We start from the raw sequence: 139,580 nt of genomic DNA, 5'->3' as shown, positions 1-139,580 counted from the left end.
ACCAATTCTCACTTTAAAGTTAAGTAGTTTAAGGTGTTTGGTATAAAAAAAAAATACATATATCCCGATTATTTTAAAAGCAGTGGCCTTTTGACAGCAGCTTTTAAAAACGGGCTCTGAGTTGCTTTTCAAAGCTGCTTACAAAAGAAGCAAAGATGAACCTTTAATGAATTTCTGAATTCCCAAAATACTATCATTCATTTAAAAAAATGACACCACCTCCACAACCACCACCTCCTCCACCACCACCACCACCACCACCACCACCCCCACCTCCACAATTGCCATTCGCACCACCAACACCACCACTACCACAACTACCAACTCCACCTTCATCACCGCCACCACCTTCACTCCATCACCACTACTACCACCACATGATTAGTATATAACATTTTCAACATCATGTCTATTTTAGTCATTATTCACAGTTACAACAATTTTATATTAAATTTTACCAGACAATTTTGACACTGCTTTTTGTACTAACATCACTTTAAAAATATTGTTTACCAAACATAGAGTTGCTTTACTTTACAGCTAATTATTTTCAAAGCACAGTATAAGCAAATTTTTTTTAAAACTGACAGCAATCCCAAATTGAACCTCACTCTCATGGAGAGCTAAAGATTCAAAACTCATTTTTATCTTTTTATACAAAACTTTAGGGGGGAAAATCAGAAACTCATCCATCATTTGGACCACCTGCGATATATACCGTTTATATTAGATTTAATTTAGGTGCATAGCCATAGCCATAGCCACTGGCGGATCTACAGAGGCGCAAGGAGGTGCAGCTGCACCTCCCCTGGCCGGAAACTTCCTTTGGGATGTCGGAATTTGCCCCTTTGCTAGTGCCCACAAATTGTTCGACTAAATGCCTCAAAGATGTTATTTTGTTTGCTGCTGTGTAAGACCCTGAATATTTACCTTAGATTGTTGGTCTCGATCTCACGAGCATGTAGGAGAAAACCGTTCATCAATCGGAGCTTCACAACCAAAGTTATGAATTTTCGAAATTTTTCTAGAACTAAAGTTGAGTGTAGAGGCTCTTCGAGGAAGAAGACTGACTCTGCGCGCTTCTCACTTTTGATTCTTTTTTAAATGGTCCAATAGCAAGCTGACACATGTCCATTTCTAATTGGCCTAACTTAAAAAATTCATTAAAAACTCATATGTGTGCCAAAAAATTCACCGAAAATTACCCCAAACTTTTAATCACGTGACCTCCAAATCACATGTGCTTTTAGTTAGATTAATTAGTATTTCTTTTTGTTATATTAATTATGTAATTGACATGGATTTTGTTCATATTTGATATGAATTTTGATAAACTAATTGTGTCATTGGCATGAATTTTGTTCATATTAATTGATATTCCATACAGACTATAATCAATTAGTAATACACGTAGAACTCTTATTTGTTTAAATTATGAATGGTATTAGTATTATTTAAATTCTAAGGGCATTTGGTTGTCTAAATTAATTTTTGAATTTTTAGCCTTTTTTTAAAACACTACAAGGATATTAAACTTGAACCTTGGACCTTGCTTGAGTTCTTTGTGAATTTTTAGTCTTTTAAAAATTGCACATTCTTTGAAAAATTCCGGGATCCGCCACTGGCCATAGCATGCTCATTCATGGATGGGTTGGTGAGTGTAATTAGGTTAACTTTTTTTGTGTGGAAGCTATGGTGTAATCAGGTTAACTTTTATATTTTTTAAATTCTGTTTTTTTTTTTTTGGGTTATAATTATTTTTAGTTATAGTGAATTGACAAAAATGCCCTTAAATTTAACAGAAACTTTAACGGAATTAGACATAAGTGATGGATTGTGTTGAGGCCCAAACAAGTCACGGGAAGCTCAAAGACATTCAAAGCCGAATATAATATAATGTTTGTCATGTGTTAATTCAAGCTGTATTTTAGAAATTAATTTATTAAATAAATATATAAATAGTGTTACATGTCATGCCAAATCAATAATACATTTTTTCTATGTCAATCACCTATCAAGCTCACATGAACTCAAGTCATGCGGTTTACGGGGCTTGCACGAGGAATTGTGGTGTGGAAGGTTACGGAGGTCCACAAGGCCCACGGAAGCTCTTGGATAATGGAGACTTTGAGCTAGCTACTTGGGAGGACCAAAGTCCAAGCCCACTACTTAGAGTTCTCCAATATGGGTGAGCAAATGAGATATTTTCCAAGCACTTTCTTTTACCTATAGGAAATAGTCATTTTCCAAATACTAGCTTTATCCATTGGAAATAAGCCTTTTCCAGCACTCCCTATTACCCGCTGGAAACAAGCTGTTTCCGCACTTCCTTTTACCCATAGGAAATAATCAGTTTATGGTACCTGGCTTCACCTGCTGAAAAATAACATGTCCTAGTGCTCTCTTTTAACCATTAGAAATAAGCTGGTTCGAGCACCTCCATTTACCTATTGGAAATAAAGGAAAACCCTCACCTTCTATAAATTGATAGACATTTCTCAACTAAAACCAACCCATCTTGGTTGTTGCAAGCTTCTCAACAACTATGAGAACTCACCTTTCTTCAGCTGCTGCAAGCATTCCAGCAGCTTCTAATTTTTCTTCAGCCAACAATCTATTTAGCTGCTGCGAGCATCTCAGCAGCCACCAACCCCCATAAAGCATCACCTAGCTCCAAGCTTTTCATTCCTTCCAAGCTTTAAACATCATAGCCTTCAAACCTCAAGCTTTTCCTTCCATCCTCCTTCTCTTGAAACTCTTAAATCCCCATAGCCATAGCCACACACAACAAATTATCAACACCAAACTCAAAAATATCCAACACCAAACCAAGCACATGCATTCTCATTTGCTAAACTTGTGGGTCTTTAGCTCCCACACTCCAAGCTCTCATGCCAAGCTCACATAATCTCATATTAACATCGGCAAGTCATCTTCAACTCTTCGTCAAGCTGCCGGAAACATCAACACAAAACACGCAGCCGCTGGAGGAAGAACAAAGTACTTCCCCGGGACTTGCTTCTCCCTCGGGATACTTTGGGCCTAGTTCTCGCTAACTCAGACAAAGGAGCAACGAAGTCTGCATTCATCACTCTCTGGCGATCCAAGAATCAACAAAGCCCGAATGAGCCTTTGGACGAAAAAAAACCCCAACAGATTGCAACACTTTAAACCCAACCCACTCTAGATTTGGCCTTTACTAACCACCATCTCCTCCAGTGGATGCCTTGATTCCACCAACGACTCCGAAGAAAGCAGCAGCAAGAATTCATGTAATTTCACCCATTTTTGTATTATATAAATAATTACAACATTGTTATAAAATAACTGGGATATGTGCGAATATTGAGCTGCACGTAGAGTAGATGAGACACAGTATTTAACGAGGTTCGGCTATGCCTACGTCCCCGGAGAGCAGCAGCAATAACTTTTCCACTATGTAAAATAATAGGGCTACAACTTTAGTGTTTACAATAGGTATGGCTCACTCAATTTTCTCTCTTGGAGAATTTCTCTCTTGCTCTCTTTCCTCTCAACTCACTCACCCTCATTCTTCCTTCTCTTCCTCTTCTATATGTGTGTTTACAAGCAAATATAATGCCTATTTATAGGCAAAGCAAATGGCTCTTAATGGAGACATAATAATTTATCCCCAACATCATTATCCCATCTTTTGACTAATACCTACTAGCTTTATCTCCACTAATTCCCACCTAATTTTACCTATGTGGGCTTCATTTATTTTATAACACTCCCCCTTGAAGACCACATGTGATATGTTAGTTGCATCATTAAAGACTTGCTTGGAGAAAACCTAGTGAGGTAGAAAACTGATGGAAGGAAGAGTACAACAATTTGTATAGCATACTTCTGGATGCTCCCCCTGATTAATATCTCCTCCTGATGTCTTCATGACTATCTTTTGGAGTGAGAATCTTTCGGAGTGAGTGGAGGATATAGCCATTAATAATTCTCGTAGTTGAGTAAGTAAATATATTTCCAGTGAGCTATCTCTATGTAAATCATAGAAATTTTAAGAGTCCGCGTTTCTAACAAAACTTGGGCTATTTGTAAGTTCACTTGAAAGAATATGCCCGTACATGGTGTTATGCGGAGATAGCATCAAATATACCTCACATCATCCCAAAATGATGGTGATGGAGTTGAGCCCTATCTGAAAAATATGATGTCCGGTCCAATATACTTCCGGAAAATCATTAAAGTGTCCAACGGATAATCCTCATAAAAATGCTTCAATACTTTCTTAGTATAAGTAAGAATCTCGTTGGCATAATGCTCGATCCTTAAGTCGAGACAAATATTTCTTAAACTCTTCAGAAGCTTTAATGTGTTGCAAACACATTATAATCCATGTACTCACTGAGACAATTTATGCACATTAGTATTGAGTACAGATTTTGTGCTTCAGGCACATGTCCTTCAGGGACTTGCTTCATGCAATTTTAATCCTTTCAAGGATTTTGGTTAAAGGGATTTAAACTTTATGACACATTAAATAGCTTTAACCCTGCTATTTATACATCTTTAGGGAATCACTTCTAGTGGTATACTCCGTACATTGAATAACCCTTAAAGATAACATGTTGGTCTCTGTAAATGTGCAATAAGGGGGCACAATTGAATCTGTAAATATGGAGAAAACCCAACATTCCTTGTTTCTGCCAGAAACATTGTGTCATACAAAGTAGATATATTCCCTTTTATTCTGAACACCCAAGTATAAATTTCAGCATTAACATCTTTTGGGGTTCGTACTGTGGGTTTGTTCTTTCACGTTCATTCTCATCTATAATGGAATTACCTCATTCCATTTTGGCCAATGATATTGTCGACATTTAATAATTGAACGTGGTTCCAATTAACACAGCCCATTGATGATTTGAGTAGCTACTCTAAAACCAAAAATTGTCATTCATCAATTCATGATCCCATCATTCTCATTTGCACGTGCATGCATCAATTATAAACATTTCTTTGCTTTTGGGTACCCAAGCCACTTCATGGGGCTTTTATTATGTGAGAATGTGGATTATAACCTCCAATGGAGCGTTATTTTACAGTAGGGCGTGGATAATCTCTATTTAGAGAGTTGGAACATTTAGAACCCATATATCTGTCATGCTGCAGGCATGCCACAGATTAATACATACATGTCAATTAATTTCTGGGACTTTAACCCATACAATTTGCTACGCATTAGGCGTGCACAATATCAATATTGACATGTCAAAGGATTGTCCTTTCGGGACTTCAATCCACATCATTTGCTACGCAACAGGCGTGCATCATATTGATCACTGCTATACCCATATTCTGTTCTTATGGGACTTTAATCTGTGTATTGTATTATCAATGTATCCAACTTGCAATCTGTAAAATTTGCATTAATAATTCATGGATACATACAAGCCATTCTTTTGGAACAGACTTATCTCCCCATTTGGTTACCTTTCAAGATAAAATATCAAATAAGTATATAAGCATATAATAACACAAATATTGCTTACATCCTTAGGTGGGAGAAACTTTTCTCAAGTATCATTCAAGCTCGTATCGGCCCAGTAAATATAATGTAGCGCTTGATGATCTAGTTATATCCTGCAAGAACAAAATCACAACTCTTTTCTCTGTCAAAAACAAATAACCCTCAGAGTTAGGATCACTCCATGGATTCTTTCTTCAGATGTTCATTCTAAAGAAATAAAATCTCTTATGAACATAGAGTTACAAAAAGAGAAAAAATGCAAAAAAAAATTGTGATATTGATTGCAAGAGAAGGTAAGCAATCAGGGAAGGAAGCTGGTGGGAGCAGACAACAAGCTCAGCAATCAAGGAAGGAAGCTGGTGGGAGCAAACAACAAGCTCTCATTTCTTCTAGTCTAGAAGAACTTCCGGAGATTAGAGCATAAGGTTGCCTTCACAGTTCCCTGATGTGGCGGAAACGTGATCAGGGATAGTCTCGCTTCCTGAATGGATGATCAGAGATAGTCTTACTTCTCGGGCATATTAAGTGCTCACTGATAAGAAAAACAAGTAGATATCGCATCACTAGGTATGGAGAAAAACTGGATGTCTTCTGCAAAGAAAATTTCGTTAGTAACACATTTATACACAAATAAGAGGAATAGGTAGAACCGGTGAATTTCAAATTAACCATAAGAAAATTGCGAGATTTTCGGGGTGCTTTTGAAAAAATAGCTCCGTGAAATCTGCAAAGCAAGATCGGCTTTTGACGAAAATAATACTTTGAAAACGCCGAAAGTGCCGACAAACATTAATGGAGGTCACGTGAAGTTTTGGAATCTGGGAAAGAAAAAAGAGAATATGGGGATCCGAAAAGATATTGGGATCCTGAAAAACTATAGCCATATTTCCTTCTATAGATATTGCCTTTGCAAAACTTGATTGGAGCAACTGCGTTTCAACTTAACTTCCTTCATTTTTTTTTTTTGAAACTTTAGTTTTCTTAAGACTTTCTTCGAAACCTTCTTAAAAATGGATTCCTCTTCTTCCTGCCCAAATTATTTCAATTTAAATGATACTCCCACAACAACCAGTGACGCCAAAGTTTGGCGTCCATCCTTTGTATTCCCAAATCGTCATCTCACAGTTAATGATTCTGTGATGATGGATGATGCTACTGCTGTCATAGTAGCTAGGAATTTCATTATTCCAATGGATGAAATGTTGTTGACAGGGAGATCTGAGGAAGAGGCTATTGATGACTCAATAGCTTTTAGCATTCAGAGTGCTGCTTCTGTTTCTAACATGACTGATCGTTTGCGTGCCAGAGCAAACGAGGTTGAGAGGTTAACAACTGAAAATTCGTCTCTCCAAAGAATGCTTCATGAGTCTCAACAGGAGGTTGAGAAACTTAAAGGAGAGAATAATGCCTTGTTGAAACTGGTGAGTTCGTACTCTGTTGATACACTGAGAAGGCTAGACATGCTGCAAGTCTCCAATGAAAGAATTTTGGGAGACCACGAGAGGCTCATGGCTAAGCTTAAGAGGCGCCGTCCTCTTCCTTCAGAGGCTTCCAGAACATAATGTAATTTTATAGATTTTACAGGGCCTGCACCTTCATTGCAGGTAGAAAAAATCTATCTGTTGTATGTTCCTGTTATAATAATTGCGCACATTCTTAAACTTGCACCTGTGGTTTTTACGTCTTTTCAAAATGACGGTTTGGAACCTTGTGCCTTATAGATTCAAATAACCACATCGACTCTCCCAAATTTCATATTTCAACGTATGGAACTTTTGGCCTGGGCTAAACACAAACTCAGAATTTATTTGCCCTTTTCAAATGGACATGAAATATGAATTGAGTAAAAGCCATGATAATATCACAATATAGTAGTGAAGAGCATTAACTACTATATACCCACAACCTCAAGTTCGGGATTTCTCATATATTTGAATCAATGTGCTTCCGGCCCAGATATAACAAAATATGTGGGAAGCCTCAATTCATCATTTGAGGTTTATACTGATATTATCCATTTCACGGTGTATTCTTAACAACCGGAATTCACAAAATATATTTCTTCCTTGAGGTGTCGATTATAACAGAATCGAACTTTATTAAATTCATCATTCTCTTATGCCAAAGAAATATGTGGCGTACCACAATTTGCAATAATACCTCAAGGGTTGTCCATTTAATTGTTGAAACTTCAGGTTCTCAACACTGTTAGATTTTGAACCTCAAGCCAAAATCACATATTCTCATGGTATGGACATTTTTACAATTTTTTGTACATATTTCTAGACTTCAAGCCCTTACATAATTGTCCATATCTTGAGGAACTTCTGGCATCTCATTTAATTGCTCATCCATGAGTTTAAGGAACTGCAGGTTCCCTTTTGAATAGTGACAGTTTACCCAAAATGGTAAATATTTATGCATACATCACTATTTATGTATACGGCACTATTTATGTGTACAGTACATTTGCCAATACAGTTATTTTCATGTGTACTGCACTATTAACCAATATAATACTGTTACATCATTTAAGGAACCCCAGGTCCTTATTTACATATCAAGAATCAAGGACCCTCAAATCCTATCACATGTTTACAAATATAGTACTAGAGAGACTGTCAGCTCTCATATCAATATCATCATCAAGGATCTTCAAGTCCTGATGTAGTTGTATGATGAGGATCAAGAAACTTCTGGTTCTGATCTGTATCCTTGTAAAAAAAAAAACTCATCATACCACACAATTAATCCATAAAATAAATTGCTTGTAAATTAAATTATTGGTAAATGAATTGCTTGTATGGACGATAAACCCGCACCATACGTTAAATAAAAGTAAATGTGCGGTAAAGTAAATTCATAAAGTATGAGGGTTAATTCCTCATCATACTTTAAGTAAAAGTAAATGTGCGGTAAAGTAAATTCATAAAGTATGAGGGTTAATTCCTCATCATACTTTAAGTAAAAGTAAATGTGCGATAAAATAAATTACTTGCTATATGGACGTTAATTCCGCACCATATCTTAAATAAAATTAAATGTGCGGTAAAGTAAATTCATAAAGTATGAGGGTTAATTCCTCATCATACTTTAAGTAAAAGTAAATTTGCGATAAAGTAAACGTGCTTGTATGGGCACTAATTCTGCTCCATACATTTAAATAAAAGTAAAGGCGTGGACGATAAACCCACACCACCCTTTTAAATAAATACTGTTGTATGGGTAATAAACCTACACCATACAGTAAATAAAATAAATGTGCGGTAAAGTAAATTTCATAAAGTATGAGGGTTAATTCCACATCATACTTTAAGTAAAAGTAAATTTGCGATAAAGTAAACGTGCTTGTATGGGTAATAAACCTACACCATACAGTAAATAAAATAAATATGGGGTTAAAACCACCACCGAATAAAATAAGAAAAATGTTAGTATTAGTAACGGTCTCCCACTGATAATATGTTTAGTATTACCAAGGGTCCATTTTTGTTAGTGGTTAGTAATAGAAAAGTGAATAGATATAGCATATTATATTACCATCAACTTTTCATATATATATACAATGGTTAGTAGTATAAATAATAGTGCAGCATAAAAATTATACCTGAGAGCTTCTCGTGCTGATAACGTGTTATAAAATAACTGGGATATGTGCGAATATTGAGCTGCACGTAGAGTAGATGAGACACAGTATTTAACGAGGTTCGGCTATGCCTACGTCCCCGGAGAGCAGCAGCAGTAACTTTTCCACTATGTAAAATAATAGGGCTACAACTTTAGTGTTTACAATAGGTATGGCTCACTCAATTTTCTCTCTTGGAGAATTTCTCTCTTGCTCTCTTTCCTCTCAACTCACTCACCCTCATTCTTCCTTCTCTTCCTCTTCTATATGTGTCTTTACAAGCAAATATAATGCCTATTTATAGGCAAAGCAAATGGCTCTTAATGGAGACATAATGATTTATCCCCAACATCATTATCCCATCTTTTGACTAATACCTACTAGCTTTATCTCCACTAATTCCCACCTAATTTTACCTATGTGGGCTTCATTTATTTTATAACAAACATCTAATTTTGGTCTTTGATGGTGGAGAATAGAGGGCAGTGGGTGAGGGGGAGTTCATGTCATATCAAGCTTTGGGTTGGCTGTTGTGGGTGTTGATTTGGTATAGCGGGTTGGGATATGGAGGAGGTGGTGAATTTTTTTTTATTTTAATGGTTTATAATTTTTAAATTTAATTAAAATTTTTTTTTGTATTTAATCCATGTAACGTCATATCATTGGATATGTGCAGTCCCGATCTCTTGGACCACAGGAGTCCAAGAGATTGTGGTCACCCACCGTTGGATATTAATCCAATGGTTCAAAATGATATATATAAATGCAATATGACATAAATGATTATTACCCGATTCAAGTCAACCGTTGAATTTACATCCAACGGTGGGTGACCATAAATCTCTTAGACTACAGGGATCCAAGAGATCAGGACTGTGGATATGTGAGACCCGTATGTGTGCCACAACATCAATTTAACAAATTTCTGAATGGAACATGACTTCAGAACAATTTGTGAGCCCAGATATCATATTAACCTTAACAATTACAATTGACAAAAAACAAAAAAAAAACATAAATAACGCAACCTCATAGTTTCACAAACCTCATGACTTTTTGTGATAAAAAGGAAAAGTATTTTAGGAGTGTTCACAGTTCAATAACCGTAGCTTGGAAGAGTTGCCGACCACCAAACCGGAGGTCATCGGCATACCAATTTTGGAGACCGCCGCCACGCCGAGGAAATGTAAGACCGACTACAATCGGCACGTCGAGAATTCAATGCGGTGCAGTTTGGTTCGGCGAGTATCGATGGCAGGGGATTGAACTGAGATTGAGGGCTTGAGGACCACTTCGTGGGGAGGAAGAAGAAGAAAAGAAGAAGATGGAGAGAAGAAGGAAAGAGGAAGAAGAAGATGTAGCCAGCAGTGGCGGGAGGAAGAAGAAAGAAAGAAAAAATGGAGAGAGAATAGAAGAAAGTGACGGCTGGGAGAAAATAAAAGGAAAAGTAGAGTTCATGGGGCAGGGGAAACCTAACTTTTTTTAAAAATATTTTTTTAATTCTTTTAGATTGTAATAAATATTACAATCATACACAGATTCCACAAGAAGATGCACCAATGCAGTGGTATCTGGGCCTTGTATTTGCATTTTGAATAGAGTTCGATTACCCATCAGCGCACTTACTTCGAATTTTCAGACAATTTACATGGAAGCGGTCTGGTTTGGGTTTTAATGGTTTAAAAAATTCAAACCGGTTCATCATCGGGTAGGCCAATTTTTCTGCCAATTTCAATAATATTAATTAAAAAACGGACCAACCAGCCAAAATCGATCCAGTTTGGCAAGTTCAGTCGGATTTTCGGTATAAATGACCAGCCCTACTTTAGTCAAGCGAAAGATAGGTAACATATGTGCTGCTACTTTTTTTTAAAATTTTTTTAAATTTTTTTAAGAACTCTGTATCAAAGCCAAAAATTCGACTATAACAACTCATGCTTTTATACATGCTTACCAGAAGTTTTTCATTTTGTCTTCTCTTTTCTTGTTCCATCAGTTTTTTATTTTGTTTGTTTTTATTTTATAGATAAACCGATGGTTTATTAAGTTTCAAAGCAAAACTACAGCAAGTCTTCCAACAAGACAACATATATATGATCTTTTGGGGTAGGAGCTTCAGTTACAGAGAGACCAGCCTGGGCCAATTTATGGTTTCGTTTTTTGTTTTTTGTTTTTTGTGAAGTGGTGTTAATTTATATATATATATTTTTTCTAGAAGTGGTGTTCAAGAGTCTTCTTTTTTCCTTTTTTTGGTTGTTGTCAAAGTGTACCATGTACCAATTATTTTGTGAGTAATGATGGTCCTGCTCCATATGTGTTAACATTTTTGTTCGCTTGTTTTGTAATTAATTAAGAAAAGTGAAAAGTTTGCAGGGTTAGAATAAGAATAAATTAGGGAAAACCTTATTAAGAATTGTTTATGTCTTATAATAATGTAATAAAACAAACAAAAAGTAAAGAGTTAACTATAGTTAAACTCAGAGACATATGGCAACATTTGATAATGGTGATGAGGGTACACTTTAGGTTAAAGTGGTAAGTGAAAATGCTCCCTTTTCAATGAGGGTGTGAAGGGTACACGTGAAACTGCTTCCCAAAAGCTGAACACAGATGATGCACAGCACAGCATAAAGAGAATTGAGTGCTTGATGTTTACAAATTACATGTATGCATGCATGCTTTATAAGTCCTCATCCTCCAATTAGGGTGATATAATCATTGTTGCTTGCTGCGAGCCGATGTGTTACACAAGAATGTGATTACAAAATATGTGAAAAACAAACACCCGAAGCATATCTAAATTTTAAAAATCATAAAATAAAATAAAAGGCCAAAAATTATTTGTTTGTTCTTGTGTTTTGTTAAATTTTAGAGAGATAGATCAACGACTCACTACTAGCAATACTGATATTATTCACAATTTAACCACCTAACAACACTACTCATCTTCTTGGATCATCTAGTGACAATTATTGGGCTTACTAGCTAAGATTAATTAACTATCATGCTCAAAACAATTTGGCTGCACACTGCGAAGAGCCAGGGCTCAAACATTGGGACTTCAAATAAACTTTGGAGAGGTGTTCGGTAATGGCAATGGCCCGTTACTACAAGGAGAGGTGTTCTAGATCTTATTATTTTTGTACCTTCACTTCCTTGTAGTAAAAACTTATCGCTATTTCTCTCAAACTCTGATCACCAAAAAGAGAGAAAAGTAAAACCCTGTAAAAATTCTCACACCCAGGAAAAGAAAAAATTTCAGAAATCAGGAATTCTTTAACCTCAAATGGTCAATTACAATTATTGTGTAAGAAGCACATGGAAATTATATATTTCACTTAAATAGAGTCCTAAAACAAGAAGAAACGACGACACATGTGCTCACATAATGCAGGCGATAATTGAAAATCAAATATTCCTTCTTTTTTTTAATAAACAAAAACGCAATCATTCATTATTATAAATATGATTACCAGCTAATGGTATTATTAATTATACTCATGAAAGATTACTCTCATTCATGATCAAAATTGACATCGTCACTAACACAAATCCACTGCCGTTTTCTTTGCCAACTTCCACATTTAGATACGATTGAAATCCTTATCTGTGTGCAAACAAGTTGAAGCAAATATTCCATGTATATTGTTCTTATCGCCACACAAAATTTAAAATCACAAATATTATAAGATAATGGTACTCTTCTTTGGCCTCATACGTAAAGTTCCACTTCTTTTGGATGGTTTCAAACTTTCTCTATTTTCCTTTCTGGTTCATATAGAATCTGGGAGATAATAGCTTATGATGGTCCATGACACGTTTCTCAATACAATATTTCTGTACCTTGCTCTGCTTTTTCGATGAATCTTTTGAGAGACCATTTGGGACCAACGAGCGCTTCCAAAACCTTCACCATGTGAATGTCCTAATGCCTTCGAATATAAATCAAAATTTGCCACCTGCAACACCTTGCGGACAGCTACCGATGAATTGGTGACTACGACATCTGTTGCAGACAAGTTTAAAGATAGTAATTAAGGTACTTGAGTAAAGAATTTGCTAAACCTTTCTATTAGCATCACGATCCCTCTATGAAAGATTTTAACTGCTGTCGAAATGCAGGGATCTTGTCTGCTTTAACCGCCATGACTAACCCCATTTGCCGATAGTCTCTCAGCTGCAAAATTTAAAAAGAAAAACAGAAATCGTTATTGTCATAAAGGGAATTAAATTGCGATAATTTAGCCATAGGCGCAATCAACTTAATTAGACATTCGTGATAGAGTTTGAATGTCTTCAGCATAAGGAACTTTTGAGCTAATTGGTATTGCTGCGATCTCGAGAAATTGTCCACATGAAAAATGCTACGAACTATTTGAGAAAAAGTGTGGGAACTGGACTTAATAGCAAGATTCCGTGTAATTTCCCAAACTGTTTTTGTTTATTTGTTTTTTCCAATCCTCGTTCACAAATCAAATAGTAACTTAAGAAGAGATTTTCAAATTTTCCATCCCTTTCTTTCTTTGGAGGTGAACTACTGTTTTTGTTTATTTGTTTTTTCCAATCCTCGTTCACAAATCAAATAGTAACTTAAGAAGAAATTTTCAAATTTTCCATCCCTTTCTTTCTTTGGAGGTGAACTACTCATAAGTACGTTAGTGGATTAGGGCCAAGAAAGAGTTTGAAGTTGAATAATCAATACGAGAAATCAGGACAGGCTGCCAATATCTTTAATACTTGCCTCACGAGTTGCAAGCTGCTGAGTGTGCAAAGAAAATTCAAACGACCAGGAGCTTAGCTGAAATGTGTTTAAGGAAACAATTAGTAAATGAAGCAAAAGAGACACGAAATATTATTTATGTGAAATGATCAGTACCTCGTGAAAAATTTCATCTTCTGGCTTTATATATATTATTTCCTCGTCACTAGCACTCATGCCCTTTTTCTGGTGTGCATTTTTGTGCTGTATTTTTCCATCCGAAAACAAAATAAATATATGGCAGAGAGAGGGGAAGAGGCTTCAACGAGCATGGAGAATGCGTAAATGGCATACCTTGTAAACTTTACTGACTATTATATAAAACTTAAAACGAAAGAAATTGCGGAGCTCCTCTGTTGGCTACAAAAAGTGAAACAACGGATGTTATTTAAGTAAAAGAATTTGTTCCCGGCAGGTAAGGAAATATACATAACCTCAATCCCATATAATCTGAATCTAACCTCATCTTCCGTAGCCCAAGAGACTTCATCAAAGAGCGCATCATAAAGAGGTGGCAAGAGCTGTGGAGGTAAATTCATCACCCGTTGAGAGACCAAGAGACCGACACTCTCTGCTTCCTTTCCCAAAAGTGATCGCAGGTCATCTATTACATCCTTCGCTTGAGATACCTTAAGGAGAAACTCCTTAACGTCCATAAAACATTTGTGGTCCTATTAAGAATTAAAGAAACGCAATCAAGGATCTAAATAGTAGGAAAAAGCTATGCAAAGCTAAGAAAATGCCTACCAACAGATAAATGTTAGAAAGATGTAGCCATGTGAATAACTGGAATACAAAAGTATAGATTACTCGCCTTATATCTGCCCAAGTTAAGGGCAGTAGCAAGAGCAAAAATTCCATTGTCTTCATCATCCTCTATTTTAACAACAGTTCCTACAGTGGTCTGTTCCAAAATTAAGTCTACAAAACCACTCAAATCCCATTCTATATCATCAAGGTAGGTCTGTAGCAAGGTCTTCACTCCATGAAAGTCATCAGGTTTTGGATCAAAGAAAGCAAAATCTGCTTGCACAGTTCCCTTCAAAGTATGAACCAAATTCTCATAAAATTGCTAGTAGATACAATATAAAAGAGTATTTACCTTTGTATTTCAGCTATCCTGATACACAAATGCAACTATATGGACAACGAATCATCAGAATTTTCTATCCCTTAAAAGAAATAGTACCAGAAGAACGTGCTTACATCAAACTCTTCTTCATCAGAAGACTCGGAGTGTTCATTCTTGACTTTCAAAGTGTTCTTTCTCGATCCATTACCTAAAAAGAAAGATAAGGAGTCATTAGCACGTCCATTCTTAAACAGTTAACAGATAGCAATGTTAATTATGAAGTGACGCCTAATCTTAAGGAAAAGGGCTATTTAGATGATGATAATAATACCTACGGAGTTAGGTTGAGATTTTTTCGGGAGGTCTGGGCCATGCATTTGGCGGTTCGACATGCAGCTGGAGGCAACTCGAGCGACTTGACGAGCAAATGGGGAAAAAGTCAGAGGTTGATATTTCATCAATCGGCGATGTCTCATCGGTTTACGGGGCATCTTTGATTATCTGTTGCAATACATGGCCAAGTAAGGTTCCGGTCATTGAGATTGAAGGAAACCCATATCTATAAGTAACTGAGATAGTAAGGCATATACCCCACATACAATTCAGGTTACTTGATAAAAAATAAGAATCCAAACATTTCTATGTCCAAGAAAAAAATTAGTAAATCCATCCTATCTTTGAGAAAGCACAAAAATGCAATTAAACTCCACATGCTAAGGCAACCAGATAGCTGCGTGTACATAATTCACATTTGAAACTCATTTAATACAGTTCCAAAGAAAACTAACTCAATACAAAATCTACTAAAAAATAATGACCTACAAACGTTTATCACTTACTAATATGCAGCAATAATTTCATATTCTCATTGTTGTTGGCCAGAAACAAACAATTTACAACTCAATAAAGCTGCTTAACCGAACAATTTGGGTTAGTTCAGCTAAGCTCTAAATATCACGAAAAATCCCAAAAATAATATAAACCAAATGATTTAAACGAACTAAACAAGGAGCTGCACGGCTTGCGAAAAATTGGATGATTCACTTATCGAGAAAAATATAACAAAATAATAAATAGAAACCCAGAAAATAGAATTGCTTCGTTGAGTAAGTAGGTTATTCAATTTCTACACAGAACATAAGCAAACAAACATACAGAGAACAACTACTTTTTGATGAAACAGACATAAATAGGAGTCTAAGAAGCAAGGATTATAATGCGAACGAAAAACTTACACCGTACTGGTAAGGAATTAAACCGAGTGGAGATGAGGACCCAAATTCGGCGACTGCGAGGCGATGGGTGCGGCGGAATTCAGATGTCCAAAAGATTAATTGGCGACTCGCGCGCAGGACTCAGCCGGTGCTGCTGGGTTCTTTTATCTTTTTTCTAAACAGGGCGCCTTATAGCCGATGGCTACCATGTTGCAGAGGCAAACGCGAGGAAAAAGACGCCGCATTCGACCTATTTTTTATTTTATATAACCTCGCACAGTAACGAGGTCGTATAGATACGTAGCCTTTTAAAAATTTGAACTGAAACGCACATTTGATTTTTGATTTTTTTTTTGCTACAGTTTTTTTTTTTTTTTATTTTTTTTTTTATTTTTAACGAATTTGCTTGCAACAAATAATCAAAGATGTGTTATAAAATAACCTGGAATATGTACGAATATTGAGCTGCACGTAAAGTAGATGAGACACAGTATTTAACGAGGTTCGGCTATGCCTACGTCCCCGGAGAGCAGCAGTAGTAACTTTTTCACTATGTAAAATAATAGGGCTACAACTTTAGTGTTTACAATATGTATGGCTCACTGAATTTTCTTTCTAGGAGAATTTCTCTCTGCTCTCTCTTTCCTCTTTCTTCCTTCTCTTCCTCTTGTCTCTTTCCTTTTCTCTCTTTCCTCTTTTCTCTTTCCCCTTCTTTCTTTCCTCTTCTCTTTCCTCCTCTCTCTTCTCTCTTTCCTCTTCTTTGTTTCTTTCCATTTCTCTCTTTCTCTTCTCTCGGAGGTGTACATGCAAAGGCTTATTTATAGGCTAAGGAAATGATGCCCGTGAATGTACAATAAGAGAAAGTTGCAGACAAACGTTACCCAAAGTCTCCAAATGAATAGTTAGTGGGCTCCACACAAAAACTTTTACAACACTCCCCCTTGGAGACCACAGATGATATGTCAGTTGCTTCATCAGACTTTGCTTGGTGAAAACCTAGTAAGGTAGAGAACTGATGAAAGGAAGAAAGAAGAGTACAACAATCTGTATAGCATACTTCTGGATGCTCCCCCTGATTAATATCTCCCCCTGATGTCTTCATAACTATCTTTGGAGTGAGAATCTTTCGGAGTGAGTGAATGATGTAGCCACCAACAATTCATATAGTAAATATATTTCCAGTGAGCTATCTCTATGTAAATCATAGAAATTTTCAGAGTCCGCGTTTCCAACAAAACCTGGGCTATTTGTAAGATCATATGAAAGAATATGCCCATACATGGTGTTATGCGGAGATAGCATCAAATATACCTCACATCATCCCAAAATGATAGTGATAGAGTTGAGCCTTATCTGGAAAATATGATGTCCGGTCCAATATACTTCCGGAAAATCCTTAAAGTGCCCAACGGATAATCCTCATAAAAATGCTTCAATACTTTCTCAGTATAAGCAAGAATCTCGTTGGCATAATGCTCGATTTTTAAGTCGAGATAAATATTTCGTGAATTCTGCAGAAGTTTTAATGTGTTGCAATCACATTATAATCAATGTACTCACTGAGGTAATTTATGCATATTAATATTGAGTACAAATTTTGTGCTTCAAGCACATGTCCTTTAGGGACTTGCTTTATGTAATGTCAATCCTCTCAAAGGATTTTGTCTAAAAGGGATTAAACTTTATGACACATTATATAGCTTTTACCCAGCTATTTATACATCTTTAGGAAATCGCTTCTGGCGATATGCTCCGTGCATTTAATAACCCTTAAAGATAATATGTTGGTCTCCGTAATTGTGTAATAAGGGGGACACAATTGAATCTGTAAATATGGAGAAAACCCAACATTCCTTGTTTCTGCCAGAAACATTGTGTCATACAAAGTAGGTATATTCCGTTTTATTCCGAACACCCAAGTATAACTTTCAGTATTGACAAATTTGGGGTTCGTACTGTGGGTTTGTTCTTTCACGTTCATTCTTATCTATAATGGAATTACCTCTTTCCATTTTGGCCAATGATATTGTCGACATTTAATAATTGAACGTGGTTCCAATCAACACAGCCCATTGATGATTTGAGTAGCTACTCCAAAATCAAAAATTGTCATTCATCAATTCATGATCCCACCATTCTCATGTGCATGCGCATGCATCAATTATAAGCATTTCTTTGCTTTTGGGTACCCAAGCCACTGCAGGGGGCTTTTATTATGTGAGAATGTGGATTATAACCTCCAATGGAGCGTTATTTTATAGTAGGGCGTGGATAATCTCCATTTAGGGAGTTGGAACATTTAGAACCCATATATCTGTCATGCTGCAGGCATGCCACAGATTAAAACATACATGTCAATTAATTTATGGGACTTTAACCCATATAATTTGCTACGCATTAGGCGTGCATAATATCAATATTGACATGTCAAAGGATTGACCTTTCGGGACTTCAATCCACATCATTTGCTACGCAACAGGCGTGCATCATATTGATCACTGCTATACCCATATTCTGTTCTTATGGGACTTTAATCTGTGCAGTGTATTATCAATGTATCCAACTTGCAATCTGTAAAATTTGCGTTAATAATTCATGGATACATACAAGCCATTCTTTTGGAACGGACTTATCTCCCCATTTGGTTACCTTTCAAGATAAAATATCAAATAGGTATATAAGCATAAAATAACACAAGTATTGCTTACATCCTTAAGTGGGAGAAACTTTTCTCAAGTATCATTCAAGCTCGTATCGGCCCAGTAAATATAAAGTATCGCTTGATGATCTTGTTATATCCTGCAGGAGCAAAAATCACAATTCTTTTCTCTGTCAAAAACAAATAACTCTCAGAGTTAGGATCACTGCATGGATTCATTCTTCAGATGTTCATTCTAAAGAAATAAAATCTCTTATGAACAGAGAGTTACAAAAAGAGAAAAAATGCAAAAAAAATTGTGATATTGATTGCAAGAGAAGGTAAGCAATCAGGGAAGGAAGCTGGTGGGAGCAAACAACAAGCTCTCATTTCTTCTAGTCTAGAAGAACTTCCGGAGATTAGAGCATAAGGTTGCCTTCACAGTTCCCGGATGTGGCAGAAACGTGATCAGGGATAGTCTCGCTTCCTGAATGGATGATCAGAGATAGTCTTGCTTCTCGGGCATATTGAGTGCTCACTGATAAGAAAAACAAGTAGATATCGCATCACTAGGTATGGAGTAAACTGGATGTCTTCTGCAAAGAAAATTTCGTTAGTAACACATTTATACACAAATACAATGAATAGGTAGAACCGGTGAATTTCAAATTAACCATAGGAAAATTGCGAGATTCTCGGGATGCTTTTGAAAAAGTAGCTCCGTGAAATCCGTAAAGCAAGATCGACTTTGAAAATAATACTTGAAAACGCCGAAAGTGCCGACAGGCATTATTAGAGGCTACGTGAAGTGTTGGACTCTGGGAAAGAAAAAGATAATATGAGGATTCGAGAAGATATTGGGGTCCTGAAAAACAGTAGCCATATTTCCTCCTATAGATATGGCCTTTGCAAAACTTGATTGGAGCAACTGCGTTTCGACTCAAATTTCTTCATTTTCTGAAACTTTAGTTTTCCTGAGACTTTCTTCGAAACCTTCTTAAAAATGGCTTCCTCTTCTTCCTGCCCAAATTATTTCAATTTAAATGATGCTCCCACAACAACCAGTGACGCCAAAGTTTGGCGTCCATCCTTTGTATCCCAAAATCGTCATCTCACAGTTAATGATTCTGTGATGATGAATGATGCTACTGCTGTCATAGTAGCTAGGAATTTCATTACTCCGATGGATGAAATGCTGTTAACAGGGAGGTCTGAGGAAGAGGCTATTGATGACTCAATGGCTTTTAGCATTCAGAGTGCTGCTTCTGTTTCTAACATAGCTGATCGTTTGCGTGCTAGAGCAAACGAGGTTGAGAAGCTGACAACTGAAAATTCGTCTCTTCAAAGAATGCTTCATGAGTCTCAACAGGAGGTTGAGAAACTTAAAGGAGAGAATAATTCCTTGTTGAAACTGGTGAGTTCGTACTCTGTTGATACACTGAGAAGGCTAGACATGCTGCAGGTCTCCAATGAAAGAATTTTGGGAGACCACGAGAAGCTCATGGCCAAGCTTAAGAGGCGCCGTACTCTTCCTTCAGAGGCTTCCAGAACATAATGTAATTTTATAGATTTTACAGGACCTGCACCTTCATTGCAGGTGGAAAAAATCTATCTGTTGTATGTTCCTGTAATAATAATTGCGCACATTCTTAAACTTGCACCTATGGTTTTTACGTCTTTTCAAAATGACGGTTTGGAACCTTGTGCCTTATAGGTTCAAATAACCACATTGTCTCTCCCAAATTGCATGGTAGCCCGGAACTTTTGGCCTGGGCACAAACTCAGAATTTATTTGCCCTTTTCAAATGGACATGAAATGTGAATTGAGTAAAAGCCATGATAATATCGCAATATAGTAGTGAAGAGCATTAACTACTATATACCGACAACTTCAAGTTCAGGATCTCTCATATATTTGGATCCATGGGCTTCCGGCCCAGATATAACAAAATATGTGGGGAGCCTCAATTCATTATTTGAGGTTTATATTGATATTATCCATTTCGCGGTGTATTCTTAACAACCGGAATTCACAAAATATATTTCTTCCTTGAGGTGTCGATTATAACAGAATCGAACTTTAAATTCATCATCTTCTTATGCCAAAGAAATATGTGGCATACCACAATTTGCAATAATACCTCAAGGGTTGTCCATTTAATTGTTGAAACTTCAGGTTCTCAACACTGTTAAATTTTGAACTTCAGGCCAAAGCCACATATTCTCATGGTATGGACATTTTTACAATTTTCTGTACATATTTCGGGACTTCAAGCCCTTACATAATTGTCCATATTTTGAAGAACTTCTGGCATCTCATTTAATTGCTCATCCATGAGTTTAAGGAACTGCAGGTTCCCTTTTGTATATAGTGACGGTTTACCCAAAATGGTTAATATTTATGCATACGTCACTATTCATGTGAATAGTACTATTCATCAAGTCATGAATACGTATCTATTCATCTGCCAGTACAGTTATCATCAATGTGTACGGCATTATGAATCAATACGGTACTGTTACATCATTAAGGAACCCCAGGTCCTTATTTACATGTCAGGGATCAAGGACCCTCAAGTCCAATCACATGTTTACAAATATAGTACCGGAGAGACTGCCAGCTCTTATATTAGCATCATCATCAAGGATCTTCAAGTCCTGATGTAATTGTATGATGAGGATCAAGGAACTTCTGGTCCTGATCTATATACTGTAAAAAAAAACTCATCATACAGCACATTTAGTCCATAAAATAAATTGCTGGTAAATAAATTACTGGTATGGACGATAAACCCGCACCACACTTTAAATAAATGTAAATGTGCGGGAAATTAAATTCATAAATTAAATTGCTTGCTGTATGGACGTTAATCCCGCACCATACCTTAAATAAAATTAAATGTGCGGTAAATTAAATTTGTAAAGTAAACGTGCTTGTATGGGCACTAATTCTGCTCCATACATTTAAATAAAAGCAAAGGCGTGGACGATAAACCCGCACCACCCTTTAAATATTGCCGTATGGGTAATAAACCTACACCATACCATAAATAAAATAAATAAGCAAAGACGTGGACGATAAACCCGCACCACCCTTTAAATATTGTCGTATGGGTAATAAACCTACACCATACCATAAATAAAATAAATGTGGGAATAAAAACCACCACTAAAAATATAAGAAAGTGAAAATTACTGTAGGAAGCTTTTCCAACCCCCCCTTTTTTTTTCTTCGTTGGAATCTTATCAACACCATGATTCATTAGTTTGAAAGCTAGACAAATTATGTTGGCTTTTCTTCTTTACATCAACATAATGGTTAGTAGTATAAATAATAGTGCAGCACAAAAATTATACCTGAGAGCTTCTCGTGCTGATAACGTGTTATAAAATAACCTGGAATATGTGCGAATATTGAGCTGCACGTAAAGTAGATGAGACACAGTATTTAACGAGGTTCGGCTATGCCTACGTCCCCGGAGAGCAGCAGTAGTAACTTTTCCACTATGTAAAATAATAGGGCTACAACTTTAGTGTTTACAATATGTGTGGCTCACTGAATTTTCTCTCTAGGAGAATTTCTCTCTGCTCTCTCTTTCCTCTTTCTTCCTTCTCTTCCTCTTGTCTCTTTCCTTTTCTCTCTTTCCTCTTTTCTCTTTCCCCTTCTTTCTTTCCTCTTCTCTTTCCTCTTCTCTCTTCTCTCTTTCCTCTTCTTTGTTTCTTTCCATTTCTCCCTTTCTCTTCTCTCGGAGGTGTACATGCAAAGGCTTATTTATAGGCTAAGGAAATGATGCCCGTGAATGTACAATAAGAGAAAGTTGCAGACAAACGTTACCCAAAGTCTCCAAATGAATAGTTAGTGGGCTCCACACAAAAACTTTTACAACAAGATACGACTTTTTGTTTTTTCTCATATCTCAATGGAGAATTCTTACATTGGCTTCTCAAATGGTGCCACAAAGTGGATGTGCCATTCCTTTTACCATCACATGCATATGTAAGATGGTAATACGTCTTTGACTCTTTAAAGTGATCTTCTAATTATTGAGAAATTGCTAGGACTCCAAGTTAATCAAGAACTCAAAGACTTACTCAACCAGCAGCTTTGGATAATATGTTAAATAGAAATCTAAAGCCTTTGGGATTCCTAATTCTATTAGGATTGAGACTCCAATATCTACTGCATTAAGGACATCTCTTAGAGTTTTGCCCATTAAGGACATCTCTTAGAGTTCCTTGATGGGCAAAACTCTAAGAGATATATGCATATAAATAGAGAGCTCCCACCAGAACCAACAACACACGTTTTAGCTATAAGATATTCACCCATCAGAATAAGCATACAGTGTTGGTTTCTTGGAGAAGATCTTTCTAATTCCTACGATTATTCTGAACAATGGCAGCTGAGAACCAAGGTTAGTATATTTGATTTTATAGCTTATTAAGAACTTACAGCATAGTCCTTTTTACAGTACTTGCATATGCGTCTAGGCTCACTACTATCATTCTCCTACTTTATCTTTGTGAAATGATCCCAAACCCCCGAATCACTCTTACAAGTCTTTCTTTTTCCTAAAATGCTAGGAGCTGATTGTGAAGGGGCTGATTGTGGAAGGGCTGATGGTGGTGATGAGTTAGTTGAAACATGGGTTTCAGATTCTCCTTCCATTAACTTAATAATACCCAACGAAAATAAAAATATTTAATGCTTCAATAACCAAAAACAATAAGCATTAACATCAATATTTTCTGTAAACTACAAATAAAGCAGCAACCAAAATACAAATATTGCATATCTTCCAAATCACATTATTTAATAATTCCACTTTTTTAACCTCTTATTTATGCCTTTAGCCTATGTGTATTGGTGCCAAATTTAGTGTGACATTACAATAATCATAAAACTTAAATTATTACTCAATATCTACCAAATCACATTATTGAATGATGTAATTTTCCAAAATCCGAAATGAAATCGCAAATAAAGCTTAAATTATTAATGTCACAAATAAAGCTTAAATGACATGAAATCCGAAATGCAATTTTACAATAATCATTAAACTTAAATTGTTACTCAATATCTAACATAAATAATTTCTGTGCGTAAACTACAAATAAAAAAGCAACCACAAATAACAAATAAAACTACTACCAAAAATAACAAATAAAACAACAACTGAAAACCACAAATAAATCAAACAGCAACAAAAAAATCACTTTTGTCCCAAAATCAATTCTATGATCCCAGATATTACCAGAAATTACAACACCACCAGAAATAAATCAAACAACAACAGAGCCAAATAAGAGAAATTACCTAGAGCAAGCCAATCGTTTCCTATGATCCCAAAATCAATTATGTCCACCAAAAATCACATCAGAGTCAGATCAGATAAATAGAATTAACAAAAATGGTCAAATCCCTAAATTTTTGTAATTAGGGTTTACACATATTAATACCTCAAACTGAGAGAGAGCGAGAGAGACTGAGAGAGAGTCGCTAACAGAGACTGAGAGAGAGCCGCTGAGAGAGAGCGAGAGTGGCTGAGAGAGAGAGAGAGAGAGAGAGAGAGAGAGAGAAACAGGCTGAGGGAGAGGGAGAGAGAGAGAGAGAGAGAGAGAGAGAGAGAGAGAGAGAGAGAGAGAGAGAGAGAGAGAGCGGGTGAGAGAGAGAGTGATTGAGAGATCGAGTGAGAAAAATCTGGAAAAAAGAAGAAGAGAGGAACTTGAGAGGAATTGAGAGAGGCAGAGGCGAGAAAGTTGAGTGACGAGAGAGAGAGAGAGAGAGTGACTGAGAGATCGTGTGAGAAAATCTGGAAAAAAAGAGAGGCAGAGGCGAGAGTGATTGAGAGAGACAGAGGCGAGAGAGTCAGGTGACTGAGACTAAGAGGAAGAAAGAGGCGCAGTAGTGAAAAAAATTCGAAGCCCTTCAGATCACTTTAGGGTTTCGCAGATGTTGAGGCCCAAAAAAGTCTATGGTTGGGCCCAAATAAGTTTTCGGTCCAATATGATACTGTATTAAGAAAAGTTACATATCGGAGTACATGAAGGCTCGTCATATACAAGTCATAGTCCACATGCCATGCTAAATAAATAATTTGTCATGCCAAGGACTGAGATAATATTATAAAATACAAGCCCATGCTAAACTAAGCACCGTGTCCCTATTCAAGGACGATAAAATTGAAGCATGCCAAGCGACACGCCACGTCAAGTAAGGAATTATTATTCCGTACCCAATCACGCCATAAGCTTAAGTGGGCCCAAGCCACTCAAATACCCGGAGCTTGCTTGAGTGGGTTGTGGTATGGATGGTAATAAATTGTCATGAGGCCCATTGATGGGCTGAGAAATGGAAGTCCCGGGTTGCTTGGGAGCCTCGAGACTCAAGTCCATTTCATAGGCCCAAACATGTGGGTGAGCACAAGAGAGAAAAGAATAGCCCATCACTCCAAACAAAAATAACCCAACCAAAATAGCCTATTGACTCAACCAAAAAGCCCAAACGTTTGATAAAGAAAGCCCACTTACTTAATGATTCACCTTTGCCCATACAATTACCATAATGAGCCACAAAAGCCCCAGCACTTGGCTGGAAAAACAAAAGCCACGAAGGGGAAGTCTGAAGGTCCATTATACAAAGCTGTTGGGAGGTTCCAGCACATGGGAAGGGAGCAAGTTTCAAGCACACGACACCCAATGGACCAAAGGATATTGGCGCGCAGAGGAGAACCCCTCTTTGAACAAGCATATATGCCCATTCTCTTTCCCTCATCAGACCTAGCCATGGAAGAAGGAAGGAAAATGAAGGAAGAAGATGGCTGGGAATAGGAATTCTCCATAAAGGCTGCTGCGGGAAGAGCATTGAGCTCCTAAAAATCTCTGATTTTGTGAGATTGGGCAGAGGAGATTTTTGCTAGAGTAGGATAAGTCAAAGAAATTAAGGAGAAATGAAGGAAAAAGCTTGGCCAAATTGGATGGAAACCACTAGGGTTTTTTGAAAAAAGATAGCTTTCAGCAGCTATAAAAGAAGGCCTCTTCTACCCAACCAAAAAAACAACCCACATTTCAGAGAGCAAACTTCCTCTTTCACCTGCAACACCCAGCAAATTCGTGCTCTGTTCATCTTCCTCCCCATTTTCCCCCCTTCTAGCAGGCTGCTCTAGCATTTGACAGAGTCACTGTCAAGCTGCCGGACATAATACTCAAGCCACCCATTCCTCTCTTTTTCCTTATTCTCAGCCAAACATCTCTACAAACTCTTCATCTCCTACCTTAGTACCCATTTTCCCCCCAGGAACACTTAGTTTTCTCTTCAGTGCTAAACTCATGATAATTTTGCTCCCATGCCACAAGCTTCTCATGCTAAGCTAGAAAATTTATCTGTAAGCTGTTGTTATTTTCATTGGTGAAGGTAACCAAGGTGTTTCCTAAAGCTTCTCTATTCTTTCAAATTATTTTTGGAGCTTGATCTTTGAACTCAGGCATAGGGGATAATTTCATCCATCTGCTCTTTACGGCAGCCCAGCCCGTTTGTAGCTGCAAGAAGAAAAAAAGCCCTGATAGCAGAATCTCAATCTAGTGTAGGAATGAGTAGGATATGCCATACAATCCACTAATCATCCGCTGACACGTGTATTATTTTTAATTAATAATATAATTAAAATACTAGGTCTGGTCCGATTTTCAGCGGTTCGCAGTAAAATAAAACCGGTCTAATCGGGTTCAAAGCCGGTTCGGCTAGTTTTTAAATTTTTAATATAAAAACCAAATCAAACCACCTAAAACTGAACACGCCGACTCCAAATTTAATTTATATTTAAATTATTTAATTGAAATTATGAATCTACCCTTGGTAGGGGTAATTTGGTCATTTTATTATCCAGTAAGATTTTGAGACAATGAGTGGTATGGTTATGTAGGTCGTATTGAGACGAGTCCGTAGACATGCGGTAGGCTCGAATCGGAGTTGTAACAAAGAAGTTACGAGCAAAACAAACTCAGTGGCACGATCGTAATTATTTTGAAAAGAGAGTTAATAAAAATATGATTTCTCTCTCTCACTTTCTCCCCCTCCGCGCGCTCTCCTCCCTCTGCGTGAAACCCCCCTGGTCGGATTTGCAGCTGCCACCAGAGGCCATGACCGGTGCCAAAAGGACCGGTCCAGCTCCGCCGTCACACCCCAGCCTCCTCCCTATGCAAGCCGTCGTCCTGTTGCCAGAAAACTGCGAATTTGCGCCAATTTTTGACAAAACTTCCTGCCGCTCGTTCTCTCCCAATTCTCCACCAAACTGGACGAGTAAGGTATGGATTTCTACCTAGGTATGGATTTCTACCTATTCTTCATAATCTAGTTGATGGTTGGGTAGGATTGCATCAATTTTGAGCATAGGTAGCTTGATTTTCAAATTGGATTTTGGGCCGGTTTTGGGATAGCGATTCCGGCTACTTTCGGTCAGTTTTTGGGGTAGGTCTAAGAACAAAAGTGGTTCCAAATAGGGTGTTATACCTAGGGTAAGAGTCCTGAGCCGTGGTTTTGAGATTTTCCGGCGATACGTTATCTCTTTGGACACCCACGCGCTGCCGGCGCGTGGGCACTATTGAAAAGGGGCATTGTGTTCCGATGCAATCCCCTTGTTGTCCTGAGCGCGTAGGTATGCTCGGATTCCAATTTGGTTGACGTTCGAACCCCGAACTGATTTCACCTATTGTACGTTATCCGGGTTCGATAGGTTTGAACCGTGGATAGCTTTGAATTTAATATATATTAATCTAGGCATTTCTAGGATCGTGTAGGAATTCACGGATCATGAATCGGTGCCCCGGATGTTCCAATTTAATAACTTGAAGTTTGTGTTTTACAATAAACGTCCGATCGTGCGATCGCAAGCGATCAGACCGTTTGATTGGGACCAAACTTGCAGGACATGTATCCTGAACCTTGTAGAACCATAGGAACTTTCGGATCAAAATTTGGACGTTGTGGGTCCCGTGGGCCCATTTGACCAAGTTTGGGCAATTTGACTCTTGGTTGACCGTGAGTCTTCCGAAATATTTTTACCTCCCTAGGAAGATTATAATGACCCTAGTGACAGGTCTTGAGCGTTGTTGAGTTATGTTGATTATGTGGAATTAGGATATTAATTTATTATTTTAAATTGAGGGGTTTATGGGATGCTAGATTTTAGACAATATTAGAAATTAATATATATATATATTTATATATATTTATAAAGGTATAAAAATAGTTTAGAATGTTAGTTTGAAGTGCTATACGCACTACCCTATGTACCTCCCCGGATATTGATACTGTATGAACCATCCTGTGATTGTTAGATTCCATGTGGCGTAGGTTATCCGGCGTGAAGACAGACCCCATACGTGGCATTGGATGTTTCGGCGTATGGGGGAGATTATTTGATGGTTAGGTCACACGTGGCGTAGGTTATCTGGCATGTTGACAGACCTCATACGTGGCGTTGGATGTTCCGGCGTATGGGGAGATCCTGTGATTGTTAGGTCTCACGTGGCGTAGGTTATTCGGCGTGAGGACAGACTCCATACATGGCGTTGGATGTTTTGGTGTATGGGGGAGATTATGTGATGGTTAGGTCACACGTGGCGTAGATTATCCAGCATGTTGACAGACCTCATACGTGGCGTTGGATGTTCCGGCTATGGGGAGATTTTGTGATTACCAGAGAGATGAATAAATGTATTGTATGTGTTTGGAATCGGAATTTTAGTGGGAAGAACTACGTGTGGCTTAATCCCTTAGTAAGGGTACGTAGGTAGCCTAGGGTAGTGCCTTGGTACAGCCACGGGCTAAACTTTACTTATGTTGTTTTAGTGAGTGGGGGTGCTGAATTTGTAGTTGGTCTTGAAATTCGGATAGAAACGAGGCTTGATTAAAAAGTTATTCTATGTTGATTTCAGTAGGCATTCATAAATAAGTTTGAGTTTGTTATATGCACTGTTTAATGCATTAATTTGATTCAAGAGCATTGTTGGCGGTTCTGTTTCGAGTTATTTGAAGGCCGAAAGCCGTTTATGTGAATTGCATGAAGTTATATTGTGCGTGTTGCCTGTTGGGATATTAAATTATGAATTTTGTGCAGGTTGAAATTTGGAGAATATTCAGTTTACAGGAGAGACTCTGCCGAAATTTCGGTAGAAAATCTCGTGCTCTTATTCCTTTTTGGGAAAAAAGATATAGTTTTAGAAGTGGACCCGACATCGGAGTGATGTCGGGAAATTTTCACATAATTCATCTCGAATTTCGTAAAATTCAGAACAAATCCTGTCAAAACCAGTCCGGTTCCACCGGTTTGATCAGGTTTTCGGTAATAATGCTCACCCATACAGTATTTAACCCTTAACAACAAGCAACCAGCAAGAAAAACGTGGGGGTCACGTGCCAAACCTACCATTCTTCCTTCTTCTCCCTCTCTCTCTCCAACAGTTGTCGGTCTTATTAACGACTTATACTATGCTGCTTCTTCTACCCTCTTCCACCTCCATACTCTGTTTCTGTCAAATTCTCCAGATAGAGATTGCCGGTTATGGTGTTGTTGGCGGCAGTGCTCGTCTAAATTGGTCTCAATTTCATATCAATCAAAGAGTTCAAAGAGAATGGAGGGATCTTCATCCTCTTCGGCTATCTTCTATGATTTTCTCGATCGAATGCGAAACCCTGCTTCCCTCGATCTCGTCCGATCCATCAAAAGGTACTTTAGAGCTCAAACCCTAATTCATACTCATACATATTTGTATTGTTTGGTTTCATTCATAGACTGTATCCCTTTTCTTTTTTCTTCGTTAGCTTTATTGTCTCATTTTCGTTTTACGCGGCCAACCCTGAAAATGACGGCAAAAAGGTTCAAGATTTCTACACAACAATGGAAGATGCTATTAGGGATCATCCATTGTGGGCAGGTGCCACTGATCAGGAGGTTGATTGTGCAATGGAGGTACTCTCTGCCTGCTCTTATTTGTCAACTTCTCGATGCTTGTTTCAAACACTGTGGATGGATCTAGTTTAGTTTATGTGGGTTTTCTTAAGATTCTGACGATTAGCTTCACCCGAAAAAAGAAAGTTCCTTTTTTGATCATTGAATTCCCTTTCCCTCCTTTCTAGTTCATACTAGTTAAACTATTATCCAAACAAAAAACACAGCGTAAGAACCAAATGTGATTAAAATTAAGGGAGGAAAATGTAGCGTGTACCACCAATTTGTACTTTTATGTGAGATATTCAGTTAGATTTGTGTTTTCCTATAATTGCTACTGCAGGGTTTGGAGAAATATGTCATGACAAAATTGTTCTCCCGGACCTTTTCTTCTACTCCCGAGGATGTAAAGATTGACCTTGAAACCTCGCAGAAAATACACTTGTTGCAGACCTTCTTGAAGCCTGAGCATTTGGATATTCCAGCAGTTCTACGCAATGAAGCTTCATGGCTGGTATGCTTGCTGCATTTAATCTGATTGTTGGGGAGTGCAAATTATTTTTGGCACTGTGTTGGTAGTTAGTTTATATTTATCTCCATTTAATTATACCAATACCGTGCTTAGTACATTGCTTTTAATTTTAGATTTAGTGCTGTTAGTTTCATGGTTATGTTATCATTGATGTGATGCGATACATTATAGTAGAGTCATTATATTCTAAGGTGATGATTTCCAGCCACATGCTTGGTTTTGCTTGCTTTTCTTGAAAACGTGAATTGACCATAAGAGACATGTCATTTATGCTCACAGTTTTAGTTTCTATCTCAATGGTTATAGCTACCTGGAACCTTGAATAAAGTGAAACTTAATAATCATTTTTCCCAGTTCAAGATTGATTATTTCACCTTGTGTTTTCAGTTTGAGTGACCGTGTTCAGTAGACAACATTTGCTGAGAAATGGTAGTATTTAGAACTGAAATTGTTTCATTTTTTAACAGAGGAGGTCTGATTCCCTTTATGAACTAAAAACACCAAAACAACAGCCTTGTTTCCCTGCCTGCACACAACTAAAATATGAAAGAATGTGTATAATATGGAATTCAAAATTTTAAGTTAAGCACATGTATATGTTTGCAGCTTAGGTTCAAACTTGTAACAGCTTTTGATTTCAACCTTTTGTTACGTATAAGCAAAAAGGATATTACTGCTCTTTCCTTTTTTTTTCCTTCCCCTTATTACTTTGTAGAGGGATGGTGCTTATTTCTCACTTTGTACTTTTGGATCACTTTGTGTGTCACACGTTATAGATATATAAACCACATACATGAGAGGTAAAATCTAGACTACAAACAGGACGTAGCATACATTTATTTAAAAGTGACATATGTTATGATTTCGTTCCACGGATGCATACAAATAAGTTATCGATTACATTTAGTTGGAGATAATAAATACTCTTAAAAGAACTTCGTTGGTTTGAATAATGTGTAGAATCTTGGATAATAGCCTCCTCCCTCTCAGATGTTTGTTGAATAGATTGGTGTTATGAAGACGAATGGCCATTCAGAGAACTAGATTCGTAAAAGTGTTTTATAATTGCTTTAGTTTGTTTCACTCTTTTGTTTTTTTGTTATCAATTTAAGTCATCCTTTCTTGTTTTCGTTTTTACATTGATATTTGACTTATTCTTTTTTTTTTTTTTGGACGAAGATATTTGACTTATTCCTGATAAGCAGCAAGGACATAATTCTCTTTTTATTCAGCTTGCAGAAAAAGAATTGCAGAAAATTAATGCTTTCAAAGCCCCTCGTGAGAAGCTTCTGTGTGTTATGAATTGTTGCAAGGTCATCAACAATTTATTGTTGAATGCATCAATGTCAGAAAATCATGTACTGGCAGGAGCTGATGACTTTCTTCCTGTCCTTATATATGTTATGATCAAGGCAAGCTCTCCTTGGTAATAAGCCATTCTATTAATCATGTCCAGTTGTTAACTATGGTTCCTATGTTTTTCAACTTTTAACAGTTTGATGTGATACTATATTTGAAAATTGTGCCTTCACATGCCTGAAATATAAACTTCTCTCTTTTTCTTTAGTTCATTTGTTTGGTCCTGCTGTGTGCGCTAGAATATGATCTTTTCTTAATATTGATCGTCTTTTTAGCAACATCAGAATAATGTTTTTCTTACCACATACAAATTGATTAAGTCATTGGATAATATTCTCTTACTGTCCAGGATCATGTAGATTACTATAGTAAAATTAGTGGCATTTCTTATGTGTTGTGGCATTCTTGTACCAAAAGTTAAATAAGAAGTCATTGCTTATTAACAAATTAATAATTCTTAGTCTGATAGAATCCTTCATAGCTACATCTATATTCGTGTGCCTTAGGTGTTCGCACTTGTTTTGACTTTTGAGTTATTTAATTAAGAATTTGGTGTTTGATGTTGATGAATCATTTCAAGTCTTAGAAGAAATGTCCCCTTAGCTGTAGCTTTATTTCCCTTGTGCTGCATCACAAGTTACTAAGTCTTTTGTCTTTGTACTAACAGGCCAATCCTCCACAGTTGCATTCCAACCTCAAATTCATTCAGTTATATCGAAGGCAGACAAAACTTGTGTCTGAAGCAGCCTATTACCTCACCAATCTTGTCTCAGCCAAAACATTTATTTTTGAGTTAAATGCTAAATCTCTTTCTATCGATGAAATCGAATTTGAAGAGAGCATGCAAGCAGCAAGAATGACCAATAAAGAGACAGAAAAGGAAGCCACGCCCACTTTGGAAGAAAGGACAACCTCGCAAGGCCAGACCGATCCTGGCCCTTCAGCAAGATCACATGATAAAGAAACAAGTGGTAAGTTTCAAACTATATTGTTAATTTTCCTAAAGGTTACCCTTTCTTCAGTCCTTAGTTGTGGTGTTTGAATCCGCCAGATAATTTTAATTGGTGTAGGATTACTAAGATAATGCATTGTGATTGAACATCATCAAATCACAAGCCTATATAGTATAATTTTTTCTTTCCTTTCTATATTACATAGTACAATACATGCAACCAATACCAACCATTGTGAGAGAACCGCATGACTTTAGCCATCGAGTTGTCCCCTTAAAGAGACATAATGTGCAACTTCAATTGTTCTTTCCCTCTCGTTTTTACTTGTTTTTAAGTAATAATTTTTTCTAATATGAACTTTAAATAATAGGAGTTAGGTATGCGGATAGAAGGGTATAAAATTATTTGGTTATGTTCCATCCAACACTATGCAGATAAATGTATAAACCATTAGAAATATTCGTTTGTTATACTTTTGGTTGTTATATTCCATCTAAACATTCTATTGAAAACTACAGGTGCGTCAAATTACCCTTATATGGACAAAGAAGCTGGGGATTTGACAATTGGAGATGTGGAGAGGCTGCTGAGTGTGTACAAACAAGTTGTTACCAAGTATACTGGTCTTTGCACAGCCGTTAAACACCTTTCTCTTTCTAGGACAGAACCCCATGTCACTAATTTAGAAGCTAGAAATGTTTTCTTAAGACAGCCCGAGAAAACAGGTAAGAATTCTGATCAAAGAGTAGGGCAATGAAGAGGTAATTCTGTACCTATTGCATTTTTCAAGATCAGTAACCAGGACTGAAAATTTTAGTAACACAATAAATATTTGTTTTTTCTTTTTCATTGAGCTATATACAAAGACAAAAAAAAACTCCCCTCAAAATGAGGCGATGGGGCAAAGTTCGCAAGGAACTCCTAAAACGTGAAAAAATCTGCCCCCTACCAAATGTCATATGTACATAAGGTTAATATTACAATCAAAGTACACTAAATGTCATGTTCATGTTTGATGCAACGCTTGGACTATCAGTTGCAGATGCCTTGGCTCTGCAAGTTGTGTTGGAGAAGGGGACACTAATATTAGCTTCCTTGGCAGGATCATTGGTGTTTTGGCTTTTCTTGCGGTATGAGATTACACATCTCATGCAAACAAACCTTGCAGGGATCGCATCAGAGCTATGAATCCCGGCACACCTTGTGTGCTGCCAAACACCACATGTATCACAAGCCAACATCCTCTCCCCATCATCATCCTTGGCCCCACATGTGCAATCAACGGTCCAGCTTTCAAGTCCTCTCTCCATCCGGAAACGGTTAAGCCCATGTTTTGCAGGGCATCTCCCTTTTAAACGAATCGAGCCACATGTTCCAACCAGAAGTTTCACTGTAAATGAATCATTTATAGAGCCATATTCAAGCAATTCCTCAACTTCAAACCTCTTAAACATGGCATATACTTCCTGGAAGGCCATGGTAGCTTCCCTTTTAAGGTCAGCAACGGTTGCATTCAAAGGCAAGACAATCAGTTCTGGAGGCAGGACCAAATCATCTTTGGGTTCATCTGAAAGCTCCACATGACACCAGAGGTGAATGCCACAGGAGCTTTCCGCTGCCATTTTATCAGGCATGTAGTCCTTCACAAATTGCTTGCAATCGAGAAGCTTAGTTGCTGCGTCAATAACACGTTCCCTCATCGCTTGAGGTGTATAGCTTAGCATGGTGTCAGGGTGGATAATGGAATCATATAAAAATTTGAGGTCACAGAGGATTTGCTCTTCCGATGGATAATTCAAATCCTCGGATCCATCAACGTTCCCAATAATCAATGGCTCAAGCCTGTTACCATAATGAGTGTCAGGACTCAAAGCATGTATAAGTTGACAAAAGCAATTGAACCAAACAATGCTGGTCTCTTTACCTGTATTCTACATCAATTGAAGCGGGACTGCATCGGGCCTTAATTACCATACCATTGGCTGCCAACTTCCCTCCCAGGTGTTTAAGGCTGTAATCAAGAAGCTCTGGAGAGGAACTCTTGTACAATGCGGCCCTGAGGGCACGCTTTGACACCCAGCTATCCTCTCCAACACCAACTGCTGCAAGTAGCAGCTTGATCATAGCTTGTTGCACATGTTCGACATCATTGGCCGTCCATGCACATAAAGCATTGGAAGTGTGATGCTGGGGTTTCTTACACGATGTGGGCTTGCGAGATCTATGGATGAGACTCAACATGTATGTAAAAAGATCCTTGATTGTTGGGAGTTGGGTGTCGGATAAAGATTGGTAAAAAGCAATAACAGACTGCATGCGAGTCCGGGGTCTCCTCGGTTGGAATAGAAAAGGGTGCAAAGGCAAGCTGGACAGGGTATCCACTGCTTTGTGGTAAGAATTTTGAGTGAGAGCATAGCTCCCAGCACCAAATTCATAGCCCCAATCTCCATACCAAGAATGGCCGTTGATGATTGTGTGCAGCAATCGATACTCCATCCCATACTTCTTCGAAACATCCATCACACTAACTTTCCTGTTCATTGTTCAAGTTCAAAACATGTAATGCAATTCAGTATCACTTCCCATTTATATCTCAATCAAAAAATAATTATAACAACGAGAATGATTATAATTTTGACAATGGCTTGAAGTAAAGGCAAGTAAGGAAGGAATTATGGACCTGACAGAGAGGGTTTGACAGAGCCTATCCCACAAATCCAAAATGTGACGGCCAGAGAGAAGGGTGGAGCCTCCTTGTCTGCCGTTGAGGGTTAGAAGGTGGGCAAAGCCGTTGGAGTGAATGACGGCATGGAGAAGATGAGTATTATCATGAAGTTGAAGATACGCCCACTCTTCAACATCATCCGTATCCTCCATTGTCGCACTCATAGAATTGCAACAGTTGTTACTTTTGTTGTTGTTGTTGTATTGTTGTTGCTGCTGCTGGTGCAAGGGAATCTCAGTCTCACAAGTCCCAGCGCCTCTTCTTATTATGAAATGGTATCGTTTTTTGCACACCGGATGCCCACTCCAACCTATTGTTTGTATTTTTGTCAAAGGAAGCAAACGTAAAATTTTTGTCAAAGAAAGCAAACGTAAAACATTATCCAAAGCTCAAAATAAAAATACATATTCTACGAACAAAAACAAAAAAGCGAGTGAGAGTAAAGCAAAGCATCCATCTGAACGTACGTATATCTACGTCTATGAGTGAGAGAGAGAGAGAGAGAGAGAGAGAGAGAGAGAGAGTGGGTGAGTGGACTCACCAACGACTCGGCACTGGTCGCAGTAGACGGATCGTCTGGAGCGGGTGACGTCCTCCTCTACGACGTCCAAGGGAAGAACGGCGGTCGGGTCGCCCGGATGCCCGACCCGGAGCGAGATCTGTGAGGTGACCAAGGACGGGAACAACGAGGAGGATGGGCACGTGACGTGCGCGTGACGAATGAGGAAGCTGCGGACGCTCTCACGGAAGGGCTGTGGGGGAACGACGTCGCTGTGGGGCTGAGGGAAGGTGAAAAAGTCCGGGAGATCAGCGGTCACCCTCCTCCTGAGCCGCTTAGAAGGTCTCTCGGTCATGACCATAGTAGATCTGGTTTCGTATTTGGTACTGTGTTTAGTTTTGTTACTGATTTGCTGCTGCTTCTGCTTCTGCTGTTGTGTTTTAAATTCAAAACTCTCTCTCAAAACTTCTTCACACACATTCACAAATAAAGAAATAAATAAATAAGAAGAGAGACGAGAGGAGAGGAGAGGGAAATCGGTCGCTAATAATAAATCAGTCTTACAATCTTTTTATTATAAAGACTATTAGATTAATCTATCTAGATAAACAAGAGGGGAGGAAGGGAAAGCGCTTCTTGTAAATCTTTCTTCAACTGCTGCGTTTTTGCTTTGCTATTTCTTACTTTTTTTATTTACGAGTCTTATTTATAAGGAGAAGGAGAGAAGGAGAGAAGGAGAAATTCTAAAATCCCAAGGTTTCGTATGGCGGTTCCTCATTTTTCTTCGCCTTCTGTTTCCTTTTCTATTCCCACTTTCCCACTTTTCTTTTCTTTTTAATTCATATTTATAATCGTATTTAATTTCTATGGGAAAACAAAAGTCGGTCTTCGGTCTTCGGTCTTCGGTATTCTTGGACCAATAAACTCTTATTTGCAAAATCCTTTTGGACCTTTTTGGCCCTACACATGTATTTATCTGACCCCACCACCACCCCGACCCGACCACCCTATACCTATAGCATGATGAGTAATTATTTTGGTTTTATCTTTTGTTTGCTTTTGTTTCTCCGACTCCGAGCTTCTTCTTTCCAATTATTGAGCGACTCAGGATTTATTTTCTGTTCACAGGCAAATCAATATTTCATTCACAATATATAAATTTGCTTAAATAAAAACACTTTATCTGTTACTAATTTACTATTAGAGCATCTCTTTCTCCACGGCAAGTGTTAAATGCAGAATGTTAAATTTGAATTTGATGACTTATGTTGCAATTTGACACTTTGGAAAAAATTGAACTCTATCCGAAATGCCAAATATCATATTATTTTATTATGTTTTTAAAAACAAATGGGGCTCATATAATATATAAAGTTTTAAAAGAGAATAAATGATAATAGGGTCCAGACTGAAAAAAATATTAAAATAATATTTGACATCAAGTTTTTTGATATGTTATTTTTGACATATCTCTTCCAACTTTCAAATTCATGTAAGATTTGACTACTCGGTTAGAGCAACTTTAACTTTCAGTTTTTGTTATTTCATGTCCATATGACAATTTAACATATTGATTAAAAATGCTCTCAAGAGTCAAGCCAAGCGGTATTTATTAAAAATAAATAAAAACTAACATAAGAATATTGCAATGCATATCCCTCATATTTATTCCATTATAACATTAGTGTCACTAAAATGTAAAACAAACAAGACAAAAGAGGTACACAAAATCTTTCAAAAAAATTAATAAAGTTGGCGAGGATTTTGTAACTCTATCACTCTCTCTCTATTTTCATCTTTAGTCTCTAGAGTAGACCACATATATATATATATATATATATATAATATTAATAGGTATTGAAATCAAAGATTAATGTTCCAAACAGCACCATTTCCCTCCCCGCACAAGTTATGCACGTCTTTCATCCTTTCCACAGAATCACATATCCCGCTGCACTTCCAATCGAATGACGCCACGCATACATTACCTGCTTCTGCCCTCCTTTCGCATTCTGTACATATATATTTTTCCACATAACACAAATTCAACTATCGTCACATCACTAACGACATCATTAATCATCCCTTTACTTGAGTAATTCACCATGAGTAATACAAGACACCAATCAAGTGATATGGTATGGTAGTATTTCATTTGGACATTATTCATTCACACTAAATAAGAAATTGTCGCATCAGTCTATTTATGTCAAAAGTAAAATAAAAAATACCTGTGGGGGTCCCACAACACATAGAACGGTCGTCCACGTGTTCAACTTCAAGCCCAATTAACCAGGCGCCCAATGATACATCCTCATTGGCATACCTATGCAATATGGGCCTGAAAATGTACAATGCATATGTTATTGTTAATTGCAGCCCAACCAAAGAAATAAAAAGGAAAAACGAAGTGAGTGATTAAAATGTGCTCACAGATTGATGGAGATGTAGGCAGCCAGGTCCTTAGAGATAGCATAGATTTGGCCAGTGGCATGCCTGAAATACTTGTTTCCTTCTTCACCAAATTTCCAATACTCTGGCTCGTGATATTTGACCCCTCTGCACCCACAATTTGTAATATTACATTCTTGTTTTCTTAATTAATCTCATTTAGCTAGACTCTAATTCTTTGGAAGGAAGAGGAGAAGAAGTGAAAAATATTCTCACTTGTGAAAAAGAACTGGGCCTGACTTCATGCAGCCAATATAAATTCTGGGTTTGGACCGGTGGCTTGCAAGTGCACTCACTAGCATTCCTGCACCAAATCAAAGTTCAAACCCAATTAATATTCTTTTGAATTTGTTGACTGAATTTAGTTGTAGGCTTGTAGCTAGCAAAAGTATTTACATACCGAGATTAACATGGACATCATCGTCGACCTTAACATAAAAGTCAGCATCCCAAATGGAGATGGCAGTGGAGAAATACAAGCGGGTCTTGGTGGAGAGCTCATGGTAGCCCTCCACGTGGTTGAGCCTAAGGAAGTCCTTGTGCTCTGCCTCTTCTGCTTCAATTGCTCTATCAAGCATGCCCCCCGGCTTGGCACTCTGCCCTATCACGAACCTTATAACAATCCCTTTCTCTTCCTCCAGCTTCTTTAGCTCACCTCCTGCACCCACCGCATATATAAATTATAATTCCATTCCATTAACATTGATATGTTCTTTCTTTGGAAATTTATAACAACCACCTTTAGGCATCCAGGTTTCTCGAACTGTTTTTCGTCGTTTCTTGCTGCTAAAAGCTGTGTTGATTCCAATGACAACAAAAGCTTTTTGTTTAGGACTGGCTTTGTTTGATGCTCCGTCTAACTTGACTTGTCCATCTAATCTTTGGTTTGCTCTTGCTGCTGCTAATTCCGTTTCCAACCTTGAAATTGTTTTATCCAGTGATCTGTTTTTTCAATATAATTTATAAACAAGAAGAGAAAAGTTAATAAGATTAATCTACTATATATAACGAATGTATGAAGAGAGAGAGAGAGAGAGAGAGAGAGAGAGAGAGAGAGAGAGAGAGAGAGAGAGAGAGAGAGAGAGAGAAATTGTTGTATAGAGTTTACAGGATAGCTTGATGGGTTTTTGCCACCTCCCCCATAATGACATCTTCCGATTTTCCTTCAACCAATTTCTGATTCAAAAAGGGGAAAAGAAGAAGAAAATAAATAAGCAAGATGTCACATTGACTAAGTTGAAAAACGAATGAAAAGAAGATGCACAATCAACTTTCCAATTGATCATATGAAGGATATCGAGATTGCATGTGTTAACTTACACGTGAACTGTCTCATCACATTGAAAAATGAATAACAGCATCTATAACGTATATTGTTGACTATTGATGAGAGTAATAATACTTACCCGCTTGTGATCACAATCTTGTTTGACAGAGGCCTCTAGCTTCTTCAACTGGTTGGAAATGATGGGAAATTGATGACCTTCTTTGTTCGGATCAGAAGATGGTTGAGTGGTCCATGTCATGCGGCTAGCACAAAACAGTGATCCTGCAAGAAAACTTGCAAGACATAGCACCAACATGGCTCTTCCTGAAACCTGCTTTCCCCTCATGATGATTTTCTTCCTGCCTGAATAGTCACGGTCGTTTTCAAGTCGCCACAGCCGCCCTGCACACAGTATCAAATAGCGAAATATTCCCGCAATCAGCTTCTTTCCTGAGATCACCCACCTGTTTCTAATTAGGGCCCTATACAAGAAGATGATCATATTTTTGGATAACAACACAAAAGGCTTGATCAAGGAGAGATTGAAGAAGAAAAATATATGCAGTTGATCTGAGATGATTAATTAATTGTTTAATCTTATCACATCATCAGTCTAATGCTGTTTAGTTAATATTAATGTTTTAAATTATGTACGTAGCAATCCTATAGCTATAGGACTAGAACTAGGCTAGGAGCTGGACATGTTTTGCAATCTTCTTTTGGTCTACACTACTTATAAGTGGCAAATACATTTATCTAAGCTTTCAATCCCCAACAGCCATTAATATTATTACCAAGAAAGGTGGTGCTTCTTCATCTTCAAATACAGCTCATGTGACAAAAAATGGGATGTTGATTTGAAACCTATTAAATTTTTTGACGCAAACTCCCCTACTAGCACCCTCTTTGCTTTTCACTGCGTTACCTTGAACAAGTAAAATTAATGACACGCTCATTCCATACAATCAATCAAATTAATGTCAAACCAGTACAACAATATATCTTAGCCACTAGTTTTCAGGCATAAAAAGATCCAATTGAAACTAGATGGAGGAGAATCCATTAAGTACATCACATGCCATGTATCATTTTGCTAAGCTTATAATCTTTAGAGTGATCTGCACTAGCTATATTCAACAAAATACATGGGAGTGCAGAAGTCAGCTCAGACAGCTGATTGGTAACCTATATGATATCATCTTCATCTGTTCGTCTTGTAGAATATCTAGCTACATGTAGGACTCTGAGCAAAATTATATGGACCACATGAGTTATTACGTACCTTCGTTAGAAAAAGCAAAAGACTTGCTATAAAATTCAAAAGAAGACAAGAAAAGTTCATTATTACCTTAAGAAAGTATCTGTACGCGAGCGATCGTGAGGGGAAGCGCTTAATATGGAAGGATGAGAGAAGTCCTTGACCTTAAATGCATTTTTCTTAATCTGGTATTATATTTCTCTCATGACCAGCGGCCTCTGTAATCCATCTCTTTATTAGAAGGATGACTTTGGATGGTTAGCGTTGGCAGTTTAATCATGTGCTTTTCATGGTTCAACAAATTGTCTGCATTAACATAAGAGAACTTCCTCCATTTTGTTTGGGTGTCCTCAAAAGCACTATATATTTTTTACGTGTGTATTGGGAATTCTCTCCCTAGAACAAGGTATATATAATATAGTACATATATTAAGGTTTTGATCTTTTGTTTGCGTGAGTGTGTACAACTACATGTATATGTATAATGTATGTGTGAGAAAAGAGAGAAATATAGGTGTAAATAGACAAGTTTAAGAGCACATGTTATATGTTAATTAGCATACAGATTGCAGGACACTCGATATTATTCGAAAGATTAATTTCAAGTGTTGGATTGGATTGGGACATGGACCTTATTTTGGGGTGTTTAGATGCCTAATTCAGAGGCTCTATGCTTGCTGCTACTCTTGCCACTTTCTTTTATCGTGGGAATCATACTCAATTCTCTCTCTCTCTCTCTCTCTCTCTCTCTCTCTCTCTCTCTCTCTCTCTCTCTCTCTCTCTCTCTCTCTCTCTAAACAATTAATGGATACATACAACACGCCTCACAACTGTAATTTTGATTCAGGTTTACCATCTGGCACTACGAAATTCTAGTTGACATGATTGGTAGGTGGAGCATACAATAAACGTGAGATCAAAATCCTTCTCGGCAGGAACCCAAGCATGTTATGTTTATGTCATTTCTTCTTCTCCAAAAACCAGGAGAAAAAATAGAAAATTTGTTGTGTGATTTCAACTCTTTTCATTAAGGACTAGTCTCTCTGCACGCATTTTTGTCTGTGCGATATGTTTTTTCTTATCACGCGTAGAGTTGGTAATGAGTCATATTGTGTCGGGTTCGTGTGTGTCAAGATAATAAACGTGTCAAGAATGCTCAACCCGAACCTGACCCATTTAATAAACATGTTGTGTCGGATTCGGGTCGTCTTAAATAGGTTATTAAACAGGTTACCTTATTAATAATTTGTTTAATTAAAAATGGTAGCAACTAGTAACTAGTGGAATTCAATTTTGAACAGCTCCATCAATTGTTTTTTTAGTAGGAGAAACCATAGAGAGAGAGTGAGATTGATGATAATGATATGAGAGCTTAAAAGAAAAAAAAAAAATTAGACATGAGATTTTTTGTTTTGTTTTGTTTTTTTTTTGTTTTGTTGATTGGAAAAAGCAAAGAATTTTTCCATGGTCACAATAATGTGAGAATTGGTTATGATGCATAAAGAAACATGTCTAAATTACTAAAATAGTTATGCATATAATTGTTATAAATATAAATATCAAATTATATATATACATGTGAAATTATACTTCTTTGTCCAAACCCGAAAAAACAAGAAAAGAAATTCTACTTCTTTGAAAAACAACTTGTGGAAACATTATAAATATCAAATGATGTAGTATATAATCACAAAGTTGTCTGCAACATGGTGGATAAGGTGTTGGAGAGGAATGAAAGTGGCAATCCCTTGTGTGTGTGTGCTGAAGTCTCCATTTCCTTTCATTTTTTGGCGGGTTGGCAGATATTACATGGGTTGACACGACGTGTTTAATAAACAAACATGTGTTTTAGTGGGTTGGCGGGTTGACTCGAAACCCACATGTTTATTAAATAGGTCATGACAGGTTGACTCGAAAATGACCCAAATTTTTATCGTGCGGGTCCATGTTATTTTTTCTTTGTGCAGGTTTCGAATCGTATAACGGGTCATATCGGAAATTACGTGAGACTTAAAGTTTTTATTTATGTATATTACATATATATTACGATTATATTTATCAAAATACTTTTCTATCACGCATATGTTTAATTTATTGTTTGACTTTTTTTTTCCTTTCTCAATTAATGAAAATAAATTATTATTTTTTATATAAGTGATAATCTAAACTACTATGAATTATCTACACTACCAAAGAGAGGGACTCAAACTTGAGTACAATCCTTAAAATCTCTATATCAAAAACATAATGAATGACAATTTTATAGTAATTATAGTAACAAAAATACTAATTTGTTGCCAACATGGTCTATTCCAATGGAAAAACGCCTTAACTTGCAAATCAGTAGTCTCATGTTCGACCCTCATAACACATTGATATTGTGTGAGAGAGAAACCCTATCTCCCTTGACTATCGCTTGTATTAAAAAAAATTTACTAATTTGTTAACCCTTTAACATAACCACATCCCAATGTTTTAGTATAAATAAGAGTAATGCTACACTTACCATATTTTTATCCCATATTTCTGTACCACATGATGTGGCATGTCCATATCATATGTCACATTAATTAAATCAATTAAGTGTATTTTAATAAAGAAAGTTTAATTAACAGTTTTTTTTAAGTGTTAATAAATCATAAAAGAAAAGAAAATATTAAATAATTTTAATTGATGTGACTGTCCACTTCATTTGTCACATAAGGTGGTATAGAAATGTGGTAAAAGTAGTATTATTCAAAAATAAAGATGATTATTGATGGCAAAGAAAAACTCAGTGCCATTAGAAGGGGTTTCGAGAGAGACAGAGAGTTTCCTAAGGGAGGAGATGCTGTACCGTAGCAATACTAAAATTTCTTCAGCTCTAGGCCTAGGGTGGTGGTTTTTCGAGCGGGAAAGTTGCAACTGAAATGAACTTGATAACTAAAAAAAAAGGTTATACTTAAATGGGCTCGGCCTGATTATTTTGAAGCCCATTTGAATAACATGGACGATCAGGCTCATAAATGGTTTCAGAACCTGTTGATGCTCAAAATAGCCCGGCCAATATTGAGTTCAACTTAGTGATTAGATGTGCTGAGTCTTCAGCAGAGAAGAGGGCTGAGGCCCTTGGTGAAATGGGTTGGTGAGAGACCTGTAGAAGGTAAAAAGAGGAGAAGCAATCGTCAAGCTTCGGACACCGGTGTGGTGCCGGCCGAAGGCTCTCCGATGCCTAAGTCAATTACAAGTAGTAATTCTGGCAGAGTAACAGTAAAAGTGGGAGAGTAGTCTCTTGGTTTTACCTGGGTACTGTTCCCTATTTATAGGGAAGTGAAAGTGGGAGCTTTGCACAAAGTTCCAATGTGGGACTTTGTGCAAGCCGTTGTGGTGGCGACACGTGTCCTGGAGATTAGGTTTGGCAGCTGAGAGCTTCGGCAGGTGTCTGGCACCTCGGAAGTGTGTCTTCCTTCGGCATGGGAGAAGGCGTGGCTGCCTTGGTGCTAGTCGCCTTGATGCTGGGTCTGCTCGGTTCATTATGGTGTAAACAGTAGTCCCCCAAGTTCGCGGTCGAGAAGTAACTTCTGGGTTGGGAACTTGTGAGCTTTTGTAATTGTAACCGAGCGTTCCAGCTTCATTGGGAGCCGCAGGGCACTCCCTAGTCCCCCAAGTTGGCAAGCTAGGAGTTGCGTCAACACATGGTAGCTGGGTACCTGGGTGCTTGGGCATGTTGCAGATAGGATGGGAGCTGGGTCCCTAGGGGAGCCAGACCTTCGGGGGAGCCCGGGTACTTTGAAAATTTTGGAGACTCCAATTCTTTCATGGCTCCTGCCGTTTGGCAAGGGTCTAGCTCCTTTTTTTTTTTTTTTTTTTTTTTTTTTGGGAATGGCTGGGCCATTTGGATTTTTTTAAACCCTCCATAACTTCTCCATGGCCCTTGCCGTTCGGCAAGGGTGTAGCCAAAATTTTTTTTTTTTTTTTTTTTTTTTTTTTTTTTTTTTTTTTTTTTTTGGGAATGGCTGGGCCATTTGGGAATTTTAGGCTTCTCCACAAACCATCCATGGCCCTTGCCGTTCGGCAAGGGTCTAGCTCAATTCACATATTTTTTGTTTTGAACTTGGGAGCTAGGTCATATTGAGAGGGCTTGAAGGCCTAGCTTGAATTGGGCCTTCGGCAATTGGCAAGAGTTGGGCCCGAGTTGGGCTTTGGCAATTAAGAAGGGCTAGGGTTGTTGGAGGAGGGGGGTATAAAAACGAGATGATGCATCATGCCGTTCGGCAAAACCTCACTCGGCAGTTTGGTAGATTTTGGTATTGGGGTTTGCTAGTGTGCCGTTCGGCAATTTGGAGCTAGGGTTGAGGGTAGCTCACGGGTTGGCAAAGAGCATGGGTGGAGGGTGCCGTTCGGCAACTTGGAGCTAGGGTGGAGTAGCTCACGGTTTGGCAAAGAGCACGGGTGGAGGGTGCCGTTCTGCAAGGAGGGGCTAGGCAGCTTTGGCAATATCGGCTTCGGCAAGGCTGCAGCAGGGATGGAGAATTGGATTTGGAAGACCCTTGCCGTTCGGCAAGGGTGATGGAAATTCTTTTTCTTGTCATTGGCAAGCTGGAGCAAGGCGCGAGAAACTACACCCGAGTTGACTTGGAAGATCCTTGCCGTTCGGCAAGGGTGATTGGGTGGTTGTCGAGTTGTGTGGTGTTTCGGCAAGGGAAGCTGGGCTGTGCAGCTTCGGCAAGGTGAACCACGAGTGATTGGGAGCACACCCGAGTGGCTGGCCCTTGCCACTCGGCAGGTCGTGGCCACGGAGCTGCTGGTCAGAGGTCGAGTAAGGCGGCTGGTACTTCGGCAAGTGGGCTGGACTTTGAGCAGGGCCAGGGGCGGATCCGCGTGAGGTAGGCTTCGGCAATTGGTCTAGCCGCGTGAGGTGGAGCTGCCGAGATCAAAGGAGCTGCTGAGCAATTTGGAGCGGCGGACGTGTCTTACCACTCGGCAGGGGACTTGGCAGCGATTTGGGAGTCCTGCGGCAGGCAGTTTTGGCAAGCCCAGGAGGTCCTCGGCGCAGCAGCTGGGTGGTGTGCTTCGGTATGGTCTCCTTTCGCCCCCTTTTTGATGCATGCATAGCCCTTGCCGTTCGGCAAGGGTGTCTTGAGCAGGTTTTTATTTGGACCGTTGTGTTGATCAAATTTGGGTCTTGGCCTTGGACAATTTTGGGCCCTAGCCCTGTAGTAGGTTTGGGCTTATGGAGTAGGCTAGCAAACTTGAAATTTGGGACTCCATTTTATTTTTGCACGGGCCTTGCCGTTCGGCAAGGCCCCTATTTCCCTCAAAATTTTTGTTTTTGGTTTATTGTGTAGTTTGAAAATTGAATTTCAAAATGTGTAGGTACAAGGGTTTTGAGAGGGAAAAGATGAAAGGGTGCTAGGGTTTGCTCGTGAATCGAGACGTGGTACCCTTAGTTGGCTATTTAATAGGAACTTGGGTGGTGAAGGCATCACACTTGGCTTGAGTTTGAGAAAAAATTGTGAGGATTTGAAGGAGAGGAGGCGATTTCCGGCGAGAAGATTGTGGTGGTGCTTGTGGCGGAGGTGATTTCCGGCAATCCATTTTTGGTGCTACGAACAAGGTTAGACCTTATTTCGCTAGAACTTCTGAATTGAAATGTCTTGTTTTGTATGAACATGTTGAAGGCTTAGGAAGAACACTTTGAATATGCATGAACATGAGCATGAACATGATGAACACCTTGAATTTGTATGAACATGTAGAATTCTTGCCTGGGATTAAGATTTGTCAAATTTCTGTTGTTGTGGTTTGATCCTCTCCGCATGTGCATTTAGTTCCTTTTTCTTGTTTTTCCGTATTTGTAGATGTCTGAAAGTTCTGATAGGGAAAGTCTTGACCCCCCTGCCTTCGGCGGGGATGATACTGAGAGTCCAGAGCCGAGTCAATATATATATTATGAAGAGGAAAGTTCAGAGACAGAGGGTATGGTGGAAGGAACCATAGAAAGTAGGATGATAGGGCCTGGGGGTGAGAGGGCTGAGCCATCGGGAGACTCTGGGTCGGCTGCATATAGGGAGATGCAGAGAAATTATATAGAGTTAGAGGCTATAGCAAATCGGGTTCTAGCCTTGCCTCAGACGCAAGAAGTGGGTTCGAGCAACCAGGCATCACCATCAGGGTCTGTGGGTATAGCAGTGGCTTCGGTGTCAGAGGGATTAGACATCCGGGTTGGTGTCCCGTTGCCGAGGCGGAATACACTTACAGAAGCGAAATTGGCCCAGCTACGAACAGACTTTTGTGTGCCAGCCTATGTGGGCTTGAGGTTACCCACGGAGGCTGATGTAGTCAGATATCCCTCGGATGGCTCCGTGATGATTTTTACAGATATGTATCGGCATGGTTTCAGACTACCGTTTCATCCGTGGGTTCAGATGATGTTGGCCAAGTTGGGGTATGCACCGGGGCAGTATAATCCCAACTTTTGGATTCTTCTTCATGGGGTGTATATCGCCTGGTGGTTGGCTGGGTTAGGGGAGCCAACGTTTGAGCAGTTCATGTACCTGTACTCCATTTCGAAGCAACAGGGGAATTTTGGCTGGGTACAGGCCAATTGCCGAAAGGCGAAGGAGAGGGGCTATTTTATTGGACACAAGCCCACAACGCAAAAGTCCTGGAGGAACAGGTGGTGTTTGGCCTATGGGGACTGGGAATGTCCTCCAGGGAAGAGCGTTGTCCAGCACATTCCTACCCACTTCCAGTCTATAGGTCCTTGCCCCATCCCTTAAGATTGTCCAATGCCTGATTGTGTTGTTTTGGCTCCTATTTTTGGTTCTGTACTTCCTCTGTGCCAGTGTAAATGGCTAAGTAGTTTTTAACTCTTGATGCAGGTTCAGTGAAGTGGGGCCCTATCTCCAAGGAGCAAGAAGACGAAGTTGAGTGGGTGAGGGCGCAGCTATCAGAGACTGAGCGTGAGTGCGGGAACCTAGTCACGCAGAAGAATTTGTTTGAGTCCGGACTGCTGCAAGGAAGTAAGTACCTGGGTTATCTTTTTGTTGTGTGCTGAGCCTTTATAAGTTTGAGTAATAGAATTGCTTTGTTTGTTTTGACAGTGGCTGGCATCATAAGGGGGAGCACGAAGGTGGCCGTAGACATTGATGAGGCCGAGATGCAGAAGCGGCTGAGGGAGTCTCGGGCCAAGAAAAGTGCTGGGAAACGACCCAGGGATGATGATGAGGGTCGGGTCGCGGACGTGCTGGGGAAGAGGAAGGCTCTGGAGGAGGCTCATCAGCATGTGATGGGGTCAGGGCCGAGGCTGCCGCCCTTTGATCTGCAGGCATCGCCGAAGCTACCCTTCGGCATGGAGGACGTGTTCGCTGAAGGGGTAGAGAAGGTAGACTTCGGCAGGCTACGCCAGCAGAAGAAGGAGGTCAACCTGGCTATGCACCGGCAGGAGGTGCCCTTAGTGAACGTCTTCCTGGAAGGCGTGAAGAGCGACCCTGAGGCTCTGGCGAGGACTCCAGCTGCTTCCTTCATCGACCGGGCCCAAAAGACGATCCTCACCTCTGCCTATGTAAGTGTTTAGGCCCTTTTTGAATGTATTTGTGTTGGATTATTTGTGTGGATTGACTAACATGGTTTTGGTTTTGCAGGCCTTTGGCGAGATGTACGTCAGCATGGCCAAGGCTGACAAGGAGATCCAGAGGCTGAAGAGGCGGGATGAGCTAGCCAAGAGCAAAATGGCAGAGGCGCAGGAGGCCATCCGAGAGAAGAACACCTTGCTGGTTCAGAAGGCGGCCCTGGCCAAGGAGGTGGAGGAGCTGAAGAGATCTAGGGCCGAGGAGGTGGCTGTTGCCCGAGCCGAGGCGATTGAGTCCTTCCGATCCTCAGAGGAGCTGAAGAGCTATATCATGGACCGACTGGTTGATGAGCAGCTTCGCTGGGAAGATAGGTTGGTTAGGTTCAACCCCTCACTGGAGATTAACTTTGACACCAGTGGCGAGCCTCCTGCACAGACCCCTCCTGCTGATGCTAGCGCCCCGACACCAGAGGCTGAGCCAGCCACTGAGGATGTTCCTTCGACCGAGTCCTGAAGGCGTTGCCTTCGTGATGTGTTATAGCTATTTTGTACTCTAGTGATTGTGTTTGAACACTTGTTTGTTTTGTTTACTGTGGTTATGTATGAACATTTGTCCTTGCCTGGAGCAAGGCTGTTTTTATTTATGATATGAACTTAGCTTGATATCAATTGTGTTAAAAATGATAACAATGTGAGTTCATGAGAATGAGCCTGAGTCAGGCATTTCATTGAAATAGATGCCGAAAGGCAGAAGGTACAAGTGGTCTAGGGTCTAGATACCTTACGTCTAACTTACAGTAAATAATCAAGACCAAAGTATTGTCCTAGGGTCTAGATATGTTTACTTGTAATAGTACTTGAGGTGGTCAGCATTCCACGGGTGAGGCAGCGTCTTGCCTGTGGAATCACGAAGCTGATAAGTGCCGGGGCGGCAGATTTTGATAATCTCATAAGGACCTTCCCATGTAGGGCCGAGGGTACCCTCGTTGGGATTTTTGGTAGCCAAGGAAACCTTGCGCATGACCCAGTCCCCCATTTTGAAAGCACGGGGCTTGACTCGGGAGTCATAGTATTTGGCGATGCGTTGCTTGTACGCGGCATTGCGCATGCTTGATTGGTCCCGGAGTTCGTCAATGAAGTCGAGGTTGAGGGCCAACTGCTCGTCATTGGTCGTGGCATCGTAAGTGGAGGTTCGGTATGTGGGCTGGCCAATCTCTACCGGAGCCACGGCCTCGGTTCCAAATGATAGGGAGAACGGCGTTTCACCCGTGGATGTGCGGAAGGTGGTGCGGTAGGACCAGAGTACTTCTGGGAGTAGTTCTGGCCAGCAGCCCTTGGCTTTGTCAAGTTTTGTCTTGAGGGTCTTCTTGATAATTTTGTTCACGGCTTCGACCTGGCCATTGGACTGAGGATGGGCTGGGGAGGCGAAACACAGACGAATCTTGAGGTTCGAACAAAATTGTTTGAATTTGGCGTTGTCAAATTGCCGGCCATTGTCGGTGACGATGGAGTTGGGGATGCCGAAGCGACATACAATGTTTTGCCACACAAAGGATTCGATGCGAGCCGCAGTGATGGTGGCCAATGCCTCGGCCTCAGCCCACTTGGTAAAGTAGTCTACGGCCACAACTGCATACTTGACTTGGCCCTTGCCCTCTGGCATCGGTCCAATGAGATCTAGTCCCCATTGGGCAAATGGCCAAGGACTGACCATGGCCGTCAGTGGTTCTGCCGGGAGTTGTGGAATGTTGGCGAATCTCTGACATTTGTCGCATTTTTGGGTGAAGGCCTGGGCGTCAGTGTGGAGTGAAGGCCAGAAGTATCCTTGGCGGATTGCCTTATGAGCTAACGAGAGTGCGCCCGAGTGGTTGCCGCAGATGCCTTCATGGATTTCTCGGAGGACATAGTGACCCTCCTCTGGAGTCAGGCATCGGAGGTAAGGAAGGCTGAAACCCCGCTTGTATAAGGAGCCATTAATGATCAGGTAACGGGCAGAGCGATGGCGAACGCGTCGTGCTTCTGCCGGATTAGCCGGTAGTGTTTGGTTTTGTAAGAATTGGAGGATGGGGTCCATCCATGTAGGGCTGTGATCAATAGTGCAGATGAGTGGGGCTTGTGTGCTGGGCTGGGCCAAAAACTCGATGTGGATGTGGCGACCCAGTCCTTGCTCCAAGGCTGATGCCAACCTGGCTAGTGCATCGGCATGGCTATTCTCGGAGCGCGGCACCTGCCTGATAGAGTGGGCTTGGAAGTTTGCCAGCAAGTGCCGAGCTTGCTGGAGGTAGGCCGTCATAGAGGCATCCTTAGCCGTGAAGTCCTGGTTGACCTGGTGGACCACAAGTTGTGAATCGCTGAATATCTGAATTTGCCTGGCGTCCATCTCTTTGGCTAATCGAAGACCAGCTAAGAGTGCTTCATATTCGGCCTCATTGTTGGAGGGTTTGAATTTGAAGCGAAGGGCGTATTCGAGGGCAACCTTGTCTGGGGAGATGAGAACGAGGCCGGCCCCACAGCCCTGGGCATTAGAAGAGCCGTCTACGAATAAGGTCCACAGGGGCTGGGTTAGGTCGAGATTGCCTTTGGTGGGGGTTTGGTCCTGGCTGGGAGGGGGGTTGGGTTCGGTTATGAGCTGGGTAGCTGCGGAAGCTTGGGGATCCGTGAATTCAGATAGGAAGTCAGCAACGGCCTGGCCCCTCATAGCCGGGCGGGGTTTGTAGTGAATATCAAACTCGCCCAGTTCAATGGCCCATTTGACCAGCCTCCCAGAGGTTTCTGGGTTCTGCAACACCTGTCGGAGCGGTTGGTTGGTTAAGACATGGATGGTGTGAGCTTGGAAATATGGTCGGAGGCGTCTTGCCGAGACGACCAGGGCGAATGCCAATTTTTCGATGTCCGGGTAACGAACTTCGGCATCTTGCAATGCTTTACTAACATAATGCACTGGGTGCTCCGCGTGATCTTTTGATCGGATAAGCACAGAGCTAACAGCCGAAGCTGAGATGGAGAGATAAATCACGAGGATGTCTCCGTGCTTAGGGGTTGACAATAAAGGGGCCCGGCCCATATACTCCTTCAGCTCGCTGAAAGCCGTGTCGCATTCAGCAGTCCAGGTGATGTTTCTTTTGGTGCCTTTAAGGGCCTTGAAGAATGGGGCGCAGCGGTCAGTGGCTTTGGAGATAAATCTGGTCAGGGCTGCGACACGCCCTGTAAGGCTTTGGATATCCTTGACCGTCTTAGGTATTGTCATATCTAAGATGGCCTGGATCTTTTCTGGATTGGCCTCAATGCCCCTCTGGCTGATCATGAAGCCAAGGAATTTTTCGGAAGCCACCCCGAATGCACATTTGGTGGGGTTAAGCCTCATTTTGTATTGCTTCAGGATGGTGAACATGGCAGAGAGGTTGGGGATGTGCTGGTCAGCCGTGCGACTCTTGACTAGCATGTCATCGACATAGACCTCCATGGTATTGCCAATCAGGGGGGCAAAGAGCTGATTCACCAGACGCTGATAAGTAGCCCCGGCGTTTTTGAGGCCGAAGGGCATCACCTTATAGCAGTAGAGGCCGCGGTCCGTAATGAAAGAGGTGTGGGCCTGATCTTCGGGGTGCATGAAGATCTGGTTGTAACCTGAATAAGCATCCATGAAGCTAAGGAGGGCGTGGCCGGCTGTGGCGTCGACTAGCTGGTCAATGCGGGGTAGTGGGAAGCTGTCCTTTGGGCATGCCCGATTAAGGTTGGTGTAGTCGACACACATGCGCCAGCCCTTTCTTGGCTTGCGAACCATCACGACATTGGCCAGCCATGTGGGATAGTCAACCTCCCTGATGAATCGGATACTACTCAATCGATCCACCTCCGCCTTCATGGCCTCATAGCGCTCGGGATCATAGGCTCGACGCTTCTGTCGGACTGGTCGGACGGCAGGATTGACGCTAAGCCTATGAGATATGATGTCTGGTGATATGCCAGGCATGTCATTGTAGGACCAAGCGAAGACTTCGGAGTTGAGGCGGAGGAAGGCGACCAGGTCAGAGCGAAGCTCTGGTGAGATGGAGGTGCCGATCCGGACTTGTCGATCCGGGATATCGTCATGGAGGGTAACCAGCTCCAGGTCCTCCATAGGTTCGGCCTGTGGTGCGATGGACTCCTCCCTGGGGTCCTCAGGTGGGTCTGTGCCAGCTTGAGGAGGGGCGGGAGCCTGGGTTACTGCTAGGGCTTCACTCCTATGTTGGCGATTGGTGGATTTGACGGCTGAAGCATAGCAGCTTCGGGCTCCGAGTTGGTCGCCGCGCACCGTGCCTGGGCCATTAGGAGTGGGGAACTTCAACAGCAGCATATGCGTGGAAATAAAAGCCTTCATTTGGGCCAAGGCTGGGCGGCCGAGGATGACGTTGTAGGCCGTGGGGCAATCGACGATAAGGAAGGGGGTGGTGATCGTCGTCCGCTGGGGTGCGGCCCCAACTGAGATGGGGAGATGAATGCTGCCGATGGGCTGGACCACATCACCTGAGAAGCTCACAAGGGGTGTGATGCTTCGGTCGAGTAGGTGAGGCGGGACCTGGAGTTCATTGAAGCACCCGGCGAACATCACACTGACCGAGCTACCAGTGTCCACCAGGATACGCCCAACGTCGAAGTTAGAAATGTCAGCCCGGATAATGAGTGGATCGTCATGGGGGAGGATAACACCACGCTCCTCCTCCTCGCAGAAGGTAATGGGGGCCCAGCCAGTCCTGTGGGTCTTTGGCAATCGTCCCTGCTCGGTGCTGAAGACCTGGTGCGCATAGGTGGAGCGGACATAATGTTTGATGGAGTTGTTGGAGGTGCCAGCCAGGGTAGGACCTCCGCTGATGGTGGAGATCATGTTGATTTGTCGTTGGTGAGGGTTAGGCGGGGCTGGTATGTTGCGCACATAGTTGTCCAGCTTACCCTCCCGGATGAGCCCTTCAATTATGTTGCGCAAGGCAACACAAGATTCGGTGTCATGGCCGCTGAATTGATGAAAGCGGCAGAAGACCCCCGTGTTTGGCATAGGCTTGTTGGATGGTCTCCGGGGGGGTGGCTTGGGGATGATGGGGGCTTCACGTGCCAGGACGTTCTCGTAGGTGGTGTTGAGGGTCGTAAAAACCTCAAACCTGGGCCTGGGTGCGAATGGAAGTGGGGCCCGATCACCAGGCCTGGGAGGGTTGCTTCCACTAGATTGATGGGGGTTGCCATGTCTGCCACGTTTGTGATTGCTGAAGGGATGCTGGTAGCTATCCTTCCGCTTATGTGGTTGGTTGTCCTGGGCAATCGGGGCAGGGGTAGAATGCAGAGGTGGGGCCGGGGCGGGTGCTGAAGCAGGTGGAGGGTCGGCGAAAGTGTTGCGCGCCAAGTTGGCTGGGCCACGCTTGGAATTGAAGTATTCAGCCTTAGCGTGGATTGCCGCCTGCTTCATCAGCTCTGCATATGTGTTCCAACTGTTGCTATGAACCAGGTAGCGAAAGTTGGACTCGCGGAGGCCGCTCTTAAAAGCGCCGAAGGCAGCGCGATCGTCAGTGTCTGGGCAGCGAGAGTATTCATGACTGAACCGAGCTGCATATTCCCGAAGGGGTTCGTCCTCAGCCTGCCTAAGCATATACAAGTCGTCGGCAGAGTATAGGCGATCAGTCTGGATCATAAAATGGTCCAGGAACGTCTGCTTGAGACTATCGAAGGAGTTGATGGTGCAGGGGTGGAGCCTGTAGAACCAATTCAGGGCCGCGCCGCTAAGGGTGGAAGGGAAAAGGAGGCACATGCCTTCATCAGTGAGGCCTTTGCACCCAAGGGCAGACTGGAAGGAGTGGATGTGGGTGAGAGGGTCCTCCGTGCCAGTGTAGAAAGCGATGCGGAGGGGCTGGATATCTTTCTCCTGGTGGTAGTGGAGGATGCGTTCGGTAAAGGGCCCTGGTCGTGGTTTTGCCCAGAGGGGTTGATGGCTGCGTTGTTGTTCGCTTTCCAGGCGCCGGACCTTTTCGAAGAGAAGCCTCATGGCCGGGTCGGCATGAGGAAGAGGTTCAGGCGCCAAAGGCCTGGGGGCGGGGCAGACAGGGACTGGGGATTGTTCCCAATTTTCCAGCGCCCCGGTGTGGTAATTTGGCCAGGTCTCCGAATTATAAAAGTCCCAAGTATCTGAGTCCCCGACACCTTCCTCGTCGGGTATGCGGACGGGGGCTGGCGAAGGGCCCAGGTGTGTCACCCGTGGGTCTTCGAGGTTGACAGGGATAGGGATCGGCCTTGGCTGGCGGTCCGAGAGGCGATCCCTGCAATCTTGGTAGATCCTGACTGGTTCATGGGGCCGGTCCCTCGGTGGGGGAACGCAAAGGGGTCGTGACTGGGCTATCTCCGGATGAAGGTGGTCTTTACCCTTGCGGAGCCTAGCCTGGGCCGAGGCACTGTGGCTGGAATGTACCGGCTGGTTCGGCTGAGTAGGCCCAACGTTCTGGGTGAGGTCTTGCTGGGCATCCTGGGTGTGAGTCCTTTCCCAGTTCCGCTTTAAAACACGGTAGTCATGTTCTAGCTCAATGTTCCTGCAATGAAGGTGGTCGTATTTTTCCGACATTTTAGTGACACTGTCGCGGAGGCGCTCCACTTCTGCCTGGAGAGTGGCATCTTCCGAAGATTTCCTTCTAGAAGTACCATCGCGGGGGGTATGATGCTGGGTATCGCGGCTATCCTCGGTCGGCATAGCAGAATGTGGGGTGAAGAAGAGGCGACGGGGCCTGAGGGGTGAAGGAGCCAGCTGGGCTGATAGAGAAAGAGGGGATTCAAGTGTCGAGTTCCCACAGACGGCGCCAAACTGTTGATGCTCAAAATGGCCCGGCCAATATTGAGTTCAACTTAGTGATTAGATGTGCTGAGTCTTCAGCAGAGAAGAGGGCTGAGGCCCTTGGTGAAATGGGTTGGTGAGAGACCTGTAGAAGGTAAAAAGAGGAGAAGCAATCGTCAAGCTTCGGACACCGGTGTGGTGCCGGCCGAAGGCTCTCCGATGCCTAAGTCAATTACAAGTAGTAATTCTGGCAGAGTAACAGTAAAAGTGGGAGAGTAGTCTCTTGGTTTTACCTGGGTACTGTTCCCTATTTATAGGGAAGTGAAAGTGGGAGCTTTGCACAAAGTTCCAATGTGGGACTTTGTGCAAGCCGTTGTGGTGGCGACACGTGTCCTGGAGATTAGGTTTGGCAGCTGAGAGCTTCGGCAGGTGTCTGGCACCTCGGAAGTGTGTCTTCCTTCGGCATGGGAGAAGGCGTGGCTGCCTTGGTGCTAGTCGCCTTGATGCTGGGTCTGCTCGGTTCATTATGGTGTAAACAGAACCCATGTGGGTAATGTGATTCTGTGGACACTCAAAAGTAATCTTTGGTTTTACTCTATTTCGCTGTGAATGAAAAGGTTGATGCATTGATATGCTTCTTGTTATGACCAAGACAAGCTGCTCGAAGAAATGCCTCAAAGAGTTTAAGGTACGTAGCCAGCTGATTATATTTTTCCACCCTGACAAAGAAAAGTTCTTGGATTCTCCATTGGTCAGTAATGTGTTAGTTAAGCTAGCTAGGCGTCCCTGATAATAAATTACCCGAGTACTTAAGAGCAACTCTACCTATTTGCCCTTTGTCATGGCAAGGGGGGGCTAGGGCAGCCACTATTCACGTGCATAATAGTTGCCTTTGCAAAAAGCCATTTCTGTTTCCACCAGTTGCCATGGCAAAGGGCAATTACTATTCATTTTTGTGTTTTGTTCACAAATTTTTTTACCTCAATAATTAATTTGGATAATATTTTCGAATAAGATTTTCGGGTTCCTACGGGTCAATACTATTCATATCTCATAATCGGATAAAATTTTCAGTTTCAAATTTCAGATAAATTTCAAAAAAAAATAGGCTGGTATTTATAGAAAAAAATTCATTAATTTTTGGGTATTTTATTGCAAAAAAATTGACTACTGTTAGATTGGAGGAAAAAATATGATCGGAGAGCCCAGATAATGCCACATGGCAACAGAAAAAAAAATTCAAATGAGTGGGCTGACGCCAGCAATGACATCAGCCCAAAACTCGGGCTGAACTCCCCCTCGGGCCAGCCTAAGCTCGTGACCCCCACCTCCTATCAGGGCAAGCCTTTACTGCTGAAAACGTGATTTGGGCTCAAAACACCCCCAACCCGCCCCCTGACTTCTTCGCTGGAACTGCTCAAAGTGTAAATAGAACATGAAATGTCTTTGAATGCTTTGGAAATCGAAACTTTATTAGGAAAATGCTTATATATATATATATATATCTATATGTATGTATCATTCAGCCCTTATGTGGAATATTAATTTAGAGTATAACGGGACAGGAAAAAAAGTCAGTTGGTCACAGTTATTGGAGTCAAATACGAATCACCAGTCGCATGTCGGTAAACCCCTAGGCTGAATCTGAATCTGAATCAGCAGTTGGTAATCACTGCTAAGCTATCAATATCATCAGAGCGATGATGATCTACTCGCTTAACCCATGATTTACTCATAACATTTGGAGAGGGATAAGCAGTAAGTAAGCATGGGGGACAAGTTTGCTGGTAAAGATGGCTGCTCATGGGGACCCTTAGAGTCTTTAATGAAACATAAAAAGTTAAAATCATGTTGAAATACCACACTCCGACTCTCAAAGCCAGTAGTGGTAGGAAGATAATAATGCATTTCCAACACAAGACATGTACGAGACATGTTTCATTCTTAAGGTGAAAGTGATAGAGAAAGAGACAAGAGCACAGCAAACACATTATCCCTAGGACCCCAGAAAGAGTCAAAAGTGTTTTCCATTTTTAAGCTTATGAAAGTGCTTACAAGTTACAAGCAATAATAATATATACATATCTAACACATCCATCCATGAATATGCATGAGTTACATCACCATAGCTAGATTAGCTTTTCTTTTGTGGAAAAAAACCTCCTATTTAAACTAACCAAAGCATAAAGCAACAACCCCACCACTTACATCCTACTTTTTCCTCCCAAAAGAAACATTTAGACCCCTCCCTTCCCTTCACATGATCAACAGAAAGAAGCATTGAAGAAAAAGGTGGAGAGAAGTAGGAGGGTTCGTTGAACCTTGTGGTTGATGGATTTAGACCTATCTTCCTCACACATTCTTGGCAATGTCAATTCCAAGACTTGGCTGACTCTCTCTAGACTGGTCCGTCTTATATATATATATATATATATATATAAAAATATTAACAACCTAGCATGCACTAATTAAGGGTATCTATCTAGAGGTACCATTTACTTGAGGAGATTTGCCTTTTAATTTTGTACATATCTAAGAGCACTAATAAGCAAGAGAGGGGTCTAGCTAGGTCAAGAAAAAATTATAAGAGAGATGAAGGGGGTGAGCTTCAAGTTTTAATATTGTGAGCTTCAACATGCTTTGAAGGGTTGAAGTTATTGATTTCCAAGTCTTTTCCGTAGGACTGTTTTGGTGATGAAGGGAGTGATAAAGACGGGTTGTAAGAATACCAATTAGACCAGAAAAGGTAATTGAAGAAGTTGATGAGGCTGAGGGCAGCAAGCAACCAATAGAAACGGTCTAGCCTATCCCTGTTGAGATCATTGTCACTAAGCCAGCCTCCCCTTGAAGAAGTTGAGGTGAGCTTGTTCACCACAGAAACAAGGATGGAGCTCAAATAGAAGCCAAATGAGTATGAGCAGTATGTCATGGCAGTTAGAAAGGATTGCATCCCCTCCAATGACTGCTTGTAGAAGAACTCTATAAGTCCCACTGCGGTGAACATCTCCGAGAGGCCAAAGATGAGAAACTGGGGAGCAATCCAAAAGATAGAAAGCGGTTCGTTTGAAGACAAGGCCAAGTTTCTTCTCTTTTGCTCAATCAGTGCAGCCGAGACCATGGAAAAAGTAGCAATAAAGAGGCCAGTGCCAACTCTTTGCAAAGGCGAGATCCCAGAGTCCCTTCCAGTGAGTTTTCGAGCAGCAGGTACAAAGACAATTTCATAGAGAGGGACAACAAATATAAGCATAATGTAAGGGATGGCTTGAAGAGAAGCTGGGGGAATTTTGAAGCCTCTTGTGATCCTAGTGTTCATGGCAGTTGCTTGCTGGACTGAGAATGTCTGGAGTTGAGCTAAAATGGTGTTGAAGATGATGGTACAAGCAAAAATGGGCACCACAGAGATGATTATTTTCACTTGCTCCACCTGAGCCACGGTGCATAATCTCCAGGGACTTTCGTTCCTCTGAGTTCCATCTTCAATTTTGATGCATGCCTTGTCTAGGAATCTGCAGTTTGAGTAACCACAGTGAGTTAAGTACTCACTAGATAGAATAGAACCCATAAAATTAAGAAAAACAAACTTTTCCTATCAAAAGTGTGATAATGCTAATACATGTGTATTCACATGTAAAGAAGTTGACACTGACATTGACATTTCAAATTCAAACCTTTTTCTCCTTGATTAATATCAGATTCTGAGACAAAAAGAAAAGAATCCAACTCTAGTTTCATTCGTTGCTTTTAAATCATGCAAGCAAAGCAAACCCACCTGAACTTTTCAGTATGGAGGAGAGGGCTGATGTTAGGCGACATTGGAACGAAGAGGTGGTTTGGCACATTGTTTTGGTTTCCATGAAGCATTTCTGTATTGGAAGGACAGATTTGCTTTCTCTTTGTAAACGCAGCAACAAAGACCTGATGATCAACAGAAACATGAATAAATTAATTGAAGGATCGGAAAGAGACATTGATCATGCGCACTTTGATAATTATTTTAAGTATGGTCGGTCGGGGTAATTTCATAGGGGTGGGGTGCCAGGAATAACTAAAATATATAACAGCAAATTGAGCTACAAGAAAGTCTCTAAAACATTACAGAAACACACACCAAACACACTCATACACCAAACGAGAAAAAAACTTCCTTTACTGGAGTTGAATTAGCTTATAACTGACACAAAAGCTAGCATATAGCCTAAAGGCTCTTCAATTTCCAAAGACAAAAAGTAGAAAAAAGGAGAAAGGCATTTACAATAAAACTCTGTAGAGAAATAGATTAAAGGAGAAAGGCAAGTGAAAGCTTACCTGAGCAATTGGAGTGAAAATACTTCCGCGAGGGGGCTTGTTCCTGTAGAGAGGTGTACCAAAAGTCAAGCAAATTAATCCCATTGCCATGGCAGCTGCAGACACTCCAAAGCCAACATCCATTCCAGAGTGTGTTTGGACCCAAACAAGAACAGTCAATGCAATAAGTTCTCCGATGCAGAACGCGAAGTAGGCGCAATTGAAGTAAGATGATAACTTCTTGGATTGCTTGGAATCATCCCTCCTGAATTGGTCAGCCCCATGAGAGATTATGTTTGGTTTTAGACAACCACTTCCTAAGGCCACCAGATAAATTGCAGCAAAGAATATCAGAGCCTTGTACCCCTTTGCCTCAGGACAGTACTCATGGGACATAATCTTGCAAGGGGGTGGCCTTAATTCTGGGAGATGGGCTTGAACACAGAGTAACATAAAACCCTGCAAGCAATTTTACACCAAAAATTATTGCTAGGGAAATAGAAAAAAAAAAAGAAAAAGAAATCTAATTCTTATACTATTATTTCACACAGAATATGCCTTTTCCTCTTTGGGCTGCAAAACAATGGGCTGTTGTGTTGCTAGAAACCGTCATGTAAAACATACATCTCTTTTGTTGTGTATAGCAAATCAAATGACAAGAATCAGCCACTTTTGAAACTTTATTTAGTGTTACAGTAAGATTAGTTTTCAGAATTTAATAAGATAAACTAAGATTTCAGGAGAGACAGAGAATCTTGAATATGCAAATTGCAAGATAGTGCTTGAAATCATGATGATCAAAGATTGCGAGCAGTAAAAGCAAAAAAGAAAATATTCGACTTACAGACAACTCTACCAAGCCAAAGATGATCATGGTCCAGAAGCTCCCAAGATAGGAATCTGAGAGGTACCCACCAAAGAGGGAGAGGAGGAAGACTGTCCCTATAAAGTTTGTGACAATGTTCGCAGACTTTGACAGTGAAAAGTGCATCTCATTTAATACATAGGTAATCAGATTGTTCCCAACAGCAGCTATTGCCATCATCTCAAAACCTTGGAGACCTGCATAAATATATAATATATATAAATATAAATATATCATCCACCAACGATATAGAACATGTGTTATTTTATCATCTCTCTTTCTGTTATAAACCAGCAAGAATGCATGAGGTTTAGGGAACTCATTGTTGATTGCATCCATCTATTAAGTTCATGTATTACCATATTCACAGTTGATATATAGTAACAAATAGTAGTACATACATACTTAATGCGAAGAGGTGAGCAAAATAAGATATGCATTCAAGATCATATGAATATGGTGCAAAATATGAAATAAACAAACATGAGAGAGAGAGAGAGAGAGAGAGAGAGAAGAGAGAGACCAAGGACAAAAACAGCGGCCTTCATTCCACCGTGCTTGGTAGGCTTGCAGGGTCTGCCTCTCCAATCAACAGACATATCCTCCACCACAGCCTCAGCCTCAGACATGGAATCTCCTCTCAATTTCATTTTTGTCTCGTCAACTTTCTGTATCTCTTCTCTATAGACTGACTATACACTCTCTCTTCCTCTCTTTGTGTTATATATATGTATATTTTTGCTGACTTAATGGAAGTAGCTAGCTAGCTATATGTTTTTGTGAAATCAGAGGCCTTCACTTGCTTGCTTAAAACTTGTTTTGTGATTTTGAGACGAGCTCTAACAAGTGGGTTGGCCTCTCCTCATATTTATAGTGTCCATCAACCTACATTTCCTCGGGGCCGATCTTTTGGGTAGAGTAATTCGAATTTGGAGTCCTCGTGAAGTTGACTCGGCAGTAGTGGCATGCCCCATTTTGCTCAAAACTAAGTCAGCCCCCACAATCATATCATCTAATCACTTTCACTTGGTATATATGTATACATAAATTAATTTTATATAATCCAAGGCTACTCTTCCTCCTAATAAACCATCTACCGCCACGGCCACCACCACCGTATATATAAGAAGAGATCAGATTTGTGGCTCCGGGTACCATGGGCCGTAGTTTTCGGCAACACTAGTCACTCGTGAATCATGATCAATTGGTCATGGTCATTCTTCTCTCTCTAGTGGGCTGCCCCCTACCTAGTCATACACAGTGGACCATTACTTCCATTACTGCTATTATTCTCTCTCTCTCTCTCTCTCTCTCTCTAGTCCCTTCATTCATCATGTTTCAACAATACTATACTCCCTCTACTTTCCTTTTCTTGTTTTTTCTTGTTGCTAGTTAATTTTTGAATCAATCAAACACTGTCGCGTCTTTTTGCTGAATCAAATTTGGTCTCTAGCAATAGTTACATTTCTTAGTTATAATTTCAATATATATTCATCATGGTGATTTTTTTAACAAATCTGTTTTCAAAAGAATCAGACATGTGCCAAAGCTTATCTAGATATGATTGGCAGGATACTTGACCGAGATCACCACACCCGACATGTCAAACACTTTTGGTATCAAGAAAAAGGCTGTGTCCTCCCTCTGTGTGGTCTTGTGATTCATCTCATCTAGACAAAGTGACAGGCATAGTCAAAGTTATTAGACTCATCCTGCAAACTTTATGGTCAAGCTTATCTGATATCTAGACTAGATATGGATCTATGTCTATGGTAGCAGAGAAGCCATTAACCATTTGCCTATAGAGCCAGTCTATACTATATATATATATATATATATATATATATATGTGACCCTTTTCAAATTGCAGAAGCACTAAGGCACTGATTAAGATAATTAGGTATATATAAGATATGGTGCCGTGATGGGCCTTTTGCTGTATCCATTCATCCATCTTTTATGCTCGTCAAAGGCAGTGATCTCTCATGTCCCTAAAATGAGTACCAACTGTATTCCAAACGCTGGGCTCTCTCCTGCACTTTTAGCCAAAAGTCACCTAAAAACGTGGCAGAGAATTGTTGTTAAGGAAAGAGCTTCATTGACTTCCTCCGACTCTTGTGTATAGTTTAATACTACTAAAATATACAAAGTAATATTGGAGGAATGAGGAATCGAATATAAGATCTGGATAACAGTTTATGTTAGAGGAAGGAAGCGATGAGCTTGGTGTGGTTTGCATGATGAGTTTTGGAAATTAATAGATAGTGCCACATATTGGTAGGGTGTCACAGCTTTGCTTTATGCTTAAAACAGTATTTTTCTATTTAACCAATTGAATCAAGGTCTAAATGTTGTTAATTACTTTCTATTTTTTTATTGTTAGCGCTGATTCCATTTAGGGAAAGCATGTAGCAGATGTTAAACGGGCATTAAACCATGTACCTAATGCATTCAAAATTCAGACCATGTGTCTAACGGGCGATTTTAATTCCTTCACGAAAATTCTAATCATTTAATATTTGTATATGCACCCACCCTAAGGTTTCGGGTGGTGGTTTGAGAAACTGTTGATGTGACGGTGCCGGCGAGATCTGGGTTGCCGGAGTGAGTTTGCTTTGGGGCAAGTCTGTGGGGCTGCTGTACGACGATGGTGGGGATGGGTTGGCGATGAGAGAGGAAGGCAGAGGGGGAGAGAGAGAGAGAGAGTGGGGATTTTTAAAATCTTAAAGATTTTCACACATAGCATCAAAGTGGGTACCACACTTGCTACATCATCAATTTAACAGAAAATCTAATGGTGAAGTTGATGGATGACGTAATCTAGTTAAATTTAAAAACATTGGGTATCAAATTGATGAAATTGAAATTTCAGGGCCCATTTCAATACAGCACATGAACCTCGATGGAGTAAAATGTAGTTAGTCCTTTTTTTCCTTTCTTTTTTAAAGATTTATCTAAGAGCAATGTCTCTAACCAAGATACTCACTGGAAAGGAGATAGATGTCCTTTGTTATTAAAAAAAAAAAAAAAAAACCAGGAGTATCCTTTCTCACGTTATCATATAATATCCTTGTAAAAAATCAATCAAAGTTGTAAAGATGTTAAAGAGTTTATCGGGAGTTAGGCTATATCTCAATTGTCAATTAAGCGGCAATTATTATCACTTAATTGCAATGCGAAGATAAGATGCTCATTTTTTATTGGATGTACAACGACATCATTTTAATAAATAAAAAAATATAAGCACGAAAAGAAACACAAGTAGAGGACGGACGTTGTCTTGTTATATCAAAATATTGTGAGTCCAACGAACGGGTTAGAACTTAGAGTTTTTTTTTTTTTTTTTTTTCTATCGTAATCAATTTAAGTTCATTTAAACCCCAAAAAACGGAAAGCAAACAAACAGAGAAAACAAGGGTCGAAAAAGCCAAGAACAAACAAAACACCACAAATAAAGGGAAGATTAAACTAAAACCAATATAATCTTAGTATATTAATCTCCTCCATGACAAATTCAAAATAAAATACAACACAAAATCACTGTCACCACAAAGGGGAGAATGGCAACATCATGGCCACAAAGATCTTGTGGTATATAGATAGGGCAATTATAGTGGGAGAGTGCGTGGATTGTGTCACAACAGTTGGGGTTGAAATTCATGATCCTAAGCTAGCCAATTAGAAGATACTTGGCAATTGGTATCAAAGATATGGAGGGAACAATTATATATATAAAATATGAGTTGGTTGTTTGCCGGACACAAGACTCATAGATGAAAAATGAAAGTGGCAAACATTGAATTTCTGGTGTACCCGTAAACATCGGCTTTGGCGGCCCTTAAACTCGCAATTGTGATTTGACAACAAGTAGCCAGCTAGGAATCATATATTACATAACAAAACTGTTAACGAAAGTGAAAATAGAGAGAGAATTAAGAAGAAGATGAACCTTTCTGTATTATTTCTCAGATTACACTACAATACAGAGAGTTAATATTTATAAGGCTTTAACTGATTACAACAGCTTACTAACTAATTCTAACATCAGTCAATAACCAAGTGACACTTGTCACAATCCTAGCTCTACATACTCTAACATCCCCCCGCAAGATCATGGGTGGAGAATCCAACCATGAGATTGGAACAATGCTTAAACCAAAGAAGCAGAAAAAGCATTGAATGTTGCTATAGTTGAAGTAGAGCAGGCTTTTTTTTTTTTTTTTTTTTTTTTTTTCCGTTGTGTTTGGAGCACCAATCTAAAGCTTGAGACATAAGAGTACTCATGTGAAGCATAACGCAGCAAAGTTAGCCAAATTGACACATATGAAAAAAAAAAAAAAAAAAGCTAAACCTTCCACTGATCCAAAGAAAGTAGAGGAACCACATACAACTCAAATACACCCCATCAAACTTTGGTAACTGATTAACAAGTAATATTAGAGGCATAATACATGCTCCATCAACTCTTCCAGTCAACGAATTTCGCAACCTTATTGACAACAAATGATTAACTACATGCCTATGAGATTTACCAACTGATTCACTATATAAACCATCAAGTATCCCAAATCTGCCAAATAATTGCATCCTCAATAAGCAAGTCAAATCAATTATGTAATCAGACCCCCACATATAGAAAAAGATAGAATAAGAGAAGAGGGAAATTCTTTGTTCCCTGAAAATTTAAAGAAAGGAGATAGAAAGAAAGAAGAAATGAGAAATCCATTTGTTCCCTAATCAGAGAGATTGTAGAAAGGGCATAGAAAAGAGAAAGAATTGGGAAATTCTGTTGTACCCTTAGAGATTGTAGAAAGGAGATAGGAAAGAGGAAGAATTGAGAAATTCTTTTGTTGCCTTAAATATTGGAGAAAAGAGATAGAAGAGAATGAGAAATGGGAAATTCTTTGTCCCCTGAGATAAGAAGAGTGAGAAGAGAATTGTGATAGAACCATGTAAAGGATTGATTGATTGAAGATTTTCTTGTTCTCCAAAGAAGTGGGATTGATGAGTCAAGAATAGAGGTATTGAGATTTTGGATGCACTAGAAAATTGACAAAGCAAATAACAAATGAACCATCAATATTTGGTCCATGGTGATGTATTCAAGAACATGAAGGTGATGTTAGAGCAAGAACAAGGAGCAGCTAAAATAACTATCAAAGGTGGATAGAAATCTTGAATCTTTGAACATATTATTTCTCTAATTATTGAAATCAGAGAGATAGAGGATGAACAATAGACATACCAAAAGAACATCCATAGGATCCAAATAGCAGGAATGCAACTAATAATCTGAAATCCACCATAGTTGAGGAAATAGAACCTCCATAGGCAAACATGGAATTGAAGTTAGGAAGGCAAATCAATCGCAAATCAATGGAGAATTACGAGAAGCAGATATGAATTTGTAAATCCCCAATTCGAAGGCTTGAAATCAGCAATCTCATATAAAAGCCCCAAAATTGACTAGCAATCGATCAAGAACATTGGAAATTCCCAAAACAGCGACAAAACCCTATTGAGACGTACTCGAATCAAATATGAGAATGAAAAACCCCAACAGTGAGCTGAATAGAAACCCAAACCTTGATTCAATTTGATGAAATTGAGAATCCAAGAATGATATGGAAGAAGCAGATATTGATGTCACTTTCCGTGGAGGTCCAGAAAAAAATGTCAAGGCATAGGAAGCGGAAGCAGAAGAACTCAAGATTGATCCATGGCTCTTGATACCATGTTAACGAAAGTGAAAATAGAGAGAGAATTAACAAGAAGATGAACCTTCTGTATTATTTCTCAGATTACATTACAATACAGATAGTTAAGCTGTATAAGGCTCTAACTGATTACAATAGCTTACTCACTAATTCTAACATCAGTCAATGACCAAGTGACACTTGTCACAATCCTAGCTCTACATACTCTAACAAAAACCCATAACATAACAAAGTCATTGAATGAATGAAATGAAATGCACACAACACAAGACAAGACAAATAGACACACAATTGATACTTGATATCAAATAGTTCTCACTTTCCTGCCCTTTGTTCATCTGTTTTACTATTTCCTTTTCTTTCTTGCTTTTCTTTTCCTCTTTTCTAAATTGACGCATAAATTGTTTGCTGAATATCCCATTAACAATCCCATTCATCTAGCGATTTTTATTTGATAAGTCCCTTTAGGCCCCATTTGATAAGCTATATTGGACTGGATTGGATATATTACACTTGATTGGTTAGAATATGACTGGATTTAAAGCAGTTATTGGTGCAATAAACACCAAGTTGAGATTGTAGGACTGGAACAAAAATAGCAAAATTATAAATAAAAAATTAAAATAATGAATACAATTATCAAAAATGCAATTTGACTAATCTACCAGCAAGAATTGCAAGTCCCCCATAAGATCTCAAGAACAAATCAGATCAGATCAGCAAGAATTGCAAGGCTCCTCCTTCAAATCAAATCTCAAGTTTGGTCGGATCGACTTGAAGATGCGACGATCTACGTGACGTTGATGAGATAGGAGTGGTTGTGAAACGACGTTGTCGTGTCGACCTGAAGATATGGCAGAGAGAGAGAGAGAGAGAGGGGAGAAGAGAGAAGGCAGCAAACCAAACTAGAGCAAGTCGTGAATCAAAGAAGGAGGCGTGCTTGCAAGACGAGTTGACTGGCTTGACATGGATTCTAGAGCCCTTGATATTATGGATTGGTGTCCAATAACCACATCCAGTCCATGACACATTATAAGCCCACCAAACAGTGGCTAGGACCCATGTCCATTTTAATTGACAAAATCCCATCCAGTCCAGCCCACCAAATAGGGCCTTAGTTGACTGCCTTGAGATTGAACTTTACTGGCAACAAATCAAATGCATACGTATTAAATACCAGTTAATCTATTTAAGGAGAAAAATTATAACGGGGATGACACTATTTTGCTACCTTTGACCAATAATGTTATCCTACATGGAAGTATTATCACGCGTGTCATGTTGTTATTGGCTGAGATAGCAAAATAATGATATCCTCATTTTATGGAAGTCTTTCTCCTATTTAAGGGTATTTATCACAAGTGGTCCCTGAATTTTTTAAAAGTCCTTATTTTAATCCTTAGACTCTCAATTCAATTAATATGGTCATTCATCTTTTAGCCTACGCATTAAGTTGGTCAATGATATTGTATTCCGACAAAACTTGTAGCAAAATTGGTCACGTGTCATCACGTGACCAACTTTAAAGGGATATTGAAGTTTTTGCTTAATAAGGACATATTCTCTTTGGTTAGGGTTTATATATATTTGGGATCCAACAAGGAATACATGAGCTTTACTTTGTGTAATGGGTGGATAGATTGTACCTTGACTTTTCAATTGAACATTTTGGCGAGAGAATTTTACCATCTACAATTGTTCTAGTGATAAGCATTAATCTAATCTTACTTTGTAAATAATCTCCCCTTTTATAAACTTGTGGAAGAAGTATCATATTAATGATAAATAATCAAGTGCAAGAGAACATTAAAGCCTCACCATTTACAAGTAAGTGCTCGGTTGACATATTGCTTGGAGCCAAACGAATTCATGATTACCCATTTGTTACCTCATGTCAACTCTCTCTTGAATTTTGAATGGTGCATTTGACATTCGTAGTCTTGAAATTCAAAACTCCACTTCAATCAATATGCTATGTATATATGCACACATAATTAATTAATTGACAAGAAAAAGAAAATATACAAACTAATTATATAGTCATTGTCAAATATTTTAGACAACCGACCAAGTCACCAAATCTCTCTAAAACTACTTTTATACATACTAATCTAATTCTTTTTAGAAATTAATTTCCTTGATCGTCAAGGAAAGGGGTCAAAAGAGGTAGAATTAAGAGTTAGTGGGGTCAAAAGGAACTAGCTATAGTATAAGTAGGTGGTTGATCACCCTACCCCAAGGGCTTTCATCTTCCATACCTTTTCTTAATTGCATTGTTCTTAGACTTTTTGTAAGCAGAACTAAAGAAAGGTGAATGATATATATATATAGGCCTTTAGACTTTTTGTCAGAAGCATAGAGTGTAAGTATCATTGCATTTTCCTCCCATTGTTGATGTGCTTTAATTAACTATTTAACTATATTAACCCTCTTGCTACTTGCTAGTGATTATTGTTTAGCAACACATAAGGGGTCCCCTTGGATCGCTTAGGATACGCCACATGGCATTCTTTTGGACAACCAGCCATCAACATTTTTTGGTTTGTGTCGGCATAAGAAATGCTTGTGAGTGGGAGACAACAAAAGTTCCCTGCTTTACTTCCATCTTCTAATTCAGAAACGGCAAGGGAAAAAGGATGAGCAATTGAGTTTCTCCCGTAACAAATTGAAGATTTGATCTTCTATATTTTTCTTTTCTTTTGGTGTCATCATTATGTAAGTTTTGGGGTAGGAAGAAGTTATGCCAGTTGATTAGAGCAGTGTGTTCTATCTTGTTAGGTTATAAAGCAATGATCGAAATTGTTCTGTTTTTAGGTTCAATTTCAAGGATTTTCTATGCATAACTAGCATCTAGTTTAGTGCTATTTCTCCAAATATGATCTTCAAGTTCTTTTTTTTTTTTTTTTGGTTGAGAAATTCTATGATTGTATTCATAATTTAGCCAAAAAAGTCACTAGCCACAAAGGGTAATAAAAACTAGCCACAAAAAGGTCATTATAATAACAGAGTGGTTTAATATCAAAATTAAGACAATATGGTGTGTCTCCACTAACGATCAAGCATGATCGAAGAAACTCTGGTATAGGCATCTCAACTAAGATTGCAAACTTAGAATAATAAAAAAGAGATAAAGCTTGAAAAAACCAAGTCATAACAATACAAATAAAACTCTCACAAAGGAGAGATGAAAAGCTTTCACAAAGAAGAGATGAAAAACTCTCACAAAAGGAGAGGTGAAAACTACACATAGAACCCAAAAAGTCTCTGCAACTTATTCCAAACATAAAGAAATTGCAAAAAAGATTGTGGTGGAGATCCGATGCCGAAATGCAGGTGAAGATCCGACGCTGAGCCGCAGCCGCCTATAATGGTTGGATGAAAATCATAACAAAACTAAGACAAATAGGGAAAACCCTTTGTCTCTGGAAATTGGGGAAGAGGTGAAAGGAGGAAGAGAAGAGGGGAGAGGGGGGAAGAACAATGGCTTCCTCCCCCCTCAAAGTGGAAAAGGCTCTAAGAGTATTTTTTGGGAGAAAGGGGACTAGGATTTTTGGGACAATGAAAGGGGGCTGATCTTCAAGTTCTAATTGCCTTTGTAAAAATAAAATAAAAAGTTAAATAAATAAAATAGAGAGCACCAAAAGGAAAACGCGGATTAGACCTAGCCAGTGGTGGACCTGTGCAGGCGCAAGGGAGTGCACCTGCACCTCCGGTCTCCAAAAAACTCCATAAAAGCTGCAGAAGTTGCATCTCTACTCATGCACGGAAGCTGTTCGATGAAATGCACAAGTGAATTGCGCTGCTGTGCGCTGCTCTTGAATGAAATGATGGAGGATGGGGTGGAGCCCAACGCATTTACTTACTCATCCGCTTTGAAAGCATGCGCCCAGCTGGAAACCGTTCTGCACAGGAAATTGATTCACTCCTCTGCAAATAAAAGTCCTGTCATGTCTAATGTTTTTGTGGGTAGCGCTTTGATTCCTATGTATGCAAAATGTGGTATGTAATGGAGGCATTTCAAGTTTTTGACAGCATGCCAGAATGGAATTTGGTTTCTTGGAAGGCTATGATAGTGGGTTATGCAAAGAATGGTCTCTGCCAGGAGGCTATGAAGCTCATGTATCGGATGTGAATAGAGGGTTTTGAGGTGTATAATTACATCCTTGCCACTATTTTTACTGCAGGTGGAGACCTCCTTTTTTTTCTTCCTAAAAGGCCAAAGATAAAAAAACAAAAAAGAAGGGGAAATTGTTGGGCCATTCGTGGGCTTCTAAAGGGCTGTTATAATTCGTACCTAATTGGGTTTTAATTAGAACTTCTCTTTATTCAATTGGGTTTTGAGAATTCCTTATTTAAGTGGGATTGAGAATTCTCTTTATAAAAAAACCAATTTAACATCGTCCAAAGAGTGTGTGCATCACAAGAGTCCTGCGTTTTTTTTTTTTTTGAGCTTTTAGCTTTTAAGAATTGCACCTCCGTTGAAAAATTCCTAAGTCCGCCGCTGAACCTAGCTATACCTTTTGAATTATAGATGTAAATAATTTGACAGTTCCAAAATCGTTAATCTAAGATACCGATTTCACATTTGATGGGCGATGAGTACGAGTTATAACTTACAACACATGAATCTCACGTAACAAGGGATAAAAACATGTGAATGTCTGTCTGTGGTATGACCTCATTTGATAACATGCAAAGAAGCAAGAGAGATAGAGGAACCAGATCCCAGAAAGAAGATAAAAGGCAATACGGACGACAAAAAGACAACCCCAAAAGGCATCCAAAAGCACGTTTTATGGCTTTGCAAATTTGGAAATGCTTGCGTTACATGTCATATTTAGCCGTTTCGTCAAAACGGAATGGATATATATAATCAAGTCACCTCTCTATCCTTTCCCACCTTAATCTGTGTTGTTGAAGTGAGGAGGAATAATATGGGTGGTAAGAAGAGGATTTGTGATGAAGGGGAAGGGGTGTGGTTGGGCAGTAGTGGGGTGGTGCTGATCATGATGATTTTAGTGGTGCAGTGCTCAACAAGTATTGGGTCAGTGTCAGCAGCAGCGCAGGTTCCAGCAATGTTTATTTTTGGGGACTCATTGATTGATGTTGGCAACAACAACTACCTTAGCTCCCTTGCAAAATCCAATTATTATCCTTATGGCTGCGATTTCAGGGCAGGCCCTACTGGCAGATTCTCTAATGGAAGAACTGTTGTTGATATGCTTGGTTGGTACCTACAGGCTACAGCTACACCCTACACACATGTATAATTAATATTAATTCATTCTCTCATGAGTAATTAATTAATTTGCAGGAAATTTGCTGGGTCTTCCATATGTTCCACCCTTTGCAGATCCTAATACAAAAGGAACCAAAATACTTGGGGGAGTAAATTATGCTTCCGCAGCTGCTGGCATACTTGATGAGACAGGCCAACACTTTGTACGAACTTAAATCCACACTTGTCACATGTTTACACATATATCTACACATACTTGTGAAATCTATAGACCATTGATTCAGTTCATCTTGTTAAAATTATACACGATCTAAATTTATAGTCTGACAATACAAACATTTATCTGACAATATATACAAGTGTGACATATATATGATCCACACACATGAATGAATTCACAGGGACAGCGGTATAGCCTTAGCCAGCAAGTGCTGAATTTTGAGAGCACCTTGGATCAGTTAAGACCGATGATGAGTGGAGCCAACATGACCCAGTACTTGGCTAAGTCCATAGCAGTTTTGGAGTTTGGAAGCAATGACTACATCAACAACTACCTCTTGCCTTCCCTCTATTCTTCCAGCTACATTTACACTCCTCCTGCCTTTGCCAACCTTCTCCTTAATCGCTATACTCAACAGATTCTGGTACTAGATCTAGACTCCTTGTTTGGTTATTCAAATCTTTTTTTTGTTTTCAACATCTGTCGTTCATTAGATTTGAAATTAATATTGTTATGTTGTAGGCGTTGCATAGCGTTGGATTAAAGAAGTTTGTGCTAGCAGGAATTGGGCCATTGGGGTGCATCCCTAACCAAAGAGCCTTAGCCCAGCCCGGAAGGTGTGTGGATTATGTGAATCAGATCCTTGGTAGCTTCAATGAAGGGCTTAGATCACTGGCCAACCAACTCAACACCAACCATCCTGGAGCCATCTTTGTCTATGCCAATACTTATGCTGCCTTTGGTGACATGCTTAACAATCCTGCCCTTTATGGTAACAACAACTATTTATAATTTTCGTTTTAGTGACACTAAGGATGCATTTAAAAGTATATAATACATGACATTGGCAATTTGGCATGGTAGGGTTCAGTGTGATTGATAGAGGGTGCTGTGGAATTGGGAGGGACAGAGGGCAGATAACATGTCTTCCATATTCGGTTCCATGCGCAAATAGAAATCAGTACATTTTTTGGGATGCCTACCACCCAACTGAAGCTGCAAATGCCGTCCTTGCTTGGCGGGCTTTCAACGGCCCACCCTCTGATTGCTATCCAATCAACGTCCAACAAATGGCTCTCATCTGATCACCATACTTTTCGTTTTTCCTTCTAAACCCTTTGTTTAGATTGATGTTTTCCAATCTAAGATAAGAATCAGATGCCACTTGAGCATCGTTATTGCTGTCTTATAAGTATGATTTGTTTGAATTGAACCCAAAATTCAATCACTAAGTTCCCATTTCTTCTAAATAAAATTTTCAAGTTCATTTCACCGGTAAATTATATGAAGATCTAATTATGTTTTATACCTTTAGGTTTTAGGTGAGTTTACCGTGAGGTTGTGAGATCGTTTGGGAACGATTCTAAATATGTCAAAATCACTTATGGGAAGAAGCACCTCCCACATACTTATCCAGAAAATCACTAAGTGATTTTAAGTGATTCTAGAGAGAAGTACATCTCATGTAATTCTCCATAAAAGTGATTATTTGCCTCTCTAAAATCAATCCCAAATGAATCCTCAATTTAAGTCGTCTATCAATTTGACCATTTAATCTTCCATTAAATTGGTATTGTGACACTTACATTTTTCATATTATGTGTGAACAAAAAATAATAATAATTCAATTTTTTCTAAAAGAAAAAAAAAAAAAAATCTGTCCTTAGGAGGTTTTAGGGATTGAAGTGAAAGACGACCCCAAAATTTAGGGAAATAGTATTAATTTGTTGTCAAATATTTGGCAAGTCAAGTGACACTGTGCCGTTAAGTTAAAAAAGAAAGAGAGCGACAGGGCCGAGAGGGTTTCGCTGCCGTTGTTTGTTTTTGGGTTTTGTGCTTCCTTTGGGGAGAAAGGAATGGCGCAATCAGTCACTTCTAAATCCTCTATGTTGAGATCGCTGTGTGTAGCTGTGGGTGAAGGGTCACCGTGGCGGCGTTCCTACGCCAAGTTGGCCTCTTCTTCTAATGCAGAAGGGCGGATGGAGAAACAAGCAGAAGAAGAGGGAGGAGACGACGGCTTCGCAGTGAGCTCGGGAATCAGCAGACCCCTCTCTGAAATCCTCAAGCAACTCAACAAGAAAGTCCCTGATTCCCTCGTCAAAACCCGCTCTGAAAGTGGCTTTACCTCCAAATACATCCCCTGGTATTACTTACTCTAATATCATATAATCTTGTTTTAATTTCAAAATCCTTGTGACAGAAAAACAAAACAAGTCTGAATCTTGCCTGATATTTTCATTTCAGGCACATTGTTAATCGGATTATGAACTTGCATGCTCCAGGTAGGCACCACCACCACCACCACCACAGGCTTCATATTCCCAAATGACTTCCAATTTTTCATTTTTTTTTATTGCACATGTTTTATTTGTAGAATGGTCCGGTGAGGTTCGCAGCATCACTTACTCTGCTGATGCCAAGTCTGTATCTGTTGTTTATCGTGTCACGCTCTATGGCACTGATGCTGAGGTACAACAATGTTCATATTTCCATTTATTTTCCTCTAACCTTTTAATTTTCATAGTGTTGGAAATTATAAGTTCACAACTGTCTAAGCAATCTAGATATTCCATTACATGTACTTTGCATATGTATCTTCTATCTAAAAATGAATGAATGGGATGCCATGAACTATCTTTTCTTTTCAGTGAATTTAGAATTCAGTTGTTTAGTAGTATATTCTGTGATCTTGGTGTTCATCAGAAAACTTATACAACTGTTATTTTATTTTTAATCTTCTCTCCTGTGTGATCTATGTGTTGGATGGGATAGTTGCATATGTCCCTGTCTTCTTTATGCGCTAAGATATATTCAATAAAAAACTGGGATGTATGTTCTACTAGTTGAAGCCAGGACTCCAGGCACTTCCACAGGTTTCGTAAATTAAGAAATTTGTGGTAGCTCCTTTAAATGAGCTTCAGAAATGTTGAAAAACAAAAAAGAAGAGAAAAAGATCGTATCTGACTTGTTTTCCCAACTATGTGCTACTTGTTTCTGCCAGATCTTTAGGGAGTCGACCGGCACTGCTTCAGTAGATGACACAAGTTTTGGGGATCCTGTACAGAAGGCAGAAGCAATGGCATTTCGTCGTGCTTGTGCACGTTTTGGTCTTGGGCTTCATCTTTATCACGAGGATTTGTCCTAGTTGCACATAGTGCTTGTGCTATGAAGTAGAGGCTTCTCTGCACTTTTTGGTGTTATTTTTGTTTTTGTGTTGGTAGAGTTCGAAACGGATGCGACCCTGTCATACTCGAAACGCGAAAGTAAGGAGTGACTTATACTCATCTTATTTGGACTCCCCAAACAATGTAAACATGACACTTAAAAAATCAATATCTGGGATGCTTAGCTTTCTGTTTCTCTTTCTTTATTCAACCTTCTTATGTCTCTAACTAGAACTCTACTTAAGGTGAGTTGATCATACGGATTAAGGTGGTTCCACTTAGATGTCTTGGCTCTCTTCTCATATGGCTAGGAGAATTAAGAGAACCAAGACCTTTAAGCGAACTAAGTGGACTTTTTGTTAGAGAAAATGAAAAGCTAAAGGTTTGAGGTTTGAGGTTTGAGGTTTTTTCTTTGAAGAATATGTTTACATTGTTGAAATAAAGAAAAAGTAATTGGCATGAGTTTAAGCAAGATAAGTTGAAGTGACACCTTCTTAGGTACGCAACTCTTTCGGGAAATCGGGTTGTGACTGACATTCAAGCATTAGTCCCTGAAAGTAAGCTAGGAGGTGAAAAAGTTGTATTTTGGTTTTTATTTTTTATTTTTTATTTTATCTCAAGTTATATTTAGCATAGTCCTCTGTTCACTTTTCTATTGCTCATGGAGGATTTACTTGTTGAAAAAGAAAAGGTTGTCTAGCTTATCTGATGGGCCTGCAAATCAGTGTTCCTGACTAAGGGTTAATTGACATTTGTGGCTAGGCCCAAACCAGTTGTGGTGTAATTTGTTTGTGAGTAATGCTACTTTTACCATATTCTCATGCCATCTTATGCTACTTTTTCTTGCTGCATTAATTAAAATTTGTTAATAAATTATAAAAGAAAAGAGAATATTAAATTAAATTAATTTTCATTGATATGGATGTTTATCTTATCTGTCACATAAGATAGTATGAGAATATGATAAAAATAGCATTATTCTTTGTTTATTCAACTCAAAAAATGCAGATGTAATGTAACAACAACCCTCTTATTCAATTGGGATGAAAACTTGAACAGAAAAGTTGAGCGATGAATTTATTATGGGGTGAGGGCACTAATTGTTCCTGAATTGAGTAGAATTTCAATTAATTATTGAAACCAAACATGTGTGCTTATTTATGTTACCTTTGGACGAAAATGGATGAAACCTAACTCACTCTTGAATTTTGATGAAGAGTTTGTACAGTAACAGTATGAATGAAGGAATGAAGCCAACAAGGCTAGGGGCATAGGGCATAGGAGGGTGGCAAGGTACAGGAAGGAAGGAAGCAAGGGAAGTGGGGCCCCACGCAAGTGTTTAGTGAGCTGGAAGGGGTGTGGGGTGTGAGGGGTGGTGGGATAAAAGAAAAGATAAAGCAGCCCTGCATGAGACAGGCATGTGTATCTGTGTTATCAGTTGGTAACAATGCTTCTGTGTCACTGCCTCCTCCTGTTTTTGCCTCTCTCTCTCTCCCTCTCCCTCTCACTCTCACCACTTTACGCAGAGTGAAACACTTAATACGAAAAGAAAAAAAGAAAAAAAAAACACTAATTGTGTCTATGTGTCTGTCTGTGTGCGTGTGTGACAGTGGATATGCGTTGGACATGGCCATATTGGTCATATGGGAAGGAAGGAATTGAATGGATTGTCACTTTCTTTGGTCAAAGCAATTGGAAGACAGCTGCCCCAGTTGCCAGATAATACCTGCTACCCGACCTTTTCCCTATTAAGTTTTGCTTCCCTATTCCTTACCCTCTACCTCTACCTCTTTCATCATCTTATCGCACTCGTCCATTATGCATACCTTCCTCTTCCCCTCCATCCGACGGTTGAGATGTAATGAAACAAGGACAATAATATAATATGTACATACATACATATATATATATATATATATATATATATGAATATGAATCATGATGATGGTAGTCCGTAAGGATGCTCTTGATTTCATATCATACATAACATAATCGTAATTCTCAAGGGATTTCTGGTGGCCCATATTCTCCAAGTACCAGCATCATCATCATCAGCAAAGGTTTTAGTTTCTGTTTAAAGCTTGCTAAGCTTTTTTTTTGCTCTTTCCAAACTGCCCTTCCTCCCATATCTTATTGCTTAAATGCCATGCCCTTCTCTTCTAAATCCCAACCCATCTTACCACAACCACGGGCCTTGTTGGACTTACGAAACTATAATTTCCAACGCTAGACATGTTATCAGCCGCGAAACCACAAGACTGTTGCCGTGCCAAATACAATTTCTGTAATTAATTTAAAGCTCGTTTGATAATTATTTTGTTTTTATTGTTTTTAAAAATTGAAAAAATTGAAAATATATTTCGTAACATTTTTTATTTTCTGTTTTTGAAAAAATAAAAACTATTAACCTATATATTTTTTTTAACAACTTGAAAATGTTTTTTTTTTTTTGTCATCCATTCTCATTCACCAATTTTTCATCAACTCATATATATTCCACTTCAGTTACTAAAACTCAGTATTTGGGACCTGCTAACTTGAGCATGGCCACTCGACTCCATAGGTCGTGTCACGTTTAGGGCTGGACATTTGAACCAGTGAGCTGAGTAAAACAAAAAAGAGGAAAACATCGTGTTGGCAGAAAAAGTCAACCTAGGCTCAAAAATCGAACGGAACCGCTTTGGATCAATTTCCTTTCTTGTCTTGAAAAAACCTGTCAAAACCAAACCAGACCAATTATGTTCAGTTTATTTATTCATTTATATCCAAAATAATTAGTAAGCCTAATTAACTTTCAAATCACATTAGTAAGTCCAAGTAATATCTAAATATTTTAGCACAATTAATACCCAAATAAATAACTGTAGCCCAACTTCTTTTTCTTTTCGATGAACCATAGCCGCTCGTGTTGCGCTTCCGTCTTTATCTATTTTCCACATATTTCTTTTTATTTCTCCTCCTCTTTATCTCTTCACATCTTTCTCTCTTATTTTATCTCAACTACCTATTTTTCCTTTCTTCCTATTTCTTTCTTCTTCACATCTTCATATATTTATCTTTGGACAAACTACAGTACACCCCCCAACCTATAGGGTCATTTACGAGTTCATACCCGATTTTGGGGATATTTACCAGTACATACTTAACGTCACGGGAAACTTACAATTTGCCCCCTTTGTTAGCCAAACTGTTAGTCAGTCTGTTAAATGCTGACGTATCAAAAGTGAGACCCCTTTTTTTGATGACTTGAACTTCCACATAGACTAAAAATTAATAAAAAATTATTTTACTATTTAAATTATTTTTAAATCTCTCTCTCTCTCTCTGTGAGAACCCAGACCCAGAACACTCTCTCTTTTTTTTCCTCCATAGCCTCTACCACCAAACCCTGAATTCCAATTGCTTCCACAGATGAAATTAAACAATGATAGCTAACCGATATCACAGACCCTAGTTTTTACTTTAATTGGAAATTAATGAGCAGCAAACTCTAGAGCAGAGAAGAATTGAGAAGAAGAGGTGGGGAGATTGGATCGAGAAACGGCATAGAAGGCCATGGTTCAACTCTAGAGCACTTTAGGGCTCCGCCATCACCACTGGATCGATTTCTGATATGAGCCAGTGATTATCCATTTGAATCAAATCTTTGGGTTTAAACCAAAACAAATTAATTTCCGACCAAAAAATCAAACGCAGAGAATCTAAAGAAGGAGAGGGACCGAAGCTTCCGGAGTGAAACACAAGGGAGATGCTTCACTCTTTCTTCAAGCTCGTCCTCTGTGAATCTTCTTCACTCTTTCTTCAAGCTCGTCCAATTCCCTAGGTCATCCGGGTGTCTATCCATCCCTTTCCTTCCTGCGATCTCATTTAGTTCAATTCTGTAAATTTAGGTTTAATTTTTTTCTTTTTTCAAACTAGGGATATGCTTCAGTTTAGGGTTTTTTCCTTTTCTCAATTCGAAATTATTTCAATTTATATGTTGCTTTCTGCTTGAATTTTAGGGCTTTCTTGCCTTCAACTTTCTATATTGTACATCTGTATCTGTGGGCAGTATGTGTTTACTGTATTTTCATACGATTTTCCTCAAATGTTGATGTATTACGGTTTATTCATGGGTGTTCGAGTCTAAGTTTCTTTTATTGGTTTGAATTTTGTTTTTATTATCTGAGGTACTTTAAACAAAGTTGAACCTTAAAATATATAGAGTGCCATTTCTTGGTATTACTTTCATCTTCTCCCTCTTTTCTCCTCTTTCTCTCTTCGAAATCTTTAAACTTGAATCATAGGGTTGGAAGTTTGTTCAGCCAAAAGAGTTGCAACAACCAAAAGTTATAAAAAAAATATATATAAAAAAAAAAAAAGCAAAGCATTTTGTGCAAGGTCGATGAAGTTACAACAACCAGAGGCAGAAGCGAGAGGGCCGATCGATTTTGTGCAAGGTCGTGGTGAGGTTAGAGAGAGAGAGAGAGAGAGAGAGAGAGAGAGAGAGAGAGAGAGAGAGAGAGTTTTTAAAATAAGTTAAACTATAAAATATATTTTTTATTGATTTTTGGTCTACGTGGAAGTCCACGTCATAAATAAAAAAGGGTCCCACTTTTGACACGTTAGCATTTAATAGACTAACTAACAGTTTGGCTAACGGAGGGGGGCAAATTTTAGGTTTTCCATGATGTTGAGTATGTACTGGTAAATGTCCCTAAAATCGGGTATGAACTCATAAATGACCCTATAGGTTGGGGGGTTTACTGTAGTTTGTCCTTTATCTTTCCAAACCAAAAACTGGTTGAACTGGAACCAAAACTACATAGTTCCAATTTGGTTCGGTTCATCTAGACACTTTCAATGAAAATTGAACTGAATCAGAACCAAAACTACATAGATCTGGTTTGTATGTTTTTGTCTTTCAAATTTCAAATTGTTTGGATTTTTGAATTACACTATAGTAGTTAATGCGAAGGCAAATGGGTGTGGGGTTTTTTGACTGGTTTAATTCCGACATTTGTGCACGATCAAAGATGATAATTCATGAGTTGTTAAAGAGGATAGATGTGGCTAAGGGTTTATGAGGTCGCGTAGCAAAGAGAGGCTACTCTGGGAATTCATCTTGGTTGTTGGGATAGTTGTTGCCTTTCTCTTCGTAGTTTCAGATGAGGAGAAGATTTTGGTTGGAACGAAGGCAACACTGGAATTGGCCTAATGTGTTGTTGATGTGTTTTTTAATTTTTATTTTTGGAAATACCAATCTAATATCAAATGGAAAAAGCGATACTTTATTTATGTTATTGATGATTTTAGTAGAAAAATTTATGTGTATTTCTTGGAGGAAAAATAAAAAGCTTTAAATGTATTCAAAAGTTTTAAGGCCCTTGTTAAGAATGAAATTTGGAGCACAATTAAAGTTCTTCGAACGGATCGTGGTGGAGAATACACTTCATAAGCTTTTGAAGGTTTTTGCGCCTTACATTATATTTAGAGAGAACTTACCACATCCTACACACGAGAGGAAGAATTGAACAATCCTTAACATGGTGATGAGCATGCTAGCAAAAGAGGAAAAGTTCCAAAGAGTTTCTGGCCGAAAATAGTAAATTGGAGCACCACATGCTGAATAAAAGCCCTACACTTGTAGTTCAGGACATGACACCCGAAGAGGCATGAGGTGGAAACAACAGTGGTTGATCACTTCAAAATTACTTAAATAGATTTGTTTTGGTTGAAAGATTTCTCATCTCTAGGATATAAAGAAGAACTTCAAGTTTATGTTACAAAAGATGTCAAAAACCTGCAATCCAGTCATGTAAGTTGGTTGCTCAATAACCTAAAACAATATCTTTTAACTTTTGCTCATTCAACTCTTCCTTTTCCCCAACCCAAAACCCACAACATATCTAAAAACGCCTTGAAACCGCCCATTGGGCTAATAAACCAAGCTTCTCTCCCCAACTCCTCTTGGTTATGTTGTGAAGAGCAACAAGCTTTATGTTGGGTTTTGTAGATGCCTTGCTTTGAAAGGGTTTAATCTCATCCTAGTTTTCTAGGAGTTGTTTATTAGCCTTTTGAGGCTAGATTTTGGTATATCTAAGTATATATGCTACTTTAGACCTCTATTGTGTGTCTTTTCAGTTTTTGGGCTTTTGTGGTAAACCTCTTTCAAATCTCTCTATTTTGTAGGTGGAGATTCTAGATTCGGTTGTATCCAATATCAATAGTTTTTTTTTTTTTTTTTTTGGAATGAAGTGGAGATTTGAAGATGTTGTGATGTTCTTTGGAGTGTCTTGGTGGAAGCTGAGTGGTAATGCCCTCCACTTCAAGGTGTTTCTGTCACATCCCGAGATCAACTTTGCCGTAGCACGATATTGTCCGCTTTGGGCCCCCCTCTTTGCCCGCACGGTTTTATTTCTGGGAGCTCACGAGCAACTTCCCAGTGGGTCACCCATCCTGGGATTGCTCTAGCCCTCAACTCGCTTAACTTCAGAGTTCCTACGACTCCAAAACCAGTGAGCTCCCAAAAGGCCTCGTGCTAGATGGATATGGGTGTGCACATATAAGGCACATCACCCCCTCTCCGTTGGTTGATGTGGAATCTTACAGTTTCATTTTATATCCCAAGTTGTTTGAGTGATTGTTCTTTACCTGGTCTTCTTGAAGTACTAGTTGTTGCAGGATTTACGAGTCTTCCTTATATGTACTCCAAGTGAGATGGGGTTTAAGTTGTTATTTTGTAGTCATTATCTTGCAATGTTTGTGCCTGTTTTTTTTTCTTCATGTTTTCTAAATTTTATGTATTGTAAGTAGGGGTGGGCACGGTTCGGTTTGGACCGGTTTTTGCCTCAAATTAGAACCGATCTGGTACTATTCATTCGGTTTGGTTCGGTTTGGTTTTAATAAAAAAAATTTCAAAAACTGTCCGGTTCGGTTTGAACCAGTTTCGGTCCGGTTCCGGTTCCGGTTCCGGTTCGGTTTTGAACCGGATTATAAAAAAAAAATTTAATTTTTTTAAATAAAATTCTCAACTAAAATATTATTATTTTACTTAAAAATTAACAAATTATTAAATTTCATATAAAAAATAAATATTAAAGTGAGAAAAGAGAGATATTTTGACATTGAACTTGGATAAATATTAGGATTTTTTTAGTGAAATTAAAAATATAGCATTAAATATAAATATATATTGAAATTATATATTTTTTTAGTTTCACCGGTTCGGTTCGGCTTGGTTCGGTTCTTGAAGACATGGAACCGGATCCGAAACCGGTCCAAACCGGTCCGGTTCGATTTTTGACCGGTTTTTGACTTTTTGGTCAACTCGGTTTTTTTCCGGTTTGGTTCGGTACGGTTCGGCTCGGATTTCCGGTTCGCCGGTTTGAGTGCCCACCCCTAATTGTAAGAATCTCCTTAGGATTGTGTTCTTTCTATTTGTGTCCTGAATATTTTCCATGTTTATCCATGATTCTTACTATTTTAAAAAAAGAAAAATAAAAAACAGAGCTGGTTGCTCAATGTTGACTTAAAACTCTTTTGTTTTGATAATAATATTGACATTTAAGTTAGAAGAGCATAATGAGAAAGAAGATAAATCCTTGCATGAAGAGCTATGAGTCTATGACCTAGCCGCCTAGCCTGGCCAAAACCAGATAAGTGGTATATGGCATGTCACTATTATGTCACGCACCAGAAAGTTAAGTCCCATTTTATTTTTAAATGATTGATTGTGGAGATTTTGAAAAAAAAAAAACAAAAAAAACATAGAATAGAATTCCCAAGACGTAGACTGTAGACAGTAAACAGGTGCTGCTGCAGTTGCCAATTGGACGAGGCTGACCTTTGACTTCCCGCGTGATTGCTGTTTTTCTGATTTCATTCCCTCCCAAAACTTTTTCCGTTCCGTTTCTGCCACTGCTGCTCAGTGAGTCAGTGTGTCTCACGCCTCACCTCACTCCACCAGAAAGTTGACAAAACAAACGCACTTGCATGGGGGCAAGTTTCGTCATTTTGATTCCAACAAGGGGCAAATTAGTCACTCGACATCTTCCCCTTAAAAATAATCAAAACGACAGCGACCAGGGACATAATAATACGAACAGAAGCCATTCCCACTCTCATCATTACGCGTGTTGGGATTGTGCACCGGTATGGGGAATAGAAGATAATTACATATAGCATGATGATTCATATAAAAATGGAAAACATACGAGTGTGAGGAAGACGCGCCAGAGGTAGTGCGTGAATAGTTGATGTACAATAATGTTAAGAGGTGGGGGCTGGTTGTGTATATAATTCATGTCCGTATTATGAGAGGGGCTTTCCTCTTTTTCCAACTTTTGCTTTCTCTTCCCTCCCTTCTCCCTTCTCCCTTCTCCCTTCACTCTCTCTCCCCTCTTTTTTTGATCTCTCTCTCTCTCTCTCTCTCTCTGACCTAATTGTCTCTCTGATCAACACCCTCCTCCCTCACCACCAAATTCCTCACCATCTAAATCCTGTAGAAGATCCCTCTAAATCTAGTGGGACTTGTTCTTTCTTTCTTCTTTTCTTCTTCTTGTTCCATCACCACCACCACCAACTAGATCCATCTATTATTAGCTATCTTTGTGCCACAGTGGTAGATAGGGCTCATAATTAGTTAACATCAACAAGAACAACAGCAAGATATACATAGGGAAAGTTTTGTTGCTGACTGAGAGATCCAGAGACAGCAAGATATATTGTACAAGGAGCTGCTAGCTAGAGGTCGATCCCGTATTTGTCCTTGAAGATTAAGATGACTCCAGCTAATTTGGCAGGGCAGTTTGGTGATACCACATACACCAAGGTGTTTGTTGGAGGATTGGCTTGGGAAACCCAGAAGGAAACCATGAAGAAATACTTTGAACAGTTCGGTGAGATCTTGGAGGCTGTTGTCATCACTGACAAGGCCACCGGCAGATCAAAAGGCTACGGATTTGTATGATTTCTTCTTATTTTTCTTTTATCACATGCATTTTTCATCTCATATATCCACACATATGAATATGTACTAATGCTAGCTAGATCTTGACACAAAACAAGGATTGAAATTGATCATAATATCAGTATACTTGATTCTTTATTTGAATTTTGTGATAGTGAACTTGTATAATTATACAGGTAACTTTTCGCGAATCCGAAGCTGCCATGAGAGCTTGTGTGGATGCTGCTCCTGTGATTGATGGGAGGAGGGCCAACTGCAATCTTGCTTCTCTGGGAGTTCAGAGATCCAAGCCTTCAACTCCAAAGCATGGTATACCCGCCTTCATTCCTCAATTTTATTTTATTTTCATCTCTTTTCTGAATTAGGTATATGCATTATGATATTGGTCTTCTCCAAATATAGGTTATAATTAGTGATCAAATATAAACAGATCTGAGAAAAGTTTTAGCAAGAATTAGTGTTGCGTGTTTGAGTTGTGGATATTCCTCGCAAGAATTATAATTTGTGTCTTAAAAAGATTCTGGTTTGGAGTAAACTCACTTTCACAGTGAAATACACGCAACATGAATATTCCTAAATAAAGGATTAAGTTGTTAATTAGAAATGGTTAAATATCGAACAAGTCCCATATATCTTTTTTACTAAGTTAATTAGCAACAGAATTACCCAGCTACCATTCCAAAGCATGACATATAGTTATAGTTTTGGAACCACATGTTTCCTCTTCTTTGAAGCATATCCTCCTCATACATATATGTATATATATATATATATATATATCTTCAGTGGCATGCATGCAATTAACTTTGAATGTTTATGTTATAATTTGTAGAGTGATGATACATATAATCATGAATTAAATTTGCAGTTGGAAATAATTAATAAATTGGGTATATATATGGATATATAGGTGGTGGAGGAGCAGGTAGGAACTTTAGGGTAATGGGGTCTTTCCAAACAGGGTTCGGAGGAGGTGGAGTTGGATCAGCTTTTCCTTCTGCAGCAGCAACCTTCCCTCATTATGCCATCCAACAAGGGATACCTTACAATCTTTATGGGTATGCATACCATCATCATCAACTTTTATAATTAACTATATAGCTAGGATGAATTCATTCATGAACATGCTTTCATTTCTAAAACAATATGCATCATGTGTATATATGGGAAGCTGCACGTGCATTGCCAACTCATGCACTTCCACCACCCGACCTCATTAATCAAAAGCACGCTCATCTCTCTCTCTCTCTTCTTCTGCATAATCTTCATATTACATGCAGATTAACTCATCCTTGCATCGCATTGCATGTCTCCTACTTTGGCATGCATGCATGCGCTATATCATGCATGACATGAACTATTTTATCATGAGTCATGCATGCATACATCATTTTCATGTTCGATGCTTTTTAAAATAATTTGAAAAGAATATTCGTTTTGGATCTTGAGAGTTAATTATTTCCAAAGCTTTAGTTCTAACTTGTAACTTTTCGATTTCTTTGAACGCTATTCCGTTTCAGGTACTCTCCATACTCACCAGACTACACTTACCCTACGGTTTGTAGACACTTCTCCTTTTTATTACTTTTACTTTCTTTTCTACTATACAGTTTTCACTTCTTAGGATGCTCCTGCTTCTGGAAGCCTTGCGACTTTTTCCTTTTCAGGAGGCAATCACTTTTCAAATTTCTCGACATATTTTTACCACTTGGTTTTCCTTTTGTCCAATGAAACTATTTTGGGAGCTTATTACCGATCCACTAAACTAAACTTAACAAAATTACCTTTTCCTTAGTAAAAAAAGAAAAAGAAAAAAGAACGCGGCTTTTAAATGCATGTCATTTTTTGTCGAGGAATTTAAAAGGCGCGTTCATTTTTTGAAGTATCCGCATTCCTTCCAAATAAAATCATGAACAAAATAAACTATTTTTCGCTTGATGTAATTGCATTGCATGCCGCAGCATAGAGGAGCATTTCTCTCGACTCCGTTAATTAAACGGGACCGTACCAATAATCTAATTTTTTAAGCAAAAGATTATAGACTTGAGATGAGAGTTTAACTTCTTCATTATTCATTATTAAATAGAATTTCACATAATTAAAGTTGGATTTGTTTACAATGAAAGTGGTTTTTCGCAGATCATTAGTACATAGTGGCACGTGGTAGTGTACATTTAGCCAATGGGTTGAGAGTTTTTAATTTCCCTTTAGCCATGGGTAATGATGAGCTTTCGGATTGGTTTTTATTTTATATATAAAAATTCATTCTCGAAATTATCGTAGCTGTATATTTACTCTTCCACATTGTCCATATTAGATAAGGGTAAAGGGGGCATGAATATAGTGGACCAACCGACAGCATATGCCAAGAGGGTCAAGTTGTGAGAAATAATTTAATTTCGTCAATCAAACTCCTTCTTTTCAATCCTTGATTCATTATATTACAAGGACATGTGGTCCAACCTCCTATCCTATTTACGCTTTCACTCTACGATCTTCACTACTCTCTCTCTCTCTCTCTCTCTCTCTCTCTCACACACACACACACACACTCAAAAAGAACCTCAAAAAAAAAAACCTAGGCATGATGAAAGTAATGGGGAACCCACAGGATTAGTTTGACGAGTCTTGTATCGTTTCTTGGGTATCGATGAAGTCCAAATTAACGGCCGGTTAGATTTAAAAAACAAGGATGGATATAATTGACTTTGATTTACTTTAAGGTACGTAGTTTATTTCGAGTTAGTTATTAATTGTGTTGTGCAATACTGTTGGTATATGTATGGTTCAGAACTACTATGGTTTGTATGGAGGGACAACCGGGCAGTATCCTATGTACGGGACAAGCCCTGCAGGCGGAATGGTGACGGGAGCTGCCGCGGCTGCAGCTGCGTTTTACCCGTATCTGCAATACGGATCAGAAGGGAATGGAGGAGCTGCAGCAGCAGCAGCTTATAGTACTACTTCAGGTGTGCAGAACTACGCAACTGGTGTCCAATATCCACACCACCACCACCACCACCTGTTCCAGTATTCGGCCTTGAATTCAACTGGTGTTGGAGGAGGCTACCAGCACTATGGTCCTCCCATTTCTCTTGCGCCCTCACCCGCCTTGCAATCGCCAGGTAATTTGTAATTAACCTAGCTAGGCCTGCCCACTTAATCACTGCTAATATTATTATTATTTTTATTTACAAATGAAACACTTGAGTTTGGTGGAAAGAGGGTACTAATATCTTTGACAGTGTGCTTTGCTGTGCCACAGGCGTAACCATGGCCCTCCCTGCACCAATTCCTCATCGCTAGTCATTGAATCCAAAGTGCGTGCATGGCTCCAATTATTCAAACTCGATTCCATCCTCTTCAGCTGCATATGGCTTCTGAATTTTCAACAAACCTTTGGCCTAACCATGGTTCACTTCTCCATCTCTTCCTCTCTCTCGCCATCTAACACACAAATTAGCCCAATTTGCAAATGGCATTTGGGCTAGTTAAGCTCTTGCACACATACAAAGCCTCCCATAGGGGCTACATGAAATCATTCTCCACAATTGGCTGGGGTGCATCTCATACTCATGCATTTTCATTTTCCCTTGCATCTTTTTCAAAACACTTTGGGTTCCCTTGAAGAGAACTAAAGCATCTTTCTACTGATCACCAACTCGGGCTATTGGGTATAGCTAAGTTGGAAAAAAAGTTTTTTCTTTTCCTTTTTTTTAAAATTTTTATAACTTCTTAGCCCTGGAGGGGCTGAAGCAACAAAAGAAAAAACCAACCTCATGTAACTTTTGGCCCAGGAAGGCTAAAGAAAGACATAAAATGGTTTGCAAATATTGTAAATTCAACACAAATAGCAAGCCCTTCACTTGGGATGTCAGTCCTAAAAAGGCTAATCCCTCCATCTTCAGCTAACCAATCACCTCAAGAAAAAGAGGTGCAGTTTTAGGAAGAAAAAAAAACATGGGCATGGAATGCCCCAATTGTTTTGGCTGTTAACATCTAGTCTTAGGATTTTAGAACTAGCTAGGAGCAGTCAGTCTTTATAAAGCTTTTCCAAGTTTTTTTTTGTCAACTTTCACATGATATAATGTGTCTAACCAACTAACCAACCCACCATCTTCCCTTAGGGTAAGGGGAGGAGGGGAGCAAATCACTAACTCTTTCTTGTAAATTCGTTGTGGCTAAACTATGGGAGTTTTGGCCATTTCACTAATTTTAGGAGGGATAGAATTTGTGTCTTTTTCTTTTTCTTTTGGCATTTTAGCTTTTAGCTAGCTAGCTAGTACATTAATATCATCATACTTTTGAGCACTCCATTGATGGATGTGGAGCTCAAAAAGCATCTGCATGTAACCCTCGGGAGATATTTTGGTTCCCTTGGGTTCGTCTCCACTAACGCACCAACCATGGTTAGGACTTAGGTCAACCTCATCTTTCATCTTCTCATCTCTCTCTCTCTCTCTCTCTCTCTCTCTCTCTCTCTCTCTCTCTCTCTCTCCCATGATCATCTTCATCTTGGCAATGGACCTTGATACTCTTTTAATTATATGTATAAGTCTATGGTTTGGATTGTAATTAGGGATCCTATTAAGGACAGTTAAGATTCATTCTCTCTCCATCGACGCTGGTTGAGAATGGATATGCTACTTACTGCTATGCTTTTAATTTGAGACTGTTATGGTTACACCTTCTGATGCTATTAATTCGAGACTGTTATTTCCTCTTAAGTTCAAATTGTTGTCATGGCCAACTAGCTAGGGTAGGGGAAATGCCCGTCATTTCTCAAACATTTAGAATTAATGAAACAACTGTTGAAGAACCCAGTCCGATGAAATAACTGTTGATGAATATTGAAGTAGAAATTTACTAAATAAAATACAATATATAATGAATGATTCCATTACTAATACTATCGGGACCTTTTGTATAAAACTTCACACATACTGTATATGCGGGTGGTTAAATTAGGGGCAATATCAATGAGGAAATTAAGAAAATTACTATAAATAAATACCCCTCTATTCCTAAACTACCTCCATAAGACCTAACCAAACTTACAAACCCATTGAGAGGCCTATAGAGGGGAAATTTTTTTGCCCAAGGGTCAAAGTAGGTAGCTTGAAGCCCAACGAACCTGGCCTGGCCCAATGGTTAGAATAGATCGGCCCGGCCCACTTTAAGGCTGGGCAGGATTTGAAGCCCACGACCCAACCTGACCTAGGACTGCCCAAGGCCCGCTCGTCTATGTCCTTTTTTTAAAGATTTAATGGATGCACTCCATAACCTCATTTTATACTTAATCAAAATAATTTAATATGTATGATAAACTAATAAACTTCTTATTTTGTTTACACATGCATGTTATAAATTAAGTTAATTTGTTCAATGTTGTTTACAAAAATAGTAAATTTAGGTTTTACCCATAAAAAAACTTTCACTTTTGGAAAAAGCCAAAGCTTTTTCAAAAAAGACAGAATAACCTCTCAACTTTCAAACCAAAGACATGCAAATGTAAAGGATTTCTTAGGAAATTAAAAAATAAATAAGGGTAATTTTGTCCATTTTTGCTTCTTTTAAAAATTTTCTCTCTCCTTTGGGTTTTTCCAAAGTCTCCCTTTAAAAATTTGTAACAAACAAGCAATATATACAATAATCTTTTAGTGCCCATTTTTTGTCAAGTTCAAATTTAATGGTTCAATAAAGAATTTGAAAGCTTATTTTGGCTTTGTTAATTCTAATGGCAAAATTACTTTAATTTTCATAATATCTATCCTAATTTGGGATAGACATAGAAGTAATGCATTTTTAGGTATAATGTTTTTTTTTAATAAAGTATATCGGCTATTGGTGTAGATTTAGTAAAAAAGTTTGGTTATTATATTTTTGTTTTCTTAAGTTATGTAGTAATTTATACTATTGTTTAAGAGAAAACTCTTTAAGACAAAAAAATATGTTACAAAAAAAATTTAAAAGACTTTGAAATTTAATTAATTAATTTTAAAAAAGCCCGACCCGATTGGATAGTGCGGTCCAAATCAAGCCCTTTGAAACCTTGTCCCGATTCAAAAAATTTAAATAGCCTGTAAAACTCAGCTAGAACCCAAACATTTCAGCCCAGCCTGACCCGATGACGAACCCTATCAATGAAGTGTCAACATTAGAAAGAAACCAAGAAAAAGGTCACATTAACACTGTAAACAAATTCTGTAAATGAACCAACAAATTCTGTAAACAAATTAATCCCAGCAGAGAACAAATTAGCGAGTAGTGAAACAAGCATTACATACGGAACCTTGAGCAATCGACCTACATCACCTAATTCACTTTAAACAAAGAATACCATCTTAACTATTAGCATTTTCTTTAGGAAGCTAGGGATTGATCTCTTATACAATATACATTCAATACATAAACAAATAAGTGAAGTATGAGACAGTATCTACATACCCTTTTTTGCATAGAAACGATAAGTTTATCTTACACAAGTAGATAAACTAAACACTTTTAAGCACATCTCAAAATTGTTGATACGAACGACGGTGGCCTGGAAATCAATAAGACGATCTTCCATCACCTTCCGTTATCACATCTTTGAAAGCACCACCGCTAGGAATCATAGGTAAGACATGCTCTTGATGGGGCACTATCACATCCAACAAGTATGGACCAGGAGTGTCCAACATTTTCTGAATTGCTTCCTTCAGATGCTCCTTCTTCGTCACACGCGCAGCTGGTATCCCACAGGCTGCTGCAAACTTGAGCATATTCGGGAATATCTCAGACTCGTTTGATGGGTTCCCTAAGTAAGTGTGAGCCCTGTTCGCCTTATAAAAGCGATCCTCCCACTGAACAACCATACCCAAATGCTGATTATTCAACAGCATTATCTTAATGGGAAGATTCTCTACCCTGATAGTTGCCAATTCTTGGACATTCATCATGAAACTCCCATCGCCATCGATGTCAACAACAATTGCATCTGGATTTGCAACAGCAGCCCCGATAGCGGCAGGCAATCCAAAACCCATAGCCCCTAATCCCCCTGATGTCAACCACTGGCGAGGCCTCCTGTATTTGTAAAATTGAGCTGCCCACATTTGATGCTGCCCAACTCCAGTGCTTATAATTGCATTCCCATCCGTTAATTCGTCAAGGACCTGAATCGCATACTGAGGAGGAATGGCTTCCCCAAAAGTCTTATAACTCAATGGAAACTTCACCTTCTGCTCTTTCAGCTCCTCCCTCCAAGCTGAGAAATCTAGTTTAAGCTTGCTTCCTTTGCCTTCCAATATTCGATTTATCCCTGCCAATGCCAACTTCACATCTGCACAAACTGACACATGAGGCTGCTTATTCTTTCCGATCTCTGCTGAATCAATATCAATGTGAACAATCTTAGCGCGGCTAGCAAATGCTTCGAGCTTTCCTGTGACACGGTCATCGAACCTCACCCCAAAAGCAAGCAACAAGTCAGACTTATCCACAGCATAATTAGCACACACAGTCCCATGCATCCCAAGCATTTGGAGGGACAATTCGTCGGAGCATGGGTACGCCCCAAGACCCATCAAAGTACTCGCAACGGGGATCCCGGTAAGATCCACAAATCGCCTCAACTGGTCGCTCGAGTTCAGACACCCTCCACCAACATACAAAACCGGCTTCTTCGACTCAGATACCAACCTCACAATCTGGTCCAAATGGGACTCAGAGGGGGACTTGGGCAACCTAGACATGTAGCCGGGAAGACTCATGGGTTGGTTCCAATTGGGAACTAGAAGCTGTTGCTGTATATCTTTGGGTATGTCTATCAAAACTGGGCCTGGTCGGCCTGAGGTGGCCAAGAAAAAAGCCTCACGAACAATTCTAGGAATTTCCTCTACATCAAGAACAAGGTAATTGTGTTTGGTGATGGATCGGGTTACCTCAACGATGGGTGTCTCTTGAAAAGCGTCGGTGCCGATCATGCGGCGGGGGACCTGTCCAGTGATAGCGACCAAGGGGACGCTGTCGAGGAGTGCGTCGGCGAGGCCACTGACCAAGTTGGTGGCACCAGGGCCCGAGGTAGCAATACAGACACCGGGGAGGCCGGAGGCGCGCGCGTAGCCCTCGGCAGCAAAGACGCCACCTTGCTCGTGGCGAGGGAGGACGTTGCGGATGGTGGAGGAGCGCGTGAGGGCCTGGTGGATCTCCATGGATGCGCCTCCAGGGTAGGCGAATACGTCGGTGACGCCTTGGCGTTCAAGGGCCTCCACCAGGACATCCGCGCCCTTTCTTGGCTCATCAGGGGCATATCGGGAAATGAAAGTTTGTGGTTCTGAAGTGGTGGTAATAGGGGTGGTGGTGATGCTGGTGCTCGTGGCTTTGGGTTTGGGTTTGGGAGAGAGAGAATTGGATATGTGGAGAGGGCGGTAGAGAGTGGGCTTCTGGGGAATAGGGGAAAAGGGGCGGGTAAATCTGGAAGTGTTGTTTTGGGAATTTGCTGAAGAAGGGAGAGGAGAGGGATTTGACAAGGAGGAAGAGGATGGAGCGATGGCCGCCATTTTTGACAAGATGAGAGCCTGAGAATCGAAGAGGCGTGAATCAAGATTCAAGGATGGAGTTTTGTTTCAGGCGAGTTTTGTTAAGGAAAATGCTAGGGAGACCAACTTTAGATACCAACTTGTGTACCAACTCTCTAATAGAGTGTGGGACCCATTGTATTGGTGGGCTCCACCTCTATTAGAGAGTTGGTACACAAGTTGGTATCTAAAGTTAGTCTCCCTAGCATGACCCTATTGTTAATGAGAAGGGAGACGAAGTAGGGCCGGCGCCTCAAACTCAAACATTGGGTCTACGGCCCACAAGCCCGAAGATCGTTATTGGACCGATGGGCTGCTGTCCTGCACAAGCCTGTTCGTGGGCCTCATACTTACTTATCTGGTCTGTTTTTCGGATTACTTTGTTAGAGTGGTTCTATAGCGAGGGCAGTATCTAATGTTGTTCGATGATGTCTTATTTTTTAATCGTTGGATTAAATTGATTAATTTGATCAAACGGTTAAGAAATAGCGCTTCATCCAACTATAGAATTCTACTACTTTTGTTATTCTTTTCCACACACTTGGAGGAGTGACAGGAGAAGCACAAATTGGAGCTAAAATCTCTGTTTTTTGCTCGCCAGACACATTCCTGGCTGATGCGTGGCTCAACTTCCTTGAAACTCTGGTTGGTTGCATACTAAAATCTCTGTTTTGGTAGGTCTCATTGCTTGGGAATGGTAATGGTATAACCTTTCTGGAAACTGTCATCTCATATCATTGATATAGACTATAGTATTATTTATTTGAAGGGTTTCAAATTAACTCTTGTAACAGCAAACAGCCAAGTTAATGAAGAAGAACAAATTTTGATAATGATCATTGAGCAAATTGGATGTCAAGAATATGCAGAGCATGATAATTTTGGCCGGAAGAACATATATAGTTTGACAGACACTAAAACCGTAGGTTATGTTATGGTAGGTCTCTGTATATAAAATGAAAAGCAGCTGCAATTCCATTCAAGGATTAAGGTTAAATGCCTTAAAAAGGACGGAATGTGATATACAATGCACTTGAATTTTGAGTGGAGCGGCAAGAGGAAACTTAAAATTACAGGGTTGGAGCTCTTTCCACAGAGCCACCGATCACAGTAAGCAAGTTGTTGCCGAAGGGATCACTGAGATGCTTTGCTAGGTTTTCGACAGGACCTTCTCCGGTGACATAAGCTTGCAGGAAGAAACCAAGCATGGAAAACATGGCAAGTCTTCCGTTCTTAATCTCCTTCACCTTTAGCAATGCAGCCTGGTCTGGATCCTTAGCAAGCCCCAATGGGTCAAAAGGACCACCTGGGTGAAGCTTGTCCTCCAAATCCTACCAGGAAAATCACACAACAGAGTCATGAGATTGTCATCCTTAATACACGTAATCCTTTCTTTTTTATTGATTGTGTTATTATTTTTCTTAGAAGGGCATATATATCTACCAGCATATGCATGAGCTGTATCCTACTATTATTGTCTTCAACCTCAGATTTTTCAAATTGTCTCATGAAGCAAGTGAAATTGTGGCTTTAGTTTAAGGGATTTGCTCCCGGGTTGACAGTGCAGATATAAGGCAGGCAGTCTTGCAGATTATAACTAGTATTTGAAAAGTTCCAACATCTTATGTGGGTTTTCTCAGAATTTATTAGTTTAGATAGCAGCAATGATGAAATCAGGGTAGTAAACTATAAAATTAAAATGAATTCTAGTTACGTACCAAGCCGTTTGTGATTCTGTAGTATTCTGCTCCACCTAGAAGAACAACCTCAGCAACAACAGCAAAGATAAGATTGATAGGTATGTTCTTACCAAAGTAATTCAATGTGTTCCCATCAAGGAGTAGAGCTCCTGTCTGCATTCATGGGTAATAATACAGTAGAGTCATGATAAGTTGAACGCTTCTACTCCGATATGAAAAACAATGTTTAATTGACTTTATCAAACTAAATGCAAACCTTGAACCAGACAGCCTCAGGGCCGCAGTTAGCACCAAATTTGTTGAAGGCCTCTGGGATGATGAATCCGGCAGCACCAAGCATAGCCCACCGAGCATGGATTAGCTCATATGCTTGGTATCTGCATTAACATTATTCAAAGACACCACGGTATTAATTACCCTCACATGTCATCAATTAGATTGATCATCTGTTTGTTTCCATCCTAATGAAAATTAACTGCAGGAGAAAGAAATCATATCTCTAGTCTAGAGAGAGAGAGAGAGAGAGAGAGAGAGAGAGAGAGAGAGAGAGAGAGAGAGAGAGTATTATGTATAGCAAAAGCTTACTTGCTGAAGTTTTCTGGCTTCTTGCCTAGCCCAAAAGGATCATATCCATAACTGCATTGGATCATGCACATCATATCAATGAAATGAAGCAATGGACAACTCAATTAGAGGTTCAAGTAATGGCTCAATAATTTCACTTAGCTAGAGAGAGAGAGAGATGTTTAATATCTTACTCGCCAGGAACTTCTCCAGTCAAGTACTCTGGGATCTCTGAGCGGTCCAAGAGCCCCTCAGGCAAGAAGATTCTTCTATCAGGACCTGATGAATTAATTAATTAACTGCATGGCATGGCACTGATTTATTAATAATTGGAGGGAGAAAACAAAATGATGATGAACAACTTACCATACCACTTGGCGAGCTCTTCGTCAGCAGGAGCAACAGCCTTGGCCTTGGGAGGGGGTGCGGCCTTCTTCTTGGAGAAGAGTGCGACGGTCTTGAAGGTGGCTGGTGTGGTGGCTGAAGGGGCCGACCTGGCTGCGCCGCTAAAGTTGTTCAGACTGTTTCCAAGCAATTCAGACACACCAAGGGAAGCAGCCGCTGTTGATGCTGCCAGAGAAGCCATTTCAGTTTAACCTTGACCTTCACCTGCTCTCTCTCTCTCAACTACTCTCTCTCTCAGCTACCGGCGTCCTGCCCCAATTATGCTCAGGAGGAGGAGGAGGACTCACTCAGTAAGTACGTAGTGGAAACTATGGCTCACAAGCGATGTACTATAAGCTTGAGCTGGTGGATGTGGACGTGCCAAGTCGGATTTTTGTTTGCGGGATTTGATTGGTTTGCAATGAACCTGCGCAATCCATTCCCATGATTTCATAGGGTGGATTTGCTGATTTGGCAGATGATGCTGCTGACGTGGGATGCTCTTCAGATAACATCTTCTATCCAATCCAATGTTGATGGTCTCGACTCTTTCTTCTCTCACTCTCACTCACTCTCACTCTCAGCCATCCTTTTTCATCTGCAAATTTACCATAAATACCCAACAGCTACCCCATTGCTTCATAAAACCCAAGACGTTGTTTTTTACTCTTTTTTTCCCCTTGGGTGTTTAAGGTAAGAGTGGAGATCATCCGGTAAAATCCTCCATATATTTCTTGGGTAAATTACATTGAGCTTATTCTACTGTTTAAGTTTCAGACCCTTCAATGTCAATTTTACTCTCTTTTTGACACATGGAAAAAAAAAAAGCCTCTCAGAGCTGCCAGTGTGGGTAATTTTACTTGGTTCTTTCTTCTCTTCTCCAAAATGCTCCTGGGCACACAATTGGAGAGATGGGAAGGAGATGTTTTTTTAATAATTATATAAAAAAATGAAGTTTGTATTTTGATATTTCGGCAATATAGATTGTTTGATAAGAGAACATTGTTTGTTGTGATACCTTGAATATCAATTTGGTTATACATTGGGAAGACTTACAAGTCCAAATGCCCACTTTAGGTAACGATTCCCTGTCAATGAAGGAAAGGATATCGCCCCTTTGTGTATCGATGACGACCTCAACGTTACAAAAGATCAAAATTTGTATCTTTGAAATTTTAAGATAAATGGCATTTTCCAAAACTTGAAGTTAGATTTTGCACACAAATGAGTATCATAAGACAACAACGAAAAAGTTGGTCAGGATTTTGAGGAATAAACTATTCTATTTTGCTATACATTCTTTCATATGTTTACAAATGTTCTGTTTAACTTAAAGTAAAAGACAGAGATCTAAAATTGTACAATTCATTCTATCTTTAGAAGCGCACCTTTCTTTCTCATTTTTATTGCACATTTAAAAGACATAGATCTAATCATTTTAAGCGTTCATTTCAAGAAACTGTAGTCTATAGAAGAGTACTAATAGACTTTAGCTACATAACAGTATTTAGTAAATCATAATCAATTCAAATCTACACTAACAACTCAGCAAGCTCAAGTCACAAAAGAGAACTCATCTTCTCCACTTGTCCATTTCTCTTGTAGTAGCTCTCACAAGTTTCTTTGTATTATCAACAAGCTCCTCAACAAGTGCACCAATATCATCCCTGACGAAAACATACGAAAAATGAATATCCCATGTAGATACTAATACAATACAAACGAGGATTACAAACTTGAACAGCAGGAAAAGTATCCTATAAAATGGTGATTTCAAAACAATTTTTCAATTTTCTGCATCATTTGGCAACTTGTTGGATAGAGAAGGTCCTAGTATTGCCCGTCAACAAATAAATCAGATTGAAGTTGATTTACACTTTTACTGAACAGAACAAGGTTACATGGGTTTTTCGGTTTCTTTTCATTAGGGTTTATTTTCTATTTTTCAAAAAACAAAACAAGAGAAAGAAAACTCCCCTCCCCAGAAAATATTGACAAAGAAAAAACAGCAAACTTACTGAGTAGGCAGATTTCCAGAAGCACGAGAAATGCCAACATTTGCTCCTTGAAAAAGATTGCCAACATTAGAGTATCTCCGATGGTCATCATGAGCAATGCCCTTGCCGACGCCGTAGCCGAATCCTAAGCCGACCCCACATCCAGCACCAAGGCCAAAGCCAATTTGTAAGCCAGGAATCCCAGGACCAAATCCTAAGCCTAGAGTTGGTTTTCCAAAAGCAAAACCATACTTGTCATTAAACATAACACAAACACATAAAGATGAATATGAAATGATCAAATGATCACTGCCACTGTGTTGATAAAATCGTGTGGTGCAGGTGCAGCTAGAAAAGAATTGCGTCGGGTAGCTAGCTCTAGGCTCTAGCTGTATAAATGATCACCTCACTCTCACTGCCACTGGTAATTCAAGGACTGTTTAGCTTAACGACCAAAATTCCAAGTCGCCAGACAATTAATATGCTGTGCGCCGGTGCCCTAATTAAATTAAATGGACTCAAAATTCTATATTCTATACAAACCTAGGCCTGGCAGTGGCAACTAATTGATTGGCAGTCTAACCCTAAATTAGGATATACAAACAGAAAACTCAACTCAATTCAACGTGAGAAGATGAGAGAGAAAGAAGAACCAAGTACCGCCGAGGAGGCCGACGCCGAAGCCCAAGCCACAGCCAACGCCGACACCAAAGGCGGGACCCACCTTCCCGAGTTGCGGGGATTTGATAACTGGAAGCTTCCACAGCAAACCCTTGCCCTCCTCCTCATCCCTTTCCTCTCTATCTCTGCCTCCCCTGCCCATCATCATCTCCTTTTGTGTCTCTCTCCTCTGACTCACACGATCTCCTCTCCCTGTTAATGTTGGGTCACTGTGTTGTGTTTCTTTGTCGTCTTGAGCTCCCGAAATGGTTTGGTTTGGGCCTGCCTAAGGAAAACACAATTCCAAATTTGGAACAAACTAAATAAAATTGGGTTGCCCATTAGGCCCACAATTTCAATTTTGAACATACAAATAAAATTCAAATAAAAATTTCAAGTTATAAAACATTTTCTTACCCTTAAAAACAAAAAATAAAAGAAAAAGGAAAAATAAGATTGTGTATCCCTCCCCAGTTGCCGCCAGTCAGCCAGGCCCAGCTAAGATAAAAAGGGCCGTGGCCTGAAGAGCAGAGTGACTGAAGACCAGAGGGCAGAAGAGAAGGGAAGAGCAGAGGCACGAGAGGCGGCAGTAGAAGCAGGATGATGAGTCATTGTCATAGTAGCTTGTGGGCAAACCCAAACCCGGTGGCGGTTGCGAGAGTCACAAGTTTGATGCGATTGAATTTGAAGAACAATTTGTACTACAAGAACAAGAAGAACAACATATCCTATTCCTATTCCTACTCCTATTCCTTGTCCCTGTGCTGCGTGGGATTGAGAGCGCCTATGGGTTTTGGCTACAGTTCCAGTTGCTTTGATGATCAACATCAGCAGCAACAGCAACAGCAGCAGCAGCAGCATGATGTTGTCGTCCAGGATGATGAGGACGATCTCCGCTCCTTGTTGCAGGTCTCCCTTTCCGTTTTTTTTGTCGCCAAATTCTGTTAATTTATTGGCAGGCGTTCCTTTTCAAGTTTCACTCTGCAGATTCTAAAAATTTAAGTCTTGTTTCCTTTGTTTTGCAGATTCTTCCACATGATTTACACGAAAATCTTCTCAATGAGCCCAAAAGAGCTCGACTCTTAGAGGTCTCTCTATCTCCCTCATTTTTCTTATGTCTAGGATAGGATTCAGGCTCAATTATCGTTGGAATTGTCTGTCAAGTATCGACTAGTATCCATCTATCCACTGCTCAGTTGTATGAATCACTTGTTTATCTTCTGCAACTGCAATACAATTATAGAAACACCCTGCCTCAGTTAAACTTGTGTATCTCTAGTTGACACACTTGATGATGCAAAGGCAAATGCAATCGCAAACTTAAAACAAAGTTTTCTTTAAAGGGGGCATTTCTCAGTTCTCCCACTTTTCGTATCTCTTTTGCATTTAGATAGCCTGTGTTTTTCTGGTTTTTTATTTATTTAAATATTATTACAGAATGATTATCCGATGCTTTATGTATGCCATAGGTTATATTGGATTTGGGTCGTATGCCGGAAGCACGCTATCTTGGTGAACTTGGTGGCCAATATTTAAGGAGAACAGTGGTAAAGCCATACTTTTGGGGTTATAAATTGTTTAAGTCTTCCACTTCAATTAACTTTCTAGGGTAGTCAGCAACTTACTTGCAACGAATCAAATAGTACAGCGAATGGTATGCTACACAGGCCTTCTCTCCCCTCCTCCATCACCACCACCACCCACACCACCACCCCCCCCCCCCCAAAACACATGCAGACCCACACTATTTTAAAGAAAAAAAAAAATCTTCAGTGGGATTTACTGATGTATTCAAAATGGCTGTTACCCAGGTATCGTTGGAAGAGTTGGAGCATGCTCAAAATGCTATTGGAGATTTTGGGGGGGATAACAGAGCTGGCATTGAGGGTACCTTGCACAGAATATCAGCCATTAAGAGTAGGAAAGGGCTGATAATTGGATTGACTTGCCGAGTTGGGAGGGCTGTAAGTGGTCAGATTGACATGGTTTACGATATGCTTCAATATGAGAAGAGCATCTTGTTTGTTGGAAGGTATGTAATCTGTTGTCCTGGTAAACATGTGCTACAATGGGAGCAATTGGGTTGTTGGGGTAATGGCATATAAACAAATCAAACCACTATGTTGTGTCTAGCACAGCCTGCACATGGGCGTGACTGGTTTCTAAGGGGATAAGTAGTTGAAATAGAATAAGAGATAGCTTTAACTGCACTATATCTATCATTCTTTGGATCTTAAGAAATGACATCATGAGATCTTGTAATGCCATTCCGGCTTTTGCCAATGTCAAATGTGGTTTTGTACCTCCCTGGTGAACTGTGGCTCAATAAAATAATGGAACAGGAAGAGTTTGGATATGGCAAAGATCACTGTGAACAATGAACATTACTGTGACTCAGTAAAGAATCTAATAACTTATTGATTGGTACGGGATTTCCAAAAATGTGCTTGTAATTATTAGCATGTTTCTAAACTATGTGATATATAATTCCTTAGTGGTGATGTCCTTCAATTTGTCAAGGCCTGGGGTTGGCAAGACCACTGTATTGAGAGAGATTGCTCGTGTCTTGTCAGATGAATTTCACAAAAGAGTGGTAAGTTGAGTTTTTTGTCTTCTTCTTATATTATGTGGTGCCAACTCCCTCTCTCCCTCCTCTCTCTCTTCTGTTATAAGTGTTTGCATCTGTATTTCAACATATGATTCAAAGAACACTAACACTACTGGGACAGGTAATTATTGATACAAGCAATGAAATAGGAGGGGATGGAAATATTCCACATGCAGCAATAGGAGGAGCCCGGAGAATGCAGGTAACAGAACCATCTATGCAACACAAGGTTATGATAGAGGCAGTAGAGAATCACATGCCTGAGGTGATCATTGTTGATGAGATCGGCACAGCAGCTGAAGCTCTTGCTTGTCGCTCGATTGCTCAGAGAGGGGTCATGCTTATTGCTACTGCTCATGGACAGCAGCTTGAGAATATACTAAAGAATCCTACTCTATCTGATCTGGTTTGTTCTGATCTATATAAGAAACTCAATGTGGAATTATTCCTGCTTGAAGTCCTCTTATTCCAAATTACATCCAAACATAATTTTGGATTGTCTTCCCCTTATTGCATATTGGACTGTCCTAGATAATAGCAAATGAAGATCGTAATCGTTATAAGATCTAGTATTAGAGCAATACGGGAACCACTGATGAGCTGGTCACCATGGTTAATGGAATTGTACACATCAATATTCCAGATTGGTTATTGGTATGCAAGTTCAGAGTAATGTGTGAAGCCAGTCAGGATTTAATTAATATGTCAAATGATTTTGAGGGTCTTGTGCTCTTATACTCCCTTTCTTGCTAATATGTTGTGCAATTAAATTGAAGTTGCAGCCCAACAAGTTATAGAGAACAACCCCTATTGGCTGTGCAATGTGAAATAAATAATTTGATGCAGGATTGTTTGGTAAAAGTTGCACTTCTGATTTGTAATTTCTGTTTTCAGGTTGGAGGAGTAGAAACTGTTACTTTAGGAGATGGTGAAGCCAAAGCTAGAAGATCTCAGAAAACCATTCTTGAAAGGCAAGCACCTCCAACGTTTGAATTCTTAATTGAGATGAGACAGAGGCACTATTGGGTTACACATCAGGTGTGTAAATTAACTTATTAAGTGAATTCTTCATATGTAAGTTATTAACTTATATATAAAAGTTATTTTATTCATATGAATAAATTATTCTTTAGTTCGTGCAATAACTTATTCACTTATATAATATACTCTTTTCCCTCTACCCTCATCCGGCAGACAGAAAAGAGTGTAGATATTCTGCTTCGTGGCAAAAGCCCACAGGTCGAGGTAATTCTCTCAGTAGCTGTATATTTTGACATCTTGTGGATTTAATTTGAAGTGTTGTTTTGCATATGGCAATTTACTCCTCTCAGATTTTGATATGATCGTAACTCTATAGCAAGGAAAATTTCCTAGCAACCAAATTCAGATAAAATCAAGATGCATAGTTAAAATTATAGAATTTTAACTGTTTGTAAGTATTCACATCATCCTTTTTTTATTTTGTTGGTGTATGTGCCAAAAAAAGTAGTGGTTTGATTGGCCTGACCTAGCAAGCTTAAACTATAAATCCCTCTGAAGTTTTTAGGTCTCTAAGACATATTCTTGTCCTTTGCTTTATTTTTCTTTTCCCTTTTAGCTAAACAATTGGCCAGTTAAAGGTTGATATATTGATGACAATTTCATTTTCCTTTGTCAACCCAACAATGTCATATCACAGATAATTGTTTTGGATTTTTTTTGTTTGTTTTTATATTGGCAGTGTGTGATTTAATTGAGCATGTGGCTCTGGAAAACCACCAGGAGGGCTATGTAACTCATAACTACTTGGAATTTGGTTTCGTTGATGCAAGTTATAATCCAAATCATAATTTGCTAGGAGGGAATGCATATTGAAATTACCTTGTGTTTTTTTGTTTGCCAATAGTTGCTTGATTATCATGCAACAGTTTTTTCTTCCCGGGCGGAGTTTTCCTCTATTGCTTTCATTCTGTTTTGCTCTCGAGCTGTGTTAACTAAAAACTTTAAACATTTTGATTTTGCAGGTCAGGACAAGGGATAAGAAGTTCAAGGTTGTAATAGAAAGATCAAAGTCATATGACGAGTGTGAGGCTTAATACGTGCTTCATTTTCTTAAGTTTTACAGGAAGATTCCAAAATTCAAATTTGCGGAAACCCTTGTGTTGTTTTTTCCTAAGGCGAGAAGGCTTTGCTTTAGCGAAAAACTCTAAAGAAAGAATAGAAGAGGCCAGAAGAGCCTTTTCCAGATGGTGTGCTCTTTGGCAAGTGCGCAAGATGTGACTGATTAACTTAGCTAGTTTAACAGGAGAGCATTATAAATGGATAGAGGGATGGAGGGATGGAGGGATGCGTGTAGAGATCCTAGGTTCGCACCTTCGTGTAATAATAGTAAATAAAAGAGGGTACCAATTTTCGTAGATGTTTAACATTTTTCATTTTGATATTGTGATGAGAGGAGTGACGAAGAAGCAAAGAGCAAATGGCTGTGGGAAAATCCTTGTGCAAGCAAAAAGGAATCCAATGGCTGAAACCATGCTCTTGAGATATGTTTAAGGTTGTATAGTGCCTTGTGCAGTAACAGCTATATTGACCAATTGATTGATGCTTCCGAATTTAGTAGGCGTATGTATCAGGACGTGTGGAAATTGAGGAGGAAGTATTTCAGCAATCGTTAGTGATGATTAATACTGGGTATGGTATTAATTAGCATGATTGGATGCATCATTCTCTTCAAGCGCAACTGGGGCTGGGTGGCTAGTATCAGCTACATTTAAAAGGTTTTATCTGGGTCCAATCGAAGAAGCAGCGCCAAGTTAGCGTCTGTGCTCACCATTATTAAGCAGCACTTTCCCGCTTGAATTTCTTGGATGGAGGAAAAGAGAGAAAACGTCCAAAATCATAAGAGATTTACAACATATAGAAGGGTTTTGCAAAACAATCATTTGCCACGGCGGAGAGAAGACGAAGGGACCGAGGAGATAATATGGTCTAAATTTGTATTATATATAATCAGTCCCGATTTCTTGGACCACAGGAGTCCAAGAGATTGTGGTCATCCACCGTTGGATATTAATCCAATGGTTCAAAATGATATATATAAATGCAATATGACATAAATGATTATTACCCGATTCAAGTCAACCGTTGAATTTACATCCAACGGTGGGTGACCATAAATCTCTTGGACTACAGGGGTCCAAGAGATCAGGACTGTATATATAATATTAATAAGGGTTAACATTTTCTTTTTTGGGGTCTGAAATAGTACTTCACTACGAAAACGCTAAAACATCGCCAGTGATATAGGGAAACAAAGAAATAGAAGGCAAGGATTATACTAAGCTCAAAAAGCTTAGAGGGACATGTGGCAAAATTTTACACAAGGGACAAAAGGGGACGTGAAATTTGAGGATAACAAATCCCAACCCGTAAAGAACAACTCGCCAATCCAAAACTCAATGTAATCTAAGATTTCATTTGAATGATGTGATTCGAATTTAAGGGTTTAGATGACTACAACAAGGTAGAACTGTTTGTTCAAACTATTACCAGAGAATTTTTCAGTTGAGGGATTTTATTTGAGGGATATGTTTGTAGGGCTCGTATTACAATAATCCGAATCGTCTAGTTTTTAGATATTTCCTCAAAGATCATCACTACAAAAAATCACTTGAATCTGAAACCATTTGACCACTCAATTAGATGGTTGTTATTATAGCCTTTTCTTGAATAACCGTGTTCGTCTATTTTGTTATCCCAACTAGATGCCTTATAATTTCAATTTGCATGATTTTTTACAAGGATAATCTATGAACTTTAAAAATAGATGTTTAGAATTGGATTGTTGAAAAAAATATTCGTAGGGGACCTAAATAGTGTCCCTCAACATGAGTTTTTATTGGTGAAAGTAGGAATTAGGGTTTCCAAGATTATTAGTTTTCCCCGGTATTCGGTGACAAATACAACTAGCTTACTCATATGTGAAAAGCGAAGCTTAAGCCTTAGGCCAAGGGTGCAACAGATGTCTTGAGTTGTATGGTTTCACTATTTTTTTTGCCCTTTTAACAAAATAAGATTTATATCTACGTTTTTTTAAATAATAAATAAATTTTACTTTTGCACTGCATCATTGGTGGGCCGAACACAAATGTGATAAATGGCTTTCTGTGTATATATATATATATATATATATATATATATATATATTTTGGTCGAAAAATGTGATCAATGGCTTAGTTTTAGGGATCTAGTCGAAAAGACAACGTAATATGAAGGTCCATTTTGATATTTTGGGGTCTCTATAAATAAATAGTTGTAAACTTGTAATGCTAGGTAAATGAAGGTAGTGTTCCATTTGTACATGGATTACCATACCATATTAGAAAGGGAAGAGGCCTCGTGGTTCGACTCTATATATACAACTCAAACATCCTAACTCTCCTAACTCTCATACCTAAAATATATACCCAACCACACCACACCACATCACACCACAAACTCAAAACTCTCATCAACTCTCATACTAAAGAAATGGCATTGGCAACCAAGATTGACGTGAAAAGTTTGGACGAGCAGTTGGAGAATCTCCATGCGCTTTATGAAGAAGAAAAGAGTTGCATGATCAAGAAAGCAAAGTCATCAACGTGAGAGACGTGGCGGCCAAAGAAGTTCCTCAAGAATGGAAAATCATTCGAGAGAAACTTGTCGTGAAACAAGTTTTTGCTCGTGGAGGCTTCGGTACTGTCCATAAAGGCATCTACGATGGCCAAGAAGTTGCAGGTATGGTAATTAAATATGTTTACATGCACAAATTCATGTGTATATATATTTGTACATAGTTTTCTTGAACTTCATTGAAGGTGTATCTTTTATTTTTTCTTTGATTATACAGTCAAAATGTTGGAGTGGAGAGAAGACGGCCGAACAAAAGCTGAAATAGCTTCTTTGAAGAAAGATTTTAGGCAAGAGGTTTCTATTTGGCATAAGCTTGATCATCCTAACATTACTAAGGTACTACGACAATGGTTATTTGCTTTTGCTTTTCGTTCTTCTGTCTACTCTCAAAATTTTTATCTTTATTTGTTATTAATTCTTTTTCTTTAAATTTTTTTGTGATTAGTGTATTGGAGCCACAACGGATAATGATTCAGCCTCTGTTATTACTGAGTATCTTTCTGGAGGAACCCTAAAAGCCTTCATCATACAACACCAGAAAAAAAAATTGCCTCTCAAGACAGTCAAACAACTGGCTTTTGATCTTGCTAAAGGGTATCTCTCTTTTCCTACATATATTATTTATCTTTGTTGATTTCTCTCCCTGGACCTAAGTAATAGTGTAATAATACATACGTTTCTAACATATGTTTTTCAATATATATTATATATATGCAAGTATACTAATGATATATATATGTGTGTGTGTGTGTGTTTGCATGCAGATTGAGTTATTTGCACTCCAAGAACATTGTTCATAGAGACGTGAAAACGGAAAATGTGCTTCTTGATAAGGATGGTAGGGTGAAGATAGCAGACTTTGGAGTTGCTCGTCTTGAGGCTTCAAATTTAGTAGAGATGACAGGCTACACGGGAACGCCTGGATACATGGCCCCTGAGGTATCAATTAATTCACTTTCTTTTTTCTCTACTTAGATTATAAAGGCTTGCCCTAGACTTTGAATTATATTTTAATTGCGGCAATCTGATCAATACCAAATGTTCTAATTGGATAATATGATGATGATGATGATGCAGGTCTTGGAAAGTAAACCCTACAACAGAAAATGCGACGTTTATAGCTTCGGCATTTGCTTGTGGGAGATGTATTGCTGCGATATGCCCTACCCTAACATCACGTTCTCCGAATTGACTTCAGCTGTTGTTTATAAAGTACGTAATTTATATTTCCATATTTTTTTTCTTTATTTTTTCAAATGCAGCTTTATAATGTAGTCTGAGTGACCCCAAACTTACTATTTTTGTACTTTTGTGTTGCTTCAGAATTTGAGGCCAGAGATACCCAAGCATTGCCCAAGCTCTCTAGCCAAAGTGATGAAACAGTGCTGGGATGTAGAACCCAAGAGAAGGCCAGAAATGGAGGAGGTTGTTTCCATGCTAGAGGCAATTAACACGTCAAACAGTGAAGCCTCAATTCATAGTCATGCTCCTTGGGGTTGCTTCAGCTTCTTCGGCTCAAGACTTTAAGTAGAGATTGCTGAATTAAATGACAAAAGAGAAGTGTGGTACTCTTTCCTTGACTGGATTTTCCTCTTTCGGGAGATTTTTTATAGCAAGGTTTTAACGAGGCCACTAATTTACTCCTGTAGTCATCTGATATTGCTGGATGTATTTTAAGCAGTCAATGAAGGTGATTTCAGTTTGATCCCAAAAGAATGACAAAATTTGATTGAACATGTTTATCATTGAAGCTTCAGCACAAACGCAAGTGAAAATGAAAGACAGAACAAGTACAAAAACACACTAAGAGAGATTATAATTAACTAAGTAAATGACGGAAATCACTTCATGGTGTCCAAGGGCTGCTTATACCAACTACATGTGATTAATATCTATTGCAAACTACTTCTTGAATAGCTAGGATTAGATTGGTCAGAACAATGCAAAAACACTTGTTGATCCGAGCAAATGAACAAGAATTAATGTGTTTGGCGAGCCTTAGTGCTGCTGAGAGGTGGATGGATGCAGTGGCGGAGCCACTTCTAGGTCTGGAGTGGCCCTAGCCCTCCAAGATTTTTATCTCTCCTTTATTATATTATATGTAATATATATAGAATTTATAATAAATAACTTACAATTTAAGTTAAAATTTCCTCTAAAATAAATTAGACATGACTCAATTAGAAATATTTAGCTGTGCACATGTAATTATTGAATACTTAGGTGTTTTATATATATACTTGTATTTTCTACTTCTACCCCCTCTCCCCAACTTTACAACTCTAGCTCCGCCTCTGGATGGATGCATGTGATCGTGTGAGGAGACATGCTATACACACACTACAAAAATAAAATAAAATAAATTGTGAATAAAGATGAGGTATATTATATATATACGTTAAGGCCAAAAGAAAGGATAAGGCATATGTGGAAGAAAATCGCTAAGACGTACCAGGAAAAGTTATAAAGAAAATACAAAAAGAAAGAAAACTAGTAAGGTTCTGATCTGAAACAAACGTACCGCTTGAAGTTTCGAGAGGGCGAGGGGGAGAGAGAGAGAGAGAGAGAGAGAGAGAGAGAGAGAGAGAGAGAGGGACAATAATACAATATGGCGTCATTACGTGTTAATAATAGTTTTAGTATATTAAACACCGAAGCCAAGCGCTCCTTATTTTCTGCAACAACAAGGAGGAGCAGAAGATCATCATCAGTGAGACTGACAGTAGTAGCAGAGACTATGTCTACTGACAAATTGGGTATCAAAATTGATAAGAATCCTCCCGAGTCCAGGCTTAGCCAACTGGGCGTCAGAAATTGGCCCAAGTATATATCTCTTCTATTCTCTCTCTCATTTTGTTTTTTCGCAATAACAACCTAATATATTTTCTGGTGTCGTATTGGGAAGAGATGAGTAAACTTGCTTTTCCGTTGAGACACACACAATATTGCATCTGTTGGAAAATAATAATTACATCTTTGTTTCTCTGTTGATTTTCTCTTTTAACCTTTTTTATTATTTATATTTTGTTCATTATTCTGATTATGAGACGAAAAATATATAGCGAGAGGCAATTATTTTCTCAATTACAAGATGAAATGCAATTTGAAAATTTTAAAGAATTTATTTCTTAGGATTTAGGGAGACTTGCAAAATGAAAAGATCAATTAGTAAGTAGAACTACTACTTTTTAGTTCTTGTAATTTTACTCATGCTTTGTTGCTTTGAGCTTCATATCTTCTCTCTTTTGGTTGGGACATGATATTAATTATGGTTGTGCTGCATGCATGGATTATGCATATGCGCTGAGTTAACAGGTGGAGTTGCCCCCCAAGCAAATTTCCATGGACATACAGTGACAAAGAGACTTGCTATCTGCTGGAAGGAAAAGTGAAGGTTACCCCAGATGGGTCAAATGAGTCAGTTGAGATTGGTGCTGGTGACTTGGTGGAATTTCCAAAGGGAATGAGCTGCACTTGGGACGTGTCAGTGGCTGTAGACAAGCACTATAACTTCAGCTAGAATTAATTAATTCTATATAAGCCATTTGCCTCATTTTGCAATAAATCTATGGGACATATGAATGCATGTTATGTACCATGTAAACCTAGTTATGTGCATGTGCTTTTGGACTTGTTTACATATATATACCAAAATCTATGTCCGTTTTTCTAGAATGAGCACCAACTTTGGCATTGGACAGTTGATAAGCATGCAGCAGCACATTGGTGCTCATTATTCAATGACCAATGACCACCTCTTTTGTCTCTTGGAGTGCTTTTAGGTATGTAAACATTAATTTTTTAGGCCACTCCCACTCCCACTCCAAACAAGAGAAAATCACAAGGCTCTCTACTACTTTGACCCAATTTCGGTTTCAACAAATAGATTTGAAGGAGATGCAATTGTAACAAGATTAGTTCAGCTGGCAATGGCTCTATCTCTTAACCATTTGGATCAAATTGATTGGTTAGTTTGATCCAATAATGATTAAGAGATAAGACCTCATTTAAGGGTCTTAGATAAGGTTCCTCACTATAGAATGACTCGCCTCGGGTATTACTTTGGGCCCTAGGGCCTTAGCTCATCGAGGATCAAGGATGACGGATCTCATTTTGATTGTTTCCTTTGAAAAACTAAAAAAGAAAATATATGGATCAATCATCAGGATCCTGATGCTGTGCTAGGATTTCACAATTAGTGAGTTTTTATTGGTGATAAATCTTCTATTTTGTTTCCGAAAAGCCCTAGGAAATTGCGCAGAATTAAACGATCTGAAATTGAATTTGAACGGGCAACAAACGCAATTTGAGAGTCAATCCCATAGCGTGAAGGAGCAGCTTTTGTCTAGTGTCCCCTAGTCATCATAATATTCAACTAGATCAGGCCAAACAAGGAATTAGAAGTTTATCGTGTAATGAAAAGAACAAAAAGAGTCGATTTTATATAAAGTAACAAATTGTTTGAAAAGATTCTCTTCATTATATGAGATAAGATTTAGTAGAGTCACAATCATATCTCAATTTAAGAATACAAAGCAGAATCCAAAACAAGTAATAATACAATGAATGCTTTTAAGACCGACTATTGATAATCATCTGTTATATGGCGATCGGAGGGACAATAATGAATTTAGCAATCTTTGAATAATATCAGCCGTTTGATATAGTTATACGTAGTAACATGATGCATATTACTACTTGTTTATCTTCAACAACTAATTTCAGTTGGAAGTATATCGTAATATGGATAGTAAGTATTTGCTAATTTTACGGTGAACGCTATCTTCCTCCCAAAGAAACGTTATCTCTATATAACGGGAGGGCTGGCCGATGACCAAATGAATCAATAATATATTTATATATACAGATCTTGTTGAGAAGAATCAAAGAAGAAGACAATGACGAATTCAGAGAGCCCATTGATTGTAGCTTTTGGAGAGATGCTCATCGACTTTGTGCCCGACACTGCAGGAGTTTCGCTGGCTGAGTCCACGGGCTTCCTCAAGGCCCCCGGTGGTGCACCTGCCAATGTGGCTTGTGCCATCACCAAGCTTGGTGGCAAATCGGCTTTCGTTGGAAAGGTTAGATATCGATCTATTGCTTGCTGGTTTTGATTAAGAAATCAATAATTATTATAATAAGTTCTGCTCAGTAATTAAGGAGTTGTGCATGTGCAGGTTGGAGATGACGAGTTCGGGCACATGCTGATCAACATATTGAAGAAGAATGGGGTGAACGCTGAGGGAGTGTGCGTGGATACGCATGCTAGGACGGCGTTGGCTTTTGTGACCTTAAGGAAGGACGGTGAAAGAGAGTTCATGTTCTACAGGAACCCTAGTGCTGACATGTTGCTAAAGGATTCAGAGCTGAACATGCCTCTTATTAAGCAAGCTAAGATATTCCACTACGGATCCATTAGCCTCATCTCCGAGCCATGCAGATCGGCTCATATGGCAGCCATGAAAGCCGCTAAGGATGCCGGTATTATGCTTTCCTATGATCCCAATGTTAGGCTGCCTCTCTGGCCCTCTGCTGATGCTGCTAGGGAGGGGATCAAGAGCATATGGAATCAGGCTGATTTCATCAAGGTATTTATACTCTCTCTTTTTTGTATATTAATATAAAATACAAATTACTTGCTCATCTTCCTGATCAATTGGAAATACGCATCCATTCCCCCCAAAACCAATCTTTATTTAATTTTATGACTTCCTTCTGAATTAGATCGTCCATGGTGGCACTCTGCAGGACTGTTTAATTGGATGTCAAAATTGGATTAGGGTTTATAGTATTCTTGACTTCTTAATTGCGCTTTGCTGCAAATCCTTTTTATTGAATTAAGTATTCTATTTAATGCTATTTTTAGATAAAGAATTCTAAAAGTAATTGCGTCGGTGCGTAAGGTTTTCGATGATTAATTATAGATATTATATAATGATTGATGATTGTTGCATGCATATATATAATATAGGTGAGCGACGACGAGGTGCAATTCCTGACGCAAGGAGATGCAGAAAAAGATGATGTGGTTCTGTCCCTATGGCATGACAACCTCAAACTGCTTGTGGTCACTGATGGTGAGAAGGGCTGCAGATATTACACTAAGGTGCGTGCGTTATTAGTATCTAGAGCTACTGCTTGTGGTCACAATATTGCACTTGAACATCTCTATACACGTATATATTTACACAATTTTTTTTTCCCTTTTCTACATATACTGATCAGTGTGCCCGCTTGTTTAACATGAGTACTAGTTAATAATTAACTGTAAGTATATCTTAATTAGCAAACCATCCAGGGAACAAATTTGATGACTAAATAATGACTCATGAGTACTTAATACTGGCTGTACTGCTACTGTACTGCTACTGTACTGCTACTGTACATGGTTTGATTTGTTTCTTTAATTTGCTTCCTGATAATACATGCATGTAAATGTAATACAGAAATTTAAAGGAAAGGTGACTGGCTTCTCTGTTAAAGCTGTCGACACAACTGGTGCTGGTGATGCATTTGTTGGCTCATTTTTGCTTTCCATGGCCAAAGATATGTCCATCTTTGAGGTAACTTCAGTCCCAAATTAATTAGACATGTTTTTTAAACTTGTATTTCTGGATTGTAATTGGCCTAACCTTAACTTTAATTAACTACATAGGATGAAACAAAATTGAAGGAGGCTCTGTCTTTTTCAAATGCTTGTGGAGCAATCTGTACTACTCAGAAGGGTGCAATTCCAGCTCTTCCAACCCAGTCTGCTGCTCTTGAACTCATTTCCAAGTCCAAATCCAAGTCGATGTTTTAATTTCCTCTTTGGTTTAGGACCACACTCTCCTCGTTTATTTTCTGGTCTTTTTTGTTTGTTCCGTTTCTTAAATCCAGTTAAGGATAACAAGTAATTATCCCAAATTTCTTAATTAACTTCAGTTTTTATGCTAAGATTTGTGAATCTCTCTTCCTCCCTCGAACCTTTAATTTTTGTTGTTTTGAGAGCAACCTCAAACCTCAGTTAGGTCACCATTAACTTCAGTTCACGCTACATTATTTAAGATTATGTCTTCATCAAACCATTGTGTTCTCTTTTACAATAATTCCAATTTTAATAATTTAACTAGATGTGCACGTTAAAATATTATGTACAAACAAATGTAACATATCACATTTCTGTTATTCCTATTTGCTGTTTTGGGTTACTTACGTCTTAGTATTTTCGTAACGCGACATTACATGGACAAATTAATAATCAACATAAGATAGGAGTGGTGCTCGAACTTTTTAAAAGTACTCATTTTTATCTTCAAATTATCAAATCAATCGATGTAATCTTAAAATTCACCCTTTTACATCTCTATTTAAGGTTTATATTTTTGGATATTTAGAAATTGAGGACAAAAGTGAGATTTAAATAGGAAACTAGCCTTGAGAAAAGTACTCAAATTTAATCATTAAAAACAAATGTAGGGAGCTTGAATTTTAGCCCAATTGTGCCGTCTGAAATAGTAGAAAACTTAACCCTCCAAAAATTTAATTGAAAAACCCAAAATCCATTTTGAAAAACAAAACAAGACTCAAAACATGTTTAAATTACAATATTACCACCAACTGAAGCCCAGCCCAAGTTTCATTAAAAACCCAAACTAAATTGCAGCTTTGCCCACCGCCCTTTCAAGGCAAAACACAAACTGAAGCCCACCCCTTTCACTAAAAACCCCAAAACATTCAAACCAAGCCAAGTCCACATTTATAAAATAAAAAATAAAAAAATAAACCCAAACAAAAACAAAAGAAATTAATAATGGGAAAAGCAGACCAATCATGCAACTCAAGAAGTCGTCCTGACTGTTAATACACTTCTCATTAATATACTTTATATCAGTCCCGATCTCTTGGACCACAGGAGTTCAAGAGATTGTGGTCACCCATCGTTAGATATTAATCTAATGATTTAAAAAAGTTTATTAAAATGAATACAAGAGTGAGTGAACCGTTGAATTTACATCCAACGGTTAGTGACCACAAATTTCTTGGACCCCTGTGGTCCAAGAGATCAAGACTATGTGTACATATTAATATCTTTTATATATATATATATAATTATTAATATATATTTTACAACTACCCATCACATTCCCAACGCCATATTATGTTCATTCTAATTCTCAAATTCAAACCATCTCTTTTGCTCAAACTCGCAGCAAAGTTTTTTGTTTGTTTTTTTTTCCTTATAATCATATATTCTTTTGATTATGTAAAAGCTATACACTACATTTTCTAGCAAACACAATATTGTTACTTTTGTTACACACATGGATTGTAAGGTTTCAAACTTCATGCTATATTTAGCGCCGCTATTGCTTTACTATATTCAAAACATATACATCAACTAAGTAAGAAAAACTAATACAACATATATGAGTAGCTGTTGTGCATAAATTCATAAAAAGTAATGAAAACAATATTGTCCATTTGGTTTGTTGATAGATCATATCACCACTAAAAGCCGAGCCTATTATAGACCGCCACGTGGTCATTTCCCTGCTAGGTCCCCCATATACCGACTCGAGTAGACATGCCTGTCACAGATCGTCACATGGTCCTTTCCTTGCTAAGTTACATGTCTACCGACCCAACCACAGTGGTGCTATATATGACCGGGAGGGCATTGAAGACATGCAAAGTTGATTGGACTCCTGTCAGGTCAGTCACTCCACCCACCTGATGGGACAGCGTGGCGAAGGCAGGAGATCAGTTAATGCACTTCCCATCTAGGACTAGGTGCCGCCTCCCCCTTTGATACTCAGTAAACAACTTGGTGATGGAAATGGACTATTTAATACGCCTCCCATCCGAAGCCATCGCTTTACCACCTGACCCTTGTCAAATAGCATGGTGATCAGGACATGCCATTAAATGTATGTTTAGCCCCGCTAGTAGGAAGGGAGGAAAATATATTCTCCCTCAAAGATATCCTAATCTCCCCTTCTTCCCCTATAAATACCCATCACCTATCTCTGGACAAAGGTAATAAATATTCTCATTAAGTAAACCTTATATTCTTTCTCTTCATCTGATAAACACATCTGACTTAATCATCAGAAGGAGTATAACTGGGATCACCCCCAATTCGCTCCAATCCTGATAGTTATTCTTAGTGTGTAGATCTTCTACGAGGTACTTCTCACCCATGTAGATTGAGGTATAGGCCCTGAACTGGATCCCTATCCAAGCCATTCATTATACTTTGAGGATACTAAGTTTACATTTGGCGCCGTCTGTGGGAACACTTCTTTACGAATAGAAGCTGCATCCCCTCATACATCTGAGCACCGACGCGAGAGAAACGAAGCCATGCTGAGAAATCAGCACCTCCGAAAGAAGGTCTCCTCGGGTGTAATTGGGAGAAATGCCCAGAAGAGAAGGAAGGAGAGGCTGAGGTCGGATCGTCTGAAAACCTAGAGGAGAAGATGAGACGGATCCTGAAGGGCGTAAAGCACTTACAGAATCTCAGCAATAGCCTCTGTGCGCAAAACGAGATACTACAAGAAAACCATGCCGAGTTGGAGGACTAGGTACACGCATAGCGAGAACTCAAGCTGACCAGAACCAAGGATACCGACATACCCTTGTCCTCGTCTACAGGAGCTGAAATGCCGAGGCGGAGAACGCCCGACGCAAGGAACATGCTGAGGGAGAAGAAGGCCTGGTGGGAAAGCAACAAACGCCTGGTGGAAGACCTCCGTAAGGGAAAAAATCAAGTCGGCTCTGAGGAGGCTGAGGAAGAAGTCGATGACATCACCTCCAAACTCAGAGACTTGGTCACTGGCGAGTTGAGGAGTGTGTGGGATCGGCTAAGGCAAGTCGAGAAATCTAAAATGCCCAGAGGACCAGAGTTCACCGAGGAGAAGATCCCATTGCCATATACCCATGACCTACTGAATGCTTGGGTGATGGGGGATTCAAAGGCTCCAAAAGTCCCCTTATATGATGGGATGACCGACCCGTATGACCACTTGGACAACTTCCGTTATGCCATTGTAATTGGCCTAACCTTAACTTTAATTAACTACATAGTATGTAACAAAATTGAAGGAGAGTCTGTCTTTTTCAAATGCTTGTGGAGCAATCTGTACTACTCAGAGGGGTGCAGTTCCAGCTCTTCCAACCCAGTTTGCTGCTCTTGAACTCATTTCCAAGTGCAAATCCAAAAAGATGTTTTCATTTCCTCTTTGGTTTAGCATCACACTGGCCTTGTTTATTATCTGCTGGTTGTCCGTTAATTACTATATTTTTGGATAATTTCTTTGTTCCGTTTCTTAAATCCAGTTTATATGTTTCTTTTAAGGATAATAAATAATGATCCCAAATTTCTTAATTATCTTCAGTTTTTATCCTAAGATTTGTGAATCTCTCTCCCTCCCTCAAACCTTAATTTTTGTTGCTCTGAGAGCAACCTCAAACCTCAGTTAGGTCACCATTAAATAATATAAATAACTGCAGCCCTTCATCAAACCAATGTGTTCTCTTTTACAGTAATTCCAATTTTAATAATTTAACTAGATGTCCACATTAAAATATTATATACCAACAAATGTAACATATCGCATTTCTGTAGATCCTATTTGGTCCTTTTGTCTTTCAGGAAACTTATCCCTTGGCTTCTTGATATCTTGCAAAGAACTTGACTGTACAAATCCAAAAAAAAAAAAACTCAAAAAATGATAGTTGGCTATATTAAATTTAATTTTAATTATTAAATTACGTTAATACCCTATTAAGTATTTTAGGGTTTTTTTAATGAGATTTTAGAGTTGAACTTGTTTTAAAAAATCTACGGTAGTTTTGTAATTTATAACAAGTTCGAAGTCTCTTTGTTATTTCGTAAATGGACTTTGGCTGTGTTTCTAAAGTTCATTTGATCATGTAAGGTTTATTTCATAATTTGAGTCTTATATTAAATATAATAGTGAATCCCCCTTTTTAAAAGCCTGAAGACTGATGAGGCTACTAATCTGTATAAAACTGAAACCCATTAATCCAATGCAACATGAGTTTTGTACAATGTTTTGAATAAATTAGTAATGCTACACTTTGGCCTTCTTTCTTCTTTTCCTGTTAATGTGAACAGAAGCTACACTGTTATATAAGGGGCAATTACACCAGGCTATGAATGTTATTTTTACAAATAAGAATGGCATAAATTTTACAGATTATAACAACTACGGTGGTGTAAGTGTTACATGCTCATAGCTCTGGACGATTGTTCTGATTCACCCTCTGCTTCTCCTTCAGCCGCCTCTACATTTTCCTGCATAGGTTGATTGAATTTGATTATGATTCTCTTTTAAACTCTAAGAAGAACATTAAAAGATCACACCCCCTTTTTTGAAATAAACAATCAGTGTTCAATACATGGTCATCGTTTTTGCAATGAAACCATCCAATTTTCGTGAGAAAAGAAAAAGAAAAATTGATGATTCCCCACAAAAACTGCAGAGGTGGGTCCCACAAGCCAAATTGCCTGAAGGTATATTGGAAATAAGTAATGGATCCTAGAACCAGAAAGGGCAGATGTATAGTAATCATTTGTGGAATCATACCACTGAGTGCTTCAACTTGATTTCACTCAAGTATCTTTCCAATGCACCATCCCCTCGAACAAGCTTGCCTCCACATCCAGGGGTATTTACCGAACCCACTGACTCTTCATCAACCACTACAGCATCTATTCTATCAATTCCTGTCTTAACATCTGGAATCTGAGACATAAGCACACCAAAACAGATTATGTATTTGAAAACATTTCCGTGCTTTTGATAAAATAAATAAAGAAAACATTTCCACGTTAGAAGTTTCTTTCATCCATCTAAGCAATAGATTCTTACATACCTCATACATGGCTTCAGTTAGAATGCTTTCCAAAAGTGCTCTTAAACCCCTGGCACCGGTATTCTTAGCCATCGCCTTCTTTGCAATAAGTCTCAGTGCCTTATCCTCAAAATGTAGCTTCACCTGAAATGGGTACAAGGTCTAATCATACAGCAGCTTTACTCTAGTTGCTTGAGAGAGAGAGAGAGAGAGAGAGAGAGAGAGAGAGAGAGAGAGAGAGAGAGAGAGAGAGAGAGAGAGAGAGAGTGGAGGGGGGGAGGGAACCCAGAATATAAAACAAAATGCTTACGTTATTCATTGTAAATAATTTCTTGTACTGCTTGCCAAGAGCATTTTTTGGTTTCGTGAGGACCTGTAAAAGAAAAGTTCTATGAAGAAATTCAAAGACGTACTTCTGCACAGCATAAAATTTGGGATCCTATTTCAAGCTCCGCCTGCCCAAAAATAACTAAACAGAAGGAACACTAGCCCAAGCACCAGCAGGACGCTGATTCCAAATACAAGTGCATTTATGTGTTACCTGAACAAGTTGGTCCTCAGTTAAGGCCGTTAAACTAACTAATATTGGAAAACGTCCAATAAACTCTGGTATGAGTCCATATGCAATGAGATCGGAACTTTCAACCTGGAAAACAAAAATAGCAGCTTTCAGACCCATTTTAAGGAACTACTTTGGCTTAATTTGCTGCTTTCAGTTTTCATTCTTTAATCTTTTTTTGGGAGGGTGGGGGTGTTGTTAATTGTGCATACGCTAAAAGATAATGTGAAAAAGAATTTACTTTGTATCAAGCAGATATATTTCTGCTCCAGAAAAAAAGAAATAAATGAAATAAGAAAATGGTGAACAATGACTTTCACTTTAAAAGGTCCTGATTCATACCGATTCAAGTAAAGATGATGTCACCACTGCATCAGTCACACCACCAGCTCTCATGTTGGCACGAACAGGAGCACCGAAACCGATAGAAGAATCTTGCCGTCTGGTCAAAATTATACAGTTTCATGGCAGATTTATTTTTCCACAAAAAAGTTGATAGAGAGAGGGATAGAAGGGGAAACAAAAGAAGAAGAGGGGAAAGAAACATTTGGTAAATGAACTCTGCGAGGGAAAATGAATAAGCATTACCTTTCTGAAATGGTTTTTTCAAGATCAATAAAGGCTCCACCACAAATAAAAAGAATATCTTTTGTATCTATCTGCAGATCATTTACATGAATTTTAAGAATACGAGACCATAAAAGCGAAAAATAGGAATATTTATGCATATGTCTAAATTTATAATACTTTGCTAATAAAGTCAGAGCACCCCTTGTCCCATTGCCCGCACACCTTTTAAGGAAAATCTTAATAGCAGATTTTTCCTTCTGTAAAATGACCTCAAAGGATGGTGTATGACAAGAACATTAAGCTGCTATCAGATCGCTGAAGCAGTACAAAACCACAGTACAAAATAAACTTCCAGAAATAAACAGAAGAGACAGAGAGAGGAAAGCAATAGCGATCGAGGCTGGAACACTGATTCTAGGGCAAAGAGACCCAAGAGGTACTCTATAATCTGAATTTTTTTATTACCCCAAAAAAAAAAAAACTGCATTAAAAAAGGCATACAAAGTCTCTCAAGAAATAACGTTTTGGATTAATCCAAGGTTGACAACAAATATACCTAAAAGGTGTCCGTGGGCATCAATGTGCAGGAAAGGATAATGGAGTCCTTGGCTAGGGGAATGTGTTATGAGACAAGAGATTACCTATAAACTCCTAAGGCCTTCCCATTTGGGCTAATTCGTGTGCATTAAGTTTTTTGTTGGAAAATGTGACTAAGAAATTAAATGGATGAAGGCCGATTGTCTTTCCAAGAAATTAAATGGATGAAGGCCGATTGTCTTTCCAAGAGGGAGACTTACCTCGACTCAGTAAGACTCCCTCTTGGAAAGACAATCTGCCTTGTGTTTATTTTCAGCTCGAATAGGATACAGCTTGAACGGAATGAATACTGCAGGATTCATTCCGTTCTCCCTCTCAGCTGGAATCCCTGGCCGCTAGAGCGGCACTTTCATCTACTCAAGGGTGGCTTGGACTCCTATGTTTTTTTCTGTCACAAGCTTAGCCTTATAATTTGAGAGTCAGCTCTCATGTTTTGGGCATCAACTAAACCCTAGAACATGAATGTACACTCTAAAGCAATAAACTAGGCCTCGAAGAACAGTGGGATCCCACTCCAGAAGCTTTCTGATTGTTTGTGCTTAGATGGACTTTTTTGCCCATCTTCTAAAGGTTTCTTACTTAACTATTAATTAAGAAAAGTTAAATAAAAAGTCAGCTACAGCTTTAAAAAAAAAAATTTTCTTTCATAAAACAAATATAACATTATATTTCAAGCTAGACACATTGTCAATCAGGATTTTATATTAAGAGATGAATATGCTCAATACTAAATAAAATAAACAAAACCTAAGGTTCTAAAAGTGGGATAATCAAGATGATATGAACATATTTGCGAGTACGATAATACATCAGAAATTTAGAAACACCATACCTGTATGTTATCACCCCGAGGGTGCTTCCTTGCACCTTTCTCAGGAACATTCACTATCTAAACAAGAAGAAAAATATGACTCTTCAGTTAACAGAAGAAACTATGCTGATAGTTTTATAGCTCTGATTTTAAGAGGCTATGCAAGTTCATTATAAATAGAAGTGCATCTAATGTGATACACAAAAAGAATTTAGTACATGTGAGTTTATAACAAGTGATGCGACTGTAAAGGAGAGGCTCATAAAAAACCGTGCTTCTAAGACCGATCATCCCAATAAAATAAAATATCTCTAAAAGGGAGATTCACTATAATTAAATTCTTAAATTTGATTTGGACCAGATTAGACTCCTGAACTATTATTATTGTGACTTCAGATGTTTTTTCAATAATTAAATTCTTAAATTTGTCTTACAGCGATGCCAAGGAAGATAATACGAAATGATGCAATAGGGAGGACCAGCAAATATTACACATGGGCATTTTCTCTTCTGGCCTCTGTCATATTTTATATGTACATTATATATATTTACTTTCTCATTTCTTTTGAGTATTCTGTTTACAATCCTTAATCATAATGTCATATCACGTAAAGATTCTTCAAATTTTTGTTCCACAGATAGCCTTAAGTCAGCTCCGTATAAAGGCACATTAACCAACTCTAATAAATTGAAAACATCCTGTAAACTTAAACTGTAATGCAGATTTGAAGAAACATTAATCAATATCCTGCTCCCGATTCACTATGAGGTGTACCCACTTCATGGAAATGTTGTTGAACACCTTTAGATTTGAAAGAAAACCTCCCAACTTCCCAGGGAATTTATTGGGGAAGAAAGTGACTACTGGTATTGCTAGGGGTTAAGCAAAGATTTTAAACAGTGGGGGATGTTAGACATACACTGGACTCCAAAAGTTTAAAACTGTTGGTGAATAGGCCAACAACCTACAGCCTAACACCCTCGTGTGATTTTATTGGTCTCAATTTGTCCCATTCTATATCTTATAAAATGGGAAATGCTAAATTAAGTATTTCTTAAAATTGATAATTTTGTTTTTTTTTTTAAAAAGTAAGATCTCAGAGGCGCTGGAAACAACTATGGAAGAAGAACGGCAACTACTGCCAAAGATGAGAATCCAGAAGCGTAGAGCCAGAATTCTCTCTTGTTTTCTCCCATTAAAAGAGAATCCTGTCTTCAAACCCATAATGAAGAACCAGAAATTCTGAGGAAACCAAGGCCATGCTGTGTTAAAAGAAAATTAAGAGAAAAGAAGGAAAGAGCTTGTGTACTGCATTAGAAATGAGAAGAATACACTGGTTTATATAAATTCTAGACTGTAGGATTTTCTAACATTGTAGCTACTTTTTATTAAAGACAGCCCTTCAAGAAATCAAAGCATTGATTTCTTTATTCCTCTTCAATTAATTTTGTGGCTAATATTTGTTGCTGAGAAGAGAATTTTACAAGAGTTCCATTTTTGAAGATCTGTTGCAATTGTTGCTACTCCTCTCATTTAGAAGATAAGTTCATTGAAGTTCCAAGTTTCAAGATGCTTCAACATTACGAAACTTGAAGTCCAGTTTTCTCCCGCCAGGAAAAAATATTGAGATGGAAGAAGGAAAATATATTTATTTTAGGTGCAGCAGGAAGTTTAGAAAGTATGCCTATTTAAGTTAGTTCTATTATATTAGAATTAAGAATGTATAGTTAATTGGTGGCTTTAATATTAGGGTCTAATTATTATTTTATTTCACGTTGTCCTTGTGAGATTTTAACAATTTCTCTAACTTTTTCCACCCAGTGACCAGTTTTCCTACGTCAGAGTTGCTTTGTATTAAGTTGAAAATGCATAAAAAGTGACTAGCATCTGTTTATGAATTTAAAAGACACTAAAAGTGAAGTACTGAGTAGAGAAAGCCACAGCCAACATTTGATTTGTTTCCGTGCATCCAGAGAAGAAAACATTTTCAAAAGGTTATATACATAAATAAATAAACTGATGAGCAACACTGCAGTGTAGAACTGACTCACAGTTCCTTCGAGCATTTTCAATAAAGCCTGCTGAACACCCTCTCCAGAAACATCTCTGCTAATGTTTAAACTCTCAGCCTGAAAACCAACACTAAGGAAACTAAGACTGACTATACCTACAGATTATATCAAAAAATGAAATAAGAAAAGAAAAATACAGCACCTTCTTGGTTATCTTGTCAACTTCATCAATGTAAACAATCCCTTGTTGAGCTGCTTGTACATTGAATTCAGCTGCCTATTTACAAGATCAACTATGTGAGTTCACTGATATGAATGAAAGTGCAAGCACAAAGTTAAAAGACTAATTGAAGCTTGAAATCAAGAACAATATAAACTAGCAGAAGTTTGTCAATGACTAAGATGTTGTTGACGCAGCTGAAATTTGCATTGCTATTTAAAGATTCACTATAACTGGACCACCCAAATCAAATCAGAACAGTACATGGTCATGTGGATAAAGGATCCAAGCCAGAACTTATTATTGTCAAGCTCTTATAGGTTTTATTGCCCATACAAATTTGATTTGACCTATTCATTTGATGGAAATAACCACAAAGTCATAGACATTGTCCTTAGGATTGTCCTTTCTCATCAGTTACACAATTAACAAGCGAAGGTTGGGAGGAAAGCGGGGAAAAAGGCTATACCCATGCACTCTCACATCACAACTAAAGAAGAGAAGTGATATCATTTCAAAGATGATTAAGTGTTGAGAAAACACAGAAATGCATGCACATTCTCCCAAGAAAGATGGGAAAAGATAGACATATTACTACAATGATAAGAAGCAACAATTTGAATGTCACTTGAATTGTAAGTCAGATAAATGCAAATACAGCACACCATACCATCAGTAGTTTGTACAATATTGATTCAACATCCTCTCCAACATAACCAGCCTGCAAAATAGCAGTATTTGCCTCTTTCAGTTCCCCAGTAATAGATAAAGATACATCCAGCCTAAAGAATGCTGGATGTAAATGATTAAATTTAAGCTGGAGAAAGTAAATTTCAATACTACATGCCGACTCTCAAAATTCAATTGCAATTAGTTTGCAGTTAGTAAAAGATACCAAGCATGCCAAAACTAACCTTGGCCCAAATGACAGATATTGTATTCAGTCTTTATGCTCGAGTATTTAGAGTTCATAATAGTTGTAGATAAGTAACTTAAAAACAAACTTACTTGTGTTAAAGTTGTTGCATCGGCAATCACAAATGGCACATTCACAAAACGAGCTAGTGTTTTTGCAAGCAACGTCTTCCCTATTTTACATTACAATACTACAGTTAGAAGGGCAGGTTAACATCTTAAGTTTCTTCTTGCTTCAACTTCCAGATAGCCCGGTATCAATTTAGATGATTAGTCTCACTCTAAGAACATAAAGAATTGGAGAGCACCAGGTTTTCTCCATGTGCGTCAGAAGAAATCATACCGGAGCCAGTTGGGCCCATCAAGAGCACATTGCTCTTTTCTAGCTCCACTTTATCGTCATCATCTATTGTGTTTGGAATTCCTGATTCTCCTCCTGACCTAGTATACAACTCCACTGGTTCAGTTCTATTAAATAGATACACAGAAACGATAGAACATAAAGGACCACCTCATCTGACAGCTTACAAAGTATTATTATGACTCAGAGGGGAAAAAAGTCTGATTAAAGAGCTAGGAGCATGAATTTTAGTTCAGTTAGAGTGAGAGGTCAGACAATAAACTGAAAATAAAAATGAAAGTCGGCTGAAAACCAACCCTTTCTGCAAGGAGGCATGATATATTCTTTTGTAATGGTTATAAACAGCCACAGAAAGCACCTGCCCAACAGAGATGCAAAAATCATCCACAGAATAAGTTTCAAAGGGCCATGGAATGAAGCATTGAACGAAAATGCAGAGGAAAAAAGAGATAGGGAACCTTTTTGGCTCTTTGTTGGCCAATAACGAACTTGTCAAGACCCTTGCAGATTTCCTTGGGCGTGGGCAAATCTTTTCCCAAATTGGAACCGCCCCAGGCATTGTTGTTGTCTCCCCCAGCATCTCCAGGGGGCCCAGAAGCACGAATGACATTGACTCCAGGGGCAAAAGGAGGGCCCGGAGGAGTATGCACGGCCAGCCCATTGCCTGGAGGAGGAGGAGGAGAAGGCGGAGGCCAGTTGTCTGGTGGGTCCACCCCATTCGCATATGACCTCAAAGTGTCCCAGAAAGACACCCTCAGCCCATTACTGTAAATATTAGGCATCGAATCTCCACCACCACCACCACCACCACCTCCTCCTCCTCCTCCTCCTCCTCCTCCTCCTCCATTACTATTATTAGTATTTTGGGTATTTCTGGAATGGGACTTGTTGTCGGAGTTGGTTCTGGTGGCGTTACGATTGGAAGAGGTGGTGGTGGTGTTGGTGAGTCTCCCAATCTCTACGAAGGTGCCCTGGAGGGGAGCAATCTGGTGGGGTCGGAAGTAGTAGGCGGTTTTGCAATTGGGGCAGAGATTGAGGGCCTGATACTGATGAAATTCAGAGTCGTCAGCCTTGGTCTTGGTGGTCTTGGTGGTCGTCTTGGTGCTGGTGATGGAATCATCTGGAGGAGATAAGTTGGGTAAGCGCCGATCGGAGAAGAGGAGATCCATGCGGTTGAAGGAGCAGCGGGGGCAATTCGCCTCCGCCCTGATTTTGCGGGTGCGAACATCGCCGCCGGAGCCAGAGCCGCCGTGGTCCCACTTGTAGCGCTCCTGCACTCCGATCAGAGACTCTCTTCGGCGATGGCTCGTGACATGAAGGTGGTTCAAGTGCGTCGAGATTGGGGATACCTGAGTGAACCGCTGCTGGAGCTCTGCTATATGCTTCACCTTCTTCCATCTGAGCATTCCAGACATTTCAAAAGAAAATACTTGATACTTTAAAAAGACAAAAACAAAGGACCAACGGACAAGAGATTTCAATTCGATCAATCGACAAGAGAGTGAGAGTCTGTGTTTGAGTTTGAGAGAGACAAGGAAAGAGATTGGGATTGGGATTGGGATTTCCAATGCTAGATTATATAATCATGACCAAAATATAAAATAACGGAGGAGAACAATAGAACTAAAAGAGGAAACTTTGGATATAGAAAGAGAGAGGGAGAGAGGAGAGCGCCAAGGTCCAAGAAAGAAGCATACGAAAGCAACACAGAAAGAAAAGATAAAGTGGGTGGGGAGTGTTTATAGGAACAAAATATTGAGGAAATTTAACTGACCAAAACTGAAAGACTTCCAAATCCACAATCCACAATCCACACACTCTCTCTCTTTTTTTTTTCCTGTACAGAGTCTAATTTGCTAACTTTGACGGTTTGACTGCGTTCGCATTGTTAAAAACATGTATATAAGTAGATTATAATAATATTATATATTTTAAATAATATAAACGTACATACATATATATAAGTGTATATAGGTGTATATATGTATATTATAATATACATGGGTATAATACATATACATATATTTATATATATGTATGTATATTATAATATATAATATATATGGGTATGGTATAATAATAATAATAATAATAATAATAATAATAATATACATGTATATATGTGTATATATGTATATTATATATGTATGTATATATACATATATATTATATATATTATAAAATACATATGTATATATAATATATGTATATATATTATATATTATAATATACATATATATATACGTATATACATGTATATAATATATGTGTATATAGGTGTATCTATATATTATAATATATACATGGGTATAATACATATACATATACATATGTATATTATAATAGATAATATATATAGGTATGTTATAATAATAATATACATGTATATACGTGTATATATGTATATTATAATATATACATATAGTATAAATATATAACGTATATGTCTATATACGTGTGTATATGTATATTATAATACATACATGGGTATAATATATACACATATATGTATATATACTTATATATATGTATTATAATAATATATATATATTACATATATACATGTATGCTATTATTATAATATTAATATGCATGTGTATATGGGTATATTATAATAATAATATACGTGTATATATCTATATGTATTTATATATTATATATGTATATATATGTGTTTATATATATACATGTATATACGTGTGTATATGTACATTAATATATAATATAATATATATTACATATATATATGTATACATGTATACTATTATTATAATATTAATATGTATGTGTATATGAGTATATTATAATAATAATATATGTGTATATATCTATATGTATTTATATATATTATATATGTATATATGTGTATATGTGTATATATTATATATGTATATATGTGTATATATATATACTTGTATATGTGTATGTACATGTATATATGTACATTATAGTATATGTGTATGTAATAATAATAATAATAGTAATATATGTTATTAGTATTACAATATAATATATGCATCTCATACATTGGTAAACATAGGACTAGCTAATCCTTCCTTTCTACATGGGATTAGTAGTCCCCTCCTAAGGAGGTGTTTTTGGTGGGTCCGGTATTAGCAATCCTATCTAAGACTAGAATTAAATGAAACAAACATGGTACTAAATTTAGTCCAAGCCAGTCCAAGCCAAGCCTGTGTACCAAACGACCCCTACGTGTTCACCTACAAATCCCCTTCCTTCGCCCAACAATATCATCAGCCGCACTAACACCACCCCACGATTGCCTCTCTAACTCCATGTGCCGCGTGCGATCCTTCCATGTTTTTTCTCTACTTCTTTTGGATAGCCCTTCTTTTTTACTTCTTTGTTTGGTTTGGTCGGATATAACTTTTTAATCGACACAAAAACACTCCATTCAGTTTTCATTCTCCTACTCCATCCTGATGTATTCATAAATGAATTTGTGGATTTTGTCTTCCGGGTTGAAGAATGTAAAGTCCGTAGGAAATTTAACAAAATAAAATATGGAAAAAATTTGGTTTCTTAAAATCTAATGGAGTTTTGATACTTGTCAAATTTCTTTAAATTTTTATTCTTTTGAATTTCTTTAACTATTTTTTCCGTTGAAATTTAACAAAGTGTTAAAATTCCATTTGCAGTAAGGATGTGCTCGTTCATTTGTTGTGAGAGCCAAGCCATGCTCTTACATTTATGATAGGATGAAAATTAAAATACATGGAAAATAAGATAAAGTTGTTTTTAAAAAAAGGAAAATATTTACTTCATTTTTGTACTAATTATAATTTGACATGTGTGCATAATTTTTTTTGGTTGCTTTTCTTTTTTATGAAGAGTGCTTCGCAGAAAAGGGAATGTGAAGGGCCAGGAGTGTCCAAAAAAAAAAAAAAAAAAGATGCCCAGATTTTATCTGGTTATCAACTCAAACCACTAACGACGAAAACCTCAGTAACAAAAGTAAGGAAGAAGATGGTGAATCTAAACCAACTGCTTGCAAAATGCAAAAGCCTCAACCATGTAAAGCAACTGCAAGTCTTTATCATCACCCTGGGATACACCCAAAATCAGCTCTACGCCTTTAAGCTCGTCCGCTTCTGCCTTGTCACTCTTGACAACCTTCCCTATGGTCGCCTCATCTTCGACTGTCTCAGCTCCCCCAATGTATACCTCTTCGCTGCCATGATCACCGGTTATACCTCCCAATCGCACCACCGTTCTGCTTTTCTGTTGTACGAATCCATGCTTCGTCAGGGAAGCGCTCGACCCAACCAGTTTATCTACCCCCACGTCTTGAAATCTTGTCCAGAGGTTTTTGAGTCTCATGGGACTGCATTGGTGCAAACGCACATTATGAAATCGGGTTTTGGTCAATACCCAGTTGTACAAACAGCTCTTGTTGATTCCTACTCGAGGTTCCGCTCAGATGTTGGCTCAGCAAGACAGGTATTCGATGAAATGTCTGAGAAAAATGTCGTGTCCTGGACGGCTATGATTTCTGGGTACACTAGAGTTGGGGACATTGGCAGTGCTATTTTGTTGTTTGAGAAAATGCCGGAGAGAGATGTCCCTGCTTGGAATGCTGTTATTGCTGGGTGCACGCAGAACGGCCAGTTCTCGGAGGCAATTTATCTGTTCAAAAGAATGTTACTTCTTGCGCATGGAGGGCAACATCTAGAAAATAGGCCAAACCAGGTGACAGCTGTTTGTGTACTTTCAGCTTGTAGTCACACTGGCATGCTGCAGCTTGGTAAATGGATCCACAGCTATATTTACAAAAATGCGCTTGGTCCAGATTCATTTGTTTCCAATGCTCTAGTGGATATGTATGGGAAATGTGGGAGCTTAAAAGTGGCAAGAAGGGTTTTCGACAGGACCTCAGGAAAAAGCTTGACATCTTGGAATTCCATGATCAACTCTTATGCTCTGCACGGCCAAAGCAACGATGCAATTGGTGTTTTTGAAGAAATGATACGGTGTGGGGCAGATGTTAGACCAGACGAGGTCACTTTTGTTGGCTTATTCAATGCTTGTACTCATGGAGGATTGGTAGAGCAAGGTATTTCTTATTTTGATTTGATGACTCGGGATCACGGGATTGAGCCTCAAATAGAACACTATGGATGCTTGATAGACCTTCTTGGTCGAGCAGGTCGATTTGAGGAAGCCATGGAAGTTGTGAGGGGAATGAGAATTGAACCTGATGAGGTTGTATGGGGTTCTCTGCTTAATGGATGTAAGATTTATGGTCGTACTGATCTCGCAGAATTTGCAGTTAAAAATTTAATTCAAATTGATCCTAATAATGGTGGTTATGGTATCATGTTGGCCAATATATATGGGCAGTTGGGGAAGTGGGATGACGCCCGGAAGGTGAGAAAGGTGTTGAGGGAGCGAAATGCTTATAAAACCCCAGGTTGCAGTTGGATTGAGGTTGATAACCAAGTTTACCAATTTTATTCCGTTGACAAATCACATCCTAGAACGGAAGAGATCTACCAAATCCTAGACACGCTTGTTGGTTTTATTATTTTGAAGTCAAGTTGCAATTGATCTCGAATTCTCAGACTCCTCGTATTTCTTCCCAATCCATGAACTCTGCTTAAAAGCCCAAATTTGGTTCAACAGTTCAAGCAAGGTTATTTGGTTCCTACCTACTATATAACCACATTTACATATAAAAGGTCTAGGTGTCTTAGCGCAACAATATGACTTACTCCGACTGACTTGGTGTGGAGCTTCAAGTCTGGAAATATATATACTATATATATAATGCTTTTCTTTTGCTGGCCGAAAAGGTACCGACCACCTGCATTAGCCCACCATTAATCTGGAAATGAGGTTATGACAGAGTATGTTTTTGCCTCACTGAGCCTCGCATTGGTGAGAAACTCGTATACTGGACCACCCTGTTCTGAGTTGTATTAAGGACTCTTGTAGCTGAGTTGGTAACGGCCAACTGCACATCACCGGTGGTCTTTCTGCCTTCCAAGTGATAATTAGAAACAGCAACGCAGTTGTTTTGGTAAGAGTTTTAATCTGATGTTTTTGTCATTAGTATTTTGACGGATTGCATTCATAATACAGGCAATTGTATGCATTTTTTATAATTAACGTGTGTACTTTTTGTTGACTTCTTGGTTCGTGTAGACAAACTGGTGTTGGTTTTGAGGGATTGCATTCGTAATACAAGCAATTGTATGCATATTTGATAATTAACGTGTGTACTTTTTGTTGACTTCTTGGTTCGTGTAGACAAACTGGTGTTGGTTTTATACTTTTGCCCTAGCTCTTTACCACTTTATGCTTACCCTTCTCCTTGTTACATTTAAGATTTAATTAAAACCAACTTGTGTTTTCTTTTATTTATTTCTTGATGGAGCTTCATTATTGTGAACTTGTTTTTATCATCAGTTAAGGTCTTGTATCGGATTAACTAGCTAGAGCTAGACAAAAATTTGCTTTCCAAAGCATTGATGTCTTTTTCACCCTTGATCTCTATTCCTTCTCTTCCTTTGGATCTGGCTGAAGATTGTGGTTTAAAGTTAAGAGTTGAAGTTGGGCTTTTGTTTTACTAGGAACAGCATCTAAAGAGGGCATGGCTTTATGTTGCAGACAAGTACAATTCTTGGATGCAGTCGACAGGTTTGACAAAAGCTCCTTTCACCCTACTAATATATTTGTGTCCATTTATTTAATGATGGTTCCTGAGTTGTGACTTATTCGATTTATCTGTATTTTTGTTTTTATTTTGCTCCTAGTCTCTTTTGACTTAAAACACATACATTAAGTTCGCATATAAGTGTTGTATGATCATGGCATAAAATTGACGATTCCTATGTTATATGATTATATCCAACGACGAAAACTTTAGAAATGTGGGCATATTTCCCACCATGGATACATTGTATCAAGATAATTGAGTGAGTTTTACCGGTGCATGTGGTGTTCATGCAAATTTACAGGACGAGGGAGTTTTATTAACTTAAAACATCTGGAAAAAAAGAAAAAAGGAAACAGTTACAAACTTTATTTTATAATAGCAAGTAGTAAGCAGAGTGATACGAAATCATCATTTACTCATCCCACAAAGTTTTTTTTGTTGTGTTTTTTGGACTCACTCATCCCACAAAGTTGCAAAACAGTGAATTATTTAAAGCTCTTGCTTGACCTCACTAGCCTTGAGCTGGGCAGGTTCGTCCTCATGTCCTCCAGTGCTAGCGATGCTAATCACCTTAGGACCTTTGATCTTATCAGGGGATAACTTGGCCAGTGTCAAAGTGAGAACCCCATTCTCCAACTTGGCGTTGACAGAGTCCAAATCCACGTTCTCTGGCAGCCTGAACTGCCTCCAAAATTTTCCGTAAGACCTCTCAACTCGGTGCCAATGATCCCCTTTCTTCTCTTCTTCCCTCTTCCTCTCTCCACTCACTCTCAGAACTCGGTTCGCCTCCACCTCGATTTTCAGCTCTTCCTTCTTTAATCCCGGCACATCTAACATTATAACATGACCCTCTGGCGTTTCTTTCCAGTCCACCCTTGCTGGAGAGAGTGCCACGCCGTCTTCTTTGTCAAGTTCAAATGGGATCTGCTCTAGCACTCGGAACGGGTCTGGGAAGCGCTCCGACCAGAGATCAACCAGCAAACTTTCTGGGCGGCGATCAACGAATGGCAGCAAGGACGCATTGGATGACCCAGCTGAAAGAAAAACAAGGAGAAAGCTCAAGGTTAAAACAAGAGAGCGGAGTTGCCTCATTTCTCTTATATGGTTTGTTCGGAGGAGTGGGTTATTGGTTTAATGATGAACAAAGATCGATGCCGGTGAATAGTAGTGATCGTGTTCTAATGCCGCTGTCTGCTTATCCGGGTTTGGACTGGTTAGCGATGTATTTATTTAGCATGACATGGGATGGGATGAAACTTATAGAGAGGGAGAGAGAGAAAGTTTAGGAGGTGCGGGACATGGTTCTTGAAAATTCGAAAATGAAAAACTTTCTTTAGACCCATTTAGAGAAACAAGGAAGGTTCCAGCTTCTTCCTTTCCTTCTGTTTTTCTTTCTTCTTCTTGATATATCTTATTAATTATTTACTTTAATATGTGCAAGTAGAAACGTGGAGCATTCTAAGAGATTCTATCTTTTTCCCTATTGTTCCAGAGGCTTCATGATGCATGCCTTCTGATTTTATCCTTTTTCATTTTCGTTAATTTTTAAAGACAACTTTTGCATTATTTAATAAGTGACTCATCGTTTGGTTACGTTTTAGAAACCATATATATATAAATATCCTTTTATTGGGAGATTTCTTACGAATTTTTTTTCAAAGATACAAACTATTAATTTTTTAAGTTTACATTCATAGATCATTTTTGTAAAAAATTAGACAAATTGAAAACTGTTTCGACATTCAATTATATCCTATAAAATTAATGAACATGGTGTTTTAAGAAAGTACTAAAATTTTAATAATTCAATTGATTGTTCAAATGATATTGGATTCAAGTGATTTTTTTATAAATATGATATTTGAATGAATATCTACAAAATAGACGTTTGAGTTAGTAAAATATTATACGGAGTGAGCCCTACAAGGGTGTCCCTCAAATAAGCTTATTTGAATGGCACTGGACGTTCTCAAAATGAGTACTGTACTATGGGGTCGGGTGAATTCAATAATCCCGTTGGGATTCCAGCCTTCCTTCATATATATATAGTCTCTTTCTTTTGAGTGACACCCTTTAGGGTATCTTATGAATTTTTTTTTTCGACAATCTAAACCATCTATTTTTTAGGTATGCATTCATAGATTATCCTTCCCAAAAAAAAAACACAAATCGGAAACCATTTAAACATCTAATTGTGTCCTACAAAATCAATGAATATGGTGCTTCAAGAAAGTTCTAAATTTTCAATAATTTAATTGAGTGGTCAAATGATATCGGATTCAAATGATTTTTTTTATTTTTTATAGAGATGATCTTTGCATGAACATCTACAAAATAGACATTTGGATTAGTGAAATACAATGCGGAAAGATGTCCCTCAAATAAGAGGGATTCCTCAATTGAAGCTATATACATGTAGGGTCAAAGTCTGCGCGCGCAAGGGGCGGGGGGTGGGGGGGTGTGAGGTAGGGAGTCGGTGGTGAAAGCTATGGTGGTTAAGGGAGAGAGGCTTTTCTTTTTTCTTAGGGTTTTAAAATTATCATTTTTTTAGAAAGAATTTTATAATTTTTTTCATACATCAGCATCAAAGTGGGTACCACAATTGCCACGTCACCAATTTAACAGAAAATCTAATGGTGAAGTTGATGGACAGTGTAATTTGATGAAATTTATACAAAATTATGTATGAAATTGATGAAATTGATGAAATTGAAACCTCATAGCCCATTTCGATATAGCACCTAAATCTCAAAAGGGTAAAATGTCGTTAGTCCTTTAAACTTTTAATTAGGTTTAGGATTTAGCATGATTGTAGATGCTCTAAGTGGTTTAGAGGTCTGTGTTTGAATTCCCATCCCCCAATCTTCTATAACAAAAAATAAAAAAAATAAAAATTTGCTAATAAAATTGGTCAATGGTTAACAATTTAAAGATTTGACCGTCCGTTTGGTTAAAGCTTACTAGAGCAAATCCTTATTCCCACAAAATACATGTGGCACATGAGTTATTGAGACAAAGCGGACGAGTAAGAGGCTTATCCTAGATTAAGAGTATTTAATTCCCCTATATTGGAAATATGCCCTAAAATCAAGCATAAGATGTAAACTTTTAGATATTTCAGATGTTGTTGATATAAAAGGGCATTGATGTTAATTCAAGTATATGTCTTATTAATTGGTATTTACTTAATTAACAAGTCCATGGATTGTGAGATGAGAAAAGCAATATAAGTTACATCTAGGAGACCTCTCCCTTCACACCCTAAAGAGTTCCTAATCATAGGATTGTTCAACTGGGCATTGACAATCCTCAAAGACCGTTACACCATTTCTGCTCAATTGAGAGGATGACTTGTCTCAAGTCATTTGTGCAGTTGACACAAAGATAGGTGTATGGGTGTTCACGAGAGAATGAATTCGCTAAACGCATTCAAACAAGAGATCTTGTATGGAAGTCTTACTTACATGTCAAAGAAGATCTCTATAGTTGCAATAATGTAAAGTTAGTCCTCGACCTGAGGCACCACAATTGTCTTATGAAAGCGTTGTGGGCCTTTGATCATACTGAATAGTTGAGTTCTTTCAAGGGCGACTCCAAGGTATTGTAAGGGTTCATGAAAAATCCATGGAAGCAGGTGAGTGTACAACAAGAGATCTCTACCTTCAGTAAAGAGGGAGAATGCTCTGGTGATATGATTCAAAAATCTTTGGCCAAAGTATTAAATCTAATTGAGAATAGAGATCATGATCATGCTGTTGTGAATTATATAAGGTTAGGAGTTCACATTAAGGGCTTTAAACGAATTTTGTGCCCTAATGATGTGAACAAGAGCATTGAGTTAGAGAATGATCGAATTACATTGTAATTCCAACTGAATAGGTTCTCTACCACTTCTATATCGGCTTGGATAGTCATGGCACGTTGCTAGACGTTACCCATGACTTTTGGAAGCCCTAAGGATATACCAAATGTGGGTCCTCATTAAAGGGAGGAATTAAAAAAGAGTTTTAATTCATAATCAATTAAAGAGTATGAATCGCCCACTACCTTGCCTATTAGAACTTAATGGATCGCACACCTATAAAGGTTAGAGATGTAAATTAATTAGGAGATGATGAGCAATGATTAATTTGTTCATAGAGATTAACAAATTAATTGAGACTCAGGAAATATGGATAAGGCCTAAAATCGTTTTGGGGTCACAAGGCCCATCGGGCTTTGACCCATTGGGCTTGTAAGTTAAGTTGTAGTTGAGAACTTAAGAGATAAAGGCCCAAAGGCTCAATGACAAGGCCAAAACAGCCATAGGGTTTAGGTGAGGCCACTTTGGTTATTTGAACCCCTTTATATAGATAAAGATGGTATCATCTCATCTTAGGGTTTTCTCCTGTGTTCTTAAGTCAAGAGGCAAACCAAATCCTCTCATTCTCTACCAAGGGGCCGGCCATCTAGGAGAGGATTATAGCAAATCCAACCTCCTAGATTCATCTCCATCCTTCTCTTTTCTTTGATGTGGAAACATAGAGGCATCCTCCTTTGGACTGCTTGAGAACTTCTTGTTAGTGGTGAAAGCCCATCCTTGGGTGATCAACCTAAGAGCTTGCTCTAGGTAATGCTACAAAGGTTAAAGAGTTTTCTTTTCCCTCTCTCTAGGTGTAAGGAGTCTTAGTTGGAACAATCTAAATTTATGCCTAAAGATACTTGGGTTAGATTTGTTTTGAACCTCAATGTTTATGGCTTTATTAATCTAATAAGTAGAACACATCCTTCACCCTTCCCCAATATCATTTATATAAAATAAAATAAAAATAAATAAATAAAAAAGACAAAGTGGACTAGTTGGAAGTGACGTCATGCACGAAATCTAAGAAGCACAATCAAACAAATAGAACGAAACTCCAAAAAAGATAAATGATCATGAATTAGTTTATTTCCCAAGGCATGGCTTGAATTTCTAAATTGAGACTTTGATTAAGTGAATTAAATCAATTAGATCACATTAAATCAATTTACAACCTCGAGGTTTAGTGGCCGTATCGAAATGGGCCATGAGGTTTCAATTTCATCAATTTGATACCCAATATATCCAAATATGACCAATTCATCAAGTCTGTTAGATTGATTGTATGGTCAAATGTTAAATGCTGATGTGACAACTATGAGACCCACCACATATCCTAACAGCCCAGTCCAACTAGTCCACGTGAAGGGCATTTTCAAAAAGAAAAAGAAATAATAACAAATTTAAAAAAAAAAAATTCCAGCAACCCCCTTTCTCCCTACCCCAGCCACTCTTTGTTGACCCTTCACAGACCCCTCCCTCCTTCCCCCAATCCACCCCAGACCTAAATTTCACCTACCAAGGGATCAACGACCATCCTCTGCCGGCTTCTAAGCCTCTGATTGAGGACTTCAAATGTGTTAAAATGTTAGTAGGGTGTAAAATGTGGTTTTTCTAATCTTTTAAATTTGTTAAAATGTAGTTTTACCGTTAAGATTTCCGTTATATCTCTCTGTTAATTACCTATGTGAAACTATGTGTCCCACATTTTCGCAATTTTTAAATTTTAAATTGACTAGCAACACTAATATCAACATCGCTCCCTCGTCTCGATTCACGCTTGTGGGGTACATGTAGGTTGCTCTTCAATTCGTCTGAAAACTGCCAGAGAAGCTATGGTTTCGTCAACAGAAACGTCGTCAATCGGGAATAACAGCGATGATGACGTAGTGCGGCTTTATGACTTCATCCCAATGACAAAGTGGAGATCCTAGAGTATCTGTCAACATGCCTCCTAATGCACCAAATTTTGCCACCTTCGTCCATAAAGCCACTAAATATACAGATCTAAGAACCACCATTGAAAACCCCACTAATTCGTAGGAGAACGACAACATTTTGGTGGTTTGCGAAGGGAAATAAGGCGTGGGTAGAAGGAGATTAGTTTTTTTCTTGGAGGCATGAACAAGTTGATTTCCTCTGTGGGAGGGAACCGCAAGAAAATTATTATAAAAAAAATATGATAATTAACACATTTATTTTATACACATGTTCTTGTCTCATTCGTTGCAGTAAAATCACGTTCACAACAGTAGAAATAGATAGTAGAAACTGACTACCTCAGTGTCATGTTTACTTATTACTATAATTCCAAAATTATTCCAATTCCTGCTTCCTATGCATTTACAACATCTAGGCATTGAAATCATTATAATTCCTGACTTTTCATAAGTTAACACATAAGAAATAAAGCCAACGGGTTTAGCTCAAGGGAAAGGACCTGACTTCTCTCACCCTTAAGGCGTTGCGTACCACACCACCACGAAGACAACGACATTTTCAATTTTGGTTACAGTATGCATTCATATCGATCACATTGAATAGAAGCACCAGTATCAAGATCGCGCCCTCGTCTCGGTTTGCGTTCAGTGGGGTATGTGTGGGTTGCTCTTCAATTCATCGAAAAACCGCCAGAGAGGCTACTGCTTGCTCAAACCCAAGTGCAAGTATCGTACTCATAAGAGCACTTCCACCAGTTGACTCTTGCCATGGCAAGATTAGCCCTAGGGCAGGCACTATTCACGTGAATAGTGGCTGCCCTAGCCCCCTCCAGTAAAATGTGTTTCCAGCAGTTGGGGCTTGCCATGGCAATTACTATTCATTTTTTTGTTTTTTTCACAATTTTGTTTACTTAAACAATTAATTTGGATAATATTTTCGGATAAGATTTTTGGGTTCCTACGTGTCAATACTATTCATATCGGATAAGATTTTCGGTTTCAAATTTCAGATAAATTTCAAATTTCAGATACATTTCAAAATTCAAATTTCAGATAAATTCAAAATGTCAAATTTCAGATACATTTCGGAATTCAAATTTCAGATAAATTTGAAATTTCATTTGAATTTCAAATTTCAGATAAGATTTTCACCCTCTAAGATTGCGCCGCGTGTCATATCTATCTGTGTACATTTTTCTATAAAATCAGAGGTTCAGCTCATACCTCCCACACCAGTTCTTCTCTACATTTCCATTTGTCAAATTTTAGATTTCATTCTCCATTCTCAATGGCAGACATGGAAGAGGTTTTGGAGAGGCAAGAGCGAGAAACTAGAGAAAGAATGCGTAGACGAGCTGCAAGCAAAAGGGCGCAGAGAGAACTAGATGAGCAACTTGGCATAGCAGTTGCTTTGCTGGAGGAAGAAAAGCAGGCTCGCCGTGGTTCACGAGAAGGCCGTCGCCCAAATGTGGACAGACATAGACATTCCCGGGGTAAGAATCTTATGGAAGATTATTTTATCCCACAATCTCTGTACTCTGATGTTCATTTTCGAGGGAGATATAGAATGCAACCCCATTTGTTCAATAAAATCATGCATGATATTTGCAATTATGATGAATATTTTGTTCAAAAGAGAAATTGTGCTGGAAATTTGGGACTTCTTCCAGAGCAGAAATTCACAGCTGTGATACGAATGTTGGCGTATGGGTCATCTGCTGATCAGGTGGATGAGATTGCTCGGATGGGGAAGTCCACTATTTTGGAGAGCTTGGTGCGATTTTGTGATGCAGTGGAAACTCTGTACACCAGAGACTACCTCCGCAAACCTACGCCCAGGGACCTGCAAAGGCTTCTCCAAAAAGCTGAGTCTCGAGGATTCCCTGGCATGATTGGTAGTATTGACTGCATGCACTGGCAGTGGAAAAATTGTCCAACTGCTTGGCAAGGGGACTACGGAAATAGAAAAGGGCAGAAAAGTATCATCCTGGAAGCAGTTGCTGGTTTTGATACATGGGTTTGGCACGCCTTCTTCGGAGTTGCCGGATCTCAAAACGATTTGAATGTCCTAGGTCAATCCCCGGTGTTCAATGATGTTTTGAGAGGTGAAGCCCCAAATATCACATATGAAATTAACAATACCATCTACCAGACCGGGTATTATCTAGCTGATGGCATATACCCGAGGTGGACAACATTTGTGAAAACAATTCCACATCCCCGATCCCATAAGGAAAAATTTTTTGCTTGCTATCAAGAGGGGTACAGAAAAGATGTTGAGAGGTGCTTTGGTATCCTTCAAGCTCGGTGGGCTATTATCAGGGGCGCGGCACGTCTATTTGACGAGGAGGTGCTTAGGAGTATAATGATGACTTGTATCATCCTCCATAACATGATTGTGGAAGATGAATATGATTACGATGCTGATGACGTGTATGAACCAAATCCCATGGACACGGCCCTAACACGAATTTATGAAAAACCAGTGGGGCCAAATGGAGAAGCAGTGCAGCATGAATGATTGATCGCTACACGGAGATGCAATCGTCGTATATTCATGAACACCGTCAAGTTGACTTGATGGAGCATTTATGGGCGGTGAAAGGCAATGAAGGAAATGAAGGTGAATAAAGTGAAGTGAAGAAGTTGTTTTTATTTTATTATGTTTATGTTTTATGCTTTGGTTGTGGGTTGTTTATTTTTTATGCTTTGGTTGTGGGTTGTTTATGTTTTATGCTTTGGTTGTGGGTTGTTTATTTTTTATGCTTTGGTTGTGGTTTGTTTTTTATGTATGGAATGTTTTGAATAAAAAGGATTTTTGTTGAATATTTTCTTTATTGACTAAAAGAAAAGCAATACAACTAATAATAAAATAAAATACATGAATTAAACAAAACAAAAAATACAATGAAATGAAAGGTACATGAATTAAAGAAAACAAAAAATACAATGAAATCAAAGGTACATGAATTAAAGAAAACAAAAAATACAATGAAATCAAAGCCAAGTAAACTAAGACATGAAAGGCAAACAAACTAGTTTAATGGTTTCCATCATTTAACCAATCCGTGTTGCTAGGTCCATCGTCACGAAAAAGTCTTCGTCTCATAATATCCCTTCGTTCTAGCTTCCAATATTGTTTTGTTTCAGGGGACATATGGCTTGTATCCATGGCCATGGTTTCCCGATCTTTTTTTTCAATGTTTTGTTCGCGTACATACTCCCTTTCTTTGCGCACATACTCCCTTTCTTTTGCATATTCTACTTGAATAGCCATATCATGCTCTTGTTGTTTCAAGTCCATTTCAATTCTCATGGCTTGGTGCTTTGAAAGTTCCTCCAAAAATTGAGATGCATTCTTGCTAGAATTACTCCCTCTCTTCGCCTTCGCCGCCTTCCTCCCAATAGGTCTTGGCTCATTTTCAATTGGTGAGTCTAGATTCATCGGGGAATCCATAGGTGAATCCGATGCCGGAGTCTCACGAAGTGGAGTCTCGTTCAAGACTACCGTCGGACCGGTTGGAATAATTTGGAATCTCTTACAAGTCTTCACCACCTCCCAACAATGGGTATGGATGAAACTTTTTTTCCCTTGGCCAGTAGCACCAAACCACATTTGTGCTTGTATAATCTATAAAAAAAAAATGAAATGGAAATGCAAGAGAATTTTTAAAATATTGGCAATGCAACATGTAAAAAAAAAACTAATGGAAATTAAAGAATTAATAAAAAAATGCAACATGTATTAAAAAAAAATAGAGACATATTAACAAAATATATAAATTGCAAGAAACATTTAAATAAAAATTAATATGACATAGAAATTAATAGAAGAAAAATGACAAATAATTTACCTCATTGCTAAGATTTTCTCCGCTTCGTTGGTTGTCAATTGCTTTTGCTAAAGCATTTCTCCATTTCCCCAACTCTTTATTAAGAACTTTCCACCTACTGGATAATGCCATTTCCGTACGTGTAGAACCAATTGCCCTTTCACAAAATGCTTGATGAATTTTTTTTCCACATATGAGAAAATTTAATCTCATTGCCCGTTATTGGACAATGACTAATTTGGACCCAAGCCTCACACAAGCTAACATCTTCCATCATGCTCCATGCCCCTCCATTTTCATTAGAAGAACCCATAATATGCTAGAAAAAAATTACAACTTGAAAGTGAAAAAATATTGAATAGAAAGTGAATAAATTTTGAGGAGAAAGTTAACAATAGTAGAAGGAGAAGAAAATATATGAGGATTTGGTGTTAAAAGTGAAGAGTATTGGTTGGTATTTATACACAAAAAATTCTGTAATTTTTGTGTATTTTTTTAAAAAAAATTCGATTTTTTTTCAATTTTTTTTGGCAGAAAAATTGGCTGCCGTTGGATTGAAGAAAAAATTCCAATCGGAGCGACCAGAGGCCGCCACGTGTCAAAGAGCCGTTGGCGGCACTGTAGCGCTGATGTGAAATTTTTTTTAACGTTGGCGCGTGCAATGCAC

At 38.8% G+C, this 139,580-nt stretch overlaps 18 protein-coding genes and 1 pseudogene across 22 annotated transcripts; 10 read left to right on the top strand and 9 right to left on the bottom strand.

Moving 5' to 3' along the window:
• On the bottom strand, positions 12,582-16,470 carry LOC18766334 (protein BCCIP homolog). Of its 3 annotated transcripts, none has more exons than XM_020553646.1 (10): positions 16,198-16,470; positions 15,294-15,463; positions 15,097-15,170; positions 14,705-14,929; positions 14,352-14,561; positions 14,185-14,250; positions 14,008-14,094; positions 13,873-13,929; positions 13,197-13,308; positions 12,582-13,099 (listed from the first exon to the last, which is right to left on the bottom strand). In XM_020553646.1, the coding sequence occupies exons 2-9, from the start codon at positions 15,451-15,453 to the stop codon at positions 13,210-13,212; spliced, it is 978 nt and encodes a 325-aa protein (XP_020409235.1). In that variant the 5' UTR covers positions 15,454-15,463; positions 16,198-16,470; the 3' UTR covers positions 12,582-13,099; positions 13,197-13,209. The 3 variants fall into 3 exon arrangements, with proteins under 3 accessions (XP_020409235.1, XP_020409234.1, XP_020409233.1); XM_020553645.1 differs by having other exon boundaries at positions 12,582-13,090; positions 16,198-16,469; XM_020553644.1 differs by having other exon boundaries at positions 12,582-13,308.
• Positions 29,244-33,456, top strand: LOC18767083 (vacuolar protein sorting-associated protein 9A). The gene is made up of 6 exons (XM_007199827.2): positions 29,244-29,541; positions 29,637-29,784; positions 30,107-30,277; positions 31,528-31,707; positions 32,322-32,625; positions 33,126-33,456. Exons 1-6 carry the CDS (start codon positions 29,447-29,449, stop codon positions 33,362-33,364), a joined length of 1,137 nt encoding a protein of 378 aa, XP_007199889.1. The 5' UTR covers positions 29,244-29,446; the 3' UTR covers positions 33,365-33,456.
• Positions 33,425-36,834, bottom strand: LOC18767895 (PHD finger protein At1g33420). Its single transcript, XM_007199653.2, has 4 exons — positions 35,874-36,834; positions 35,288-35,642; positions 34,532-35,140; positions 33,425-34,449 (listed from the first exon to the last, which is right to left on the bottom strand). The coding sequence occupies exons 1-4, from the start codon at positions 36,190-36,192 to the stop codon at positions 33,591-33,593; spliced, it is 2,142 nt and encodes a 713-aa protein (XP_007199715.1). The 5' UTR covers positions 36,193-36,834; the 3' UTR covers positions 33,425-33,590.
• On the bottom strand, positions 37,563-39,910 carry LOC18766520 (probable beta-1,3-galactosyltransferase 8). The gene is made up of 8 exons (XM_007200709.2): positions 39,689-39,910; positions 39,391-39,458; positions 39,022-39,224; positions 38,683-38,940; positions 38,499-38,586; positions 38,265-38,390; positions 38,063-38,172; positions 37,563-37,843 (listed from the first exon to the last, which is right to left on the bottom strand). The coding sequence occupies exons 1-8, from the start codon at positions 39,893-39,895 to the stop codon at positions 37,695-37,697; spliced, it is 1,209 nt and encodes a 402-aa protein (XP_007200771.1). The 5' UTR covers positions 39,896-39,910; the 3' UTR covers positions 37,563-37,694.
• LOC109950606 lies at positions 48,078-48,873 on the top strand. The gene is made up of 2 exons (XM_020570146.1): positions 48,078-48,353; positions 48,433-48,873. Exons 1-2 carry the CDS (start codon positions 48,078-48,080, stop codon positions 48,871-48,873), a joined length of 717 nt encoding a protein of 238 aa, XP_020425735.1.
• Positions 57,158-61,196, bottom strand: LOC18768804 (protein NRT1/ PTR FAMILY 4.4). The gene is made up of 5 exons (XM_007201553.2): positions 60,819-61,196; positions 60,275-60,492; positions 59,452-59,889; positions 58,916-59,061; positions 57,158-58,652 (listed from the first exon to the last, which is right to left on the bottom strand). Exons 1-5 carry the CDS (start codon positions 60,943-60,945, stop codon positions 57,755-57,757), a joined length of 1,827 nt encoding a protein of 608 aa, XP_007201615.1. The 5' UTR covers positions 60,946-61,196; the 3' UTR covers positions 57,158-57,754.
• LOC18768596 (GDSL esterase/lipase At1g71250) lies at positions 70,927-72,746 on the top strand. Its single transcript, XM_007200331.2, has 5 exons — positions 70,927-71,238; positions 71,327-71,454; positions 71,653-71,895; positions 71,994-72,243; positions 72,336-72,746. The coding sequence occupies exons 1-5, from the start codon at positions 70,947-70,949 to the stop codon at positions 72,554-72,556; spliced, it is 1,134 nt and encodes a 377-aa protein (XP_007200393.2). The 5' UTR covers positions 70,927-70,946; the 3' UTR covers positions 72,557-72,746.
• On the top strand, positions 73,227-75,027 carry LOC18768557 (DNA repair RAD52-like protein 1, mitochondrial). Its single transcript, XM_007200527.2, has 4 exons — positions 73,227-73,614; positions 73,716-73,753; positions 73,846-73,940; positions 74,473-75,027. Exons 1-4 carry the CDS (start codon positions 73,328-73,330, stop codon positions 74,614-74,616), a joined length of 564 nt encoding a protein of 187 aa, XP_007200589.1. The 5' UTR covers positions 73,227-73,327; the 3' UTR covers positions 74,617-75,027.
• LOC18767220 (RNA-binding protein 38) lies at positions 82,962-88,312 on the top strand. Of its 2 annotated transcripts, none has more exons than XM_020570071.1 (6): positions 82,962-83,579; positions 83,762-83,894; positions 84,496-84,643; positions 85,106-85,142; positions 86,377-86,710; positions 86,851-88,312. In XM_020570071.1, exons 1-6 carry the CDS (start codon positions 83,397-83,399, stop codon positions 86,889-86,891), a joined length of 876 nt encoding a protein of 291 aa, XP_020425660.1. In that variant the 5' UTR covers positions 82,962-83,396; the 3' UTR covers positions 86,892-88,312. The 2 variants fall into 2 exon arrangements, with proteins under 2 accessions (XP_020425660.1, XP_007200548.1); XM_007200486.2 differs by having other exon boundaries at positions 86,831-87,544.
• On the bottom strand, positions 89,751-92,217 carry LOC18768072 (acetolactate synthase 3, chloroplastic). Its single transcript, XM_007199667.2, has one exon. The coding sequence runs from the start codon at positions 92,126-92,128 to the stop codon at positions 90,137-90,139; it is 1,992 nt and encodes a 663-aa protein (XP_007199729.1). The 5' UTR covers positions 92,129-92,217; the 3' UTR covers positions 89,751-90,136.
• On the bottom strand, positions 93,097-95,121 carry LOC18768002 (chlorophyll a-b binding protein CP26, chloroplastic). Its single transcript, XM_007201794.2, has 6 exons — positions 94,777-95,121; positions 94,605-94,689; positions 94,432-94,482; positions 94,103-94,223; positions 93,865-93,999; positions 93,097-93,477 (listed from the first exon to the last, which is right to left on the bottom strand). Exons 1-6 carry the CDS (start codon positions 94,994-94,996, stop codon positions 93,217-93,219), a joined length of 873 nt encoding a protein of 290 aa, XP_007201856.1. The 5' UTR covers positions 94,997-95,121; the 3' UTR covers positions 93,097-93,216.
• LOC18767534 (keratin-3, type I cytoskeletal 51 kDa) lies at positions 96,064-97,702 on the bottom strand. The gene is made up of 3 exons (XM_020570072.1): positions 97,452-97,702; positions 96,813-97,011; positions 96,064-96,461 (listed from the first exon to the last, which is right to left on the bottom strand). Exons 1-3 carry the CDS (start codon positions 97,618-97,620, stop codon positions 96,368-96,370), a joined length of 462 nt encoding a protein of 153 aa, XP_020425661.1. The 5' UTR covers positions 97,621-97,702; the 3' UTR covers positions 96,064-96,367.
• LOC18768724 (uncharacterized protein ycf45) lies at positions 97,925-102,457 on the top strand. The gene is made up of 9 exons (XM_007200984.2): positions 97,925-98,360; positions 98,477-98,539; positions 98,921-98,998; positions 99,263-99,483; positions 99,972-100,044; positions 100,181-100,465; positions 100,954-101,097; positions 101,254-101,304; positions 102,063-102,457. Exons 1-9 carry the CDS (start codon positions 98,052-98,054, stop codon positions 102,132-102,134), a joined length of 1,296 nt encoding a protein of 431 aa, XP_007201046.1. The 5' UTR covers positions 97,925-98,051; the 3' UTR covers positions 102,135-102,457.
• LOC18766336 lies at positions 104,569-106,379 on the top strand (annotated as a pseudogene).
• LOC18767275 lies at positions 107,181-108,387 on the top strand. Its single transcript, XM_020570073.1, has 2 exons — positions 107,181-107,535; positions 108,028-108,387. The coding sequence occupies exons 1-2, from the start codon at positions 107,321-107,323 to the stop codon at positions 108,230-108,232; spliced, it is 420 nt and encodes a 139-aa protein (XP_020425662.1). The 5' UTR covers positions 107,181-107,320; the 3' UTR covers positions 108,233-108,387.
• LOC18767332 (probable fructokinase-5) lies at positions 109,451-111,727 on the top strand. Its single transcript, XM_007201211.2, has 5 exons — positions 109,451-109,793; positions 109,890-110,300; positions 110,684-110,818; positions 111,159-111,275; positions 111,368-111,727. The coding sequence occupies exons 1-5, from the start codon at positions 109,611-109,613 to the stop codon at positions 111,512-111,514; spliced, it is 993 nt and encodes a 330-aa protein (XP_007201273.1). The 5' UTR covers positions 109,451-109,610; the 3' UTR covers positions 111,515-111,727.
• Positions 115,720-124,367, bottom strand: LOC18766971 (CLP protease regulatory subunit CLPX3, mitochondrial). The gene is made up of 15 exons (XM_007201268.2): positions 123,079-124,367; positions 122,917-122,978; positions 122,603-122,700; positions 122,353-122,432; positions 122,015-122,065; positions 121,327-121,401; positions 121,164-121,241; positions 119,133-119,189; positions 117,722-117,792; positions 117,476-117,575; positions 117,116-117,220; positions 116,885-116,947; positions 116,596-116,718; positions 116,307-116,465; positions 115,720-116,014 (listed from the first exon to the last, which is right to left on the bottom strand). The coding sequence occupies exons 1-15, from the start codon at positions 124,033-124,035 to the stop codon at positions 115,943-115,945; spliced, it is 2,151 nt and encodes a 716-aa protein (XP_007201330.2). The 5' UTR covers positions 124,036-124,367; the 3' UTR covers positions 115,720-115,942.
• LOC18768266 (pentatricopeptide repeat-containing protein At1g33350) lies at positions 126,350-129,640 on the top strand. 2 transcript variants are annotated; one of them, XM_020570070.1, is made up of 2 exons: positions 126,350-128,660; positions 129,220-129,640. In XM_020570070.1, exon 1 carries the CDS (start codon positions 126,356-126,358, stop codon positions 128,186-128,188), a length of 1,833 nt encoding a protein of 610 aa, XP_020425659.1. In that variant the 5' UTR covers positions 126,350-126,355; the 3' UTR covers positions 128,189-128,660; positions 129,220-129,640. The 2 variants fall into 2 exon arrangements, with proteins under 2 accessions (XP_020425659.1, XP_007200964.2); XM_007200902.2 differs by having other exon boundaries at positions 129,214-129,640.
• LOC18767349 (22.0 kDa class IV heat shock protein) lies at positions 129,544-130,696 on the bottom strand. The gene has a single exon (XM_007200185.2). The coding sequence runs from the start codon at positions 130,389-130,391 to the stop codon at positions 129,789-129,791; it is 603 nt and encodes a 200-aa protein (XP_007200247.1). The 5' UTR covers positions 130,392-130,696; the 3' UTR covers positions 129,544-129,788.

This window comes from Prunus persica, chromosome G8, assembly GCF_000346465.2.
Source record: "Prunus persica cultivar Lovell chromosome G8, Prunus_persica_NCBIv2, whole genome shotgun sequence".
Classification (NCBI taxonomy): Eukaryota; Viridiplantae; Streptophyta; class Magnoliopsida; order Rosales; family Rosaceae; genus Prunus; species Prunus persica.
The sequence above is the reverse complement of the archived record's forward strand: the minus strand, read 5'-3'. Positions and strand labels throughout refer to the sequence as shown.

Coding starts and splice junctions, on each gene's coding strand:
- LOC18767534 (XM_020570072.1), bottom strand. CDS start 97,620: ATGATGATGGGCAGGGGAGGCAGAGATAGAGAGGAAAGGGATGAGGAG. Junction 97,012..97,451: donor CGGCGTCGGCCTCCTCGGCG/GTACTTGGTTCT, acceptor AACCAACTCTAG/GCTTAGGATTTGGTCCTGGG. Junction 96,462..96,812: donor TCTGGAAATCTGCCTACTCA/GTAAGTTTGCTG, acceptor TGTTTTCGTCAG/GGATGATATTGGTGCACTTG.
- LOC18766334 (XM_020553644.1), bottom strand. CDS start 15,453: ATGCCCCGTAAACCGATGAGACATCGCCGATTGATGAAATATCAACCT. Junction 15,171..15,293: donor ATCTCAACCTAACTCCGTAG/GTATTATTATCA, acceptor CTTTCTTTTTAG/GTAATGGATCGAGAAAGAAC. Junction 14,930..15,096: donor CTGATGAAGAAGAGTTTGAT/GTAAGCACGTTC, acceptor CATACTTTGAAG/GGAACTGTGCAAGCAGATTT.
- LOC18766520 (XM_007200709.2), bottom strand. CDS start 39,895: ATGAGGGGAAAGCAGGTTTCAGGAAGAGCCATGTTGGTGCTATGTCTT. Junction 39,225..39,390: donor AAAACCCATCAAGCTATCCT/GTAAACTCTATA, acceptor TTGAAAAAACAG/ATCACTGGATAAAACAATTT. Junction 38,587..38,682: donor TGATGTCCATGTTAATCTCG/GTATGTAAATAC, acceptor GATTTGGTGCAG/GAATGCTAGTGAGTGCACTT.
- LOC18768266 (XM_020570070.1), top strand. CDS start 126,356: ATGGAAAATAAGATAAAGTTGTTTTTAAAAAAAGGAAAATATTTACTT.
- LOC18768072 (XM_007199667.2), bottom strand. CDS start 92,128: ATGGCGGCCATCGCTCCATCCTCTTCCTCCTTGTCAAATCCCTCTCCT.
- LOC18768804 (XM_007201553.2), bottom strand. CDS start 60,945: ATGAAATTGAGAGGAGATTCCATGTCTGAGGCTGAGGCTGTGGTGGAG. Junction 60,493..60,818: donor GGCCGCTGTTTTTGTCCTTG/GTCTCTCTCTTC, acceptor ATATTTATGCAG/GTCTCCAAGGTTTTGAGATG. Junction 59,890..60,274: donor TTGGCTTGGTAGAGTTGTCT/GTAAGTCGAATA, acceptor AATTGCTTGCAG/GGTTTTATGTTACTCTGTGT.
- LOC18767275 (XM_020570073.1), top strand. CDS start 107,321: ATGGCGTCATTACGTGTTAATAATAGTTTTAGTATATTAAACACCGAA. Junction 107,536..108,027: donor GGCGTCAGAAATTGGCCCAA/GTATATATCTCT, acceptor CTGAGTTAACAG/GTGGAGTTGCCCCCCAAGCA.
- LOC18767083 (XM_007199827.2), top strand. CDS start 29,447: ATGGAGGGATCTTCATCCTCTTCGGCTATCTTCTATGATTTTCTCGAT. Junction 29,785..30,106: donor AGGTTGATTGTGCAATGGAG/GTACTCTCTGCC, acceptor TTGCTACTGCAG/GGTTTGGAGAAATATGTCAT. Junction 32,626..33,125: donor ACATGATAAAGAAACAAGTG/GTAAGTTTCAAA, acceptor TGAAAACTACAG/GTGCGTCAAATTACCCTTAT.
- LOC18766971 (XM_007201268.2), bottom strand. CDS start 124,035: ATGTCTGGAATGCTCAGATGGAAGAAGGTGAAGCATATAGCAGAGCTC. Junction 122,979..123,078: donor GCCAACAAAGAGCCAAAAAG/GTTCCCTATCTC, acceptor TCTGTTGGGCAG/GTGCTTTCTGTGGCTGTTTA. Junction 121,402..122,014: donor TATTGTACAAACTACTGATG/GTATGGTGTGCT, acceptor TCTTGTAAATAG/GCAGCTGAATTCAATGTACA.
- LOC109950606 (XM_020570146.1), top strand. CDS start 48,078: ATGGGGTCAGGGCCGAGGCTGCCGCCCTTTGATCTGCAGGCATCGCCG. Junction 48,354..48,432: donor CGATCCTCACCTCTGCCTAT/GTAAGTGTTTAG, acceptor TTGGTTTTGCAG/GCCTTTGGCGAGATGTACGT.
- LOC18767349 (XM_007200185.2), bottom strand. CDS start 130,391: ATGAGGCAACTCCGCTCTCTTGTTTTAACCTTGAGCTTTCTCCTTGTT.
- LOC18767332 (XM_007201211.2), top strand. CDS start 109,611: ATGACGAATTCAGAGAGCCCATTGATTGTAGCTTTTGGAGAGATGCTC. Junction 110,819..111,158: donor GCTGCAGATATTACACTAAG/GTGCGTGCGTTA, acceptor AATGTAATACAG/AAATTTAAAGGAAAGGTGAC. Junction 111,276..111,367: donor AAGATATGTCCATCTTTGAG/GTAACTTCAGTC, acceptor TTAACTACATAG/GATGAAACAAAATTGAAGGA.
- LOC18767220 (XM_020570071.1), top strand. CDS start 83,397: ATGACTCCAGCTAATTTGGCAGGGCAGTTTGGTGATACCACATACACC. Junction 84,644..85,105: donor ATACCTTACAATCTTTATGG/GTATGCATACCA, acceptor ATTCCGTTTCAG/GTACTCTCCATACTCACCAG. Junction 85,143..86,376: donor CAGACTACACTTACCCTACG/GTTTGTAGACAC, acceptor TGTATGGTTCAG/AACTACTATGGTTTGTATGG.
- LOC18767895 (XM_007199653.2), bottom strand. CDS start 36,192: ATGGTCATGACCGAGAGACCTTCTAAGCGGCTCAGGAGGAGGGTGACC. Junction 35,643..35,873: donor CGACCAGTGCCGAGTCGTTG/GTGAGTCCACTC, acceptor TACAAACAATAG/GTTGGAGTGGGCATCCGGTG. Junction 34,450..34,531: donor TCAATTGATGTAGAATACAG/GTAAAGAGACCA, acceptor TTATGGTAACAG/GCTTGAGCCATTGATTATTG.
- LOC18768002 (XM_007201794.2), bottom strand. CDS start 94,996: ATGGCTTCTCTGGCAGCATCAACAGCGGCTGCTTCCCTTGGTGTGTCT. Junction 94,483..94,604: donor ACTGGAGAAGTTCCTGGCGA/GTAAGATATTAA, acceptor GATCCAATGCAG/TTATGGATATGATCCTTTTG. Junction 94,000..94,102: donor CTGAGGCTGTCTGGTTCAAG/GTTTGCATTTAG, acceptor CCATGAATGCAG/ACAGGAGCTCTACTCCTTGA.
- LOC18768724 (XM_007200984.2), top strand. CDS start 98,052: ATGATGAGTCATTGTCATAGTAGCTTGTGGGCAAACCCAAACCCGGTG. Junction 98,999..99,262: donor AATATTTAAGGAGAACAGTG/GTAAAGCCATAC, acceptor GCTGTTACCCAG/GTATCGTTGGAAGAGTTGGA. Junction 99,484..99,971: donor AGCATCTTGTTTGTTGGAAG/GTATGTAATCTG, acceptor CAATTTGTCAAG/GCCTGGGGTTGGCAAGACCA.
- LOC18768557 (XM_007200527.2), top strand. CDS start 73,328: ATGGCGCAATCAGTCACTTCTAAATCCTCTATGTTGAGATCGCTGTGT. Junction 73,615..73,715: donor ACCTCCAAATACATCCCCTG/GTATTACTTACT, acceptor TTTTCATTTCAG/GCACATTGTTAATCGGATTA. Junction 73,754..73,845: donor TATGAACTTGCATGCTCCAG/GTAGGCACCACC, acceptor TTTTATTTGTAG/AATGGTCCGGTGAGGTTCGC.
- LOC18768596 (XM_007200331.2), top strand. CDS start 70,947: ATGGGTGGTAAGAAGAGGATTTGTGATGAAGGGGAAGGGGTGTGGTTG. Junction 71,455..71,652: donor ATGAGACAGGCCAACACTTT/GTACGAACTTAA, acceptor ATGAATTCACAG/GGACAGCGGTATAGCCTTAG. Junction 71,896..71,993: donor GCTATACTCAACAGATTCTG/GTACTAGATCTA, acceptor GTTATGTTGTAG/GCGTTGCATAGCGTTGGATT.